The sequence below is a fragment of the Silene latifolia genome, chromosome 9 (genome assembly GCF_048544455.1).
Source record: "Silene latifolia isolate original U9 population chromosome 9, ASM4854445v1, whole genome shotgun sequence".
NCBI lineage: Eukaryota > Viridiplantae > Streptophyta > Magnoliopsida > Caryophyllales > Caryophyllaceae > Silene > Silene latifolia.
Genome location: NC_133534.1, coordinates 5,990,751 through 6,134,929, shown reverse-complemented (window position 1 = coordinate 6,134,929; position 144,179 = coordinate 5,990,751). Strand labels below are relative to the sequence as shown.

At 37.1% G+C, this 144,179-nt stretch overlaps 8 protein-coding genes and 1 pseudogene across 12 annotated transcripts; 6 read left to right on the top strand and 3 right to left on the bottom strand.

The window, feature by feature from the left end:
- The first annotated feature begins 17,576 nt into the window (after positions 1-17,576).
- LOC141598867 (agamous-like MADS-box protein AP1) lies at positions 17,577-26,845 on the top strand. Its single transcript, XM_074418680.1, has 8 exons — positions 17,577-17,934; positions 23,072-23,150; positions 23,565-23,629; positions 24,595-24,694; positions 24,821-24,862; positions 25,033-25,074; positions 25,296-25,438; positions 26,478-26,845. Exons 1-8 carry the CDS (start codon positions 17,750-17,752, stop codon positions 26,581-26,583), a joined length of 762 nt encoding a protein of 253 aa, XP_074274781.1. The 5' UTR covers positions 17,577-17,749; the 3' UTR covers positions 26,584-26,845.
- Positions 26,846-27,959: 1,114 nt separating this feature from the next.
- Positions 27,960-28,418, top strand: LOC141600527 (uncharacterized). Its single transcript, XM_074420769.1, has one exon. It carries the CDS (start codon positions 27,960-27,962, stop codon positions 28,416-28,418), a length of 459 nt encoding a protein of 152 aa, XP_074276870.1.
- A 16,271-nt stretch (positions 28,419-44,689) lies between these two features.
- On the top strand, positions 44,690-46,427 carry LOC141602373 (uncharacterized). Of its 2 annotated transcripts, none has more exons than XM_074422671.1 (3): positions 44,690-45,134; positions 45,380-45,477; positions 46,097-46,427. In XM_074422671.1, exons 1-3 carry the CDS (start codon positions 44,867-44,869, stop codon positions 46,376-46,378), a joined length of 648 nt encoding a protein of 215 aa, XP_074278772.1. In that variant the 5' UTR covers positions 44,690-44,866; the 3' UTR covers positions 46,379-46,427. The 2 variants fall into 2 exon arrangements, with proteins under 2 accessions (XP_074278772.1, XP_074278771.1); XM_074422670.1 differs by having other exon boundaries at positions 44,695-45,185.
- A 6,933-nt stretch (positions 46,428-53,360) lies between these two features.
- LOC141600526 (strychnine-10-hydroxylase-like) lies at positions 53,361-54,280 on the top strand. The gene is made up of 3 exons (XM_074420767.1): positions 53,361-53,382; positions 53,644-54,191; positions 54,233-54,280. The coding sequence occupies exons 1-3, from the start codon at positions 53,361-53,363 to the stop codon at positions 54,278-54,280; spliced, it is 618 nt and encodes a 205-aa protein (XP_074276868.1).
- Positions 54,281-58,128: 3,848 nt separating this feature from the next.
- LOC141598863 (flavonoid-6-hydroxylase-like) lies at positions 58,129-60,852 on the top strand (annotated as a pseudogene).
- Positions 60,853-66,575: 5,723 nt separating this feature from the next.
- Positions 66,576-67,949, bottom strand: LOC141600525 (putative acetyltransferase At3g50280). The gene has a single exon (XM_074420766.1). The coding sequence runs from the start codon at positions 67,947-67,949 to the stop codon at positions 66,576-66,578; it is 1,374 nt and encodes a 457-aa protein (XP_074276867.1).
- Positions 67,950-69,289: 1,340 nt separating this feature from the next.
- Positions 69,290-74,518, bottom strand: LOC141598865 (uncharacterized). Its single transcript, XM_074418679.1, has 5 exons — positions 74,287-74,518; positions 71,343-72,637; positions 70,397-70,510; positions 69,954-70,100; positions 69,290-69,843 (listed from the first exon to the last, which is right to left on the bottom strand). The coding sequence occupies exons 2-5, from the start codon at positions 72,621-72,623 to the stop codon at positions 69,685-69,687; spliced, it is 1,701 nt and encodes a 566-aa protein (XP_074274780.1). The 5' UTR covers positions 72,624-72,637; positions 74,287-74,518; the 3' UTR covers positions 69,290-69,684.
- A 4,642-nt stretch (positions 74,519-79,160) lies between these two features.
- LOC141598864 (uncharacterized) lies at positions 79,161-108,823 on the bottom strand. 4 transcript variants are annotated; one of them, XR_012523650.1, is made up of 10 exons: positions 108,751-108,823; positions 86,342-86,420; positions 86,079-86,185; positions 82,741-82,820; positions 82,207-82,348; positions 81,745-81,894; positions 81,381-81,582; positions 80,316-80,417; positions 80,051-80,212; positions 79,161-79,261 (listed from the first exon to the last, which is right to left on the bottom strand). XR_012523650.1 is itself a non-coding variant. In XM_074418677.1 (9 exons), exons 2-8 carry the CDS (start codon positions 86,412-86,414, stop codon positions 80,317-80,319), a joined length of 855 nt encoding a protein of 284 aa, XP_074274778.1. In that variant the 5' UTR covers positions 86,415-86,420; positions 108,751-108,823; the 3' UTR covers positions 79,970-80,212; position 80,316. The 4 variants fall into 4 exon arrangements, 2 of the variants coding, with proteins under 2 accessions (XP_074274778.1, XP_074274779.1); XR_012523649.1 differs by having other exon boundaries at positions 79,161-79,271; positions 80,061-80,212; XM_074418677.1 differs by lacking the exon at positions 79,161-79,261 and having other exon boundaries at positions 79,970-80,212.
- LOC141600524 (uncharacterized) lies at positions 99,963-100,424 on the top strand. Its single transcript, XM_074420765.1, has one exon. It carries the CDS (start codon positions 99,963-99,965, stop codon positions 100,422-100,424), a length of 462 nt encoding a protein of 153 aa, XP_074276866.1.
- Positions 108,824-144,179: the final 35,356 nt, after the last annotated feature.

Below are 144,179 nucleotides of genomic sequence, written 5' to 3'. Positions count from 1 at the left end.
GCACCCTCTAAGGTGTCCTGTTACTCGTAAAAGTTTGCGTGGACACTTTATCTAGCCTAAGGAATCATTTGTGTGATGTACGAGCATTTTTATTCCGGGACCCTGTAATCCCAAAAACCGTGTATTATACACTTCAATTTTAACGGTTCGGGAAGTCGTGTCGGGTCGTGTTTCCTTCTCTCCCGGCTTTTCCAGCACATGTCCGAGTACTTCAGGAGTTTCCTTATTCGATTTCAGCTCCAAATAACAAGTATTAATCCATTTTTAACGAGTATCCGACTTTCACTCGATATTGGTTTGTTACATACCGGCACCCTCAAATGTGTTCTGTTACTCGAAAAAAATTTGTGTTGACACTTTAAAAAACTCGAGGAACCGTCCGTGTGATTTACAGACATTTTTTTCGGGGACCATGTGTAACACCCCAAGAGATGATTGAGAGTAGGGCTGTTCATTCACGGTTATTCGGTTCACCGAACCGAACCGAACCGTGTGTACGGTGAACCGAACATGCGGTTCGGCTACAAGGCGAACCTAAACCGAACCGTTCCATACGGTTTTTCACGGTTCGGTTAACCGCTTTGTACGGTTCGGTTCTACGGTGAACCGCAAACCGTGAACGTAATGAAGAGCCGAAAACAAATCTCTGAACCTAATTAACAAATTTCACAGTTTCTAACCTTACACAACAAATGCTTCTTGTTCATAAACTTTAGCCAATAAGATAACATAAAAGGCTAAAAATTTAACAATTACAAATGATTACAGATCTATATTAGCAAACACAAAATTAACAATTACAACAAATTACAAACAAACCTAATATAAATTGTCAAAATAAGTACAAAATCAGACCCTCGAAATCCGACGGAAGTACACAACTTCAGATCTGTGCTCTCTTGCAATCGAAGTTCATTCTTCGTTCATCGGAGACAAGACTAACGGCGGTGACATAGCGAAATGAAGGTAGCAATCAATTTTTTTATGGTGCGATCGAAGTTCGGTGGTCCATGGTCATTATTGTAAAGAGAAAAGAAGTGACGAACTGCTATGTCGGCCTGTCGAAAAGTGGCGCGTCGGAGGAGGACAAGAACTGACGGCATAAGAGAAAGGGAGTGAGAGTTTGAGTAAGGTTGGGAGAGTGAGTTTATGATGAGATTTAGGGTTTTAGGGACTTTATCTAATATATATGGGCTGGAAGTGTAATGGGCTTTTAAGTTTTCAGATTTTAGTCTTTTTTTTTTTAATATCTTTACACGGTTCGGTTCGGTTCACCGTGAATTTTTTTTGCGAACCGAAACCGAACCGTTCGCACTCAACATTAACCGGTTCGGTTAACCGAACTGCTATAGGCAATTCGGTTCGGTGAACCGAACCTAAAAAACATGCGGTTTTCCGGTTTCACGGTACGGTTTTTGCAGTTCGGTTTTTTATGAACACCCCTAATTGAGAGTAAGTTGTCCCATATCGGGAAAATATTGAGCTTGTGATATGTTTATTAAGGATTCCACCCACCACTTAGTAACAAAGCATTGTGCTTTTGGGCTTAAGTGAGGACAAATAACGGGCCCAAAGGTGCACACCCATCTTATTGGGTTGTGCTACAACGGTGGCTGGTCGGGTTGTTATAAATGGTATCAGAGCAACCCCGCGACCGTGTGATGAGCCTGTGGTCAGGAGTACTCGGGTCACCCACATAGCGGGAGTGGATTCTGGGCCTGGATGCGGTCAAGTTTGAGGCACAACGAGGACGTTGTGTTATTTAAGTGGGGGAGTTTGTAACACCACAAGAGATGATTGAGAGTAAGTTGTCCCATATTGGGAAAATATGGAGCTTGTGATATGTTTATTATGGATTCCACCCACCACTTAGTAACAAGGCCTTGTGCTTTTGAGTTTATGTGAGGACAAATAACGGGCCCAAAGGTGCACACCCATCTTATTGGGTTGTGTTACAACGGTGGTGGGTCGGGTTGTTATACCATGTAATCTCCGAAACCGTGTATTATACACCAAATAACAAGTATTAATCCATTTTTAATGAGTATTTGACTTTGACCCGAAAATAGTTTATGGCACACCGGCACCCTCAAATGTCTCCTGTTACTCGAAAAAAATTGTGTGGACACTTTATCTGACCCAAGGAACCACCCGTGTGATTTACGGACACTTTTGTTGCGGGACTCTGTAATCCCGAAAACCGTGTATTATACACTTCAATTTCAGCCGTTCGGGAAGTCATGTCGGCTCATGTTTCCTTCTCTCCCAGTTTTGCAGCACGTGTCCGAGGTTACTTCAGGAGTTGTCTTTTTCGAATTCAGCACCAATTAATCAGTATTAATCTATTTTCAACGAGTATTCGACTTTCACTCGAAAATAGTTTATGGCACACGGGCACCGTCACATGTCTTCTGTTACTCGAAAAAAAATTGTGTGGACACTTTATCTAACCTCAGGAACCGTCTGTGTGATTTACGGGCATTTTCGTTCCCGGACCCTGTAATCCCGAAAACCGTGTATTATACACTTCAATTTCACTTGTTCGAAGTCGTGTCGGGCCATGTTTCCTTCTCTCCCGATTTTTCAAACACGTGTCCGAGGTTCCTTCAGGAGTCTCCTTTTTCAATTTCAGCACTAAATAACAAGTATTAATCCATTTATAATGAGTATCCGACTTTTACCCGAAAATAGTTTATGGCACACCGGCACACTCTATTACGGGTGGGCACCGGTCCAAAACTGGACCGGACCGGACCGGAACCGATTTGGACTAGAACCGGAATTGACAAAATTCATGGACCGGGACCGGACAGGATTACAAAAAATCCGGACCGGAATTCAAGACCGGACCGGAATTACCCACTTTTTCAAATTCCGCTCCAAAAATTCTGGTCCATTGGACCGGATCTGACCGGAATAAAAATACAATTTTAAGAAAAAAAATGTAAATAACAATAATTCCGGGAATTGCGGTCCAAACCGGACCGGACCGAAAAATACCGGAATCTTGGAAAATGGTGGACCGGAGACCGGACCGAAATTTTTAATTCCGGTTCCGGTCCACTAGATTCCGGTCCGGACCGGATTATGCCCACCCCTACCCTCTATGGTCTTCTGTTACACGTAAAAGTTTGTGTGGACACTTTATCTAGCCCGAGGAACCGTCCGTGTGATTTACGGGCATTTTTGTTCCGGGACCCTGTTATCCCGAAAACTGTGTATATACACTTCAATTTCAGCGGTTCGGGAAGTCGTTTCGGGTCATGTTTCCTTCTCTCCCGGTTTTTCCAGCATGTGTTCGAGGTTACTTCAGGAGTTGCCTTATTCGATTTCAGCTCCAAATAACAAGTATTAATCCATTTTTAACGAGTATCCGACTTTCACCCGAAATTTGTTTGTTACACACCGGCACCCTCAAATGTGTTTTGTAACTCAAAAAAATTTGTGTGGACATTTTAAAAAACTCGAGAAACAGTCCGTGTGATTTATGGGCAGTTTTTTATTTCGGGACCATGTAATCCCCAAAACCGTGTATTATACACCAAATAATTAATATTAATCCATTTTTAATGAGTATCTGACTTTTACCCGAAAATAGTTTAGGGCACACCGGCACCCTCAAATGTCTTCTGTTACTTGAAAAAAAATATGTGGCACTTTATCTAACCCGAGGAACTGTGCGTGTGATTTATGGTCATTTTTGTCCCGGGACCTTGTAATCCTGAAAGCCGTGTATTATATTCTTTAATTTTAGTCGTTCGAGAAGTCATGTCGGGTCATGTTTCCTTCATTCCCGTTTTTCCAGAACTTGTCCGAGGTTACTTCAGGAGTTGCCTTTTTCGATTTCAACACCAAATAACACAAGTATTAATTCATTTTTAACGAGTATCCGACTTTCACCAGAAAATATTTTATTGCACACCGGTACCCTCAAATGTCTTCTGTTACTCGAAAAAATTTGTGTGGACACTTTATCTAACCTGAGGAACCGTTTGTGTGATTTACGAACATTTTTGTTTCGGGACCCTGTAATCCCGAAAACCGTGTATTTTAACACTTCAATTTCAGCCGTTCGGGAAGTCGTGTCGGGCCATGTTTCCTTCTCTTCCGGTTTTTCAAACACGTGTCTGAGGTCGTTTCAGGAGTTGCCTTATTCGATTTCAGCATCAAATAACAATTATTAATCCATTTATAACGAGTATCCGACTTTCGCTCGAGATTAGTTTATTGTACACCGGCACTCTCTAATGTCCTCTGTTACTCGTAAAAATTTGTGTGGACACTTTATCTAACCCGAGGAACCGTTCGTGTGATTTACGGGTATTTTTGTTCCGGGCCCTGTAATCCCAAAAACCGTGTATTACACTTTAATTTCAGCCGTTCGGGAAGTCGTGTCTGGTCATGTTTCCTTCTCTCCCGATTTTTCTTGCCCATGTCCGAGGTCGCTTCAGGAGTTGGATGAGTGCACGAGTAAGTTGCAGATTCAACTATTTTGTGATTAAAACTCATTTTTTTGGTTTAGAATGAAATGTTGGAGTGTCTTATCCATGCGTGTTTGAGTGTCAAGTGTTGCCAAGAAACCATTTCAACTAACAGCTTTAGCAAATGGGTTGCAGTCTTAAGATTAATTTTATACTCTAAGACGACCTCTTAGGCCATCACACAAATGTATGTTGGGCTTAAAGTGTAGATACAACTGTAGGCATCATCATACTTTGGGCTGGACATTGGGCCGGACTGGTGCGGGCCAAGGGCGGGCTGGGCTGGGGTAGAGCGGCACTGGCACGACACTAACATAGGATCAGGCTGGGCTGGTTTTGGTCAGGCCCGGGCACGACACTATAGGGGCGGGCTGGTTACATTTTATTTTTTATTTTTTTTTTTTTTTTTTTTTAAACGGGCTGGAAACCGGGCTGGGCTGAAAAACCCAACACTAGCACAGCCCGTAAGACTACGAGCAACATAGCTTAAACATACTTGGTGCTTATTTATATTTTAATTTAAAAATATGGGGCGGTGAAATTTGAGTCCGTGGCTCTGATAACTTGTCAAAAACCATCTAAAAAAAAATCTTAATCTAATGACTTTCACAAGTGTACAACACAATTACACGGAGTGATATATAAGACTACGAGCAACATAGCTTAAACATCTACCACCATTTGATTTTTTTTTTTTTTTTTTTTTTTTGGACATTAAATAATATAACATTCAGAACTTTTATTACACAAAATAGGTAGTAATTCCATGTCGGCAAGTGACAAATGAGAAAGTTAAGTTGTTGTTGGAGTTGTGGACGACAAAAATGAATGGCAATTTTGATTGAAAAAATGACGTGATATATTCCCAATTTAAAACAACACCGGTTTGCTTAAGACGGTGATATCCATTTTAAGTTTAAAACGGTTAAATACTAGTACCTTTATAGCCGGGTATATAAGAAAAACCCTTTACCTTTTTTAACGCATTCTGCGTTTGTCTTATTTATCCTACATATAGGGTCGGTTTTAAAGAAAATTTGTCTTAAAACAATATTTCGGTGGTGAGTATTAGCAACACGAAAATGGGATGGAATCTAACTTATTTTCACAGTTCATTTCTTGTCCTTCTTTCCTTATCAGAACCCACAGTGGTACGATGTAATCTCTACCATATAAGTTTTCTCTATCGTTGTCTTCAATTAGTCTCACTATAAACGGATATATCCATCTAAAGTGAAAGACGGGTCAAATATACTTAAAGTGGTGATATTTTTTGCCCCACTATGCAACTTGTTGCTTATCTTATGCTTAAAGTAGGTGGATATTTGGTTCGTCTATAATTATAGATGGATATCGTCTATAATGAGAATTTGTGCATTGGCTTTAGAGGTAATAAATGATAAATGAATTAATTGGGTCGGGTTTGTTCAGATTAATTTGAGTCGGGTTAATTTGAGTTTATCGCTATTTCATTTTATGTTGAGTTATTTTGGATTTCGGGTCAAATCTAATTGGCAAGTAGTCGAGTCATTTCAGGTTAGACTCGTTTTGGGTGGAGTCATTTTCGGATCACTGATAAAAAATTAACACTAAATTGACAAACAAAGGGTGTTTTACAATATTAGTTACTTTTATTTATTATGAAACCATAAACCAATAAAACCTTTATTTTTATAAATTTAATATTATTACTTTTATTTATTATGGAGTCATTCTGATTGGGTCAAGTACGGGTTGAGTGGCTTTGAGGCGGGTCCCATGTATCGGATTGGGTCAATATGGGATCAATCGAGGTTCAAGTCAAGTCAATTGGTTTTAAGTCATTATCAAGTCATACAATTTCGGGCGACTTTTAGGTTTTGGGTTGGGCTTATCGGATCAAATTAGCTTTTTTCTAATATTTTGAAGTTTTTTCGGCCATGTTTACTCAAGTTATTCTACTTATTGTTAAGAACGTATAAGGGAAAGGCTTGATTTTATTAATGAGCCAAAGGTGGCTTATATAGTTACAGGGCATAATGTAAATGCAATCATAATAATATCGCTAAAATATCGCAACCGAATATATAATATCCTCTTAGTATAATATCTTCCTAATACCCCCCTCAGTGGAGCATGGAGATCGATAATGCCCGACTTGAGAAGAACGTGAAATCGAGGAGAGCCCAAGGCCTTGGTGTAAATGTCTCGATTGCATATGAGTGGAGACATGTTCTGCTTTGATCAAACCGTCAACAATAGCGTCACGTATGAAGTGACAGTCGATTTCGATATGCTTCGTTCTTTCGTGAAAGACGGGGTTATGGGCAAGTCCCAAGGCCGACTGGCTGTCTGTGAAAACCTTCATAGGAAGAGGGATATGGACATCCAAACTTACCAATAACCCTTTGAGCCACTTCAATTCACATAATAATGCTTTGCCATAGAACGATACTCGGCTTCAGCGGGAGGATAAAGAAACCGTATTTTGCTTCGCCGTCTTCAAGATACGGGAGAGCGGCCAAGAAATACATGCCAACCGGTGACCGAGCGCCGTTTTATAGGATCCGCGGCGTAATCAGAATCACACCATCCTGTAATGTCTAAGGTACTGTCCGAGCGCAAGAATATACCCTGTCCCGGACTTCCTTTCAAATATCGCACAACCCGGAGAGCTGCCGCGAGATGTGCTTGCCGAGGCTGGTGGAGAAAACGAGAGAGAATATGAACGGCGTAAGACAAATCAGGCCGTGTGACGGATAGGTAAACAAGTCGACCCACCAATCTACGATAGGACTCAATATCATCAAGAAGCGGACCATCATCAAGACTAAGATTATGATGCTGTTCAAGAGGTGTGAGGGCGGGTTTTGCTCCAAGCAAGCCAGTTTCAGAAATAATATCAAGAGCGTATTTACGCTGACTGAGATAAATACCGTCATTGTGACGAGACACCTCTATGCCAAGGAAATATTTAAGAGGACCGAGATCCTTCATATGAAAGCATTTTCCCAAATACGTCTTGAATTGAGCAACAACGGAAGAGTCATTACCAGCAATGACAAGATCGTCAACATAAATGAGTATAAATAAACGAACCTGTCCTTGCGAGTAAGAGAATAAGGAATAATCAGAGTATGACTGACGGAAGCCATATGCCTTGAGAGCAGTTGTTAGCTTAGCAAACCCAGCAGCAGCGAGCTGTTTCATCCATATAATGATTTCTTCAAACGGCAAACTTTGCCGGTCTTGCCTTGACTAAAACCAGGGGGAAGTCGCATATAGACTTCCTCATTTAGATCACCATGTAAGAACGCATTGTGAACATCCATTTGATGAAGCTCCCATTTTTGAATAGCCGCAACAGCTAAAAAGGTACGGACTGTGACCATCTTGACAACAGGCGCGAAAGTTTCAGAGTAGTCAATACCCTCTACCTGATGATTGCCAAAAACAACAAGGCGGGCTTTCAATCGCTCAATGGTACCGTCGGAGTTATATTTGATTTTGTAAACCCAACGGCATCCAAGAGCTTTTTTACCAGAAGGAAGATCCGTCAATTCCCAAGTCCCATTGCGCTCAAGAGCATCAATTTCATTTTTCATAGCTGTACACCAATTAGCATCACGAATAGCCTCCTTAAAAGACGGAGGCTCAACACCGCTAGTAATAGCAGCAATAAAAGCACGATGTTTAGGTGAAAAAGAATGACAATTGACATAGTGAGCTAAGGAGTACGAGTTACCTGAAGAGGACGCGGATTGGAGAGAGCTGGATGGACTTTGTGTGGTGGCTAAGACATACTCGCGCAAATTGGAATTTGGTATTTTGGGGCGTTTTCCCCGACCAAGAGCATCAGTATCATGGGTCGCAGAAACCGTCCCCGAAATTCCATCAGAGACCGAGACATCGGCAGAAGAAGACCCGCTGGGCTCGACAATCTCAGGAGTAGGCCCAGTATCCGGCCCAGTTTCCGGCCCGTTAGTGCTAGGACCCGGATCATCAGACGCAGCAGTCGGACCAGCAGTGTCATTGGTATTGAAAAAATCGAACACCTCCTCGGTTCCATTAAACGGAATGTCAGGGATGGGAGTAGAAGTGTCAGGCTGTGAAACCACCTCGGTAGTATAGGGAAAAATAGACTCGTGAAAGGCCACATCACGTGAAACAAAATAGGACCCCGTATCAATGTCGTATAATTTCCAACCCTTTTTATTGTGAGGGTATCCTACAAAAATGCATTTACGACTCCTCTTGGCAAATTTATCCCCTTTTGTATTCTGATTGTGTGCAAAACTGAGACACCCAAAAACCCGCAAATTTTTATAGGACGGTGGAGTTCCGTATAGGCATTCATACGGAGTTATGTTATTGAGCAAAGCGGAGGGTGTTCGGTTAATTAAGTAAGTGGCAGTGAGAATGCATTCCCCCCAAAAAGACTTAGGTAATTGAGATTGAAAAAATAATGACCGAGCTACTTCTAAAAGGTGACGGTGTTTTCGTTCGACTCGCCCATTTTGTTGGGGCGTGCCAACACAAGAGGTTTGAAAGATTATACCAGCTTTGAAAAAATAACCGGCCATATTATTAAATTCCGTACCATTATCATCATGGACCATTTTTAATTGTTTGGAAAATTGGGTCTCGATCATGGAAATGAAACTCATAAACATGTCAGAAACTTCCGTCTTATCAACCAACAGATAAACCCAAGTGGCGCGGGAGAAATCATCAACCAAGGTCAGAAAATACTTGGCACCACATGAGGAAGGAATACGGTAAGGTCCCCATAAATCACAGTGAACCAAATCAAATAAACCAGAAGCACGTTTATTGTTCAAATCAAAACTACTACGATGCTGTTTTGCAAAGTGACATGCCTCACAAACATGTTCTTTATTAGAAATAAAATTACGAGCAAAGGGAATAGCCTTGACCACTTTTGCAGACGGATGTCCTAAGCGAATTGAGGATTTTCGTGGTTTAATGGTGTTTTAGGGTTAGGGTTTTGTTTTTGTGTGAGAGCTCCGATACCATGTTAAGAACGTATAAGGGAAAGGCTTGATTTTATTAATGAGCCAAAGGTGGCTTATATAGTTACAGGGCATAATGTAAATGCAATCATAATAATATCGCTAAAATATCGCAACCGAATATATAATATCCTCTTAGTATAATATCTTCCTAATACTTATGCAAATGAAGTTTACTACTCCACTACTCTCCATGGTAGTATGGTTTAAACTTAATTTGACTTGTTAGGGTGCAAACTGCAAACCCTTATTCCACATCGGTAGAATAAAGATGGAAGCTTATCTTTATAAGTGTTTAAAAAATATAATAGTACGAGGCCTTTTGGGAAGAGGCCCAAGAGTAAAGCCGTGAGGGCTTGGCCCAAAGCGGACAATATCGTACTATTATGGGTTGTGGACACGGTGCAGCAGAGGCCCAACACGGGATATTCACGCTTCCGCACAACATGACTTATGTCGAATATTTCTTGAACTTATGTCAACCAAATTTAAATATTGAAATGTAATTACTACTTGGAAAAAAAAGAGGGCTGATTTATATCGACGACGTTTTTCAGAAAAAAAGACGATAACTGTCCTTCCACTCATCCAACACTTTCTCTCTCTAAAAAATTTCCTCTCAACTTCAACTAAATTAAAAAAAAAAAAGCAACAACAACAATTAACAACACGACGGATCTCGAATCACCGGTACTTAAACAACTTAATCGCTTCACTATTTGGTTAATTTTTTTTTTGTGCACCGTTAAATCTATTCGATAATTGATTTACGTCATGTATTGACTTAGTAATAACAAACATTGCAATTTTTCTGCGTAAATCTGAAATTTGTACCCCCAAGGTTGAACCATGGACCAAACTTTGAGATCTAACGTTCAGCCATGGACCAAACGTTGGAAACCAACGTTTGCCGTGGTCCAAACGTTGGAATCCCACGTTTGGCCACGGAGAATTTTTTTTTTTTTAAAAAAAAAACTCTCCGTGGCCAAACGTGGGATTCCAACGTTTGGACCACGGCCAACGTTAGTTTCCCACGTTTGGACCACGGCCAACGTTGGTTTCCCACGTTTGGACCATGGCAAATGTTGGTTTTCACCGTTTGGTCCATGGTCGATTGTTGAATATTAACATTTAGTCCATGAGCTAGTTCATTTTTTTTTTTTAAAAAAAACCGTGTTTAATATGTTTATTTGCCGATTTTTTAAATTTATTTAAGTTTTTTAGTCGATGTGCGTTAATTTCTAACATCTTTTAATTGGTTTAATGCGATGAGATATCGAAATGGTTTTTAGTAGAATTTGAGAGAAAATTGTTTAGAGAGAGAAAATAGTGTAATTATGCAAAGGGCATTATCGTCTTTTGGAATGAAAACGTCGACGATATTTACTAAAACGTCGACGATATTTACTAAAACGTCGACAAAAAAACTGTTTTTGATTGGGTCACAAACTAGCAGTCATGTACGGAATACAAGAGTGAGAGACAATTAAAGAGATATACTCGTACAACCATAGAGAACTTGACGGCACAATGCCGTAAATTAAACCATTTGGTTTCTATATAGTCACTTTGTCCGGGTCATTTGTTGTCATTTTTCATTTTTTGGTATCTCGGTCAATTGTTGTTCTTTCTATTTTGAGAATGAACTTGATGAACAATTTGATCACTCAATTTGGTTCACTTATCATTTAGTAATTGACCCCCTCCTCTTTCCTTGTTATTTGTGTCAAAACCAAAGGACAACAATTGACCGAGACGGAGGGAGTAACCGAAAACTTTCAACTATAAACCTATGTCCGGTTCTTTTTAACTGATAATAGCTCAACTTAATTAAACTGAATTTAATGGAGCTGAACTGAACTGAAGTAAGAGTTCAGGGACGGTTCTTGAGGGGGTGCAAGGGGCGCGGCCACACCCCCTCTAAGTCAGAAATAAATAAATTATTGTGCAATATATTTCATTATTGTTTGGTTGGTTTAGTGGTAAGATGCATTTATTCTAACCTAGAGGTCGTGGGTTCGATTACTACAACTAACAATTTTTGTTTTTTTCTCTTTTAATTATTTTTCAACTATCATTGTACAAAATAGGCCTAATAAATAATTAAATACTCTCTCCCTAAGATAACAAGTAGTTTTAGTATTGTAATTATAAAATTCTTGATAAATATGTCCATCATTATTAAAAAAATTACCAAAAAGAATAATTTGTTTGGTATATAATAAATGTTTTTTCGTATTCTAATTTTGCGTCGGTTTGATAGTTTCGTATTAAAAAATCCTTTAAAAAAAGATATTCTTTAAGAAATTAAGACGTATATGGAATGTATGAAATTTTATTATATTAATATTGATTTCGCCGCCACGTATTAAAGTCTTTTGATTTTGTAAAATTTCCGCACCCCCTCTGTTCAATTCCTAGAGCCGCCACTGTAAGAGCAATATCAATAGAAGAATTTTATATAAAGTTCTTCTTTTGCCATGTCATATTTTAGTAATTTCAATATTTAAGAACTTTTGTTTACAATAGATCACATTTATATAAAGTTCTTAAATTGAAAATAAATTATATGTAATTGGTCTTTCATAATTTTCAAAGTCATATTTATTGGTCACCAAATTCCAATATTAACAAACTAAGTTCTTATTTTAGAACTTGGTTATTTATTTTAAGAACAACTTTTAGTTGCAATAGAGGAACTTTATAATTTGGGGTTCTTATTGAAGACCCCAAGAATAAGAACCATTATTGCTATTGTTCTAAGAGTTAATTTGTAATGAGATGAGTTGAGCCGAACTGAACTGAACTAAATAGAGTTAAGCTGAACTGAAATGAGCTGAAATTAAGTCCAAAAGAACAGGCCCTAGAGCACGAAAGTTGACCCGATCCGGAGAATCCGACCAAAATCATCCGAAATTCAATTTGATAGACCTTGGAATTTGGGTGAATCGAAATTGACTTGACCTGACCTGATGAGAGGTTGAACTGATAACCGATGGCATCATTATGATTTGTTCCAACCCGAACCACCCGATAAGTTCATTGGTACCCCATCTTATATTTCTAACATGAGTATGGTGCCATAGTAGTACGGAACTGGGTATCATCGGTACACATCTCATATTTCTACAATAAATTAATGACCTTTGATTCCAGATTTAAGACTGAACCGATATTTAGCTAGATCGTTAGACTAAGCCTAGGAGTGTACCAATTATTAGGGAGTATTACCCATTTTTGTTTAAGACCGTCTTAACTTACCTGAATATTTTTGGGGCAAGGAGCGGAATTTTCTAACACGAACCTATTTTAAATTGACTCGTATTTCGACCTAATCCAAATTAATTGTTTTTCTCCTTCTCAATAAAAGAAAAGTTGAAAAATTAAAATGTGAATCACACTACTTGGAAAATCACTGTGTTTGTTGGGTCACAAAAAGTCATGTACGGGATCACACTACTTGGAAAAATTAAAATGTGAATCACACTACTTGGAAAATTATATTTGAACTTTGAAATACAAATCTAAGTTTTATGTGTTCATTTGCTAACTGGGATCGTTCAAGTATAGTATCCAATTCTACGCATTCAACGAAGGTGCAAATTGTTCTCATGTATTACTTCATCATATTGTCCATCAACGAATTTATTTAGATACTTAAACCATTTCATTTTAGGGTATATTTTCTGTTAATATATGAGTTGGATATTTTAATATGATTCTGTCAAAGTATTCTGTTAATATAGAATTTACTTATTTTCGTTGCCCATGTTTGAGTTCATTTACTGCAGCGCATGCCAATTGTGCACCCGGCTTCTCCTTAACCTACATGGGTTAAGGAATCTTCATTATTCACATTGATAATCTTCATTCAATTTGATATTTTGTAAAGATTTTATTTTGAATTATTTTGGGACAATTGCTATATAGCACGATTCTGATTAATTTGAGTGGTTGTAAATTAGCATGGTTAATTGATACTCCGTATGTGATTTTGATTTTATGCATCCAAGGGCTTCATAGTTGATATGTAACTGGTTTGTCATAGCTTTGGCACATTTCCATGATTTGGGGTATCCAAGTTTCTCAACCGAATGAATAAAGATAAAGCTACATATGCACGGGAATCCGTTTCGGTTTTTGCTATCGGTAATTTGATGCGTATCTTATCATTATACTACTCTCTTCTTTATATTTATCCTACTTTGACAAGATTAAAAATCAACCATTTGGATGGCTTGGTTGTATAGGAGTTGTACTACCTCCATCTCGGTTAATAGTTATCAATTTTTATTTTCAGGTGTATTAGTCAATAGTTATCATTGGTGTTTTTAGTATATTTTCACATGTTTCAATGGGAACTGGAATACAAAGACAAACTCTTGAGTAGTATCCATGAATAAGGGCGTAACTCTATATAAGTGACTCAAAGTGTGGAAATATGTCAATTATGGAAATGTTAAAAAAGAAAAACTACTACAAATTTTATGGAGCCACGTATGAACAAGTGGGAAAAATGATTCTCATGCATGCTCATAACGGATTTGCTAGGTAAATTGATTTTTTGCGTGTTTATATTTAGTAATCCTTGATAGTTGCTAATATTGCATTTTATAAAACTCCCATCATCCCATGGGTAAGTGGCGTACCTCTTAATTCATGTTAATCTCATTTTCTCTTTTAAATGTGTGTTTATTATGGTGACCGGTGAGTATGTCATTTAAGTCCGTACTCCGTATATCTCAATTATCTTTCTACCTCTTCTTCTTACCGTTTTCCCCTCCACGATGCACCCAATCACATGGTTCAACTCATCATTTTCAATAATTGAATAATTTTAGTGAATTTGGACTTGGGCGGAGTTGTAATTTATACTTATATGAATGAATGAACCTATTACGTAACAACTCTACATGATTTCTATATTGCTTCGAAAATTTGCTGATATATATGCATGTATGTTATATATCTGTACGTGCTAATTTGGCTTATTTTATCGTTCGCTGACTTCGCTCTCTCAAATTTTGTTAAACAATGCAACATGGACGATTTAGACAAATCTGATTGTATATCATTTACCTTGATATGTGATATACTATTTCCTTCTCAGTTATTTGTTTTCCTTTTATATTCATTGAGAGGGTATTTTAATTGAAGGTAAACGAATGACTGAAACGAAGGAAGTATTATTTTGTGTTCTTCCTCATTTTTTCATTTTTAATTCATAAATGTTAAAGTATTTAAGCCCCTCCTCAATTTTTTAATTCCCCTTCTCCTCAAATTATTGATTTTGTGTCTTTCTACAATGAATTTCTTAAGAAAATCTTTGACCAGCGGATGTATATTTAGATGGAGGGAAGGGGCGGGGAATGGCACAAGGGACTATTTGTATTTCTTTATGAAGATTTTAATTTGTCTAAAAGTGATTAGATGCTTATGTCGAGTAGTGTTGCAGTCGAATTATCTTTAGTAAAAGAAAAATAACGGTCTTCTCACTTTTATGTGCAGATTTTATAAGATAAGTTTATGCAGAAGAATGTCACAAGATTATAAAAAACGAGCGAGAATAGTACTCTTTGTGAGCAAGATTGCTGCCAAATTGATTTCTCTTGAGTTTTGACTATAGATTATCATGTAAGCGTACCAATTTGTACTATTTGTAACTTTGAGTCTTCGACGTTCGATCAATTTATGGCGCCCTAAATTTTTAGGGGTTTAATCAATTTATGATTAAGGGAGTAGATCATTATTTTTTTTGGCTACACGTAAGTATGACGCTCTAAATTTTAAAACAAAAAATGGAATTGTTATTTACTTCCGCATATTTCATTAATGTGACCCAAATGTTTCTCACTGTATTTACTGTATTTATTATACAAGTTTTTTTATACAAGTTGTCCATAGTTGGTAAATTACTATGTGTACTCCGTACAGTTTGGAGTTGGGCAAATCACACGCCTATTGTTCCAATTTGGCATCATAATTTTGTATATATATATATTAAGGGGCCGTTTGGTTCAAACAATTGGAATGGAATGGAATGGATTCTAATACCAATGAGGTATGAAGTTAGAACCCCATACTTTTTACACAAATACTATCTTACAACCAGTTGTATATTAGCATTGTACAACCGCTTCAAAGTTGTTGAGTTCCTTACACAAAGTTGTCGAGCTATTTTATAAGTTATTGAGCTAATTTAAAAAGTTATTGAGTTTAATAATTATTCCTCTTAAGCTCAATAACTTTGTATTGTAACTCGACAATTTTGTTAGTAAAGCTCGACAACTTTATAACAAAACTCGACAACATTGAAAAGGTTGTACATAAACTACATACAACCAGTTGTATAATATACTAATTGTACTTTTTAATGTTTGTTTGGTTTGATCTTGTAATGGATTCCAAATGTCATTCTTGTTGTTTGGTTCACATTTGAAATGGATTTCAAATCATTTTGTTTTCTTCATTATAGATAACACCAATAATATTATTTATAATTAAAATTAATCACAACAAAAGCAAAAATACAAATTGCTCCATAAAAATCCATTGAACATGTTCATATAATATGACAAAAGCAAAAATATTCTAAGACCAAAAAAAATCCACATAAAATGTTTTGTGAAAGATACGATAGTCTAAACATCGTACGCATCAATTATTGCCATTAGCAATAGTAGACATATGAACATTCATTCCACTCATGAAATCAGATAAGTTTGAAGACATATCTTTGAACGAAGTAGTAAAATCCACAAAATCCGGCATCTTTCTCTTCTTTGTTTTCTGTTTCTTATTCTCCATTGGAATTTTCACCGTCTTTGCTTTCTTTGAAGTCAGCTCACTTGGACTAGATTGAGTAGGCCGATAAAGTGACTCATCATCATCATCATCAATAAGATCATATTCATCACTTTTATCCTTGCTTAAGTCAATGGGCTCACACTTTATCATATGCTTCTCATCATCCCAGGAAAAGCCATGAATTATAATTACACATATATGGAAAAAATTATAATTACACATATATGGAAAAAATTATGATGTAGTTACCCATAAAAAATGTCAGAAGCATACACTATCAATCCAAGAGTAACTTATGTCTAATTACGTACAAAGTTGTGTATAGAACAAATTATGCATAGTCATATTTTCGTTTAAAGAACAAATTATTAAAAAAAAAAAAAGTAAAATCTTCATAATCAACTCCGTACATCAGTAATAATCAAACAAAAAAAAATAAAAATTGAAGGCTAGCTATGAATACGATTATACGAATACCTACATATGCCATAATCAAAGCAAATAAAAAATAAAATTGAAGGCTAAGCATACCTGACAATGGAGTTTCAATGGAATTTCAAGGGGATATCAATGGAGAAGTACCGTTTTTTTTTCTGTTTTGTATAGCTCTAGGGTTTGGAAGGGGTGGAATGGAGTTAGAATCCTTGGATGAGACTTGGGTATGGGATTCCAAGGGGTTGGAATGGATTTAGAACCCCTTGGGTATCAAACTCCATTCCAAAAGGGGCTAACCAAACACTTGAATGGATGGAATCCATTCCAATCCATTCCAAATGCCCCAACCAAACACCCCCTAAGTTACATACCTATACAATAGATAGTCGTGTATATTAACTAATTTTTGTTTTCAAAAAACCTTTTTACATACCCGTGCAACTTTGCACGGGTTTTAACCTAGTTTCTACAATAAATTAATGACCTTTGATTCCAGATTTAAGACTGAACCGATATTTAGCTAGATCGTTAGACTAAGCCTAGGAGTGTACCAATTATTAGGGAGTATTACCCATTTTTGTTTAAGACCGTCTTAACTTACCTGAATATTTTTGGGGCAAGGAGCGGAATTTTCTAACACGAACCTATTTTAAATTGACTCGTATTTCGACCTAATCCAAATTAATTGTTTTTCTCCTTCTCAATAAAAGAAAAGTTGAAAAATTAAAATGTGAATCACACTACTTGGAAAATCACTGTGTTTGTTGGGTCACAAAAAGTCATGTACGGAGTGCAAGAGTACTTGACAACTAAAGAGAAACAACCATTGAGAACTTGACAGCACAATGCCCTAAATTAAATCAAATTAAACCATTTTGGTTTCTATTTAACCAAACAAATCCCAACTATAAACCCCAACAACCTCTTCAAAACATAATCAAATTCTTCTTTTTCATAATCGCATACAAAATTAATCGTATTATATCATATATTATATTATTCGAAAGTCGAATAATGGGGAGAGGAAGAGTTCAACTTAAGAGAATAGAAAACAAGATTAATAGGCAAGTGACATTTTCAAAGAGAAGAAGTGGAATTATTAAGAAAGCTCATGAAATTTCTGTGCTTTGTGATGCCGATGTTGGTCTTATTATTTTCTCTCATCGTGGCAAACTCTTTGAGTTCTCTTCTGATTCTTGGTATGTACTACTTATACTCTTTCGGTATGCCTTGCTTAAAACCGTCTTAACTTATGTCTTTCACAACCTTTTTATTTCCATGTCTGTTTTAATCGGTTGTCTGATCTGTTATAAGTTAAGACGGTCTTAAACACGGTTTAGTATGATTTTTACTTCTAGATTTAGTATAACGATCTAGCTAAATATCGGTTTCAGTCTTAATTTAGGAATACCAGATCACTAAACCGAGTTCCGTACCACCATGCTCATATTAATTATTTTATTGATATATTAATATTTCGATCATTAAAATATTTCATGTGAGTATGGTTATACTGAATCATCAGGGTATTGTAGCTTTATTATAACGGTAGATCTATGGTAAGATCGTTGTACGACATATAATGGTTGTGGTTATGAGTTATGACTTCATTTAATGGTAACAATATAGGAGGTACATATTAACATAATCTGTTACCCTTGTTTGTAAGCTGACAATCTTATTCGAGAATTTGTGTTATAAATTACTCCGTATAATAATATCACTTTACTTTTGATTGGCTAAATAAAATGTGAGTGATAATTGCCTAAAAATGTGTTAATGGTAACTTCTAAATCTCTAATTATTTTTCTTGTGATCGACAAAAAGGAGCTTGTGACATCTCACAAACGCCTTTCATTTTATCGTTATTTAAATTGGTTATGAGATGTCACAAGTTTTTAAATCTCTAATTATTTTTTTTGCAAGACAATCAAGATGTGGTTTCATTTTATTGTGTATGATTTATTTTTAGTAATTTTTCATTTTTTGTTTAAGTTTTAGCCTTTTAGGAATTAAAACAATTATATTTATTTATTCCTCTTTTAGTATGTGGTAATAAATTCTTGTTGGAATTTCTTACATTTCTTTCATCATATTATATGTTTTTGCTTGATTTGGGTAAATTATCTTTTCACGTGGGAAGGTCGAAATTTATTTCTAGGTGATTTTGGAAACTAATTATTTAATCTAATATAACTATATAAGGATGAAAAAAAGCACCTGAAGGAAAAAGCCTGTAAGAGAGTATGAGGAAGAAAGGAGGTTCTTTAAATGGTACTCTATGATGTAAACTCTTGTATGCATCGGGAAATATATTGCCCTATTGATACTAGGAGTATAGATTTAGCCATGTTTACTCAAATAATTGTTTGGTATCAAGTCAATAATTAAAGACTGTAAATAAATTAGGTCGTGTCGTGTTAGCGTGTATCTGTGTTAACTTTTAATGTGTTATTATTCACCTAATCAAAAACCGACATTTCATAAGTTCTCCGCTGGCCATCTCTCTCAACCTAACCCAACCTATTTAATTGCTTAACGCAGTTATTTTTAAGGAGTCTATTTTCAACTCACTTAACCCGTTTCACTGATTAAACTCGTTAATTCAACTATGCTTTATAACTCATTAACCTAACAATTAAGAATACTAATTCTTGTTTTAAGGAGGTTGGTTGGATTATTGTGGCATGAAAACAAAATTATGACAATTTTAGATAATTGGTTATTCATTTTGGTTTGTGTTTAAGGCCTCAACACTAATCTGATTCGTGTAAGCTTTGTATTGTATCCCTATAAGTTTAGATTGATTCTCTTTCACCATCCTCATTCAAGAAAGTCATTTTAATCGAGTCACCAACATATTAACTCTTATTCTTTTTCCATTATTATCTTATTATTTTCTATTTTTTATAAACATGATTTACTTTTTCATATTGCTTACTTTCTTTACCCCCACAAAGTTATAATAACTTTTTTATTACTCAACCAATATAAAGATGACACTTATTAGGTCACTAACAAAGTTAAGTTCTTGGAAGAAGGTCATCACATGACCTTCTTTTACACTGAGACATCTTAAATGTTTAGTATTCGATTAACTTGACCTATCCATCTCATGACTTGGTTCTCTCATGATCTTGAATGAGAGTGGTTTTAGACACGTAGGGAAATTGGTTTGTTGATTTAAACACATTTTTGTTTAAGACAGATATAATCATTATAAACAAAAAAGGGTCAACTTCATGGAGGAGACAAAAGCGGCTTAATGTCTAGAGAATAACAAATTTTTGTCTCATCTATCTGTATAGGATAGTATCTGATTTTTTTTTTTTGGATAAGGAAAGGAAACTAGGTTAATTGTAATCGACCCATAACATCTTCGCTGATGAGAGCGGTAATCGAAAGTGCGGTAATCGAAAGTCAAGAAAACTTTCAGATTACCCAAACCATAAGGAATAAAGGGGAGCAAATGGTACAAATTAAAACTCTCCAAGAGAGTCTTTCAATACTTTGCAAACCCAAAGAACTGAAATAAAAAAATTAAAAAGTAAAATAAAATAAAACTGAGACATACAAGGAGAAAGAAAGTAAAGACGGAGACAGCAGAGGAAAACATATTTCCATTATTGAAAATTCTCATTCTCAAAAAGTTGAAACTAATAAAGTCATCACAACCTTTTTGTAATTATCAATACCGGAGGTTTAAAGATTCAGATCTGAAGTTGAAGAAACCAAATACTTCCAACATAATTTCTGATTGTGTTTCGCTAAAATCAAATCATGAGTTCAAACCTCATGAAACTTTTCAGTACAGATTCTTGTTTATTTTTAAACTTCATGCTAAAGATATATTAATTGTAAATAACTCTCCGGAGTTAAAAATGGAGAGTAAGAACAATTAGATCTCGAAAAAGGTAAAAAATAAAACAAGAAAAAGAGACTGAAAAGAAAGAGATTCAAAGACTCAATCTTTTTTTTTTCTTAAAGATTGAGGACTTTTAAGTGGCTTTTCCTCTCTCTAAAATGTTAAAGAGAAGGAGGAGCACACCCTTGCTTTGTCTATATGTTTTACTTAATAATCATGTCAACCAATAATCTAAACTAATGATTTAACATATTCATTTGTTATACACATTTTTTTAGTAAGGTAGTCGTTCTTTAGTCGGGCGTGTCGAGTCCTCGGTCTGGGTAGAATATGGGTCAGGTCGACTAAGAGTCAGGTCGAATACGGGTCAAGTTAGGTCAGAATACGGGTAAACAAAGAGGTTCTAATGCCTTTTTAATTTTATGTTTTTTTTAAGTAAAAATATTTGAAATTAATATTTTAATCATAATTCTTTAACTATTCTTTCAAATATAATATATAAAAATATAAATATTTTAATTAAAATTTTGATTTACCTTTGACCCAATGGGTCGATCCAATCGAATCGGATTTCAATACTAAAATAAAGGGTCATTTTGAATTCGCGCCGCCAAGTCGAAATTTTTAGGTCTCAACCCTAGAATCCTATTAATAAGATTCCTTTTAAAAAGGATAATTTTGTTAACTACTCCTTTCAACTTGTGTGTCTCATTTCCGTGCTACTAACTACTGTGATCCGTTTACGATCCGTTTTACGCAATACTCCTTACTCTCCCAATCCACATTAAAGGTAACCAGGGGTGTCTAAGGCCACGGGCAACCACGGGCGTGGGAACCGGGCCTCCACTTTTGGTCACCGTATTATAAGCTTTTATTAATGAAATTCAATACAAATCTCGAAGTATAATATACTTAAGCATTCATTTTGGGGCCTCATTTTTCCGTGTCGTACCGGGCCTCCATTTGTTTTAAGACGCCCCTGAAGGTAACATTCACTTTTTGGTGGTCAAACCTCACAAAATTTAACCAAGAATATAGTTAAAATTAAAGAACTTTGAAAGACGAAACTTACATATATAGATTTTGTATGAAAAACTCTTTCGGTCAAATATCATCTCAAAGACCAAGGGTTACCTTTGATGTGAATTGGATGGAGTATTAGTTTAGAACCACTTTACAAAAGACCAATTGTTCACAATGTATGCTCCAATTATTATGAGAAAGTTGCACAGACAACAAAGAAAAAAATTCCTGGATATTACACGAAGGATAATAATCTGAAGCCGGTATGGGCATGGGAACGTGTACTAAATTCAGAGATTTGACTATACATACACTATCTTGCATTCTTGCTCATGCCAGTCTCACATTATTCAATTTATAATACGGAATTGCAGGCTCTTAATATTTCTGTACCTAGTCACCAATAATAATAATAATAATAATAATAATAATAATAATAATAATAATAAATTAAACTCTGTACCTTAATTTATACAGTAGAATTCTTAATTATTTTTAGTACAGCATATAATATAGCTCTTCATAATGAGGAGTGTAGGAATCACAATTATTTTCCTTGTGTTAATTCATTTAAGAATATGTTTTTTTTTAAAGTAACTTGAAAAAAAGGGTGGATGCTGTCGTGTTAAGATGAAAACGAGTTGAATATGCTCCCTCCGTCTTGCATATATAGGACATACGGAGTATCTTTTGTTAGACTTTAGACATCCTTGACTCCTTTTAAGATTAAGATGAATATTAAAGTCTTAAATAAGAGTTTGTGGTTTTAGTTATTCACAGCACTTAATAAACCGTGATTAATAAATAAATCGCGTAAATTGAACAATGTAAGTCAATCATTTAATTTGGCTGAAATTGTGGAATTCCCTCCTTGTTCATAATAAGTAGGCTTGGGTAGAGCTAGCAAGTCTGATCCGACCAAACTCAACCGACCCGACCCGATGAGGTGATGATGACCCGTAACGGCCGTAAGTCCGTAACCCACCGTAAAGTGATCAAACTATGGGGTTGCATTTGAAATGTGCTTACTCTTGTTTGTTGATTGTTTTTGTATACTATTAGATTAGGTTAGATTTAAAATTGAGTTTGATGAATAAGAAAACTACTTTTATGTGAATAGGGCATATGTCAAGTTATATTACAATTACTTTCTTGTGAGTGAATATTTTAGGAATTATCAATGTATCATACCAATATGAATTTGTTTGTTGATATACAAATACATAAAACTCCTATGAAATTGCACAAGCAACTAATTACAAGTAGCAAAACACTCAAGCAGACTACTTTTAACTCGTTCCATCTTAGTCATTTGTTTTCCTTTTAGAATCATTATGAGGGGTAATCAAAAGTAACATATGATTGAGACGAAAGGAGTTGAGGACTTGTAATAAACTCGCAATAGAGAATATTCAAATTAACTAATTAATGATTTCATGATTTTGAAGCATGGAGAAGGTTTTAGAAAGGTATGAGAGATATTCCTATGCAGAGAGACAACTATCTTCAAATGATCCAGAAACACAGGTATATCATACTCTCTCCCTCTCAGTTATTTGTTTATCTTTGATTTTGCACAAAGACCAAGAAGATGGGAGGAACCATTTGTGGGTGTTGTTATTGAGTGATAAATGACTTTCACAAGTATTCTTAATGTAAAAAGGTAAACAAATGAATATGACATCGATAAATAGAATATACAAACAAATGACCAGGCCAGGATGGAGAAAGTATATTATTGTCGCTTACATAATTTTTATTTATGATTATAACCCGCCCCCGCCCCCTCCCATTCAAGTAGGTGTTTACTTGTTTCTTCTGTTGCGAAGAGTATTTTAATGAAACGTAAATAAATAGTTGAATATGAGGGAGTACTTTGTAATGAATTAACAAGTAATCATCATCATTTACCATCTTGTTGATTGCTAATTGTTTAAATAGGTGAATTGGACATTTGACTTTGCCAAACTGAAGGCCAAGCTTGACCTACTTCAAAGAAATCACAGGTGAGTTCCTTGCAATTCTAACAATAATAAATTAAGGAACTTGATTAAATTAAACAATAAAAAAATCACATTTAATTGCTCAAATTAAACAAAATTTCCAAAATTCAAACAATATACACAAAGGATTAACAATAATAATAATTAGGGAAAAATTAGAATGTCTTACAACCAAAAGATTGCACCTTGAGGATTGGATTACGAGAATGGATTAGTTCTCCAATCTAGATCTAAAAACCCAATTAAAATGATAATCTTCAAATTACAACTTGATTAATAATAACAAAGCATAAGATGGTGAATCCCTAATGGTATTCACCTATATATAATCCTAGGTTAAAGAGGAAATGATGGGCTTAAGTTGGATGAAAGCCCGTAATCAAAACGCATAATACCCACAAAAAGCGCACGGTGCGCCCTATAGCTTGGGCAGGGCGCACGGTGCGCCCTTGCCCTTGGACTGCATTTTTCAAATGACCATATCTCTCTTGTTACTTGGCCAAATGAGGCGTGTGACTTGTCGTCGGAAAGCTAAGAACATAAGCTTTCACCCCCACTTGGCCTTGCATCGATACGAGTTTTAGAAATCAAGATATACTCATTTGAAGTCAATCCTTTATACAAACGAAGCTTCAAATCTTCAATTCCTTCATCCTTTCACTTCTTCATGTCTTAGCTAGTCTTCCTTCTTATCATGGTAGACTTCAAGACATGCCTTTACTTCAAAACATCACTCAAAGCTTCATTACTAACCCGACATTAAGAATATGGTAAATGTGACATAAATCATGTGAAACCACGTCCCAATGCCGCTTTATTATGCATAAAATAAGCCAATTAAATGGTAAAACTGCATACATTCGACTCCATGACCTTTAACGCATTGGGTTAATGTCGATTTATAAACCTAGCTTGTCGACTTCTTGTGTAAGTGGTATGAATATATTTCATGTACAATTGATGATCAGGCACTACCTAGGACAAGATTTGGACTCACTAAATATGAAAGACATACAGAGTTTAGAGCAACAGCTCGACACTGCCCTCAAACATATTCGGACAAGGAAGGTAAATTAAGTATACATATATTTCGTAAATTAATGGTCAAATTTGACATCAGTTAATTACGCAACTCAAATAATTGATCGTGACATAAATTTTGAAAGTAAAGTATATTTTTGCATTATGTGACAGAATCAACTGATGCATGAGTCCATCTCTCAGCTTCAAAAGAAGGTAATAAACCCTTGGTCATCAACCTAAAGAAAGTACTTTATTACCTTTAATAATTTTCAGTACTATTCCATGAATAAATATATTTAAATTTTTATCGTTCTCTTTTACGTACTACTCCCGATCAACACAAAAACGTTATGGTTAGAGTAATTAATACCTTTTTTTTACAGGAGAGGGCAATGCAGGACCAAAATAACACATTGGCTAAGAAGGTACATCCGTACATACATGAACTAAGTCAAGTATTATTCCCTCTGTTCCGATTCATAGTTATTTGTTTGATTTCTTTGTACGGAGGATTTTAAACAAAGATAACTATAGATTAGTACGGAGGGAGAGACTGAAAGACACATTAGTTTAATTTGCGAGTCTAAATAAAGTTGCGTAAATTTGAATGTTTTAAAGTTAATTTGTTTTGAAAATATTAATGAAGATTAAGGAGAGAGAAAAGATTGCTGCGCAATCGTCACAAGGAATGCAATGGCAGCAACAGCAAAATCATCATCAACAAAGTCTTCCACAAGCATCAAATTATGAAGCATTCCATGCTCCTCCACTTCCTTGTTTGAACATGAGGTATTATTAGATTATTCTAAAGCGGATTCTTTATCTCATCTTGTGTTCCGTTTGATGTCCTATTTTCCTTTCTTGTGAGTTGTGACACATCATCAGTCTAAGACCCGAAATGACTACCATTTTTTTTATTATGTGTGAAACGGGTTTACTTTGATATTGTTCATAGTATAAACTAAGAAGTTTGACGTAAGACGGTCCTATATTTATGAGAGTAGTATTTACTAAGATAGACTTTTGCACACTTACGTACGTTCTCAAGTAGTCATATTCCAAAGCTTGCTGTCTTACAAGTTTTTTATAAACTAGACCAATGAGATTTTCTTCTTTTATGAAAATTTATTAAGGGCCAAAAGGAGAAAATCACAATCTTTCTACGCAAACCCTAGTGCAAAAATAATTTTATGTATGTAAATAATTTTTGAACTTGTATTCTTCTAATAATAGTTCGTATGATTGGTGTAAAAATTTACCTCAAAGTATTAGATCCATTTTTCCTTCTTGATGTTGATGATGTAAATTGCTTCTCGTTCACCAAAATATTATTAGATGCGTTTTTCCTCCTTAATTATGATGTCAATTGATTTCTTTTCACCATATTAGAATCAGAATTACGGATTGTTTAAGAGAAATTTAGAGAAGAGAAAGAAGGGGTAGAGTTTGTCGACCGGAGAGAAATCAGAATTAGGGAAAAATGGAGATGCGTAGAATTTTTTTTTGGACTTAAATAGTTTAATATGTAATATATGGGCCTGTTGTACAATGCTACTGTACAACAGGTTGTATGATCCTATTTGTGCTTTTAAAACGAGTAAACGACAGTATTTATAAGATAATAATTAACAAGTTTATTAATTCCTAGAATAAAAAACTTCTTGAATATATAGGAAAACTACTTTTTATTAATTCCTAGACATTCTCATTTTATTTGACTGTTTTAAGTTTAAGACGAATATTATCGTATTAAATAAGAATTCGTGATGTATTTTATTCATTTTGTAAGCTTTATAGCCTTGCTTATCAACTCAAAATGATAATGCAGCAATTCATACGAAGGAGAATTGGGTGGACAAGGTAGAAGGAATGACCTAGATTTGTCCCTTCAACCAATCTACTCATGCCACATGGGATGCTTTACTGATACATGATGACCCACTCCATATTACACGGATAAATTATTATTTCAAGTTTTTGTTAATTGTTGTCGACGCAAGTTAATAAAAACATCATGTTTTAACTTGTTTTCTAGACATCTATCAAAAAATTAACAATGATGATGCAAGTCTTTTATTTGAATTCAAAATTCATATGTATTTCTGAATGTAAGTTATTCAGAATTTAGCAATGTACTTGGGGATTGGCAATTATCTACTTTTTTGTTGTAAAGGAAATCGTGAGAGCGATTTTGACGATACTGGTGTAATTTGAACCAAGGTCATAACTCATGAGCACCACGCACTCTAATGTTTTTACTAATTAAATTAGTTGATATTTACAAAACTTGCGATTACCAACTAAACTAGCTGATATCTAAAGTTTTCATAAACCCTCAAATGAGACGATATCATGACCCATATTTGTGTATTTTCCTTTTCTAATGCATGGGGTCATAATCGATCTACTATCAACCGTATATTCTTATTGCTTAAGGTGCTTAATTTTTATAAAGCATATTGGTGGAACTAGAATTTTAAATTTGAGTCCAAAAGCAAAAGCTGCATTGTGGCCTCTAATTTCTCTGGTATAGAGAAGAAAAAGAATGGCCTAGTTACCATCTTGTGATGATCATGGTAAGCCCATCTCCTAGTTTACCAGTAATATCTACCACCCCATAATCAACTACTCCTTAAACATTTCCTCAAACACGAGCTTCACGCCTTGAATTAATTTGATCTCAAGTAGAGATTATCAATCTAATGATAACTATATATGCAAATTTGAAGCGCTTTTGATTGACCTTTTCTAACTTTAAAACTCATTCCAATTACTCTAGACAGCAAATTTTCGAGCACGACATCATAAATTTGGATCGTCAGCAAGAATGAATATTAATAGAGATTCCATTATTTCAGGTTTTAAGCAATTTACTCGATCCCCCCGTCTCAATCATTTATTTACTTTAGAATAATATCTTGTACTCAGTCAACAGTCAATATTCAGTTGCCTTGATTGAGTTCTACTTTATAATTAGTTGCCTTGTATATAGGAGTATATTTAGGTTTTTGAGATATTGAGTCAAGGTAGTTGTGTATATATATATGAATAGGTTGTACGTTTACCATATCCAAGAATACAATTCTATTTCATTTTCTTCAATACAAAGTTGAGAGGTCCCGGGTTCGACTACCAGCTGGGGCGATGATCACTTGGCCACTGCAGCCCCCGAAGGGGGTGGCTTACATGGTCCATGTGGTGGTGCAGGAATGCATGGGCCCGGGGGAATTCAACCCCCTCGTCATCAAAAAAAAAAAAAAGTTTATCATGGTATCGAGCATTAAGATCTTGATATACTTTTTTTTTTCCAATGACGGGACCTAACGGAGATGATAGGCAAAGCGGCGGTGGGAAGAAGCACGATGTCATACCCCCGTCTTCACCATTATACCTTCATCCATCTGACAGCCCGAGTTTAATGTTGACACAAACCATTTTCAATGGTGATAACTATGACATCTGGGCCGATGCCGTATGCAACGGTCTTGATGCCAAAAACAAACTAAGATTAGTTGACGACACCGTAAAGCAGCCTGTATTGAAATCAAGCAGCGACGGAGGGATGGAGTGCGTAGCATGGCGTCAATGCAACGCTATGGTTAAGGCATGGCTTCGTAATGTCATCGACCCAAAACTCCACCCGAGTATTACGTTTACTGCTACCGTGCCGGAGATCTGGGCAGAGTTGAAGGAGCGTTACGCACAAGGAAACGCGCCCCGAGTGCATCAACTAAAGAATGATTTAAATGAATGCAAGCAAGCCAAATAATCAGTGGTTGAATATTATACTCGACTCAAGACGATATGGGACGAGTTAGCAAACCATAATCGTGTCCCTAAATGCACTTGTGGTGCCGGGGCCGCCTTGGCAATGGAGCGAGAGGCAGAAAAGGTCCACCAATTTCTGATGGGTTTGGACTCGGTTCTTTATGGGAATATTCGCACGAATCTGTTAATGGAAGATACAATTACCTCACCGAGTCGAGCATATGCTGTTGTATTACGAGAGGAACGACACTAAGCTATCATGCGAGGAAATGAGGAACATATCGATCTTTGCGACCATGGCGGTCACGCATACCAACGAAGGCAAAGGACGGGGGAATATTTCGTCAATAGAGCAAACTGACGATGGTCCTCCACGATGCACTCACTGCAAAAAGTATTATCATACCGAGGAAAACTGCTGGGATAAGCACGGTTATCAAGGCAAGGGACGCGGACGTGGACGTCGTGGAGGTAGAGGCTCAGGGCGAGGAGGACGCACATATACAAACGATTTTCAGGTTGCACATGCAGCCAATGTAAATGAAGCAGAATCATCCACGGAGGCATTCACGGCGCAAGTGATAGTTCAGTTGCGTTCTCTCCTGGCGACCAAACCCGAAAGCACTCCTAAACCGTCAAGTATGGTAAATAAAATCACTGGTAATTGGTTACTTGACAGCGGTGCTTCGCACCAATATGACGAAAAAACGTGAATTGCTCCACGACAAATGGAAAGGCAAATCATCTCGAGTTGGACTACCTGATGGGTCTCATATCGTTGCACGTGAACATGAGAGCGTCATTCTGAATGACGGATTCATTTTGAGAGATGTGTTATGTGTTCCGTCTCTAACTTGTGATTTAATTTTGATTCAACAATTAATTGAGGAAAATAAATGTGTCGTGACATTCTACCCTAATCATTGTGTTATCCAGGACCAGTTTACGAGGATGCAGATTGGACGGGGTGAGCATGAGAATGGGGTTTATTTTCTGAGGAATGCTCCAGCAGCCGTGGCAGCAAGGACTACAATAAATGCTGATGCGCGACTTTGGCATCGGCGCCTCGGACACCCGTCTAATCGTACTTTGTCTTGGTTTTCTCCATTAGTTGGACATGATTTATATTTCTGAATTCCGATTCTTATTGTGATTCCATTGTCGCGCAAAGCAAACGCGGTCAGTTTTCAAACTTAATAATAAGAGGAACACTATTTTGTTTGCTTTAATTCATTGCGACATTTGGGGACCTTATAGAACGAGTAGTCTGTCGGGAGCCCATTATTTCCTTACCATAGTAGACGACTATAGTAAGGGTGTGTGGGTGTTTCTTATGAAAGACAAAGGAGAAGTCGGGACCCTGTTAAGAAATTTTTGTAACATGACATATACTCAATTTGGTAAACAAGTTAAATTTATACAAACTGATAATGGAACGGAATTTCTTTCCGGAACTATATGAAGGATTATTATGCCGAGCATGGGATGGTTTGTCAATCGAGTAATGTCGACACCCCTAGCAAAACAGAAGGGTGGAACGGAAACACATGCACATCTTAGAAAAAGCACGTGCCCTGCGTTTTCAAGCCGGTTTACCATTAGATTTTTGGGGGGAATGTGTCATTACCGTTGCGTTCTTGATTAATAGGACACCAACTCGAGTTTTAAACGGACAAACACCTTTCGAATTGATAGATGGTACCAAACCCAACCTAGACAACATACGTGTGTTTGGCTGCTTGTGCTATGCACACAATAAAGATAGACCAAGGGACAAATTTAGTGAAAGGGGGGAAAAGGTGTATTTTCCTTGGTTATCCAATTAATAAAAAAGGTCGGAAATTGTATGATATTAAGCAAAAGAAATTTATGGATTCACGGGATGTCATTTTTTATGAAAATGTGTTTCCTTTTCTGGATATAAATACCGAAGAGGCGAATTGTATGGGTAAGTCGAGAACAGTTGAGCAGGTGTTTATTGATAATGTTTCGTTTACTCCCGACCAAGAGGATGACAGGATAATTAACGAGAAAGATGCGAGGAGCAGCAATGAACTGACAGAGGGGGAAACTCCCGGTGTTACAAATGAGGTGTCGACAGAAACCAATGAGCAGGTTATTGTCACAGAAGCAGAGGCAGAACAAGGGCTATTAATCAAGAACGCATCGGTAAGGACACATAGTAAAAGGAGAAGAGGAAGTAAGAGAATACAAATGGGGAAAGAGTAAAGGGATGAAGGTCGACAAAGAGGACAAATAGAAGTAATAAGAGGTAAGGAGAGGGAAATGGAAGAATGTGAACAATAAGAGGAAGGGAGGGGGAGGAGTAGTACGAGGAAAAATTGGAGTAGTAATAATATGAGAGCAAGTGGAGGAGGAGGGGAAATGGAAGGTATAAGGGAGGAGGAAGGGGAAAGGGATGAAGATCGAGAAAGAGAGTAAGGGTAAAGAAGAGGAGGTAGAGAGGGGAAAATGAAAGGATGCGGACGGTAAGAGAAAAGGGAAAGAGGAAGGAACGGGGAGGAGAAAGTGAAAGATATGGAGGAGTACTTGGAAAATTGGGAGAAGTAATATGAGAGCAAGTGGAGAAGAAGTGGAAATAAAGAATACATAAGAGGAGGATAGGGAACATAGAAGGTATAGGGAAGGAGAAAGGGGAAAGAGAAGGAGGACTACGAGGTGAAGAAGAGAAGGTGGTTTAGGATGCGGCGGCGTTGAAGAGAAAAGAGGGAGATAAAAAGGATGGCGAACTAGAGGGTGAGGAAGGTTGGGGAAAAGGAGAAGGAAGAGGATGAGTAAGGAGGACTAAGGGGAGAAAAGGATTAGTATGAGGAGGAAAGGGAGGAGGAAGTGTGATGTTTACATTACTTCGCAAAGTACAATATAATACTAATGTCTTATGTATTCCATATAATTGTGTTCTTTAACAATTAACCATCTAAGCAAAAAGTGTAGTTATATTCGGATATTCATGCTCTGAGCAAAGCTAAATACAAATTATTTACGAATGGTTATAATTTTTGTTTGCAATTGATTCAACCATCAAAATAATATAACAAGAGTTTCATTGTGATCGACACTCAACATGTACAGACAATCGAACAAGATCGTATATTCATGTTCCCAACAAAGTTAGATACGAAATATTTACGAGTGTGACCTTGTTTGCAATCGATTCGAACATCCAAAAAATTATAACGACAAGAATTTCATTGTGATCGCCACTCAAAATGTATAGAAAACCAAACCAAATCAAGATTCGCTACTATGCATTTGAAATGTAAACGATTAAAATAACTTGGGGGACGCCGTGGAACCAACTAGTATAGTTAAAGAATTGAAAGCGACACCAAATTTCAAAGTATTAGTGTCAGAGGCGGATCCAAAATTTTTGTACAAGGGGGCACAAAATTATTTTTTAACAAATTGTCTTCCATTTTACTTATAAGGCACTTTATACATATTATAATTTATTTTTTCTATAAAATATAAAAAAGTAATGAGCTAGATGTTCTTTATACATCATAAAAAATTCTTAATTATTTACTCTTTTACAAAACGTAATTTATAGGATGTCTCATTTAACATAAAACACATTTTACTTAGATATTAAACATTGAACACTTATAGGATGTCTCATTTAAGATAAAACCCATTTTACTTAGATATTAAGCATTGAACACTAGTGGCTTAGTGGTTCAAACATTAACATGCTACATTGAAGGTCTTGGGTAGAAACTATTTGCAATGAGTAGACTATGGAGATGGGCTATGGCCTAAGGCCCAAAAATACACTACAAGAACTTCATATAAAACGCCTGTTGGGGGATTCGAACCCTGGACGCCCCACTATAAGTTCAAGTCTTCTACCAACTGTGCTACAATAATTATCTGTACATACAAATATATATTCTTGAACTTTCATGGTGGGCACGTGCCCACCCGGACCCCCTAGATCCGCCCCTGATTAGTGTATAGCTAACTATCAACTAGGCAAGACAAGTACAGTCTTGACTTCTTTGAGTAGACACACGAATTAAAATACAATAATATGATATCAAATACAGCATACTAAGAGAATTACTACTAGTGGCTCAAGAGACAATTATTTGTTTACTATTTTAATTAAAGGCAAACAAATATTTAGGACGGAGAGAGTATGTAATAAAAGAATTAAATGTCATACAACTCTTACCAGGCAAGATAGATGGGTGTTCCGATCGGAAATACAGGAACACTGAAATGAATGATCGCACACTGTAGTTTGTATCCCACCAATAACTTGGTTCAACCTCTCTACAAAAACAAAACCAAGTGTATTAGCTCCCTCAAAACAAAATAAAAAAAAGAGGACGAAATAGGTTTTTAGGAGAGCATATGCAAGGATAAAAATAAATAAGACACACCTAGACAAATGAGGCATGCTAGCAACTCGATAAAATCGTCTTTTGGAGGAACACCTGATTGTGTGGACCACGTATCATAAAAGTTGTAGGCAGCGACATAAAGGATTTGACATGTGTCAACCTACAAGTTCACTCAGCCATATTAATACAAAACATAAATTAACGAAAAGCCAAAAAAGTTAAGTACAAAGCATAATTCACAACAACAAAAACATCTATGCCTAAACATGATATTTTTACACTCATCACTACACAACAACAAAAAGTATTCATCTAAAAATGACTTTTTGTCACTCTCATCCAAATGTGATGAGTTTGACAATGAGAATTGTGGATGTTGGCAAATATTATATTCCTTTTTTTTTATGTGATGTTGTTGTTGAGTGGAGGTAAAGACCCATCTATCTATCTATAAACATAATAAAAAAGAGAATCCAAAGCATTATATTTCACCATTCAACTATTTAAGAGCAATTTATCAAGCCACATCACCATTTCTTATTTTGAAAAGAAAAATAAAAAGAAAAATGAATTTGTAAACATTGAATGCAAATCAAGAACATAATAAATATTAAACTTTGACCTATTTACTTTTAAAATAAATTAAACAATAATCAAAAATTAAGATACATACTAAATTTTAAATTTCTACGTTTATCGTTAGAATAAGATAAAGAAAAAAATCACATCATTCTAATTTTACGCTTTGAGAAACGAATGAATTTTTGTAAATGTTGAATGCAAATTAATAATATTAAATTAAATAATTAACTTTGGCGTTTTAATTGTTAATATAAATAAAAAAATCAAAATCAATATCAAACTCAACATTAAATTACGACGTTAATTGTTAGAATAAGTCAAACGAAAATAAAAATTACATAACCCTAATTTTAAATTGTGTATATATTCAACTCCTACTTTTTGTTATAAACTTCCGAATTTAATTAAATTAGATACAGTTCATATAATATGTCAAATAGTGTTTTTGGGAGTATGTACCCACCTTTGACCGCATGCAATTGTAAGAATAATATAGTGTAATAAAAATAAGTTTTCTAAAGTCAAATTATCGTACAATACAAAAAATTGTATTGCAAGGATATTTAAAAAAAATGTATTACAAAAAGAGAAAAAAATATATTAAACAAAAAATGCACTGTAGTTGAAGAATATTAATCATTCAATCTACCTTAAATTATAGTTCGCAAATAAAAATATAGAAATTTCTATTTTAAAAATATTTTTGTACGTAGGTTGAATTAATTACATAGATCAATTGTTTTTAATGAAATACCAATAAAAGGTAAAAAAATGACCGAGACGGAGGAGCATAATAAAAAAAATAAAAATAAATAGGAAACAATAATAACAATAATCGTTGCAAAACACTAACAAACGTAGCAATATTCGTGAAAAAATACCAATAAACCGTGGCAAAAGTTTAGTAAATTGTGGTCATATATATAATAATAAATATATATACTTTGATGATATATTACGTATTGAATAATAAATTATTTTTTACTTACAAACCCCTTTTTTCCTTAAGGCCCAGTGCGATCGCAAATTCGGGCTTGCATAACACCACCAACACGACAATATAGCTAGCCCCTTGAATTTCACGGGTAATTAAACTAATTTAAAACTAATTGTTGTTGTGTAAAGTTTTTGCAAAAAAAAATCATCTTATGATAAGATGAGGGGATGTGTTTAGGACCCACAAAAAACAACAAAAAGTTTTTGTTGTTGTAGATGCTCTAAATTAACGAAAAACGAAAGCGAAGAAAGTCAAATACAAAGCATAAAGTAACGAAAAACAAAAAGCCAAGAAATTTAAATACAAAGCATAAATTAACAAAAAGCCAAGTTAAGTAGATAAAAACCTAGGAGGGAGGGAGAAGAGTTTCCCATTCAGATCGACATAGAGTGCGGCAGCAGAATCATGATCCTTCATTTCAATTAAGACACTAAACCGATTGAGTCTATCATTCCTGTCATTTCCCCGAAATATCAAAGCATAAATTATCGAAAAGCCAAGAAAAAACATAAATTAATGAAAAATCAAGAGTATTATTGAATTCGAAAAGGCATAAAGAAACTTGCCTAATAATATGACTAATTGTTTGACATTACTGATGTGGGAGGCAATGAAACGAACAAAACCAGCATTAGAGTAGTACTTGGGCACAACGACAACGAAAAGATAGCGAGAATATGTCTGAGAATAAGGAGAATAATCAGAAGTTTTTGTTGGTAGTTTTCGAAAGAGAGAAATTTTTCTGGACTTTTGTTCGAAGAAATTGGACGAAGGGTTTGAGGTAGTAATAAGCCGCCGGAAATCACCAGCTGAATGAACATAGACGGTGAACATGGAGGAAAACTTTGTTTCTTCTTTCCGCCGTCGAATATTAGGGTTGGGTTTGTATGCGAAAAAAGAGATGAAGGAGGAAGATGTAATAAAAGTTAATAATAGGGTTTGACTAATTGAGTATAGTTCGATTTAACTGGGCCTATTTGTGCTATTTCGAGTTGGGTTAAAATCATTTTTTTTTTTTGACAATAATAAAACGATTCTTTTATATACTCCGTATATAATAATTGTAAGTTACAAGAGTACCGAGTTACAAGAGTACCGAGTTACAAGTAGTACATTTTGAGTAAATACTTCCTCCATTCAACTCCACTCTACCACTTTACTTTATCACGTTTGCCAACGCGTGTTTTGCGCGGTAAATATCGTTAGCTACGTATTTGAAAAAATTATAAAAGTTAGATATTTTTAATGTACTCATAAAGACGAATCAAACAAGATCTCACATGAATATATTTTCACTTAAGTATTGGGAGAAAATTGAAATTGAATGTATATTTATGAATAGTGTAGAAGATTGAAAGTTGTAGAGTGGACTTGAATGGAGGAAGTAGTTGCTAATCGGTAAACAATTCTAACTAATTATTTGGTGTAATCCTTAACTAGTGTAGATCCCGCGCAAATGCGCGGTTTTTTAGATAATAATGTACAAAGACGTTAAACATTATAACTTAGTAACATATTTAAGGGTTATAAGAGACAATATTTGATAGACGTTTTAACTGAACCTAATTATATAAGTTTGACGTTTTAACTGAACTTGATTATATAAGTTAGGTCATTATTAAAAATAATATTATTATTATTATTATATGATTACATTTACTAAATAAAAAAACCTCAAATAATGACTTAATTATATAATAAAATTAGAGAATTTGCAAAAGAAGATAATCAACTTGTAGTAGTTTAATACTTTTGTATCATCACAAGACAGAAAATAGAATCATGAAAAAAATTGTGTAGAATATTTTGTCTCATATCAACATATTATTATTAATGCAATCCCAGTATCCCACATGTATAACAAAATCAAAATCAAAATATCCCATTAATGTATATTAAAATTTGTAGTAGTATCTCCGATTTATGATATAGAGAATTAATATGGTATAATATAAGGAGTGATGATTAATCATAGAGCATCTCACTTAGGCGGGAAAAAATTTAGAGAGCTTTTATTCTTTTAGTAGAAGGGGGATTTTTTTATCAACAAAACTTATTTTTAATATCCATACATATCTTGATATATATAGGGTGTCAAGTGCCAAATTAAAAGAAAAGTTAAAGGTGTTCCATAACCACTATATTATTGCCTTTTTAAATTTATCACATGATATAACTACAATTCTCATATGTTTCCTTATGAAAATGATTTTTTTTTGTTAACACCCATAAATACAATTGTTTCCTTATTAAAACATAGGTGAATTTTTGAGGGAAAATTGTGAATAGATTTATTCTCTTATATATAGGAGGATAGGAGGACATTTCACTACATTGTATTTTGATATAAAATAAAAAAAAATGAAATGGAAAACTATACTTTCTTGAATTAAGTTAAGTTTGATTTTTTTTTATTGAATTTGTTTTTTTTTTTTTGTCGCGAAGCTAGTAGTAAGCATGTGACAAATTATTCTCTACGATAATAATTATTGCATTACTAAAAAATGTAGTAACTTATAGTTTATAGTTTAATATCAATTTTATTCTAATGAAAAACCATAATGAATTTAATTAAAAGATTAGAGTTTATTAGTTTAATACCAATTTTATTTTATTTTAATGAAAAATTATAGTAATGAATTTAATTAAAATATTAGAGTTTAACTATAAAAATATATTTATTGAAAAGATAATAATAATATAATAAAAGAATATTTTACTTATTACCTTATTTAGTTATATGGCTTTTGGAGGGAAAACTAAGAGAAGTTTTATTCTCTTAGTAGTAGGGGAATTTTGTCTATTGTATTTGAAATATGTACTGGAATATTCGCTTTCTGATTAAGAGTTTCAACAAGTTGTTGAGAAGGTATGAGAAAGACAGCTTCCGAATGGTTATATTCCAATGCCCATTGCAAAACCATGAGTAATGATGCTGATAGCGCATGAATTGGTGAAGACGTCTTTGTTGCTCTTCCATATAACTCTCGAGTGCCCTCAGAAAACCAAGCATTTCCTGAAATTCCATATTGCTTAGCACGAAATGTTGCAACCTATATTCGGTGCCCATCATTATTGGTGCTCTGAACTCGAGTTCCATTATGTGATAGTTGTTTGTTGATCCTTGTATCGTCAAATAAGAGTAGTTGCTGACGCGCAAGCTCCTTACTGTGATTTAGTATTTGGTGGGGAGTAACATTCTTTTTTCGAAACTTGATATCATTTCTAGCTAGCCAAATGACCCATAATATAGAACAGAACACGGTTGTACTGTACTTAGAACCCTCACGATCATTCTTCAAAAGGTAATAAATAAAATCTGACGTCCATTGATGTAGAGCTCTATGTTGGTTCATAGACGCACATATGCCTAGATCTCCATTTTTCCATATAACTTGACTCATTTCACAATGTCTGAATAGGTGATCCGCTGTTTCAGGAACTCTCTTGCATAAAATACAATGTGGTGGCACTTGCAAACCTTTCTTTAATAATCGATCTTTTATTTGTTGGTAGAGCATTATGTAACAATTTCATATAAAAAGCTTGCAACATGGATGTAGCTTTAACTTCCATAATTGGCGCTAAAATCTCATATGGACATGTGTATCTATTTTAGTGTGTTTTGTCATGAGGTTCTTATAAGCTGAGGTGACTGTGTATTGTCCATCACTAGTATACTCTTCCAGTAAATGAAATTGTCCATGTTGACATTGGGCATCTCTATTATGATGATGCACTGGAGCGATAAAGTTTGAAAATATTCTCCAAGTGTTGTCATATTCCGATTCTTAAATCATAGTTAACAATCGAATGTATTGAAAGCGATCCTTCGGGAGAAACCTGATTGGAGACTATTGGTTTGGCTCCATTGATCCAAGGGTCTGACAATATATTGATTTTTGAGCCATTTCCAAGCTTCCATGCAAATCCGTCCTGCAACTCATGCGTTGCTCTCAATATATTTTTCCAGCCCCATGAAGGCCTGTTATGGTTGCTTTCTAGAGGTGCTACCACACCTTAGTCTTTGGAGTACTTCAATTTGAACACCTTAGAGAGAAGTAATTGTGGGTTATTCATTACTCTATGATAATTCTTAGCCAATAAAGCTTGATTCATGACTTGTATATTTGATAGGATTGTCGCACACCTAATCAAAGATAAATACTCTAGACACAAATAAATGTAGTAATAGGGATCGAACACAAGGAGATAGGAGTTGTTAATTAGTTGTCATGGGGTGAATTCTATCAAGGTCGGTAAATGTATGATTGCTTGATTGGGTTTGTAAAACAATAATAAAGAAAGAGTCTAGGGAGGTCGGGTCACACATGCAAATGTATATAGATGTTCATGTTAAACTCGGAATAGATAACATTGTTTAATTGTTTAGGTCTTATGACAACCACCTCTCGGCCTTATTGTCAACCATAGGTCGGGTCCTAGAGAACTCTCGTTATGACTAGGTCGTCCTACTAACACATGTTTAGTTTAATTCAATTTCGTGCCTCTCGACTTATAAAAGTGAATTAACAAATTTAATCTAAGATAGTGATCATTTATCAAAGACTAACAATACAATACAAACATGTGAAAGAAACAATGAAACGATATTATAACATCCTAATTCAATAATTGCAAGAACTACTTATGCATGGTTTCCCTTATTCCCTAGACAAATTTAACTACTCTTGCATAATGTAAATTAAATTAATGACAAATGATAAAAGTGATCATAATAACTAATTGATAATGGAAATGACAAGGGAGCTAATAGAACAATACAAGAAATAGAATTACCTTAATAATTGGAAATGAAACTTGGAATTGAAGAACAAGTGCTTGAATGAAAATTGTAGTACAATATTGAAATGCTAAAGGAAATGTAAATAACATAAAGGAAATCTAACCTACATTCTATTATAAAACTAAGAGGTCTTAGAAGTGTATAAGAAGTGTGTTTTAGGTCCCGGATCAACACCCTTTATATATGACCAAAGGGAGTAACGGAAATAAGGTGAAATAGGGGCACCCCGATCGGGGCCACCTCACCCCGATCGGGGTCGTGGCTTTTTACTCATTTGTCTTAATTCCGTCTTAACTTCATGCTTAATGACAATGTGGAATCCAATGCAAGCGTGTTTAAGAGTCCGTCTAAGGCATCCTTTGGCATCCAATGCATGCATAAGGCTTGGGCTTTAACCTGGACTTCATTTCTTTACATATCCACCAACTAAGATTGGTTTCCTCTTGCTCGGGTTTTCCAATTTCTTCCTAAAATGCCCATATGCTCCCGAAACTCCTTTGCATGATCAACACTTGCTCTCATTAGCCTCGTGAACTTGGGTGAATGCTAATTTGATGGGAAAAGCTATCGAGTGTTTTATTTCCTACAAAATGCAATGAATACGAGCAAAATCACCTAGAACACGGAATTGGCTCACAAACACATTAATAGAAGTGCAATAATCAAATAAACCGAGCTAAAATAGGGAGTTAAAGTATATATAAAATGGACTTATCAATATTTCTTAATTGTACGCCGCCAGACTCTTATAAGTTCAGTTCCTATAAGTTTAGCTCAGTTCAGCTCCTATAAGTTCAGTTCAGTTCAGCTCCTATAAGTTCAGTTTAGTTCAACTCCAATAAGTTCAGTGGGCACGTGCCCACCCGGCCCCCTAAATCCGCCCCTAATTGACGAAGGGACACAAACATAACCCTCAAATTTGTTCCCTTCCACAGTCAAAACCCTTTTTACTTCATTTCTTTGGGAGGTGGATGAAGCGGAAGCAATAGCCGTTCTCGATGGACTGGAAGAAGCAGCTCGGAATGGCGTGACGAAGGTGGAAGTGGAAAGTGATAGCCTTCTCGTGGTTGAAGCTCTGCGATCGCGAAAATAAGGCTGGAGTGTTTTCTTCAATATCATTGAGGATATCTTTGTTTTAGTTTCTAATTTTCAGTCAGTACGATGGTCACATACTAGTCGTCTAAACAATTGTGTTGCTCATGCTTTAGCACATTTAGCTCCTAGAGTAGTCGGTAGGCATGTTTGGCCCACTGTATTGCCTACATCGGCTAACGCTGCTGTTTTGTTTGATAAATCGTTAATAAAGTAATGCCTTCGGGCATCTTTCCCTCAAAAAAAAAAACCCTTTTTACTTCAGTCTTTTTTTTCCATGAATAACAATAAGATTAATCCTTGATAAACAATAATTAATCTCAATTTAATTAAATAAATGAATCATAATAAACCCAAATACGATGACAACATTATCTCATCATGTCATGATCAAACCTTATAAGATTTGTAACATCTTATATTATGACGGAACCAGGACTTGATGTTTAAGCCACATAAACACAGTCATAATATACATAAATATATGTTTTTGGAGTGCATAAGGAACGATACAAGGAATGTTTTAGAATTAACAAATTTTAAAACCTTAGTCAACTAAGTGAAAACCAGGATTTGATGTTAAGAGGTGCAAAAAATTGCAGTAAATAGAGTAAAATAAATTTGAAAATTTCAACTAAACTTTAATTCCTTCATTGTTTAGCAAGGCGACGGTCCCTGCTATCCCTTGCATGGCTTCGTCACTGGCTGTTTATATTAGGGACGTCTAAGGCATTGGGCAACCAAGAGCGGCGGAACCGGGTCTTCCGTTTTTCACCACCAAATTTACAAGCGTTATTGATGAAATTCAATATAAATTTCAACGTATAGTACACTTGTAAATTCATATTTTCCTATTTGAGGCCTCATTTTTTTTGTGGTGTACCAGACCACCATTTACTTTAAGACGCCCTGATTTATATCAATTATCAATAACTTTAGTAGCTAAGCCATGTGAGATGTAAAATGTATACCACTAAATTGTCCAATTAAATTTACCTCAGGCCATCTTGATTGACAAGTCTTCTTCATAGAGTATAGTTGTTCATAAACCTTTGGAGTAACTTCAGGCATGACTTTCTCCTCATCTTGCTTCCCTGAAATTTTACATGCATAACTATGAATATCAATAAAATGTTTACATATATACAATTTTACATACATTGATGCATTTATTTTTAGCTAACTTAATTAACTTTCTATAATAAATTAATGCTTCCTGTGAATGAATAGTTTACGTTTACTTTATCTTCCTTCACAAAATAAAGTAAAAGTAAATTATTCATCGGGACAGAGAGAATAGTAGTATAGCATCCAAACCTTTGTTATTAGTGAGCTTGGTCACATAAAGAAGGACAATTGTGTCATTACTTTGAACTGTATAAGTGTCCATTGAAGGGCAACTCTAGTGATGTTATTATTTTCTTAATGGACACATGTTTGTTAGGTCCGGAGTTCGACTCCTCATGCAATATTATATATCCTATACTAATGGTTATCTTCAACATAAAAAAAAACTTATTGGAAAAAATATCGAATGAACCAATTAATTTGCCATTTTTTTTACTTTCCAATACATTAATTTAGAGAACAAATTTCAAAATATTAAAATGATTTTTAAAATAAAAATAATATACTGAATTTTTTTTTCTCCGGTGCCCCCCTTAAACGAAATTCCTAGTTTAGGAATTTTGTGATAAGAATGAATACCATTTTGTTTTACAAGTTATACATTCTGTTTGGGTAATTTTTCTTTTCGATCTTCCATTATTTTCACTGCCATGTTATTTCGGGACTAAACTGACCCACCATTAATTTTTCTTTTTGATCTTCCATTATTTTGGAAATAATTCCTAAACCAAGTTGGGTTTCCGTGTTGCAAGACTTTCCTAACGTCTTACACTTCCTAATTACGAATATTTATAGTATTAGATTAGGAAACTAGATCTCTCGTATCCAGTATAAATAGACTCTCGTATCTCATTATTATTTCATCTTTCTCGGTAGTAATGGAGCAAGAAGGGAGACAACTATATTTATTTATGATGGAAGAGGGGTATAATAGTAACTTGTATCGGATTAGAGATCCTCCTGCTGACAGTAACTATGAAACAAGTGTTAGGCTTTTCGACGAGCCCCTACTAAAGATGGAGATGCCCTTGTTTCCCCAATTCCCGGTTTACACTGCGATTGGTTCCCGTATCTTTATGATTGGTGGCACCGACAATCTTTGTTCATCTAACAAGGTCTTTATTTATGATACCTCGTCGTCGAAAGTGATTCCAGGACCAGACCTGAATTCCGGTAAACGTCATCCTTATTTGTTTACCTTTGGCTCCAAAATCTTTGCTTTATCTCGCTTTATTGATGATGAGAAGGAAAACAATAATACAGCTGAAGGTAAACCATGGTTTGAGATGTGGGATACGGATACCAATGACCGTGATTCCAAGTGGTCTCCCTTACCAGTTCCAATGCTCCATGTTTCCTCCAAGCGAACTCGTCCTTCTCTTTGTGCGGCTGCAGCTGTTCTTGTTAATGATCACAGTCCTGTTATTTTTATTAGTCTCGAGAATGCGGGTACGTATTGCTTTGAGGTGGACAATTTGGTGTGGTATTATTTAGGTACGGAATTATTACCTATCCATGGGAATGCCGTCTCAATTCCACATATTCCTTCCATTTGTTTCGGCCATTCTTTAAAATCGAAAAGATTAGCTGCCTTTCGCTTTTGTTATGAGGGTAATGGTACGGGCTTTCAGGTGAATGAAATTCTGGTATTTGGTTATGAAAACCTTCCTTCATTGGCGGGGCCACCACTAATGTGTCCGAGGTCCTTGCCAGTAGTATTTGGTCCGGATAATCGTGTATATTACATCGAAACTGGTGTTGATGAGGCTGAAACATGGTGTTCCCCAGCAGGAAACCGCTATGTGAAGGTGTACGCGCTGGACTTTGGAGGTATCAACCTTGATCTGAATGAACCACACCCATATAAGAAACAGAAGCTGATTGGGCATGGCGAAGACCAAGATGAAACTACCGAGTTTGTCCCATTAAACATGGGTACAGATATGGACATAGATATGGACATGGACTGGCTGATAGCCTTTGCTAAAAAACAAGATGAGACGGTTGAGGCTGCCTTAAACAAAGGCCAGTCGTCGAAAAGTTGGAAAGGGAACAATGAGACAACCTGGGAAGAGAACAATGAGACAACCTGGGAAGAGAACGATGAGATAACCTGGGAAGAGAACGATGAGACAACCTGGGAAGAGAACAATGAGATAACCTGGGAAGGGAACAATGAGACAACCTGGGAAGAGAACAATGAGATAACCTGGGAAGGGAACAATGAGACAACCTGGGAAGGGAACATGAGCAAAGGAGAATCGATAATAAAGTGTGGGAATGAGAAGAGGGAAATGGAGGTTGAAGATGAAGAAGAGACAAAAGAGTTTCCAAAATTAGTTGAGTTGTCTAGTATATGGGGAGAGTGTTTTTTCGGTGGTGAGTCTGTTACTCAAAATTTAAATGTTCTCGGTGCAATTGCTATGTAACTAACCTTGTAATTACTTCCTCTTACGTTTAGTTATATAAGACTTTGCATCTTGGAGGATGATCCAGAGAACACTAAAGCGCGAATGTCAAACATACTTGAACTATATATTTGATCACTTCCTGTTTATTATAGTACAATATTGTCCGTTTTGGGTCAACCCCTCACGGATTTACTCTTATGCTCCCTCCAAAAGATTTCGTACTATTATATTTTGTGAACTCTTATAAAGATGATCTTTCATCTTTATTCTACCGATGTGGGACATGGATTTGCACCCTAAAATTATTTCCCTCAAACCAAGGACCATCATCTTGACTCAGACCTGACCGACATGGAGAACTCTACTCCCACTTTTACATATCCGAAACATCACAAGTCTTGATAGCCTCCCCTTAACCGACACACCATGCTACCACGAGCCATGTCTTGTAACAGAGAAAATAATCATATCTATGTTTTCAAGTCCTTAGTAATCAATAGTGGAAGGTTCAATTCTCCCTCTTATTCATCATTGTATTGTACTCCCTTTGTCTCAATGATATGTTTACACTTATTTTATATTATGAAGGAAAAATAAAATAAGTGTAAACATATTACTTGGACGAAGACATTTTCACCTACTTTCATACAGTATCACAAACAATATTCTCCATATAAAAACTTGTTAATTTTTATACCATTATTCCTTCTTTTCTTTCATGCTTAATTTATTAGGATAAATGCTTAGAGAACAAGTGATCAAACTAAACAAGAGCTTTTTAGACATAAGGTCCTACATTTTGATGGCAATCACGTTTAGACTCTCAAACTTTAACCCCACATAAAAAAATAAAACATCAAACCAAATAATTGCTTAGCCAAAAGCATGAAAAAGAAAAGTAGTCCTTAACTCCTTACTAATAATTAATCATTATTAACATTTATAAAACAATTCTAAATCATCATTATTCTCAACAACTACTATATGATCCTTCACATATATACCCATGCAATATTTTCTCTTATTTTCATCTTATTAATTGAAAAATATTAGAGAAATAATAAAATGGGAAAAAAGGGTGGTAAGAAATTGCAAGCATTTTGTGTAAATAGGATTAGGCCAATTGTTAGGGTTCCCCTACAAAACAAATTAGGCAGTCCAAATTCTGTGAGAAAAAATGACAAAAATGAAGAAAATAATCAAGAAATTAGTGAAAATATTGGGAATGGAATAGAGAAAATGAAGGTACCAGGGAGAAAGATTATGGTGATTGTCGATTCGAGCTCGGAAGCTAGAGTTGCCCTTCAATGGACACTTACTCATACAGTTCAAAGTAATGATACAATTGTCCTTCTTTATGTCACCAAGCTCACTAATAACAAAGGTTTGGATGCTATACTACTATTCTCTCTGTCCCGATGAATAGTTTACACGTAAACTATTCACTGAGATGGAGGGAGCATTAATTTATTATAGTAAGTTATTTAAGTTAGCTAAAAATAAATGTATCAATGAATGTAAAATTGTATATATGTAAACATTTTATTGATATTCATAGTTATGCATGTAAAATTTCAGGGAAGCAAGATGAGGAGAAAGTCATGCCTCAAGTTACTCCAAAGGTTTATGAACAACTATACTCTATGAAGAAGACTTGTCAATCAAGATGGCCTGAGGTAAATTTAATTGGACAATTTAGTGGTATACATTTTACATCTCACATGGCTTAGCTACTAAAGTTATTGATAATAATTGATATAAATCAGGGCGTCTTAAAGTAAATGGTGGTCTGGTATACCACAAAAAAATGAGGCCTTATTTACAAGTGTACTATACGTTGAGATTTATATTGAATTTCATCAATAACGCTTGTAAATTTGGTGGCCGAAAACTAAAGACCCGGTTCCGCCTCCCGTTGTTGCCCAGGACCTTAAACACTCCTGATATAAAAAGGTAGTGGCGAAGCCATGCAAGGGCTAGCAGGGACAGTCACCTTGCTAAACAATGAAATAATTAAAGTTTAGTTGAAATTTCCAAATTTTCTAATGTATTTTACTCTATTTACTGCAATTTTTTGCACCTCTTAACATCAAATCCTGGTTCTATCACTTAGTTGACTAAAGTTTTAAAATTTGTTAATACTAAAACATTCCTTGTATCGTTCCTTGTGCACACCGAAAACAAATATTTATATACAATATGACTGTTTTTATGTGGCTTAAACATCAAATCCTGATTCCGTCATAATATAAGATGTTACAAATCTTACAATATGTTATGCAATTAACAATGAAGGTTGAAGTGGAGGTTAAAGTCATAGAAGGGAAGGAGAAAGGGCCAACAATAGTAGAAGAGGCAAGAAAACAAGAAATTTCTTTACTAGTATTGGGCCAAAAGAAGAGGTCCACAACATGGCAATTATTGCTAATGTGGGCCGGAGGAAGTGGGCTTGGGCTTGTAGAATATTGTATTCAAAATGCTACTTGTATGGCTCTTGCAGTAAGAAGGAAGAGCAAAAAAGTTGGAGGATACTTGATTACAACAAAACGTCAAAAGGATTTTTGGCTCTTGGCTTGAAGCATGCTAATTGTGGAAATGTAATTATATAAAATTATTATTATTATTATTGTTGTTATTGCTTCCCATCATAATTTTCTCGAATGCCATGTGTGAATTATGAAAGGTGAGAAGAACTCGATGGTGTTTTATATGACCCCCAACAGTTTTTAGTGTGAAAATTTTACTCTTGTTTTTTTATTGTAAAGTTTTTCGTAGTAGTTTTTTAATATAATTACCCATTTTGGGAAATGCTAAATACAATCTAATGGGTTGTATTTAAATATTTAATATCCTTTTTAATTTGGTATTAATTTAGAAATTAGAGTATAAAGTACACATAAATCAATACAATTAATGTATATATTAAGTATTTATTTCTTTTTTTAGTTTCTTAAATACAACCCATTGGGTTGTATTTATTATTACCCATTTTTCTATTGGGATATCTAGAAAATAGAAATAGTCTATTCGTAGTGCGGGGTTCGAGATGCGTTCATCCGAGCTCCCGTTGGCCAATACCCTGTATTTCGCAAGAACCCTTTAAAACATTCACAAAATCTCATTTGTGACGGCGATATCCGTCACAAACTTGTGACGGATACCATTTCCTCTCACAAAATACCCATGTAAAACATTATATATCAACTATAAATTTGTTCTCAAATTAATTACTCCATAAAAAGGACTGATCATAAATGACTTAGGTCATGTTCTTTCTGACTTAGTTTCAGCTCAGCTCTATTCATTATTCAGTTCAATTCAGTTCAACTAATCTCTTCACAAATTAACTTATACTTCAGCTCAGTTCAGTTTAATTTCATTCAGCTCAGTTCAGTTCAGCTCTTCTCAAACGAAAAAAACAATGCCTTAAACATCTAACAGATCTTCTACTGCCCATTGATTACTCCGTAATCCGTATTTGTAACGGAAAATAAGTTGGCGCCATCGGATAAACTTACGTGAATTTGTAATACACAATCATTATCCTTAACCTTATCGTATGAGCAACCACTCAATTTATATCTCTCGTTATTTACACACTCAAAGTTTGTTTATTTGTTTTTGTGACAACAAATACTTGGAAGTTCTAAAGAAGAATTACCATCTCATCCGACTAAACGTGCGTATAACACATTTGAAATTCAAAACTCAACTGAGAATGACCCGTTTATCATGTTAAATGGCACGTAGGAATATGATTAATCTTGATTCAAAACTCAACTAACGTAACAACAACTTGAAATTCCTGGATATCTAGTGTTGAAAAATTGCCAACGTAAGAACCAATTCTTCAACGTGATATAAATACAACCTTGACATCTTGTGCACAATTCATGTTGCCTTAATAAGGCCGACGGAGAAATCCATAATACCAGATTACCGGGACATTATGACCACACAATTTATGTCACGTTTTATATGACTGTACCCATATCTTGATATTTTCTCTACTGTCGCATTCTACGAAGATATAAATAGGAGGGAGTACATTTTATCGAACTAAAATGGAATTTCATACAACAATAATTCTTTCTGTACTAGTACTATTCTTTTACTATTTGTTAAGACGAAAAAATAACAATCCTAACAAAAACCACCCGGTTGAACCATCGGGTTCATGGCCGATTATCGGCCATTTACATCTTCTAGGAGTACTTCCTCACATATCCTTGGGGAAATTGGCTGATAAATATGGCCCGTTATTCATGATTAGGCTCGGTGTCAAGCGAGCATTGGTTGTTAGCTCGCATAAAATGGCTAAAGAATGCTTAGGCACAAACGATAGAGCGTTCATGGACCGACCTCAAACAATTTTCGTTGAGCATCTCGCTTACAACTCCGCCATGCTAGGTTTGTTGGAAAATATCGTGATTTAAGAATTAATTATTATGAATTTTAATATTGACCAAGTAATTTAGATTGGTTTATCGTTATTTAATTTATGTTTTTGCAATGAACTCTAAAAATGGATATGAATTCCAGGAATAATCGAGGAAAACTGAGACAAGAATAGGATTCTTATGAAGAGAAAAGAATCGAATGTTTTGTCTTATTGATTTTGGTAATTGAAAGATTACAGAGGAATGTTTAGAGAGAAGATTTTAGAGAGAGATTACAACAAATTATCTGAATGAATGTAATGACTTGTAACAACCTATTTATGAGCAACAACTAACTTCCCGCCAAAACTGAACTAACAGAATTCTAACAGAATTCTGTTATTATTAACAACTTCCTTATTTCACTTATTACAATCCTTCCCCCTTATTTTAAGCTTGTCCTCAAGCTTCAAGGTTGAATTCAGGGAAGCGCCTTGCAATCTCATCATAAGGTTCCCAGGTTGCATCATCAGGACCACTGTTAGACCATTGAATTAGGAGATGCACTGTAGCTCCATTGCCTTCTTTAGCCAGTTTTCTGCCCAATATAGCCATTGGTTCAGCCACTAGTTGCTGCAAATTATCCACTTCAGGAATGCTTATACTTTCTGGTGGTGGCCCTTCGTGCTTTCTCAACTGTGAAATGTGGAATATAGGATGTATTTTTGAAGTCTCAGGAAGTTGGAGTTTATAGGCTACTTCTCCAATTCTTTGCATTATTTGGAAAGGCCCGAAGTATCTGGGAGAGAGCTTGGCACATGACCTATAAACCACAGACATTTGTCTATAGGGCTGAAGCTTAACATAGACCAATTCCCCAACATTAAATTGTTTGTCAGTTCTCCCCTTGTTAGACTGCACCTTCATCCTGTCTTGGGCTCTTTTCAAGTGAAATTGCAGCACTTTAATGCATTCCTCCGTAGCTGCCAGGCTCCTATCCACAGCTGCCACCCTACTATCCCCCATGACATATGGTATGTGAAGAGCTGGTGACTGACCATAGACAATCTGGTAGGGAGTACTTTGGGCAGAGGAGTGGAAGTTAGTGTTATACCACCATTCAGCCAAGGGTATCCACTGTGCCCATTCTTTAGGCTTCTCCCCTGTCATACATCTCAAATAAGTCTCAAGACACTTGTTAACCACCTCAGATTGGCCATCAGTTTGAGGGTGGTAACTAGTGGACATGTGTAGATCCACCTGTTGTAACTTGAAGAGCTCCTTCCAGAACCTACTGAGAAAGATCTTATCCCTATCACTTACAATGGTCTTAGGTAACCCATGCAGCCTAAACACTTGGTCAAAGAAGACCTGAGCTACCTTCTCAGCAGTAAAAGGGTGACTCAGCAACATAAAATGTGCATACTTGCTAAGTCTATGTACCACTACAAAAATAGTGTCTTTGCCTTGTGACTTGGGTAACCCTTCTATGAAGTCCATAGAGATGTCCACCCATATTGCTCCAGGCACAGGTAAGGGCTGTAATAACCCAGCAGGCAGCTGCAGCAATGGTTTACACCTTTGACAAGTGTTGCATTGTTTCACATAATTTCTAACCCCTTTATCCATTTTCTTCCAATAAAACAATTCCGAAATCCTCTTGATTGTAGCTTGCACTCCTGAGTGTCCCCCTACTGGTGACTCATGGAAAAGTGAGATGATTTTTTGTCTTAAAGGTTCATCCTTTCCCACAAGTAGTCTGCCTTTCCTTCTCAGTTCTCCCTGGGTCCATGTATAATGAGCTTTAGCTTGACCCTCTTCTATTTGCTGCTTCAAAAGTTGCAGTTCACTGTCTTGGTCCCAGCTAGTCTTCACCAAGGCTAACAAGTCAGTATGTATATTGGAGATAACCATGGCCATCAATTCAGACCTGGTTACTCTGGATAATGCATCAGCTGCGCCATTCTCAGTTCCTTTTCTATAAACCACCTCATAATCCAGACCCATCAATTTTGGTAGACATTTGCTTTGGAAGGAGGTAGTAATCTTTTGACCCAACCAATATTTAAGGCTGAAATGATCAGTTTTTATTTTGAAATGTCTCCCAACCAAGTAAGGCTTCTATTTTTCTACTGCAAAAATGACAGCTAACAATTCTTTTTCATAGGTTGATAGGGCCTGGTTCCTTTGTGAGAATGCCTTACTAATGAAAGCTATAGGATGACCTTCCTGACTGAGAACAGCCCCCATTTCTCCATTGGGTGCATCAGTTTCCACCACAAAGTCAACATCAAAATTTGGTAAGGCTAGCACAGGAGCCTTAGTCATTGCTTCTTTCAACTTCAGGAAAGCTTCAGTGGCCTCATCACCCCATGTAAACCCATTTTTCTTCAATAGTTTAGTTAATGGCTTGCTGATTACTCCATACCACCTCACAAACTTCCTATAGTAGCCTGTCAACCCCAGGAATCCCCTCAATTCCTTAACATTTTTAGGTTGAGGCCAATTAACCATTGCTCGAATTTTTTCAGGATCAGTTCCCACACCCTGGCCAGAAATAATATGGCCTAAATATTCAATTTCAGGAGCACCAAAAGTGCACTTAGACATCTTTGCATAGAGCAAATTTGTCCTTAGCAATTGAAACGTCTTCCTCAAATGTTCACAATGCTCCTCAAAGGTCTTACTGTATATGAGAATGTCATCAAAGAAAACCAAAATAAACTTCCTCAAATGTGCCTTAAACACCGAGTTCATGAGATTTTGGAATGTAGATGGGGCATTGGTTAAGCCAAAAGGCATGACCATGAACTCATAATGCCCCTCATGTGTCCTAAAAGCTGTTTTTGAAATGTCCCCTGGATGCATTCTAATCTGCCAATACCCAGACCTAAGGTCAATTTTAGAAAAGATTGAGGCCCCATGAAGCTCATCTAAGAGTTCCTCAATCATAGGTATAGGAAACTTATCCTTGACAGTATTTTTGTTTAGTTCTCTATAGTCTACACAAAATCTCCATGATCCATCTTTTTTCTTAACCATGACTATAGGAGAAGAAAATGGACTTTGACTTGGCCTAACCACCCCTGATTCCAACATTTCCTGGACAATTTTTTCAATGGCATCCTTCTGGATAACAGGATACCTATAGGGTCTTACATTAACTGGTGGGGTTCCTTCCTGTAAGTGGATCCTATGGTCATGTGATCTAGAAGAAGGGAGCTCAGTAGGCTCCTTAAAGATGTCACTGTACTATTCAATTAACTCGTGTACAGCAGGAGTAGTAGGTATACCTTCCATTGATTGACATTCCATTAGAGGAAAGGCCTTAATTGCAAAGAATTGGGCAGCTTCTGTAGGCTGCTTCAGCAGGGTCGATTGCATTTGCTTCCCAGACATCCAATGTAGAGAGCCTGCTTGACAACCCCTTAGCACATGTTTCTGCCCATGAACAGTGAACTCCATTCTGAGTTGTTTGAAATCCCACAAAACTGGACCCAGGGACTCTAGCCATTGAATTCCAAGGACCATTTCACACCCTCCTAGTGGAACCAATTTCACATCAGTGGTAAATTCATGCCCCTGCAAGTGCCATTTGAATCCTTTGCACATGGACTTGGTGACAATTGTATCCCCATTTGCCACTGTCATCATGAAAGGACAAGTAGACTTGATCTAACAGCCAAATTTCTGAGCAGTGGAAGTGTCCAAAAAATTATGGGTACTTCCAGAATCTATTAAGATATGGATAGGATTTCCCCTGACCTTCCCTTTTACTCTCATAGTCTGGTAACTAGAAGTACCAGTTATGGCATTGAGAGAGATTAAGGGAGGAAGCTCCTCATGGGCTCCATAATGCTCACTGATTTGGTCATCATGGTCTTCTTCAATCTCACCCATGTCATAGTCCTCATTATCCACCAAGGTGAATACTCGAATACTGTGTAGCTGAGCCTTACACTTATGATTAGGTGTCCATGCCTCGTTGCAAGTGAAACATAAATTCTTGGTCCTTCTCTCCTGAATTTCTTTTGGACTAAGTTCTGCAGAGTTTATTTTCTGTTGGGCACTCTTTCTAAAAGGCTGAGATTGGGAAGCATTTGTGAGACTTTTAGAAGAAACTGAGGGTGTTTGAGAGGTCTGAAAAGAAGATTTAGGTGGAATGACAGGAGTGTAGGGTTTGTGAAAGGGTTTGTCAAGAATTGGTCTGTTCTTCTTGTGAATAGAATGCAAGGTGCTCTCCTGCAACCTAGCCAAGGAATAGGTTTCGGCCAAAGATTGTGGCTTAAACATTCTTACAGTACTCTGAATATCAGCATCTAAACCCTTCAAGAAGCAGCTAATTGCTTGCTTTTCAGTCAAATCAGTTCTATTTAAAATAGTGTCAAATTGATCCTGATAAGACTCTACAGAACCTCTTTGCCTTAAGTTCATGATTTCAGCAGTGGGATCATCATAAGGGGATGTGCCAAACCTAAGTAACATTGCAGCCTTATAATCTGACCAAGTAGGCCAGTCACCAATGGGTCTGGTTTTCATTAAAGACTGATGCCACAACAAGGCTTTACCCTCTAAATGAATGGATACCAATTTAACTCTAATGGTTTCAGAGGTTGCATCAACTTCAAAGAATTGTTCGACTTTATACAACCACCCCTGAATATCATCCCCCCAAAACTTAGGAAATTCGATCTTAGAAAAACGCCCAAAATTAGAATTAGGGTTAGGGTTGACGTGAATACCTCCATTCTGAAATCCTCTGCCATTAACACCATTGTTAATCTGGGAATTTGCAGCCAATTGATTCAATTGCCTCAACATCTCCTCCATGCGAGCATTTGATTGCTCTAACCCCTGCCCCTGTACCTTCAATGCAGATTGCCAATCAACCCGATCTTGTTGTTGTTTCTGGGTAATCACCCCTAAAGTTGCCTGAATACTGATCATATTTTCTTGAACTTGCTTCAATTTGCCCTCCAATGATTGGAAGGAATCTTCAAGTTGATTTTCAGAACTACGCGTAACCTTGTTGTTCACCATTGTTGCACTTGTTGAAGCTTTTTGCCCAGAAAGGAAGTCTGATACCACTTGCAATGAACTCTAAAAATGGATATGAATTCCAGGAATAATCGAGGAAAACTGAGACAAGAATAGGATTCTTATGAAGAGAAAAGAATCGAATGTTTTGTCTTATTGATTTTGGTAATTGAAAGATTACAAAGGAATGTTTAGAGAGAAGATTTTAGAGAGAGATTACAACAAATTATCTGAATGAATGTAATGACTTGTAACAACCTATTTATGAGCAACAACTAACTTCCCGCCAAAACTGAACTAACAGAATTCTAACAGAATTCTGTTATTATTAACAACTTCCTTATTTCACTCATTACAGTTTTTTATGTTATTCATGTTGTAATAACATTATTTACGGTAATATAATACTCCACTTTTTTCTAACAGGTTTTTCCCCGTATGGCCCGTACTGGCGTGACATACGAAAGATCACTACAGTTAAGCTACTGTCGAATCAGAGAGTCGAAATGCTCAAAAATGTTAGAATATCAGAGCTAATATTAGCCATACAGGACATCTACGAAAACCGGAATAAACAGTCGGTAGTAGACATGAAGCAATGGTTCAATGACGTAAGCTTGAATTCGTCGGTTAGATTAATTGCTGGGAAATCATTAAAGGAAATCTACCAAGGCGAAAAATATAACAAGGTTTCGAAAGCATTAATAGACTTCTTTGAGCTCGCAGGCGTTTTTGTTCCTGCTGATGCACTTCCATTCTTGAGATGGTTTGATATCGGAGGGTACGAGAATACCATGAAGAAGGTTGCGCAAGAGATCGATCAAGTTGCTGAAGAATGGCTTGATGAACATAAAAATAGGAAAGATTCCGAGAAGCGGGATTTCATGGATGTCCTGCTCGGCTTATATGAGGCCGAGGAGGAAAGGCCTAATACCAAGTACGGAACAGATACAGTCATTAAAGCTAATTGCATGGTGAGACGATCTTTAATTTCATCGCTTTACTGTATTACTAGTATAAAACCCGTGCAAAAAAAAATGCACGGGTCGATATTAATCATTAATCAGCGAATAAAAAAAATGCACGGCTCGGAAGAGGGCTCGACATTCTCAAGTGCCTTTAGCGCGTCACCCTCCTTCACCTTGGCATCATAGGCCGCCTTGTCCTCAGCAACCTGAGCCGCCTTCGCCGCCTCCGTCTTCTCCGCAGCCGCTGCCTCCGCAGCCTCAGCCATCTCGTCCAAAAGCTGCTCAAATTTATCCCACGGGAAAGAGCCCTCGGGGACGAGCTTTCTTATTGCCTCCCTGGTCGCCTCCTCGGCCTGGTCCCGGAATTGGGCGCACATTTTAGGGAGAAGATCGTCTTGAAGCATTGCAATGTCCTTCTCCTTTTGAGCAAGGGCAGCCTGCGCGTCCCTGAGCCCCTCCGCCTGGTTGTGGAACAAATCCTTCCACTTTTCCCCCTTGGCAACCACGGCGTCGTAACCATCCTTGTACCTGTCCCGCTCCCCCATCATTTTGGCGGTGGCGGCGTCAGCTTCCTCAACCTTGGCCCTCTCGGCCGCTAGCAACCTCTCCATTTCCTCCACGCGCTTCTTGGCAGCGAAGAGATCCAGCTTAACCTTCGCGGCTTCCCCCCTTGCGGCAGAGAGGTCAAGTTTAAGCTTCGCGATCAGTGGCGCAGCTTGGGCCATGGTTTTCTCCTGCTCCGTAATATAGGAGCCGGCTTGTTGGGTCCACCTCGCCAGCCTCTTATACAATTTCACGCCCTCCGCCACAAGCTCGGAGGCAGAAATTTGCTGGACTGAGGAGTCAACGATGACATTTCCGCCACCCGCCTTCTCAATAGCCTTCTCAGGCTGCTTCCCTATTTGCCGTTCGGTGAGAGCGGCAGCTGCCGAAGGAGGATCTACAAAAAATTTACACAGAGCATCCATGTCACCTTGCATTGACACATCGTAAAGCGGTCATCCGGGATGTCCAGCGAACCAGCTAAATCCGAACCACAAGTTAGATCCGTACCAGTTTGAACCCTCTTCGTTCGAGGGCCGGCTGAGTCAGTTTTCTCCCCGGCAACGGTGGAAGCAAGCGGTGGCTCCTTAGCGACGGTCACCGACCCCCCAGTAATATCAATAACCTCCACAGGCTCCTGAACCACTGGGGTCGAAGAGGTAGCTGGCCCAGACGCCGCCGCCAACCTGGACGCTGCTTTCTTTGTTCTCTTTGGCACGCCCCCGAGAACCCTTGCACAGGCCGCCGCGGATCCAGCGACTTCATCTCCTTATCCATGAGTTCGTTGGGGGACGGTCTACGATCACTTTTTTCAGCCGTAGGATGCTGCTCAACGACCTTCCCGTCCTTATCAAGGCCTATCCTCTTCAAGGTACTCTCGGACAGATCCTGGCCGAACCGATCTGCAAGAAACCAAACAAGAATTACATGAAAGAAATAAAACATAGCTCTAAAAACAGGAGAATAACGTGCAAAGATGGGCCTCACACCGACCCCACTCACCCCGGGCCGAGGGCCGGTATGAGGCCGACGTGGCCGAGCAAACATCCCAAGAATAATCGAGTCGGGGCAGCCATCCCTTCTCAGCGTCAAACAGCTGCATCGCCCGCTTCTCATCCTCAGTAAGAAGGACCATCGAAGCATCCATCTTAGCCTTACCCCGGGAGATACATTTATCGTACTCTTCCCGGCTCTCACACCGAAAGTGAACAGGGCTCTGGAAAGACCGAGGCAAAGGGTAGTCCTCCGGCACTTGGACGTACACCCATCGCCGTTGCCAGTCTTTGCAAGAAGTAAGCTTGTTCACGGAGGCATAGCCTGGCTCCGTCTGCACGCTGTACCATCCCACTTTACCGGCGATCGACGGCCGAAGACTATGAAGTCGGCGGAACAAGTTGACTGAAGGAGTCTCCCCCTTAAAGAGACAGAGCCACACAAAGCCGACTACCGTCCTCATGGCCAACGGATGCAGTTGGGCCAAGGCAACGTTCATAGCTTTGATAATGGCCGCGACGTGTTCATTCAAAGGAAACCGGAGCCCATATTCCAGGTGCCTGATGTACACGCCGGTGTGACCCGGTGGAGGGCAACAGACCGCCTGACCCTTCTTAGGGATAACAATCTTGTACCCCTCACCGAAGGAGAAATGGCCTCCGAAAAATGTTTCGCCGGAACAACTGGCGAACTTATGGGACCAAGCACGGTCAAGACCAGTCGTGCAGGGCTCGCCATGATCCGGGATAGGCAGCCTCCTACCGTCAGAAGGAATCCCCTCATCCTCATCAGCATCGTCATCCTCATCCTCCCGTCCCCCCAAAATTGGTGGATCGACTACGGGAGAAGGAGACCTAGGGCCCCCAAACCTTATCGGGATGGCGTCTAGTATCCCCTCCCCATCAAGACGCGACGGGGAACCCCCCGCCGCATAAGTGCTAGTCCCGGCCTCAACAGAAGACATAATAGCAATAATTATTTAAAATAAGGAGTGAAGAAATTTGTTTGTTTACCTTGAAGAAAAATAATCGCCGGAGTAACAACTCTGAGAAATCGAAGACAAAGAAGCCTTTGAAAGTTTAGAGGAAAATTTTGGAGAATGAAATTGGTGGCCAATTTCACAGGATAACTGCCCTATTTATAGGGAAAAGCCCATAAAGAAGGACCAATCAGCGAACAGCCCATGAGGCGTCAACCAATCAGCATGCAGACACGTGTCGGGCATGCAACCACGGGATGTCAATCGTTGCAACAGTTAGACGTCAATCAATGCAACAGTGACCAAGTGTCTTCAACACGCCTATTCATATCTCCTTGCCTATTCACCTCCCTCAACAAATTCCCAAGCATCTGTTCTCCGCCGGCCACATGGTCAACCGAGCTAAGTAGCGCCGGCCGGGGGCAATCAAAAACAACCGGCACACTCAATCCTGGTCTCGGCCAGCGTCACTTTCTTTTCCACATCGGATGCCCTTTACACATCCATGTGGAGGGGGGATATGGTACGGCCTAAGAAAGACCAGGCCGAGGTAAAAGAAGCCGCCGCAGAAGAAGCCGATGCAGAAATTTTTTACAAATTACTTGCGCAGAATATACGCTCAAGCATACATCGGAGCCCATACCACGGCATAGACTACGCTGGGGGCAAATTGATGGGGCATATTCTGCACCGCTGACCAAGTCAACATATTGAGCAAGGTCAAAGATATCCACAGCAAGTCAACGACTTAGATAGCCTGGCCGATGCAGCCCATCGGCCGGTCAGCCTGGGTCTCGGCATGACAACTTGCCAGCCGGAGCACATACCCGCGTACTCATATCCAAGACCCCTCGGCGGTGAGTCAACAGGGCCCGCCGGCCTGCCTTAGAAACCTCGGCCGAGGGGTAGATCAGTCTTTCCACCTGCTAGCCACTTGGCCACTTGGCCACTACGTGACAAAAGGTGAAAGCCTATAAATACTCATCAACCTTCATTGAGGAAAGGATCCAGAAAATACACAACTAAACCTAAATACACTATTCATCTGGTAATATCTTCCTTATCTCTCTACAATATACATTCAGCCAAGTAACAACTTATCCTTTAAGTTTACTGACTTGAGCGTCGGAGTGAGTACGCTTGGCACAAAGCCAAGCCCTCGCCGTTCATTGTTGCAGGAGAGGCCGAGAGGAACGATTAAGACCAAAGGAGAATCCAACTCAAGACATCATTCAACAAGCCACGGGTGGTAACTATACCTGCTCTGGAATTACACCCGGAACACGGACGTTATGACCACACAATTTACGTCGCGTTTTATATGACTGTACCATATCTTGATATTTTCTCTACTATCGCATTCTACAAAGATATCTCCGGATCCCCTATCCCTATAAATAGGGGGGGAGTACATTTTATCGAACTAAAATGGAATTTCATACAACAATTATTCTTTCTCTACTAGTACTATTCTTTTACTATTTGTTAAGACGAAAAAATAACAATCCTAACAAAAACCACCCGGTTGAACCATCGGGTTCATGGCCGATTATCGGCCATTTACATCTTCTAGGAGTACTTCCTCACATATCCTTGGGGAAATTGGCTGATAAATATGGCCCCTTATTCATGATTAGGCTCGGTGTCAAGCGAGCATTGGTTGTTAGCTCGCATAAAATGGCTAAAGAATGCTTAGGCACAAATGATAGAGCGTTCATGGACCGACCTCAAACAATTTTCGTTGAGCATCTCGCTTACAACTCCGCCATGCTAGGTTTTTTTGGAAAATTTTGTGATTTAAGAATTAAATTATGAAATTTAAGATTGGTTTATCCTTTTTTTATTAATTTATGTTTTTATGTTGTAATAGTTATTAGAGGATATTAAGAATATAGGAATATTATTAGAAATATAATGATAATATATTTCTAATAATATTCCTAATTTCCTCTAATAATTATTTACGTTAATATAATACTCCACTTTTTCTAACAGGTTTTTCCCGTTATGGCCCATACTGGCGTGACATACGAAAGATCACTACAGTCGAGCTACTGTCGAATCAGAGAGTCGAAATGCTCAAAAATGTTAGAATATCAGAGCTAAGATTAGCCATACAAGAGATCTATGAAAACCGGAATAAACAGCCAGTAGTAGACATGAAGCAATGGTTCAATGACGTAAGCTTGAATTCGTCGGTTAGATTAATTGCTGGGAAATCATTGAAGGAAATCTACCAAGGCGAAAAATATAACAAGGTTTCGAAAGCATTAATAGACTTCTTTGAGCTCGCAGGCGTTTTTGTTCCTGCTGATGCACTTCCATTTTTGAGATGGTTTGATATCGGAGGGTACGAGAATACCATGAAGAAGGTTGCGCAAGAGATCGATCAAGTCGCTGAAGAATGGCTTGATGAACATAAAAATAGGAAAGATTCCGAGAAGCGGGATTTCATGGATGTCCTGCTCGGCTTATATGAGGCCGAGGAGGAAAGGCCTAATAATACCAACTACGGAACAGATACAGTCATTAAAGCTAATTGCATGGTGAGACGATCTTTAATTTAATCGCTTTACTGTATTACTAGTGTTAAACCCGTGCAAAAAAAAAAAAAAATGAATAAAATCTTTAATAGAATCACTAATTGCTGAATTTAAGAATCCCCTAATTACTCAATGAATAGGTCAATCTACGTTTTTTCCCGCCTAAAATATTATCTTCTAATTGAGCTTTTAATTTTTGCATTCTACTATCGGTTAAGTCTAATGTAGAAAATAATTCCCAAAAAATATGTATAACGTCCTATTCTACTATGTGCTAAATCTAGATCATATCAATGATCTTGCTCAAAAATAACGTAAAAATTGATTGGCAAAAAATAAGTATAAAATCCTCAATCATTGCCAAAAAAAAAAAAAAAAAATATACCGTCAATCGTTGTTATATTGCTACAAGTAAAAAATCCTCGATCATTACCAAAAATTTGGGTTCATATATTACAAATCTCGAAGTAAAAAATCTTCAATCATTGTCAAAAAATTTGGGTTCATATATTACAAATCTCGAAATATATCTTTCACTAATCGAAATATATAAAATCATTGCCAAAAAGACGTGAAATATGAAAAAAATTAAGTAAAATGACGTGAAATATGAGAAATTAATGAGGTGTTAATTTAGCATGATTAAGTAATATAAAAATAAAAACTCTATAAATATCGCGCATTCATTGCGCGGGATCTAAACTAGTTAAGAATTAAGTAATTAAAAATCCACAACTGAATAAGATTAATCAGAATAAGAATTGAGTAGAGAAAGGGAGAGAGGGTAATTAAACGGTATATAAAAGGTGGGGGGGACCCATATGCAGCCAAATTTATAAAACTCATCCGCCAATAGGAAGCCTTGAAAAAACTTGGCTTTTATACTATGTAGATTATGACATATACTGATCTGCTGACTGCTTACCCTGATATAATTTCCAGACACTGATTTTAGCGGCAACAGATACGACAGCAGTGACTCTAACATGGGCACTGTCATTGCTACTTAACAACAGAGATGTCATGAAGACGGCTCAATTAGAAATCGACACCATTGTAGGAAAAGAAAGGCGGGTAAACGAGTCAGACCTGAAGGACCTGATATACTTGGAAGCGGTCCTCAAGGAGACGTTGAGATTGTACCCTTCTGGCCCTCTATCAGTTCCTCGACTATCCGCTGAGGACTGTACTGTGAACAACTACCATATCCCGGCCGGTACTACACTTTTTGTTAATCTGTACAAGATGCATAGAGATCCAGAGGTGTGGCCTAATCCTTTGGAATATCGCCCTGAAAGATTTCTTACAACTCATAAGGATTACGACTTGAGAGGTAAAAATTTCGCTTATTTACCTTTCGGAAGTGGGAGGAGGATATGTCCTGGTATAACTTATGCCTTAAAGCTCATGATGCTTACATTAGCTACTTTACTACAAGGGTTTTAGATTTCAACTCCTCTACATGAACCCGTCGATATGAGTGAAGGTTTTGGGATGACCAGCCCGAAGGCTACTCCACTCGATGTCATCCTCGTTCCCCGTCTTCCTGATAACCTCTATACTCCTCCTGCAGTTGCGAATTAAAATCTAAGTATTACATTCGACAATTAGCCCGTCTTTGAATTGTACATTTTTATATATTTTGTATTATAAGATGAGTAGGGTTGAATATTGACTGAGATTGATATTCATTCGAATGTGTTGTACAGCTTACATCTTCTATCTATTTATACATACAAAGAGAATAATCATATGCAAAGAATAAGGGCTATTCTAGGGAGGCAATTATTCATTGCCTATATTTACATGATTTGCAACAGCTATATCGCTTGATTTGAGCACCGATATATTCCGTGTATTACCCCCCCTCAAGTTGGAGCGTGTAGAGTTGAGACGCCCAACTTGGAAAGAAGTTCTTCGAATGATGTCCGGCCGAGAGCTTTGGTAAAAATATCTGCGAGTTGGCTCTTTGTGTGGATGTAAGTCGGGTGAATGAAGCCTTTAGTGTACTCATCGCGGATAAAATGGCAATCCACTTCAATATGTTTGGTACGTTCGTGAAAGACGGGATTGCGTGTAATGTGTAGAGCCGAGGCATTGTCACAATGTAGGTCGATAGGGGCTTTTTGAGTAATGCCGAGTGATGAAAGTAACCCGTTCAACCATTTTAATTCGCATACCGTGAAAGCCATGGCGCGGTATTCTGCTTCGGCGGAGGACAAGGATACTGTATTCTGTTTCTTGGTTTTCCAAGAAATAGGAGAGCTACCCAAGAAAACCAGGTAAGCGGATATGGACCGGCGTGTATTAGGACACGAGGCGTAGCTGGCATCGCAATATGCGTGCAAAGATAATGGACTGTTGCTGCTGTATAAAAGCCCTTGTCCGGGTTGATTTTTGAGATAGCGCACGACATTCAATGCGGCGTTCCAGTGATCGAGCCGGGGAGCGTGCATGAACTGGGCTAGAATGTGGACGGAGTATATCAATTCGGGCCTTGTGATTGTTAGATATACCAGGCGCCCTATAAGACGTCGATACGGTTGTGGGTCGTGGAGCAAGTCGGACGTGGAAATCCCGAGGTGATGATTGGGTTCCATGGGGATAGGTGCGGGCCGAGAACCGAGGAGTCCGGACTCAATTAAAATATCGAGGGCGTATTTCCTTTGCGAAATAAATAATCCGGTTTTATTTCGAGCAATTTCAAGACCCAAAAAATATTTAAGGGCTCCGAGGTCTTTCATATGAAAACACTTATTTAAATAGCTTTTAAATTCTCGAATTTTGGCCGAATTGTTCCCGCAAATAACAAGGTCATCAACGTAAATGAGTATGTGTACCTCAGTTTCAGCCTGTCGGAATGAAAACAGGGAATGATCATAAGCGTTTTGTCGGAAGCCGTATGTTTTTAAGGCGGATGCTAGTTTTGCGTACCAACACCTCGGAGCTTGTCGAAGGCCATATAGTGACTTTTGAAGTCTACATACTTTCCCGTCCATGCGTGAATCGTAGCCCGGAGGTAGTTTCATGTATACCTCTTCGTGAAGTTCACCGTGTAAAAAAGCGTTGTGGACATCCATTTGTTGGAGATCCCAATTTTTGGAGGCGGCAACGGCGAGTAGAGTACGGACAGTAACGAGTTTGATGGTGGGAGCAAATGTTTCATTATAGTCGATTCCTTCTACCTGTCTGTTTCCCATAACAACGAGCCGAACCTTATGCCTTTCGATTGTTCCATCAGCGTTGTACTTAATTTTATATACCCATTTGGATGCAATAGCCTTCTTGTTCGGCGGAAGGGTTTCAAGTGTCCACGTCTTGTTCCTTTCAAGAGCTTCAATTTCGGACTTCATGGCATCCCTCCATTGAGCAACCTGCACGGCCTCTTTAAAACTCGTAGGCTCGTGATTTTTAGTCACGGCCGATAGAAAAGCACGATGTTTGTGTGAGAACTTATTATAAGTAACAACATGAGAGATGGGGTATTTCGTACCTTGAGACGGTGCTGATGCGGCGTGAGTAGAGGGACTGATCGGGGGCTGTTCGTATCCGGAAAGGCGAGAATTGGGAAACTTTGTGCGATGGCCTTTGCCCATGGTAGTGGGGACGTTGGTTGTTGTGGAGGGGGTATCTGGGTTTGGAGTGGAGTCAGGGGTGTCGTGGGTGTCGTGGGTTTCGGGTGTATTTTGAGCAGCTGTGTTTGTGGTGTCGAGTGCGGAAGCGGAGGTTGGTTGTTCGGTTGGTGGTGATGAGGACTGGGTTGTGTCGGGGGGTTCATGAGCATCGGGTGTTGGGGTTGGCTGGGGCTCGATGGTGGGCGTGTCTGTTGCTGGTGGTTGTGAGGAGCTGGAGTCGTTTGGTCTCTGTTCGGGGATGTCATGACTAACAGAGTCATTTGTGTCATTTAAAAAAGAATAGGATGGTGTTGACGTAGTTTTATTTGTTTGATTAAAATAAGGAAATTCATGCTCGATAAAAACGACGTCTCGGGAATTAAAATAGGTGCCGGTTTCAATATCGTATACTTTCCACCCCTTTTTGCCAAACGGATATCCTAAAAAAACACATTTTCGACTTCGAGATGCAAATTTGTCTCGAGACCGATTAATGTTTTTGGCATAACATAAGCACCCGAAGATGCGAATGTGATTAGTGGGAGGCGGTTTTTGAAAAAGAATTTCATACGGGGTTTTGCCTTTGTGAATCATTGATGGAGTCCGATTAATAAGATAGACGGCACCCAAAATAGTTTCGCCCCAAAAGATTATGGGTAAGTTAGCTTGAAAAAGAAGAGCTCGGGCCACATTTAAAATATGGCGGTGTTTTCGTTCCACACGACCATTTTGTTGGGGTGTGTCGACCATCGATGATTGATAAATAATGCCATTTTCGTTAAAAAAATTTTCAAGGCAAGAAAATTCCGTTCCGTTGTCACTCCGTACGGTTTTTATTTTTCTATTAAATTGTCGTTCCACAAGGGAGAAAAAATTTAGCAAAGTTTTTCGTGTATCACTTTTGTGTCGAAGGAGATATACCCAAGTGGAACGGGAAAAATCATCAACAATAGTTAAGAAAAAACGGGATCCACAAGAGGCGTTTTCGGAGTAAGGCCCCCATAAATCACAATGAATTAAATCGAAAATATTAGATGCAATACTTAGGCTTGGAAAAAAAGGTTCTCGTGTTTGTTTTGCACGAAGACAAATATCGCAATGTTTGCTATGAAAATTAGAGTTCAAATGTTTATTTGAAATAAAAGGCAAAAAACGGGAAATACTCGAAGCTGGATGACCCAAACGACGGTGCCAAAGTTCCATTGTATCCGGTGTTGAGACGGTGTTTATTTGTGCTACTGGAGTACGAACATCCTTGAGAAGGTATAGTCCCTCGCATTCCTCACCCGCACCAATCACTGTCTTCGAGGAACGGTCCTGTATGACGCAAAATTTAGAAGAAAATTGTATAGTTAACGATGTGTCAAGTAGAAGTTTGGAAACGGAGATTAAATGACAACGTAAATTAGCAATATATAAGACATTGTGTAAAGTGAGACGAGATGACAAATGGATATCACCACTTTGAGTGGCAATGGTAACCTCACCATTCGGCAGTCCTACGGACAGAGGAGAGATGGTTCGTAAATTCGAAAAAATAGATAAGCAGCTAGACATATGGTTTGACGCACCCGTATCAATTATCCAATATAAGGGAGAGAATTTACCACTGGTAGAGTCGGTTTTGAGAGTTCCTTGACGGGTCTGCCACATTGTATTTAGCTCCTCAAGTTCTTAAGGCGTCATGTTGTTGAAATCAATTTTGTCAAAGTTCGATACGGAAGCGGAAGCATTGACAGTACCTGCGAAAGATCCGTGTCCAGCAGTAGCAGCGCCCGGATTCGGCGCGGGTCCAGTATTCGTACCCTGTTTCGTGCCTGCGCCCGCCCCCTGTTTCTTTAAACGTTCCCAACGAGCCCGTCCCTCAACATCGGGGACGAACACTGCATTACTTAGGTCGGTATCATTTGGGTTGATGTAGATACGATCGCGGGGACGATCGCCCCACCATTCAGGGAAATTACCCGTCACACGATAGCATAGTTTGAAGAAATGACCCGTCTTTTTGCAAGCAATACAAAAGGGTCGGGTTTGGTCACGAGTGGAATTCGAATTCTGCTGAAAGGAATGATTTGAATCCCTTCCCCCATTTGGTCGATTACTGTTATTGACCCGGGCAGCAAAAACCATTGTATCGGGTTTCGATTCAGGACGAGCAGAGGATAAATTACGCATACCTTCGTCTTGTAAGAGACGATTGTAAATTAAATCCAAATTAGGGAGGGGGCGAATAGCAAGAATTTGAGATCGAGGGTTATCAAAACGATCGTCGAGACCCATTAAAAATTCTCTAACCTTTTTCTTTTCTCGATGAGCATCAAGAAGACTTACCAGGTTGCACGCGCAGGGATCACACGAGCAAGTAGGAAGCGGATCAGATTCAAGAAGCTCGTCCCATAGTTGAATCATGCGCCCATAGTAGTTCATCAAGGACTCTGTTGGGCCTTGGCGGCACGCCATAAGGTCAGCGTGTAATTTGTATACTCGGGCTTCATTCGTTTGGCAGAATCGAGTTTTGATTTCGTCCCAGATTTGCTTGGCCTGAGGACGATAGGAGATCTGTTTTTGTAGTTTGGAGTCGATCGAGTTGTATAGCCATAGAGTCACCAGGGCGTTGGTAGACTGCCAGGCTTCGAATTTTGCATCGGTTGCTTTCGGTGGTGTTATAGTTCCAGTAATATAGCCTAGTTTTCCTTTCGCAAGAAGCGCTAGATGAAAGGATCGGGACCATTCATCGTAGTTGCTTCCATTGAAAGTGATGAGAGTGATTTTGGTTCCGGTATTCTCGAGTTGAACGGTATTAGATGAAGAAGAATCGGTAGAGGACTGAACAATCTGTGTATCAAGAATTATCATCCTTAGGTTTTGTGGTTAGTATTTTTTTTTGAAAAGAAGAAGACGGCTGTGTTAGAATGAACTCACTGATACCATATTATAAGATGAGTAGGGTTGAATATTGACTGAGATTGATATTCATTCGAATGTGTTGTACAGCTTACATCTTCTATCTATTTATACATACAAAGAGAATAATCATATGCAAAGAATAAGGGCTATTCTAGGGAGGCAATTATTCATTGCCTATATTTACATGATTTGCAACAGCTATATCGCTTGATTTGAGCACCGATATATTCCGTGTATTATTTTGATTCCAATGTTTTGCTCTGTAGTGTTATCGAGTAGATCTCCTGAGAGATGGTCTCTCAATTACAATTTTAAGAAAAAGTGGTATTAAAGGTAATAAAATAGGTACAGATCATAATTGAAGATAAAATAGGTACATTTATTATGAAAATAAGTACGAAATTACTATATCACGATCAATAACAAAAGAGTCACGAAATATAAATAAAAGGGTGTACGGAAGACTGGTTTCTCAATAATTTATTGAAAGACCGTTTCTCCCAAATTTTAGTGTTATCATGAGCCCATTGTTAGAATGTTCAAGGAGAAAGCAATAAAAGTCCTACTTTTTACCTTACCAGACTAGGAGTGAATAACACATTCATAATTCTACTCGGCCTAAAATAACCCGTTCATCATGTCACGACAAGAATCACGAAAAAGTTGTATAAATATCGTTTTTACATGGTTAGACGAAAACAACTACTTAATCATCAACATTTTTCGAAATATATGAAAAATTGAAATTCAAATAATCATCTCAGGACCGTAGAAGCTCATAAGTCATAAATACATTCGTAACAAGATAAAATTAAATTCGAGAAATAAGATTAGAGTCGGAATTTTGATAAGATACAAAAGCCATAAACTCTTGATCTAATAAAAGAGAAGTCATGGTCTTATGTTCAAGACATAATTCCAAACCCACACTACCTTGACCTTCATTGCCTAAATAACAATTCACTTTCCCATCATATTTATTTCCATATCCACCTCTACACCCAACCGGCACCCCAAGCCCAAATTCCGGCCCATATATGTTAAACCTATTTGACCCGGCCACCACCACATCATTTGAACTCAGACTCAAACTCGGACTCAGCAATTGAGGACCCTCATCAAATGCTCTTTCAAATAGGGTCTTGACCGCCTTGTCATCTAGAGACAATAGAGCCCGATGGAGCAATGAGGCCGCCCATCCGACATTATTTTCTAGAAGCTCACCCACCTTGGCACTGGCCTTGGCACGCGTGTAGTAGCTCCCGAAGTAATCCTGTGATAAGGGTGGGTGGAAACGCGGCCTAGCGTTGACTGGTAGTGTACAACTGGTCAACTCACTCGGGTTAATACGCCTGGCGCGTGTGATACATCTCCATATAAACCCTGACAATGCTTTAAAAGAAGATACTGGCTCGTGAGTACCATTTCTCAATGACTCCTTATTCACGAAAGCTTTAAGATTCTTAATAGACGAAACTGAAAAATGGAAGAATCTTTCCCTGAATTGCGAGCCAGAGTGGCTCGCAGATCGAGAAAGAAACTCACTAGGGTCAAGATACGGCATCTTCACAGCCGGGTTTTGGATTAATGGTCGAGACATAGACGACGACAAGGACCCCATGAATAGATGAGACCATGTTTGGTGAAAATGATTATAAGACGTTCCGTCAACCACACAGTGATTAACAGAAATTCCAAGAACAACAGCATCAGCTAATTCGGTTAGCTGAACTGATAACAAAGGTCTACTGTGACCATCATAGTTAACAACTTGACCTTCACCTAAATCAATCAAACACCCAAGAATCGACGGAACATCAGAATTTGTCGAAAGAACGTGACAAATGTCGATACTCAACACGCTAGCGTGTACAACCCTAACACCGGGGCCTTTCAGACAATTGACATAGATAAGGCAAGAATGTTCATCTTCGGATTGTGCTGTTTCCAACCGTCCTGCTAGAGGATAGAAGTAAACAAGGGCTTTAGAGAGGCTGAATTTCAGCTTTTTTAAATGAGATAATGGAGAATAATTACTTGGCTTTTTGAATATGTAACTAATATGGATGTAGTTTAACTGGAGCAAGCTTAATTGTAAAGCATTTAAGTAGTATTGTCTTTTCGAGTCCTCGATTTCGAACTCTGGTTTGATGAAGCATTCTGAAATCTGCTTAATCTCAGACATTATGATGATTATTTGATTATAGATTTTGAGATTTTGGGATATTGCTCATAATTATTCATTTATCATTAACAATGGATTAATAATTTCATGAAATTATTAGAAAGGAATGGATCACCTAAACAATTAGATGAATAAACAAATCTCCCACTTTTGTTAATTATGGAAACTAATTCTCACTCCATTTTACAGTCTCTAAGACGGAACTTTGATCGTAATTAAGAATGCTTGTTTATGTCATTAGAGGGTAATTCTATAGTAGCTTAATGAATAGATTAAGTGAGCAACTAACAACCCTAGTGGATGGACTTAATAATGGTGCATATAATTGCACTCAATGATTATAAATAAGAGTCATGCTTTACCCGTTACCACCCTATTTGATACGGATTAGTTGTTTATATTGACCGTATTTGACTTTAATGATTACCGACAACTTTGATATATTATTTTCCATATACATACATTTGTTACAACTTATTTAAGATAATGCTAGTACGAATATAAGTCAGTTGATAGATGATAAAGACAAATAAGGACTAAAAACTTACGGCGAAGGTAGGAAAAATATATTTACTAGAAGTAAGAGCGAGTTTATAATAACAAAAATAAATAAAAAATACGCGGTAGAATAAAAGATATCACCCTTCCACATATATATTCTTAACATAAACCCGACAAACAAGGATTGTTAAGAAATGCAAGAGGGTAACACTGAAATTCGATATTACTCAGGAATAATACTAATAACAGTTTGTAATCTTCATCTTGGCTTGATCAAGACCATGCTCGGAACTCGATCTCCTCGGCAGCAACACCAATAGCATAAGGCTAAGAGAATAACACATACAATAAGTATTGCAAGGATTGCTAGCCAATTTGGCAAATGAAACTCTTGAAATAAGTTATCCATATTGTAAAACATTTAGATGGTTAAGTTTGATGTTTTCTGGTTTACTTCCTGTGCTTATATAGATACCTGAAGCATACCACAAGTTTTCTAAAGAATCTATCTTTGTTCTTGAAGAAGCAAAGGGCCAAATGGTTTTTACACAAATTCTTGTTTAATACGAGAATATACATCTTTAACTTACATGACAAGTAGAATAGATACTACAAAAGTAGAATGTCCATAACAAACTTATCTCAGCTATACAAAAGGAATGCTATTTGAACCGTTTTAATCTTAAAACAGATATTTTCGTCCTAAGATAATAAGTTTTTGTTTACGGGAGTAACAAAGGTGATTCGACAAGACATGGTTTTTAAATCAATGGTATAATTTCGATTTCCAAATAGAGTAGCTCAAAACTTATTTAAATTGGTAAAGAAACAAACATCAGTATAGCAAGATAATATATGTCCTTTGTTAAATCACCGCTTGTCCGCGTCTTCACAGTACATGTGTAATAGAAGCTAAATATTTCGTAAATGCTATTGAAAAACAAGTGAACCGGTACGTACTTGCATTTGCCTCCCTACATCTGCTTCGACCAACAATAAAAATTGATCTACAAGGCATATGGCCTCTCTTTACCCAAGAATAACTCAGGCAAATACGCCGACACTTGCATTTTCCTCCCAACATGTGCTAAACAGTAAAAATTCACATATACAACACGTATGGCGCCTCCCGTATCCAAGAAAAATGAAGGCAATGCCATATAAAACTAAAAAGTAAAAACAGAAATCATAGTGTGAAACTAGTGTCGTCTTATCTTTTTGTTCTTAAACTTACCTATCTTGCCCAATTGTTATTTTGCTTGAGCAACAATTTATGTTTCATGGTTGAAATGAGCTTGAATTTTTCCTCCGCTTCAACTTGCTGTCTCAAGTCGCTTTTCCCGAACCGATCAGGGTGAAATTTAAGACAAGCTCGTTTATATGCTGCTTCGATCTGGAATAAGGATCCCCTTTCATTTCAGTAAATTTTCATGGCAGCAAAAAGAGGGAAATGAATATGCCAACAGAAGACACAATCTAGGATTCAAGCACAAGATGTTTTACCTCATTTGGAGACGGGAATCGGCCACCACCAACATGGATCCCTAAACAACGAAGTAGAGAGGCCATGTCACTACACATCTCGAGTTTGTGAAGTTCTTTCTGCATTTCAGCACGAAGTTGATCTTTTATATTTAAGTTCTCCTCATCCTGCATTAACATAACATTGATGAAAAACACTTTTATCCTACCATGTTAAAGAGTTCCAATTACAGCTAATGTGATGCATGTAATTTAAGATGCACCTTGCAACATTTCGTATGGATATCAAATGACGACTGACGAGTGTCTAACAGTCTACTATTGTCGACACTAGGTTGGTAGGTTCATTTATTTACATTTTGAGAGGAGCAGATGGAAAGAGTAAAGAGACGTAGAAAAGAAAAGTGCAAAAAAACTTGCACCACCCATCAGAAATTCAAATTCTCATGGAAAGGCAAACATACCTTTCTCCGTGTTTCTCGTACTTCCTCTAACCGCTGCATTTGTCTCTTTTCATTAGCCATTATACGCAGCTTCTCTGCTCTTTTTCTACTACGCAGCCTCTGTGCTTCCTCTGCCTAAGTACAGACAAAACGATAAATCTTTGATCAATTTGATTAAGAGACGAGGATGTAAAATACTAGCAAACGACAGAGTAAAGACTTAAGACCATATCCAAAAAAAACCTAAATGCCAAAAGGAAGTCAACTGGAAACTCATCCTCGCATAGTATCTTCAAAGAGTATTAGACACGCAAAGCCATTGGTAAAAGAGAACCAAGGTCTCTGTTGAGATACATTTAAATCCAACAAAAGTAAAACGGAAATTTTCTAACAAAGTCAATACTTGAGTAATACTAGAATTTTTCGAAACTTCAGGCTCGAATGTTGGTTATATTCAACCTATCCCAAGGCTGCCAGCCTACTACAGTAACAACAATATTCAGATACCTTCCAATTTCCAACCCAGATAACTTCAAAGCTCTAGACAGCCTACCAAGACCCACAATTATCATATACTTGCCGATTTCCATCACAGAGAAAATCAAAGCCTAGAAAAGATATTACCAAATTATCCATGTAACAGATTCCCAAAATAAGACGACACAATTCTCTACATCAAATTGACAGTGACTTCTCTTTCAGCCCTGAGTTGTCTAAAATAATTCAGAAGTTTGTTGTAACATGGGATATAAAAAAGAAGAAAAAAAAAAGTTCAAAAACATAGTTGACATAAAAATTAGAACGGTTTTGGCGAAGAACGACACCTAACAGTTATTCAGTTAATACGCACGAAGAACTTTATCTCCCTGTTTACAAAACAACATTCACGAAGACACAGATAACAAGAACTTCGTATGTATTACACACAAAAGAAATGTAAGTCGATATTAAAAGAAATGTGGAGAACCTGAAGCTGTATTTGCTTCTGCCTAGATGCCCACTCTTCTTCCATCGCACGCTTGTATTCATCAGTCTCCTTCCTCTTCTGTCGATCAGTAAATACACAATTCTGTTCATAAGCAGACTTTGCTTCATTGTCATGAACTACATGGCCACACCTAGAGTAATCCTCCAGTGAAATATTATCAGTTTCTCTCTCGAATGATTCAGGGCAACTTCTTTCAACATTGAGATGAAGATTCTCCTTCATATTTGCAGAATTAACCCCAACACACGCTTCACTAGGCCCTTTAGCATCAGCATCCAGTGGAGCACATTCGTATTGTCCAGCTAGCACCTTAGCGGAACTAGTAGAAGTGTTCTTTTCATGATTTAAACACCCCTTATTGTTGGAGGGCTCTGACACATCGACAGAACGTTTTTTATCACCACTTTGGTATACATGGACGTCAGTTACAGAATAGCCATCTTTATCAACCGGATCAGAATAACCCATACAACTATCATATCCTCTCCCAAATAGGTCACTTATTTTAGTAGAAAAAGAACCCTTCTGAAAGAATCGGTTTCTCTCATCAATCTTCTGAGCCAAATCGTTAAGAAAACCATCTGTTTCACACTGCTGACCAGGCGGATCTGAGTACTTAGTTTTTACTTCTTCAGCACTATTATCAGCAGGTTGACTAGATGCTGAAGAACCAGATTTATCCTCAGGCGAAACGCAGCTACTGCCCTTTGGTTGCACGAAGGAAGTCTTTTCCCACTGTTCATTAAGCCTTCCAGAAGAGTCTCCCATAAACTCACAATCCGAACAATCACTATCAGATGAGGACATATCATCTGACCATAAGCCATATCGATTCCGTGACACATTTTTATCAGAGTAAGTTCGCTTGGACTTAGATAAATTTACAGGGTTTTTTCCTTCACTAACAGAATCCTCATCAATCTTAGCAGTCTTAGCACTGTTTAAAGAATCAGCTACAGAAGTAGGAGAGCTTCTATGACTTGTGGTGGCATCAGCATCAAGATTACAAGCTCCACTTCTCTTTTCAACTTCGCCATCATCGTCGTCGTCGTCAAGGCTAATCACATGCTTTGGTTTTTTCTTAAATTTTTTGTGAAAAGACTCGGGGACATCAAGGATAATAACATCACCGAAATCATCAGAATCAACTTCGATGAGGACAATATTATCCCTCTTCCGATTCGTGCATTTTTGTAAAGATGATCTACCCAAACATTTTTTAGGCAAAAAATGGCAGGGGCATGCCTGGGCAGCACTCATTATCTTCCTACCCCCTAAGGAAACAAGAGTAGCAAGTTAAATAAAATTGAAAGTAGCGTTTCATGTGTAAGATTGGTCACCAGAATTTGGTAACATTGGTGACATAACTCAAGCATGATCTTCTAAAAGAGAACATTTTCACTAATAGAGATGCTACTCTTAAATCTAGAACATGCTACAAAAGGAGTGATGATAAGACAAACAAAAGCATAAACATACTGATATTCAATTAAAAATTATCCAAATTTGCTCATCTAAAAAAGAAAATATAGAGAATTAACTAAGTTGACGTAGCGAATAGAACATAGCTATTACATTTACATAAGAGTCCTGAGTTATATTATCCTCGACTCTTAGATTAGTGGTGCTAATAATCAACAATCTTATTTCAAAAAAAATATTTATTTAGAAAATTTCAACCTTCACTCCAATCGAACTAACTTGCACGATCATTTTTTCCGCTGAATATGTGAGGAAACGAAGATAAATCCGTTTAAAAGAAAAAAGAAATCAGACAAGACTCATAACAAGACAGGATGTTAGTAGAAATACGCCCACCCGATGCGAGTACTCTTCCAAAAGAAAACCCTACATTATCCAAATCAAAAATATCCAATTCTATCCTACGCACATAAGACAAACCCCTGGCACGCAATATCACCTCCCCCTTCCTATCCCACCCACACCATGTCCCTCGCAACCTTAACACCCTCTTCTCTTCACTTTCGCAGTCTCACCTACTTCAGCTTTCTCCTCCCATAACAATTGAATACTACATACAAATTTATATACTATCTCTATCGATAAAAACATTAATATAATGCCCCAAAGGCAGGATTGAAGACAGGAAAAGGTCCCGAATAACTCATTATGAAAGGCAACCAGAATCACACCAACCAACTGCTATCGACAATACCAGAAGCGTAAACAATAAGTGACATTCTCGTCAATCATATTCCCAGGCAAAAAATCAAAAAGTCTTTGGCTCCATTGGATATGGAAAATGTACTACACGCCTATATTACACTAAATGGTAAAATACCCTTCTAGGAAGACACTCTTAGCTTAACACATTAAATGTTATCAACTACTAGAACACCAAGCGGACAAATATCCGTCCAATTCTCCTATCCCACGCCCGAACAATTAAAGAGAATCATTACTAACTCCTACACGGTATCAACGCGCACGAGCGATATTAAGTCGTTTCATTACCAGTAGAAAACTAAAAAGTCTAACAATTGCGAGCTTTGCTTTTCCATGCAATTCTTCGAGTCGACTACCCCCATCAATACCCTAATCATTCAAATAGTCTCTAAAAACTTCTGAATACAAATTGTCCAACACACTAACAAAACTAATTAAACCTTCACATTAACTAAAAAAAAACTCGTCTGAATCTCAATATTACTAACTAATATTCACATAAATCACAAATTAAGCTGATTGATTAGTAATCCAAACTAATCCCCCATCAAATACAACATCCTATATCTATTTACATGAAATTCGAACCCTAGAAATCCAATAATCGATGCAAACTAATAGGATGATAAATACATCAATAGATAATCGGGTTTTCGAGAAATACACAATAACAACAGAACATTAACAAAATTGCAGAAAGAAGTGCGAAAATCGAGAGAGATGGAGATGAATTTACCTGGGTAAGGTGATAATTTATCAGTGAAGACGAAGAAATTGATGAAGAAAAGGGGGGAAATTGGAGGAGAATTCTAGGGTTTGAGAAATTGGGGGAAAAACACTAGTCGTTGACACAGGAGAAAGAGTCTATTCGCGGAATCATCAATGAGTAAAAGTGAGTGGGGACGTCATAAACGGTTACTTTCTTTGGTTTTAAATACGATTTTCCCAAAATCCGCAAGATTAATCTTTTTTTTTTTTTTTTCCTTTCCTTTTCAAAAACCACCCGGGACGGTATTATCTCATATTATTAATATCATCGTTAACCAAGTCCAAAACATGTCGTGTAGAGAATCAACCCAACCTTCCTAGCAAGTTGCATATAACCATATAGGTGAGCCAGTTCATGCACTACACTATTATGTTTTCTACTAACGAAAGACCATAAAATAAAACAGACTCGAAAACATTACATAAAGCGTAAATATCATCCAAATGGAAATCGCTCCTCCCTTGTGACTTCGACTTCAAGGAAACATATTCGGTAATTAATCATCTTTTACTTTTTAACTAACTTTACTTTACCTATACGGTAATTAATCATCTTTTACGCTTAAATATTCTATTCTATTATTATGAATTTACGTAGCTACTTACATATGCAAACTCAATGATTTTCAAATAGTAAAGCAAACAAAAATGTCTCAATCTCGATTCTTTCTATGGTCAAAGAAACATATTTTATTTTAGGTTAAGAAAATATGCTCTAGGTTCAACAATGTCTAAGCGGTGTAATCAAATTACGAAGTTTAGATAAACTAAATTCCTTGAAATGTTCTAAGTTTGAAGATTTGGAAGAGTCAAATTCGTAAAATAATATTTTTTTTTTTTTTTTTTTTTTTTTTTTGGTGTACGAAGGACCGGCATTTTTAAAGTCCCCGGTGGACCGATAACCGCATGATTTGCGCAGCCTAGGGTTCGAACACGGGACCTCTCAACTCCTGCCCATTGGCAAGCTTTGAAGGTTAAACCCGATGCCACTAGACTCGCATCGCTTAAATAATATTGTTACTACTAGATGTTTGTTAGGTATTTTTTAGTTTACTCCTCTAAACCTGAATAATTATTAAATGAAGTCGGAAATGATTCTTTTTAATTATGTTTTCTTTGTTTCAGCTCTTTTGTGATTTAAATAAATTTAAAATCTGTTTGTCGGAATCATTTGTTACCTTTTTTTTGTGAGTGGTATTTCAATCAAGTATGAATTAATGCTTGCCACGGATTTGATATAGGGAGACTGGAGTGTACTCTTCCTTGAGTCTAGATAAAAATAAGAAAATGCATAACAAATTATTTTTGGTGTTGATTAGGAGTATTCTTTACCGACAGGTGGGACAATCTCCTTCGGAGCACTGAAGGCAATTTAATGAATTGACTCCTTTCAAATTTGGTTTCTTCATTCGCAAGAGTCAGGAATCGAACACCTGACCACTTGTTCAAGAGATGAGAGTCTTTATCACTCACACCAGCCAACTTTGGTATATAACAAATTATTATGACTATACCATTTTCTTTATTACTCCGTAGTTGATAAGTTGTAAACCTAAATAATTCTAACCAACGTTGATTGACTTTAACAACGATATATATATTTTTCTCATCTTAGTCACTTGTTTACGAATTATTATTTGTTGACAAACGTTGATTGACTTTAACAACGGTATATTTTTCTCATCTTAGTCACTTATTTACCAATTATTATTTGCCCAACAAATTTTGACAAACGTTGATTGACTTTAAACTTGTTGAAGTATTAGTATTCAATATTGACTTGAATTTGGAGTGTGTGTGATACACACATGAATACAGTCATATTTTACTGATGTATGTAGTGACGATCCAGATGTATGTTGCCCTACTCATCAAACTTAACATGCAACAATAATATTGGTAGAAATTTGGAACGAATGTTAAATTCAAATAAAATCTTAAAATCCTGAATATTACAACAATGTTTCCCAATATATAAGGATTCTCGTAAATTACGGAATTAAGGAGTCGAATGAACCTTCCATATACCGTTAAGTAACCGGTAACATCAAAACATACGTCTAAGCTGAATTTCGAATGACCTATAATGAAAATTATAAAGTCAAACACACAGTATATACAGTTTAAAGTAACAAAGGACTATATCGTTGAGTGTTGACTAGCAACCAACGAGCCAATGGCGGAACTAGGCGGGGGCTAGCGGGCGACTGCACTGAATAATGGAAACGTGAAATTTTTTAGTTGAAATTTTTGAATTTTTTTTCTAGTTTACTCTATTACATTACTAGTTTGCCTACGCAGGAATTTCTCGCCCCCTACCATCAATTCCTCGACTCCGCACCGCAGCCAACATATTACACCAAAACCAAAAATACAAACGTTGCCAATTAAAAAAACAAAGACTAAGCTTAGTTACGAATATAAGATGATTTCTCAACCAAAGAAGGGGAAACAAGAGGTGAAAGAAGAGGAATTGGATCCTTATTATTTTGATAAAACGATGTGAACGAAGACGCTACTGATGAGGTCGATGATGAAGAAGAAGAAGATGACGATGATAATAATCCCGAAAAATCCCTACTCAAAATTTTAGTACTACCCTCATACTTGAAGGACACTGAAGATTTAAGTTGAAGAGGTCTTGGAGCTCTTCTTTGAAGCCTACTTAATGCTCTTCGTATCGGTACGTACTCATCTTTTGGTGCAAATACTTGAAACCCTGGAAATGTACGTTCATTTTCGGACCCCATCGTATTATTTTTAGGACCACAGAGTCCTGGGAGAGACGGTTTCAGAACTATACCTTAGTATTATATATGGATGAGTATATGATATGATATTATGATTTATGTAAGTTGTTGTGTATATGTAAAACATACCCTTTAAGTGTAGGGGTATATATACCGTATATATGTTGAGTATTTGTAGAAAAAAGTTGAATGTATGAAATTTAAAGTGATTTGAAATGTAACTAGTGGCCTCCATATGAGACTTGGCTTGGTTTCTAAGGATATGATATGGTAAGATTTATTGATGATTAATTATTATGGGTAAAGGATTCAATGGACTTGGTCAACAAGTCAACAACGAATGATATATTTACACTGTTGCATTGAAAATGCGTTTATTATATTATAATGTATCTGGTCTCTCTTAACACACATGTATATATTTATCTTAAAATTAAAATAGGTCAAATAATACTTCACTTGAAGAAATGCGCAATTTTTTTTGCTGGTCCTATACACTTTGCTTTTGTCCCATTTTAAGTTTAAGACGAATATATACGTTTTAAACGAGAATATCTTATTATAATATGGGGTTGATTATAGATTTGATTAGTCTTTACTCTTTAGTAAGATGATCATGTGGAGAGGAGGTTGATTTGGTATTATTGATGTTAAAATAAGTAAATATATGAAAATGGGTTTTGTGCAACTGAGATCTTATCCTTCATGTGATAGAAGGAATCATGAATGCTTTTAGTAAAAACTAAGAACATGGTTTTCAGTGACATATTCTGCTGCCTCACATGATCCTCACTGACATTCATCTAATCTTTCCCATTATTGTTTTCATTATTTTTTTACTTAACAACAAGGGGTTTATGCATTGATGCACTAATTACTCATTAAGCTAAATCATTAGATGTTATAACAAGGTTAAAAAAAAAGGTTCATCGAACCCACCATTATGCGAGGGAAATGATAGGGCTGGTTCAGTTCAGTTCATTTCATACAATTTCATTTCAGTTCATACAATTTCAGTCCAAACCATTTCAAAACATTATTGTTTAACTTTCATAACTTTGCCGCAGTTTAATGTCACGGTCTAGATTTAATACAGCTCGTACATCTAACTCTACTCCCAGAAGTATTTGATCTTCCGATGTAATTATTGGAGTAAGCCTTTCTACGATCTGCGGGAAAGCCTTCAAACTTCAAATTATACATTAGTTGATTTAGCTAATAAAGTTATCAGTAAACGAGCGTTACATAGTTAAAATCCGTTAAGAGTGAAATCGCCTCGTCTCTTTGCAACAAAACAAAAATTCCCTTTAATCATGTATCATTAATCTAATCACCCTTTGTAAATTAGTCAACAGTATGAGGTATGAAGAATGGATTCATATTTGACTTGGTTGTTTAGGGTGTAGTTAGTTGTTGATGGGCATTGATGGAAATTCAAAAACGCTGTTTATGACGGTTTACCAGATTAGAATGGGTCAAGTGGTCAACCAACGAACTAGTTTGGGTTTACAGAGCTATCAAACGTGTCCTCATAAAGTTGGGCATGAAAATGCAAATGGGTCATTCAGGTCGAGTTTAGGTCAGCTTATTTTTGCCTCCCCATCTCGTTTTGGGTCATTTCGGATTTAAATTGTGCCTTGACTAAGTCATGGCCATTTTGGGTCTATCGTATCACTTCTAGTCAGATCGTTCTAGGTCGCCTTCGGCCATTTCAAATCAGGATTTTGCCTTGATCAAGAAGTCATTTCGGATCAGAATTTTGCATTAACTAAGTCAATTCGTGTCTCACTCTATCAGGCCAAGTTCAAGTTACACTTTTCAAGTCATTTTTGGGTCTCGGGTCGACCTTATCGTATCGGGTCAACTTTGCCAGGTCAATTTAGAAGTTAGAATGTACATTTCGGTCTTGAATCTATTGAACGATTTGGAAGAAAAACGAGGGGCGGATACTCAAAATTCAACTGACCCGGAAAAGTAACAAGTCGGACTTAACCGCTAGATGGGCTTGTTTAGAGTGATGGCAATCTGAGATAGACCCATTGATAGCTACCTTGGGGTACAAAAAAAAAAAAAAAAAAAAAAAACTGGTGCAAACGGTGAACAGTGAAGTAATCCCTTCAGAACAAAAGCCGTTTTTCAAGCGGAACAAGATTCTACATTTGCATATTCAACCAGACTAAATAAAAACATTAACTGTTATTGACTATGTGATACGAATTTTACTCGAGAGGATAAAACTCGTATGAGTGCAGCGGAAACAAAGAAAGAACAAACAAGATCCGAACGTACTAGGTACGACCCGATCTGATTTGTAAGGATATTTGTTTCGATTTATGTAAATAAATCGAACCAATGGGATATTTGCTATTGTTAGACCTATAACAATAACAATGGGGATAGGCAATGTTAAACTACACCGATAGTCTAACAAAGAGATTAACGCTCTACACCGATAGAGTTAATCGGGTTTTTCACAAGACGACGCTTGAGATCAACCTTTCGAAATTGTAGACACAACTTCTATGTTTTACTTGAAAATACTCAAATAAAAACAATGGTTTTGTTTGAAATTCTTAACTTGATTGATAAAACTTCTGAATCAATAAAATTGCCAACAACAAAGACTATAAATAGCCTCTAAAGACCAACGTCTTTGGACCACTCCAAAAGACAGCTAATGATAGACTTAATAGCTAATTAAGACCATTAATCTTGGACAAATTAAGGCCCTCTAAATGCAGAATTAATACTACAAATGAATGGTAATAAACACCCAACTAAATGAGGCATTAATACCCTTTTATTGACTCAAAAGAAATTTGTATCTTGAAGGCCTTGGAATAACTACTCCTTTAGACGGATCCAATGCATGACAATAAGCAAACGAAACGAGCCTTCGACTTTAATCGCATCATCTTAGTTTTTCAAGCGGAACAAGATTCTACATTTGCATATTCAACCAGACTAAATAAAAACATTAACTGTTATTGACTATGTTAGCAACGCGAAAGGGACGTTAAAGACAAAATCGCGAAATTCATACGAATATGAAGAGCATTTGGGCATCTACTGACTTATGAGCTCTACGAGCTTCAACTGACAGTAGGAAATCAGGCAGCAACTAGGTAGTCCAGTTAAAACAAACTGCAGTAAGAAAATATGGTGAATTATTACTTTGGTATCACCGGAAAGAGCACGCAAATACTAAGTTGAGTGAGAGGAATAAATGAGACGGACATCACATTACCTTAGAGGTCAATGCCAGTCACCCCCATCAGCGAGTAGCTAGGATCACTGGATCCAAGCAATGGTATGTATTCTGATCCTCTCACGTGCACACTAAAGCAAGCTACAGATACAAAACAAAAAAAATTCCCGTGAGAATAGAGGACAAGCTGAGGGTTAGCGGTGAGAGTTACTTAGATGTTTTCAAGGCAATGATAGGCAAATACTTCGTAATACAGCAGATACATAAATGCACACGACCCCGTATCAGATTCTGCTTGTACAGTTGTACAGCGGCCTGAGTAAATTAGGCGACTTGCATAAAATAGGCACTGAGTATTATTGTGTGCCTCCTTAAACAAAGTTACAAAAAGATTTTCCAGCACCCTGTCTCTGAGAGAGGCAGGAACTTTGAAAAATCTAGGTTTTCTCGAAAATATAAGAGTTCTGATAACTTCTCTACAGCCTCAACAACAGAGCAAGGGAGCAATTCATCATCTACCTACCAGGTAATGTCAGGAAGAAGGCGAATTCATAAAACTGCTATATACACTAATTCAAATTATAAGCCGTTTGTTACTAAGCTTGTTAATGAGCGGAGCAAGTGCAGATCTAAAGATTAGTCGTTTTGGAATTACAGAAAAAAGTCAATAGTCACCACATGGATATTGGATCTCTGGGTTTACGACTGGTGGCAAATAAAATAGTGGCAAACATGAAAACCCAAAATGCTGAACGAGCTAATTTTTTTGAAATAGGATAATAAATATATATTTCCATATTTCCAATGTAGCCAAAGACTCATTACTCTTTGGTTATGGATTATAATGGAATAAATCAAAATGGCTCACTAAAGTGACTGTGCTTCTTTCTTTTGTGAAGTAGCGGTCCTTCGATGCAGTTCTCGACGCAATTTTCATCTTGGGTCATTCGGAAACAGCCTCTTTGTGTTGCTAACACAAGGGTAAGGCTGCGTACATCCAACCCCTCCTTACCCCGCAATTTGCGGGAGCCATTGAGGCACTGGGGTAATGTTGTTGTTGTTGTTGTAGGATAATCAATATATAAAGAGTAATTGCCAACTTACCATTTTCTATTTTCACAACGCTTTGAAGCATAGTATCCATTTTCTGTTTCATATCGGAGCTGTCATCCATACTAGGAACAAGGAGTGTAAGCTGCCTATGTAAATCGCGTACAAATCCACATATCTTTTCAGCAAATTCAACTTCACCGTCTGATATTCGACTAATAGCTAGTCTCATAAGCTCGCCTGTCAAGTCAGCAACCTAACCAAATATTGCTTTAATAGTCAAATACCAAACGGACAAAACTGACACATGGGATCCCAGACATGAAAACCAGTGTTGTAAAAACTACGAAGTAGAAAATAGACTACTCGTACAATATTCAAACGTAGAACGCAGGAAGAGAGTTTATTGGTCAATTACCCCAAGAAGATAGTCCAGCGTATTGATTTGCAGAGGCTCAATGGAGGGGTCACTTAATGGTAAGAAAGTAGCATTAATCTCATCCAGATTCAGAAGTGATCCAGTTCTACAGAATTTGCAAAATGTTGCGGCTTCGACATATTCTTGCACCTGCAAAGAACAGCAATTAGTTATGCTTACAACCCCTTTCCACAAGACCAACAAAATTATATGGGACGCTCAAGTTTTACCATATAATCATGGTCAGACTAAGTCTTCCAGCACGAGTCAAGCAAGGGAAGAAATATGACATGAGGTTGAAGTTGAAAGAATAATATATCGTTGAAACCCCGCTTCTATCATGAAACCCCACATAGCCATAAGACTCACTGTGGATACCCACCCGCGTCTTACCTCTTAAATGATATGGTTAACTGACATGACTTTTCTAAATTATGAGAAGAACAATGACTAAGTACCTACCCCAGGAGAGTATGCACGTCTCAGTTTCCAGAAGTCAGACCCATTCAGTTCTTTCACAAGTCGAGATACATGTTGATCCCTCACAGCTTGTAAATCTTTCTCAGCCTTTTCTAGTACGGCGTCTTTATTTTGCTTTCCAATTCTGTCATTATTAAGAAAACATATATTACCAGCCAATGCAAGTCCCTTAACTGCATAGTGCAAACAAATACCAGAATAGAGCAAGATACATATGCAACAACAAATGGAGTATCTAGACTTTGGTTCTTGAATAATGTTCATCCGTTCATATAACCAGATCTCCCTTGAGTCCCACCAACCAGGCAACCAGTATTGATTACATATTTGACAAGCAACACCTCGAATAGAATCAAAACCCACACACCCAAGTACCCAGCCATTCATATAATTGTCAAAAATAAGTTTTCACACAAACTACTCAGGAAAGATGGAATAACTCAAAAGGCAATAAATCAAATGTAAAACGAGATTCTTTTTAGTCTTTACCATTACAGTTGTCTATATTGCACTTACCGGTGCACCTGAAAAATGACTTTTTTGCTATTCATTGTGATATCACGACTTGCTTTGACCACTCTCTCCCTCTTATCATTCTGCAAGGCAAATATTATAGATGAAAACGGAACACTTAAACTCAGTTATAAACAATGTTGCATCACTCAAAAACATCATAGTCGAAAAGACCGAATAGATTGATCTAGCACATTAAGTGAAGGAACCTAAACAATCTTCCAAATTCTTAAACAGAGAAGAAATTTTTTTTGGAGTGGCTAAACTTCTCTATCACTTAACAAACAACAGAAAAGATTAGCATAATAATTAAGAGTATTCACAAAATAGACATGCAAATACACGTAGAGAGAGGAGAATTTGGATATTTTGGTCTTGTTCCAGTACCCAATAAATGGTGTTATAGGTGGTCCATAAATATGCCATCAAAGCCTGATCTTAGCATCTGAATATGCCATCATGGCATGGTTTCATTGTTAGAGCCATAAGTGTGACTAATACCATCAACTGCAATAAACTTTTAAAACCTTTACAAATATGTAGTGGATTTTATATCATGACCAAATCCAGAATCTCCAACAAGGCTGCCACTCGAAGGGCGGATAAAATCAAACACAACAAAAGTAATCCCAAGTTTCGAGCTCTGTCTCTTTACCCAAGGCCTTCCTACACTTTGGGGCGTTACTTCAACAAAAAACAATATTTACTAATTTCAGATTCTGCAATCGTTCTTAAACCTCTTCAGTCATGGCCATTGTCCTTCACAACAATATGTATCACTTTTCCCTAGCAACAACATGTAATTATAAACAAGATGAAATAGGCTAATGCAATATTCAACCTTACTGCATACACATTCAGCCGGACATACACTACCCTTTCATACACACTCTCTGCAAAAATGGCCAGCTTTATTGAAATCTACATACCTATTCTACATTCTAAATCCTTAACTACCCGCCCAACGACTAGACTTAGATATCCATTTGCCATATCATCTCTTCTGTTGACAAAAACTAAGAAACCAGGAACTCCAAACCTGTTTTCAACGCACTTGAAACACATCAACTTTCTCAGCTAAATTTAGCTTCGGACAAGAAGCACCCGATCATCCATTAGATGAAAAGCGGACATTTATAAGTATTACAACTCAGCCAAAAAAAAAAAAAAAAACTGTATTGCTGAAAGCATCTAACTTCAGATAAAGCTAGTACATTGATCTAGCACGCACACGCACACACGCGCGCGCGCACACACACACACACACACACACCAAAAAAAAAAATCTAAACAGAGAAAAAAAGATCGGAGTGAATAAACAAGGGATGGAGGGAAAGACACACACACACACACACCAAAAAAAAATCTAAACAGAGAAAAAAAGATCGGAGTGAATAAACAAGGGATGGAGGGAGAGACTGGAGGGAAAGAGACGGAAGGGGAGGGGGAATGGAGGGAGAGAGTTTTCCCTTCAAATCTCTCCTTTGTCAGAGGGTTTTTATTAGGCTTGGAGGAGGAAAATGGATCCCTACATCCCTCCCCACCCATTTTCCTCCAATTAAATTTGTTATCCAAACAAGGGATTTTGTATCGCTTCCTCCTCCTACCCTCCCTTTCCCTCCAAAACCCGTCATCTAAAGAAGCCCTTAATCACTTCTCATACAGCACAAATATCAGCACAATAGAAGGCAACATTGACAAGGCAGTGAAGCATTTACTGGATGCACGAATAACTGTCCGAAGAAGAGAACGTGGGTAATTTGGTCTTGTGTCTATACCTAATCATCATGGCCAGGTCTCGGTAATTGAGGCACAAGTGTGACTAATACCATCTTCTACAGTAACGTTCGAAAGCTTTACAAACATGCAGCGATTTTATATCATTATCAAGTCCATGCTCTGCAACCAAGTTACTTACAAGTTACAAGGGCCAAGAAGAAGAAAAAAAGTAACCTCAAGCTACCAGCCTACCAATCTAATGCCTTTGTGCATTTTGGGGCATAATATCAACAAAAAACAATATTTATTAATTTCAGATTCCGTTTCTTTCTTAAACCTCATGAGTCATGCCCATCATCCTTCACAACAGTACAACTCAATTTTCTGTTGTCGTGGAGTACACACTAAACAAGAAGAAATAGGCTAATGCGGTAGTCAATCTTCACTACATAAACAGCCACTCGGACATACCATTGACCTACTGCGAGAGGGACGCCTCGCGAGCCAGGCTTACATCAGACTCTTTCATAGACAACTTCTACAAAAGCAGGCAGCTTTAACAAATTATCTAATTTAGACAAAATAGGCTAAAGCGATGTCCAGCCTTTACTACATAAACAGCCACTCGGGTAGACATTAGAGACCTCTTCATAGACAAATTATGCAAAAGCTGTTAGCATTACCAATATCTACATCACTTGTTCTACGTCCACGCCCAGCCTAATCCTTTATTGCCCGAGCAACCCTCTTTAGTATGATACCCATTTGCTTAATATCATATCTTCTGTTGATAAAGACTATGAAACTACGTACCCCAAACCCGTCTCACCACACTCAAAATACGTAAACTTTTTCTGTTTTTACGCAGTACCGGATCAATCAATTCAACTGTTGGGTTTGTTTAATTACTCAAAACCAAAAAGCAGGCAATACAAAACCATCAAAACAACAATTTACCAACATTCATACTAATACAGTGGCATAGCTAGGGAATGTTGTCCACCGAACAATGTAAAATTTGAAACTTTTACTAAAATTTTCCAACTTTTTCCTATCCCGGAGGCCGGAACAACAAAATCCTAATTCCGCCACTGAATTAATGTCAAAACAATCAACAACTAAACAAGTTCTGCAAAAGCTGATAGCTTTACCAATATCTACATCACTTGTTCTACATCTATCGCACGGCCAAAACCTCTATTACCGGAGCAACACTCTTTAGTAAGATCCCCATTGGCACAATATCATATCTTCTGTTGATAAAGACTAAGAAACTAGCTACCCCAAAACCGGTCTCCAGTCTCCACCACACTCAAAATACATAAACTTTCTCTGCTAAACTAGGGTTCATACAAGAAGTACACGATCAATAAATTCAACTGTTGGGTTTGTTTAATTACTCAAAACTAAAAAACTTGCAATAAAAATCATCTAAACAACAACTCACCAACATTCATACTTATGCAGAGGCGGAACTAGAAAATTTGAAACTTTTAGTTGAAATTGCTGAATTTTTTTCAAGTTGGCTCCCTAACAACAATTCCTAATTCCGCCACTTTACTAATATCAAAACAATCAACAACTAAGTAAAAAAGATAAGTGTGTAATTTAAAGAATCATACAAGATTATTAAGATAATCAGCATACTTGCTGAAAGCATCAGACATTGAAGAATCAGTAGTCATCATTCTTGGTTTCTTTGCTATACTCTCCCACCTTGTTCCTGCTACTGTTCTCACAACAAAACACACAAAAACCCAACAAAAATTACTGAAAAAAATCCCAAAAAAATAGATTAATTAGGGTTTAAGAACTATGAATATCCATAATAAGGGTTTATCAAAAGAGGGGAAAAGTGTGAAATCAAAGGGGAGTTTAGAGTTACCTTGATGGAGAAGTGAGGGTTTGGGCTTAGATGCCATTAGTGAGAGCTTGTGAAATGCTCCAATATACAACATTTGTACCTGAGACGACTAATTTCAAAAGGTTTTTATATCACTCCTTCCGATTCTTAGGAATTGCTCTAATTGGTTGAGTTTTACAAACGGTTTATACTCCCTCGGTCCCGATAAATTGTTTATCTATTTTATGATGGATAATTCAATTTTTTACGCTCAATTTTATCTATTTTATGATGGATAATTCAATTTTTTACGCTCAATTTAATCCATTTGTCATAATTTATCACCTATGGTTTCCTTAGTCTTTGTGTTAAATCAAGGGTAAATAAATGACCGAAACGAAATGAGTACTAGCTTACTAGTGTGGTTTAGTGATTCACTCGAAAAAAGGTATTTGAGTAAAATTTAAATTGAATTTACATATATAATCGTTACATATAAAAATTTGTGTAGATTATGTCCACGTCAAACCTAACAATCAAACTATAATCACCTATATATAAATAGATAGACGTGCTAAAAACTGAATTTAGAAATGTCTTACGATAAGAGTTGTAGATTTGTAATATAAGTTTTATGAGACTTTTTAATCCTAAAATTATGCAAAAAATTAAGATACAATGTACCTTGCATTTTGTGTTGTTTCTTTCGTGTTTATAATTTTCAAATATAATTTTCAAAAGGTTTGTATAACACTCGTCCAGTTCTTAGCGGTTGTTTGGTTCAAAGTATCGTAATGGACTGAAATTGATTGTAATGCCATAGAGGTATGAAGTTAGAACCTCATACTAGCTTACAAGTATTTGGTTCGATCTTGAAATGGATTGAGTGTAGTAATAGGGTGGAGCCCGTGGAGGGTATATACATGGGTATGAGATTCAAAGGGGTTGAAATGGAGTTAGAATGCATTGGCTATGTAACTCAATTCAAAAACCCTCCAACCAAACACTAGAATGGATTAAATTCATTCCAAAAGTTTCAACCAAATGGATTAAATCCATTTCAAAAGTTTCAACCAAACAATTCCTTAGAAAATGCTCTAAAAGGGCGTTTTTTTTTTTTTGGTAAAATGTAAAGGTATATATATATATATATATATATATATATATATATATATATGAAAAGATATACAAAATGCTGTCAGTCATAAGACTAATCCAGTAGGCATATAAGGACAATCGTTTCTACCATGATTTTTAGAGAACACTGCACTGCTCAACTTACAAAAAACAAGTTATCTCTCAGTCTATTTGATTACATACTTTCAGTATCTTTACCTGCCTAAGCAGCTCATCTCTGCTCAAATCTCTCGATCTCTAAAAGGGCGTTTGGTTAGAGAAAAGGAAAGGAAATTAGAAAGGGTAAGAGAGGAAAGATAAGGGATTATCTAAAACTTAATAGTTATTTGGTTACATCAACAAAATGAAGAGTGGCGGGTTATGGTTTGTTTTGGTGTGTGTGTGGGTGGTGGTTTAGGTGGGGTAGTTGTGATGGTGGTGGTGGTGGTGGCGGCGTGGTGGTGGTGGCAGTAGGTTGGCTGTGGTGGTGGTAGTGGTGGTGGTGGCAGTGGGGTGACTGTGGTGGTGATGGTGGTATAACGTCATGGTGATTATGGCGGTGGTGGCGTCATTGTGGTTGTGGCGGTGGCGGTTTATGTGGGGTGGTTGTGGTGGGGTGGTGGCGATGACGTCTTGATGGTGACTCGTGTGGTGGGAGTCGTAACTGTGGTAGTAGATAAATAAGGTGGTTGAAGGGTAACAAATGTAATGAAATCTCATACCTTGAGGGTGTGAGGGTAAGGAATTAGATGGATTGAGGGGTAAGGAAGATAATTTCATTCTCTCTGTTTAGGTAAAACAAACACCAACAAAGAGAATTAATAACTTTGTTTCCCTTTTCCTTTCTTATAGACCTCCAACCAAACGTCCCATAATAAATAGTTAGGTTTTCGAAACGATTTTCGAGTAGTTTATCAAAAAAAGTTATGTAATGATTATATATGTAGAAAAGGTATTTGAGGGAGAATTGTGAGTTGGTTTTACATATATACTCATATTAATCATTTTGTATAGGACTTTGTGTAGTTTATTCAAGGACAACCAGACCTACCAATCAATGTAAATTTTGTTTTAGTGTCGAAAAAAGAGGACGAATTATAGCCTAAACTAGTTTTATGGCCCGTGAAATTCACGGGATGTTTTGTTTTGAGTGTGATGTTTCTAGTGTTTTTAGTAATTGAAATTTTATAAAATATCAAAACATATAGTAAGTTCACCTTATGAATAAGTCATCGTTGACTGCGTACTAAGATTACGGGCATTTACATGTTAACATAAAGATCAAAGTCGATAAATTAAATAAGCCAAAGTAAGTGAGTATTGCTATTTTTTCGAAGGTAAAAATGATGAAAAAAAAAAAAAAACAAATACCAAAATAAAATATACATTTGAAAAAAAAAGAAAAAAAAAAACTATTAGTCATTCACGTTGATGTCGTCAATCTTGTAGTTAGTCTCCCGTATATAGTTATTTAAGCTATCCTAGCTAGTATTTTACTTCTCCATATAGTCTTCTTTTTCCAACGAATCGACCCTATTATAAAAAAAAAAAAAAAGTAACTCAGTAATTAGTCTGAATTAACCAACAAAATAGTGAAATTTGTTTTATGCAATATTATCGTTGTTAACTTAAGTTTAAAGGTAATGAGAATGAAGTCGTAGAGATGTAAGTACATTACCTTTGAATAGCTCAACACCACAAATCTTGATAGCACCTAAATGAGAACAAAATAAACACAAACGATGAAATTAAAAATGTGATGAACATTTCATAACCCAATGGAACTTACATAAAAAGTAAATAAATTAGTTAATAAATTTAAAATCTTAATACACTTGGCTTGATGTTAATAGAATGATAGGAAAGTTTAGTGATACATATAGTTCTACTGACGATAGAGATAAGAAAAATTTTGGCTTATAAATTTTGTCTTCCATATATATAAAGAATCGAGGATGCGTTTTATGACTTTTGAGCATCCTTTTTCATTATTATCAAAATTAATATAGGTATAAATATGAATCAAGGTTCACGACTTTTGAGCATCATTTTTCATTATTATGAAATTTAATATAAACATTAATGAGGAATAAAGAGAAATGGAATGTATAAGTTTTGCTTGATTATTATTATTATTATTATTATTATTATTATTATTATTATTATTATTTATTTATTTATTTACAAGATCCACTTTACAGGAGATTGATTTAAGATGTTATCTTATTATGTAATTAAAATATGACATGTAAATGATGATAGTTAGCTTTGCTTGCCTTTTAATTAGATTTATATATTTTATATTTAGATTATTGATTTATAGATTTTTCTCATTATTATGAAATTTAATATAGACATAAATATGGAGCAAAGGAGAAATGGAATGTAAAAGATTTGCTTTATTATTATTCTTTTTTTTTTTTTTTTTTTTTTACAAAATCCACTTTGCATAAAAGTGGTTTTGAAATTATCTTATGAAATTTAAAATATGACATTCCGATAATGGTAGATAGTTTGGCTTACTTTGAATTATAGATTATAGTTTTATAAATTCAATTAGTATTCCATGCATGTCATATTGTCAATATAATTAAATAATCAATAAAAATGAATAAGGATTAATGGGGTGTGAAAATGTCATGTGAAATGGAATTGAATGTTCTAAGCTACCCTTTTAATTAGATAGTATAGATTTCATGCAATGTTATTGATAATTGAGTATGTCATCTTCCTGCAATTTCATTACAAACACAAAAACAATAACTAAATAATATTTTTACTATTAATAAATTTAAAACATAATAAGGATAAAAGGCGAAAGAATTCATTTAATTATCTATGTATGTATAATTTACCTACCAACTTTTTGAATAAAAATGAAAATTAGGATTGTTATAATAGTAATATAGGAAACTTTTTGTTATTAATTATTGATTAATATCAACAATTTATTCGAGCATAGAGGAACGATTTTGTGAATTAAAATGGAGATAAAAAAAATTATGATAACTACATATTATAATGACGGTGAGAGAAAACCAAAAAATCATCCTATTAAATAAAAGAAATTAAAGGTTAAATAAATAAGTAGATTAATAACCAAATTTATGAGAGTAAAATAAAGAGTTTGTATTAATTTATTTTTTGTGTTTGCAATTAATATTTTTTTATTTTTTTTGTACTTATAAGCATGTGACAGTTTTAAAGATAACTTTTTAATACATAATCTAGACTTTTATAATATTGTATAAATAAATAATCAAGTAATCAACATAGATGAATTAGTATTTACCAATAAAAAATCGCATGAAGAAAAAAATTAAATGTTTTAAGTAGTCTTTTAACTATATTGTATAGATACAATTTTTTTTTTTCAACTTCATTTATTCTTCTTTCTTCTTAATTTCATGTATTCGGTTTTTTTTATTTCGAATACATATAATACTACTCCATATGAAATATCTTGAAATTATTAACTTATAGTTAATACGTATTTTTTAGTTAATTAAGTTTAAAGCTAATGGAATATCGATGGATTTTTAAAGGAAATAGATGAACTAAATTAATGCAATATAATAATAAATTGATTGATAATCCATGTCATATTAGTTTGCCAAGTCACATTATTATTGCGTACGTGGCTTTTTTTCGTCCCATGTGGCATTGTCTACGTGGCTTTTTTAGGCTAGCCTTTTAATAATGTTTTATATATATATAGATATAAATTTGCTTGACCATACTATTATTATTGCCTTAAGAATGCGGTTTCAAGGACATACACATCTATCATGAATCCTTTTACAATTTCTTTTATGAGATAAAGAACAATAAGGAGAAACATCACAATGTAAAATGTAAGCATAATATAATCGAGATAAAAGCACACACTGCTATTGTAAAAGTTATTTTTCTCTAAATTTGCCATTGTAAACTTTTTGTTTCTATTACTGCCACATATATATTTGAAATTCTTTCATCTATTGTCATCGCTTAAATTCTTAACCTGCTATACTAAGTAAACATACTTTTCTATTTTTTTTTATCTAAATAAAAATACTACTATTATTTCATTTAATTTATTGTTTTACATCTACGACTCAATCTAATTTGTGTCTTTTTTTTTTCTTTTTTTGCATAATATAATTACTTAGTATGCTCTCCAATTTTTGATGGAGTTCCATAATAATATTTGATCGAGTTTCAAGTTAATAGTACTTTTATACTTTAACATTTTCTATCAAATGATTATTTTCGAGAATACTGAAGTGCTTACAATTTATTTTTTGCGTACCTTTCAAATTATTTATCGCATCAAACGCATAGCTTCTGATTAGTAAAAACAAAACACAAGAGTATCACGTAGAAAAACCCTAAAATAAAAGACAGAATAATGGAAAAAATTCATTTAATTTTTTTTTCATGTTAACTCGCTTACGGTTCCAAACAAAAGAAAAACAAAGTAGACAAACCGTTAAAATGAATATCAAGTTGATGAAAATTAAATCATACTTGGTTAATATTATTTAAAATATCGAATATTGTTTTGAATTTAGTTTTTTCTTCTTTTTTTTTACGATGTAATATGTCATGATTCAGTTATTATCTTTTTAATACTTTTGATAGTCAAATAATATTTTTCAAAACAATCAGAAGACATGCATTTGGTAAAATAAATAATTTGAAAGGTACACAAATATTAGATTGGCGAATATTAGACACAATTAGATTAGACATGTAAATGTAAATAAATGAAACAATATTATTTACAATAAAAAGAAAAAAAAAAGAAAAAATGTATATTTACCTGCTATAGCAGGTTAATATTGTAAGCGATGGTAATAGATGAAACAATTTCAATTTCATAGTGGCAGTAATAGAAACAAAAAGTTTGCAATGGCAGTCATTAATCTGTAATATAATCGCGTCAAAGATGAGTAGATTACAAGTGTAGATCCATAACGAATTTTTTTTTGGCAACTGTTAAAAAAGTAGCTTACACATCTAAATGTGACTCTAGGAGTTAGATTTTATTGTAGTGACTATAAGACCTTAAACTGAGTGGAGATCCTCTGTCTCATTTGGTGTCCAAATATGTGTGTCACTCCAATCACCTTCTAACACATCAACAAATTAATATAATTATTGCAATATTTTATTTTGCAACAAGTGATGTGTCAAGAGTTGAGTGGAGTGACACACACAATGGGACATAAAAGTGGGACAAAGGATCCTTACTGCCTTAAACTTGCATCTTACTTCTTCCATATCATAATAATAATAATAATAATAATAATAATAATCTTTTTATTTTTTGTAGAGTTTCCAAGATACCACCTTGAATTTGTTTTTCACCATTTAATTTAAAAAAACATTTACTAAAGATTTTTTTTTTGGGTGCAATTTACTAAAGATTTTGTAATAATGCATGTAAATATATTGTTTCCATGTTTTACTTTTTATTATTTTAACACTAATTATTTACGGTCAAATGAATTAACCTTTAACCTTAAAGCTAAACTAGGAAAGTAACAATGGGATTGGAGAAAATATTTTATTAAGAATCATATTACAATTTTTTATCAAATAAATAATAATCTTCTTTTTTTGACTTGTAGAGTTTCCAAGATAACACCTTGACTTTGTTTTTCACCATTTGTATTCATATTTTTTTCATTAAAATAATATTTACTAAAGATTTTGTAATAATGCATGTAAATATATTGTTTTCATGTTTTACTTTTTATTATTTTAACACTTATTTACGGTAAGAATTCTTAACCTTTGATCTTAAAGTTAAACTAGGAAGATAATAATGGAATGGGAGAAAATATTTTATTAAGAATCATATTACAATTTTTTATCAAATAAGGAACAATACATTACCAAGTAAGAAAATTGAGCCATCCAATGCACAAATTAGGAGGAATATCATAGTCATAATATAAATATAATATAAATATAAGCCCAATATAATTATGTAAAAAGCGATAATTATGGACCAAAATTGTAATCTTAATTACCTTAAAAAATTTCTCATTAGGAATAATATTACGATTTTTTATTCTAATACAGAAAAATATATTTAACGTATAAGGAAATTGAATCATCCAATACTGTATTTAAGAAGGAATACCACAGCATAAACGAAACCATCCCACCCGAAAAATCATACATAAAAAGTAGGTAACACAAAAAGTAATTACAAAATGAAACACACATACCAATCAATTGCATGCATATTATTGTTAGTCATAACATTTACACCATATTGTACACATTCCGCACCGTGGTTTAAATTCGCAGAGTTTCATATAATTATTTCAAATTGGATTTCGTCGAGTGAAAATCTACACGCACATTGTTTCCCCAACCTTTTCTATCAACCAAGTGCAAACGAAACAATTCCCTTACATGGTAACCTGACATGGACCTTTACGACGAAACCAGTCTTTGGAACAACATATCATTGTACTTTCGATAGGTTAAATGAGTATATGTTGTTAACTGCGTTTAATGAGACCACGCCGTTCATCGATGATGCTTGTGGTGGTCGACATTGTTTTTGGCGTATTACGGATAAGGGTGCTCATTTAAAAAATATTAAGAAAGGTTATTATGTACTCATGCAAACTTGGCAACAGAGAAATTAAATTAATTTGTGGGGAAACGTAAGATGATCGATACATAATATAAGCAGTTACGTTATCTGATTTTTGATCATGTGTTTTGTATTGGATTCTTTGTTCAATAATAAAAATTTCCCCATTTTTCATGACATTTATTCATTAGTTGAAATTCTGCTCTTGTTTTTTCCTCCTTGAAGAATTTTATTCTGTTAAAAATACGAGTATATTATTTATATGTCTCAAGTAATTGTTCATCAATCAAGTAACAATTTATTTTGATGCCTAGGACAAAATTTGATACTTAAATAGTCAAATACTCAAATGTATCCCACACTAAGGTCTAAGGCCATGCAATTGATTGCAAAAAATCACAAATAAAATAGATTAATTAGGGTTTAAGAACTATGAATATCCATAATAAGGGTTTATCAAAACTCACTTCTCTCTAGGGTTTCTATGAGAGCCTCCGTCTAATCTTCGTCTTTAGTTCCTCCTTATTTTTGAAGGCAGACCACCACATTTCTCTCGTGGATCTTGATTTTCTAGTTCGTTTCTCACGTTTATTTGATCATGAGCGGCCATAATGGAGAGCATCGTAGGGCAGGGAAAGAGGTTCGTGATGAAGGAGAAGAATTCATATGGGATGTTGGTGATAACGAGGAAGGGGATAAAAATACTGATTTCATGATGCAAGGACGTATTTGGTCATCGAAAGCTGTTAACGCGAAGGCGGCCATCGATACAACAATACGAGTCTGGAATTTAAAAGGTAAGACACTGGGAAACCTAATCGATGCTAAGAATAAGATCTTTATCTTTAAATTTGAATACGAGAAGGATAAAATCAGAGTTGTAGAGGGGCAACCATGGCATTTCGATAAATTTATATGGTGTTTTACTGACCCTATCTGTGACGGGAAAATTTCTGATACGCCCTTGTACCATGTCCCGATATGGGCTAGGATTTATGAGTTACCTATCAGAGGGCGTTCTAATAGGGAGAACCTGTGTAAAATTGGAATGCAATTAGGGCAGTTTGTGGAGATAGACGAAGCCCCTTCTCCGGAGATTGAGAAAGCGGTTCGCATTAGAATTATTCATGATGTCCGCAAACCTTTTAAGGATACAGTCGACATTCGAATGGTAAATGGGACACTGGTAAATTTTAGAGTTAAATATGAAAGAATTTTAATCTTTTGCTATGGGTGTGGTACCTTAGGACACGGGGAAAAGGATTGTGAGGATGGCCCGTAGGAGGAAGGAGAGTTACGGTTCAATGACAGCTTGAGGGCTTCACCTTGGCGAACGATAAAAACAGCCACTGATTGGGGTGGTAAAATTGCTCGATCACTTCGGGAAGTGTTTGAAGAGGAATATCAGCAGCGTGAAGAAGAGGCCATATCGAACATGATTCTTAAGTTGCAGGAGATTTCTATAAAGACCAAAGCTAGACGTGGAGGTTTACATGGATCAAACCAGGGGCGTATTGTTATAGAGAATGATGGTGAAGGCTGTAATGTAGCAGATGGGGAGGTACGAGAGATGGTGACAATGGATGGAGAGGAAAAGGAACATGGTACGGAGGCAGTGGCTGAGGAGCAAGAGAACGGGGGACACGAGGGAGTGTGATGGAGGAAAATAACAGGGTGGAGGGGAAGAGGGGGGCAGGAAAAAAGGGAAAGAAGCAAGGGAATGTTGGGATGGCGACGTAGATTAGGAGATAGAGGGGAGGAGGAATGAGTGAGAAGGATGATGGTTTAGTGTGTCATCAGTCAGGGGAGACGGTTATACTGGGTGAAAAAAGAGGTCGTGACATTGATGAGGGCAGCGAGGATGTGGAAGGAAACAAATTTCAGAAAATCATGGATGTACGTCCATCTGAGGCGGAGGTTGGGAAAGCCTAACCCCGCCGGGCCTAATGAATCTCTTAAGCCTTAACTACAGGGGCTTGGGCAACCCTGCTGCAGTAGGCGGACTCCGTAATTTAATATGGAAAGAGGGCCCCGCTCTAGTCTTCCTCTCCGAGACTAAATTGAGCGGTGAAGAATTTAGGAGAATAGGGGCGTGTTTCGATGAGTATACTAGTGTAGAAGTGGATAGTGCAGGGAGATCAGGGAGACTAGCTTTTATGTGGAAAAAACATGTTCGGTGCGTGCTACGATCTGCCTCAATGTACCACATGGATTTCGATATTCATGATAATAGCGGGGTATGGCGTGTGACTGGATTCTATGGCTGGCCGGCGATAGCCGATAGGCACCTCTCGTGGGAGTTGCTTAGGGATTTGGGCGCTCAGTCTAATGAACCATGGGTGTGTATATGAGACTTTAACGAGATTCTTTTTGTTACGGAGATGAAAGGCGGGGCTCGTGCTCAATGGCAAATGAACAACTTTCGAGAAGCAGTGGATGATTGCGGGTTACGGGGTGTGGAGTTCGAGGGTTACGCGTTTACTTATGATAATGGTCAAGCTGATGGAGATAATAGACAGAGCCAGTTGAATAGAGCCCTTCGCAATGAAGCGTGGATTGAATGTTTTCCGAGAGCTAAATTGATTCATCTTGATAGAGAGTGGTCGGACCACGCTACTATTAAATTAGTTCTTAATAGGAGGGACGAAGGGGAGCCACGGGGTCAGAGGCCTTCCGTTTCGAACAAATTTGGGTAGGAGAAGCGGGTTGTGAGGAAACCATTCGTAATTCATGGAGGGAGGATGTGGATGTGGTGGAAATGCTTGCTCGATGTGCTGAGGATTTGCAAAAGTGAAAAGGAACAAGTATTGGAAAAATCATGCGGGATATACATAGAAAGCGAAGGAGTTTAAAATATTTGAATGAGGGGAATCGATCTCGAGGAGCTGTTCGGGAAAGACGGCAGTTGGTAAAGGAGATAGCCGACTTGTTGAAGCAAGAAGAAATATTTTAGAAGCAACGATCGAGGGCCCTTTGGCTGAAGGAGGGTGATCGAAATACCAAATATTTCCATCGCAAAGCTAGTCAGAGAAAACAAAAGAATCATATCGAGCAACTTGTAGACGATATTGGCCGTGTATATCGAGGCTTTGAGGCGATCTCGGGAGCTGCGCGTGGATATTTTGAGAGCCTCTTTGAGTCCGGACAGCCACGGGATTTTGAACACCTGCTTGATGTGGCTGAGGGACGAGTGACAGAGAGTATGAATAATTTACTACGAGGTGAGTATAGTGTTGAAGAGGTGGAATTGGCGCTAAACCAGATGCACCCACTAAAAGCTCCTGGACCGGATGGTATGAATGGCTTATTTTTTCAAACTTATTGGCACATTGTGGGTAAGGAAGTGGTGAGAACTGTCTTGGGTATTTGAAGGGAGCCCCATTCCCGGATGAGCTAAATAAGACGTACATAGTCCTTATACCCAAGAAAAAAGAACCAAATAAGATGACCGATTTCCGACCAATAAGTTTGTGTAATGTCATTTATAAATTGGTGTCTAAAGTCCTTGCAATCCGACTAAAGATGTTTCTAGGGGATATTGTTTCTGAAAATCAAAGTGCCTTCATCCCGGGAAGATTGATAACGGATAATATTTTGGTCGCCTTTGAACTCTTTCACCATATGAAAAATTCAAGGAACAAGAATGGCCATATGGCGATCAAATTAGACATGTCAAAAGCGTACGACCGGGTGAAATGGAGTTTCCTAGAACGGTTCTTAGGAGGATGGGGATAAAGTCGAGATGGGATAATAGAGTGATGCACTGTGTTTCATCGGTTTCCTTTTCGGTTTTGGTGAATGGGGTGCCAACTGAAGGGTTTCAGCCAGGTCGAGGTTTACGGTAAGGGGACCCATTATCTCCTTATCTATTCATTTTATGTGTTGAGGTATTTTCGGGTCTTATGAGGAAAGCCGTGGAGCAGGGTTCGCTACATTGTATTCGAATTGCACCCTCGTCCCCGTCAGTGTCACATCTCCTTTTTGTGGACGATAGTATCTTCTTTGTCCAAGCGAATTTGGTGGAAGCACACAAAGTGAAGCAGATTCTCCGGGATTATGAGCTAGCATCAGGTCAAATGGTGAATTTTGATAAGACCACAGTCTCATTTAGTAGAGGCACACGAGAACGGGATAGATTAGGGGTGGAGGGGTGTCTTGGGATTAAGGTAGTGGATGCGCAGGAGAGATACCTAGAGCTCCCTACAGTTGTTAGTCACTCTAGGCAGGTGGTAGCTGATGCGATTCGGGGCAAGTTGTGCAAGAAGTTACAAGGATGGAGGGGTCAACTGTTTTTTAAGGCGGGTAGGGAGTTATTGATAAAGGCTGTAGCCCAATCAATCCCGACTTATGCAATGAGCGTCTTCAAGTTGCCAGCTAATTTTTGTGACGAACTTCAATCGCTTGTTTCTCGTTTCTGGTGGGGTTCCTCTAATGGTAAAGGTAAAATACCATGGATTTCTTGGTCAAAGCTGTGTAAACCGAAATGCTTGAGGGGTTTGGGTTTCGGGACTATCATCAATTTAATATGGCTCTTCTCGGAAAACAAGCATGGATATTGCTCACCAACAGATCGAGCCTTATGGTCCGAGTCCTCGGAGGTAAATATTTCCCGAGTGGAAGGTTCATGGAAGCCGACTTGGGTACTAACCCAAGTTACACTTGGCGAGGAATATGGAAAGCAAAACAAGTTCTTCGGTTGGGTATTAGGAGGCGGATTGGCGATGGATTGAGCACACGAGTGTGGGATGATCCATGGGTGACAGGTACACAAACTCGTAGGATACTCTCCCCTAGACGAGGTGCGGATTTGAACATGTTGGTGGCAGACTTATGGTTAGCGGATGGGTCTGGATGGGACACGCACAAGGTCCGTCAGTTTTTTCTACCTTTTGAGCAAGACCGTATTCTAAATATCCGACTTAGCAATTCTAGACCGAGTGATACATGGGTTTGGGATATGGAGAAGGACGGAGAATACTCAGTTAAAACAGCTTATAAAGCCCTTACTCAACGAGGGGAAGAGGAAGTGGGGTCGTCAGATGATGGGAAGGAGAAACGATTGTGGAACCGGATATGGAGAGCTAATGTTTTACCAAAGACGAAAGTCTTTTTTTGGCAACTATGCAATGAGGCTATCGCTACTAAGTGGAACCTGACATCTCGAGTTCGCAATATGGATGGTGGCTGCCCAGTATGTTCTAGCGAGGTGGAGACTTGTCTTCATCTCGTAAGGGGATGTGGGTGGACGGGAGGGTTTTGGGATAGGTTGGGAATTGAAGTGAAGGTGGCCGACGGGTTTGAGCGGGTGAGGCCATCCTATGGAACAGCCAACCCCCTTTCTTTCATTCATCCTTTATCTTTGGGCTATGGCTCACGAAATGGAACTGTAAATGGTTATCCGAATTCTCTGGATCTGGAAATTGAAGGTATGCTGCTATACGAACTGTAAGAGATGCTAGGCAACGTGGCGCACATATACATATAAATGGATGACGAGAACTGGCTCTCCATCTAAGCAAGATGGTAGTAGGTGGAAAGCTTTTGGCTCTAGCTTACTCAGCTACAACTACTGTGACTTCCACTGCTGCTACTAAGCTAATAAGATCGGGGAGAGAAAGTGATTAATGTTAATTTTATTTGATAAGAAAGAGAGGAAAACAAGCAGGGAGGTAAGAGTGAGTAAGACTAGGTTATAGCAACACAACAGAGAGTGGGTGGAGGATGTGTGGAGGGAGTTGGAGGATAGCGAGATAGATAAGTTCATTATGGGCTGTTGGGCGATGTGGGAAGCAAGGAATAGATGGGTCTTTGAACATGAGGAGGTGAATGTGGAGAAGGTTGTAGGAGGGTGGAAAATTTGAGGAGGGAGCTGATGGATAGTGATGAGGATGGTGATGAACGGAGTGTTCAGGCGAGTGTGGAGATGGGTTGAAGGAAGCCGAGTGAGGGATGGGTCAAGCTGAACTTGTTGCAGGAGTTAAGGAAGGATGGGGGATGGGGATTGGCGTGGTTTGTCGGGATAGCGGGGCGAATGTACTATGGGGACCGTCGATTAGACGTGGGAGTATAGTTGAACCAAGAGTGGCGGAAGCTGAAGCGGTCTTGGCGGGTATAGAAGAAGTAAGAAGACGTGGTTACAAGCACATTGAAGTCGAGAGCGGTTGCAAGAGTCTAATTGATGCGTTAAAGATACAAGCGAAGGGTCGAAGCGATTTCCATTTAGTTCTAGCTGATATTTATCTTCTTTACAGTTATTTTGATTGTATTGTTTGGTCGTTTGTGAGTCGCAAATTTAACAGGGTGGCACATGATCTTGCTCATCGGGGCTCGACGCATCCTGGTAGAAAGATATGGGTCGGGGAATTACCTCATACGATTCAAAACGATGCTACTATTGATTTTGCTTTATAAGATAACCCAGTTTGGGATTTCAAAAAAAAATAAAAATAATAAAGGTTTATCAAAAGAGGTGAAAAGTGTGAAATCAAAGGAAAGTTTAGAGTTACCTTGATGGAGAAGTGAGGGTTTGGGCTTAGATGCCATTAGTGAGAGCTTGTGAAATGCCCAATATACAACATTTGTACCTTGCATTTGGATGGTTTTCTAATTTAAGACGAGTAATTTCAAAAAAAAATTATATCAGTCCTTCCGATTCTTAGGAATTGCTTTAATTGGTCGAGTTTTAGAAACGGTTTATACTCCCTCCGTCCGGTAATTTGTTTATCTATTTTTGGATATCTAAATCAATTATTTACCTTTTTATTTTAGGAGTGTTTTTGATGAACAATTCAATCTTTCACACTTAATTTTGACCGACGTGTCATTTAATAATTGATTTTTTTTCCATTGATCTTTGTGTCAAACCAAAGTTAAACAAATGAGAGACGAAAGAAGTATTAACTTATTAGTGTGAAGTTGTAGTATAGTGATTCACTCGAAAAGGGTTTTTGAGTAAAATGTAAATTGATTTTACATGTGTAATGGTTACGTTATGTATTGATTATATCCACGTCAACAAAACCTGTCAATCAAACTATAAGTCTATAATCATCTATATAGAATAGCGATTAGTCTCACTATAGATGGATATGCCCGTCTAAAGTGAAAGACGGGTCAAATATGCTTAAAGTAGTGATATGTTTGGGCCTTACCATACAACTTGTTGCTTATCTTATGCTTAAAGTGGGTGGATATTTAGCCCGTCTATAATAATAGACGGATATCCCCTGTATATAATGAGAATTTGTGATATAATAGATAGGTGTGCTAAAAACTGAATTCATAAATGTCTCATGACATGAGTTGTAGATTATATAATGATTAATGTAGAAAAGTTTTATGAGACTTTCTAATCTTAAAATTAGGCAAAATTTAAGATACAATGTAACTTGTATTTTGGTTCTTTCGTTTTTATAATTTTCAAATATGAGAGGTGTAATTTCAAAAGGTTTGTACAACACTCGTCCTATTCTTAGAAAATTAGTGATTATATAATGATTAATGTAGAAAAGGTATTTGAGGGAGAAATGTGAGTTATTCATTTAGAATAGGTGGGTAGCATCCCCCTTCCCCCTTAAACTAAAAGAATAAGAAAAACTGAAAATTTTCCTGCCTAAATGCTTTTAATTAGAAATTGGGCCTAATTTTATCTAGATATATATATTGGACCTAATATGTAGGCTTTATGTGTCAAAGTATCTTATCAAACACCGAAACTTTTATAGTTGGCCAAATTTATTTTATTCATTATTATCTTTTTAGTCAAGTATATGTATTTTAAATGTCGTAAATTTTCTATTTAAAACATATGCAGATTTTACTCATATTATTAAAATCAGTGTGTGCTTTTCATTTTTTTATTCTTTAAATTTTTACTCCGTTTAAATTGTTACTCCGTATATTGTAACAAAAATTACAAAAATAGTTATATACTTCAAATGCGTAAAAATAAACATAAGTTTTTGTAATTAAACTAACAATCTTCTTTTTTTAATCATAAACTTATTCCGAGTAAAAATGTAAAATTCGTTTTATTTTAATTCTTAGTATTTTTACACATTAACAATTGTAGATAATTACAAATAAAATTCAAAGTTAATTTATATATTATTATTAGCTCTAATTGTTAAGTTATCTTAACATGACATTCTAAAATACCGTGCATTCGCACGGGCTCTATACTAGTTACAACCAAAAGGGAGAAATGTGAGTTGGTTTTACATTTATACATATGAATCATTTGGTATAGGAATTTGTGCAGTTTATGCAAGGACAACAAGAGTACAACTGTACAAGGCCTACCAGTTAATATAAATTTATAGTTTTAATGTCGAAAAAAGGAGACGGATCATAACCTAAATATAATTTCGCTTGACTGTACTATTATTATCGCCTTAAGAATGCGGTTTCAAGGACATTACACATCTATTAGGAATTCTATTACAATTTCTTTTAGGACATAAAGAACATGTAAGGAAATTGAGCCATTTAACATACTGATTAGGAGAAACATCACAATAATGTAAGCATAACATAATCGCGTCAAAGATGAGTAGATTACAAGTGTAGACTCGTAACATAATTTTTTTTTTCTTTAGCAGCCGTAAAATAAGTAGCGTACACAGTCTAACCCTGACTCTCGGAGTCAGATTTTATTGTAATGACTATAACACCTTAAACATGCATCTTACTTCTTGCATCTCATAATAATAATAATCTACTTAGTTTGACTTATAGAGTTTCCAAGATACCACCTTGACTTTGTTTTTCACTATTTGTACTATTTTTTCATTAAAAAAATATTTACTAAAGATTTTGTAATAATGCATGTAAAGTTTTCACGTTTTACTTTTCATTATTTTAACACTTATTTATGGTCAGAGTTATTAACCTTTGACCTAAAAGTTAAATTAGGAAGGTAATAATGGAATTGGAAAAAATATTTTATTAAGAATCAAATTACAATTTTTTTATCAAATCAGGAACAATACATTACCAAGTAAGGAAATTGAGCCATCCAACGCACAAATTAGGAGGAATACCATCTATCTATATATAAGTATAATAGAGGAACCACTAAATATAAACTGTACACGTGTCAAGCTCACAATAAATTTTTTCCCGCCTATGCATTATACTGTATAATAACACTAATCAAAACCCTAAATCTACCTTTTAACTTGCCGTCATTTCCTATACAAAGAAAAAAGTCAAACCATATCTACTCCCACAATTGATCTACTCCTCCTTCCTCCCTCTCAGCTAAATAATTTTCTTTTTAAAAAACAAAGAAAGAACCTATACTCCTTGCTAAATAATTTCTTTCGTAATTTGTTAATGCAATAATTGTTGATTTGAATAACATCAATTGTCGCTCTCGCAATTAGATCATTCATAAGATGTACTATTTTAATATTCTATTTACCTCTAAGTTTTATGTTTCTTTTTACAGATTTCGATTTTAAACAATTGTTTTGACATTTTTATAAATCCCGAAGTTGGAGTCTTAGCATCGGAACGTAACGATTTCACTGAAATTAGGTTGAAACAGAGGATTGATTACTCAGAGCTACGGTAATTTCGAACGGTGTTACGAACAGAGTATTGAAATCATTAATTGGTAGATTATAGATTTGTATGCAAATATTTTTTTTATTGTCTGAATAATATTTTGTTCCCCTTCTACAATCAATTTCTACTTTGTAATTTAATTTTGTTAGAATCAATGAGTAGTCGTATTAAGTGTTTTATTTCAATTATTTTCTAGGAGTAAATCATTAGAGGAAGCAGCTAGCCTAGATTAAACTTTTGATGGTTAACATTTTAGCCTTGATGACATCGTAATGGAAATGCAAACAATATCACTGAGGTGGATATATTCATCTTAAGAATAAAACGGGTTAAATAGTACCTCACTTGCATAGTCTGGACAATTATATTCTTTTACTAATCCCAATGCATTTTGTTTTTGTATTATGGGTAATACATGACCTATCTTAATCTTAAGACGAATATGTCCGTCATAGACGAGAATTTGTAATCTCTAAGTGGTTCACATGTACGAGTATTTTTGAACTGCACTGACGAGTATCATACGAGTAGTTTGGAGCTAAAATTTTGAATCTCAACAGTCAATCCAATGTAACAAGGAAGTTTATGAACTACTTTGTTTTACCCGACTATTCACAAATTATGAAAGGATTATGTACAAAATAGTTTTGTGTGTACAATACAAAATTGAATATAAAACACGGGTTAGATGCCAGTAAACAAGCAATATCGCCCTATTTAAACAAGGTCTAACCGTTAGGGGGAACGGTGCCGTCGTCAAGAATATTGTAAGGATTGGCTTATTGTTTGTTAATTTGTTGTGATATTTTTTTTCACAAAGATCAAATTTTGAGCTAACTAATTTTTATATTCCATTACATACGAAATCCTCCCATCAAAGTTTCTTTGCCATGCGTTTAAGAAAAGATGATTCAATAGAAAAAATGTGCCTATTTTTAAGATCAAACACAAGCAAATAATACTTTTGTCGTACAAATGGTTATTTAGTTAGTTTATCATATGTTCTTGCAATAAATATGATCGATAGCAAGTAGTCATGTTGCAAGTTTATTTTGTCGTTTTCCCGGGTCATCAGTCATGTGATAGATTATGGATTGAAAAAAGATATAGAATGAGCAGTTCAGTTTTAGAAATACCAAATTTAGCCAATTTAAAAGCATTTGTTACTCGGACCAAAGGAGGCAAACTTACTCCATATGTTAGTGATCAAAAGAAATACGACTTAAAAATACAAACAAAAAAACTGATAACAATTAGTAGCTAGGTTAGGGTTAAGATAACAAGCCTACGTAGATAGGTTGTCACGATATGACATGAAACTTATACAAGTCGGGTTAGGAACGATGTCTTTTGAAACGAACACGACATGAAATAATCCAACTATTTAAATGATTCATAGCTTCGTTTAGTTAACTCGATAATGATCCAATCAACCAATTTATTTAAATGATTATTTTTTATAGGTTATTTATCTGAGTTAATTGAATATTTATAAAATTAATTTATATACTTCCGTGCATTTTTGCACGGGTATTAAGCTAGTAATCATAATATATTAGGATTCAATTTTGGTCCATAATTTTTAAGGTAATTATATTGTTAATCTTATTAGTAAGAATATATTGTTAACTACCAAAATTGTAATCTTAATTACCTTAATTAGTGAGAATATATTGTTAATCTTACCATATTAAGGTTATTAACATGTGCCCAAAATTGTTAATCTTACCATATCATAATCATAAGCCCAATAAAAAGTATTATAAAAGAATTATTATTATTAGTGAGAATATATTGTTAATCTTACCATATCATAATCATAAGCCCAATATAATTATGTAAAGAGCGATTATTATGGACCAAAATTGTAATCTTAATTAACTTAAAAATTTTCTCATTAGGAATAATATTACGATTTTTTATTCTAAAACAGGAAAATATATTTAACGTATAAAGAAATTGAATCATCCAAATAATATTGTATTTAAGAGGGATACCACAGCATAAACGAAACCATCCCACCCGAAAAATCATATACAAAAAGTAATTACAAAATGAAACACACATACCAATCAATTGCGTGCATATTATTGTTTGTCATAACATTTACACCATATTGTACACATTCCGCACCGGGGTTTAAATTCGCAAAGTTTCAAATAATTCTTTCAAATTTGATGTCGTCTGGTGAAATACACTCACATTGTCACGGCAACCTCGGGAAACCAGAACCAATGGATACAATAATTCCTATACATACTAACTTTATATGGCTCTTTAGCACGAAATTAATCAATGGAACAACATATCAATGTAATTTGAATAGGTCAGATGAGTTTATGTTGTTAACTACGTTTAATGGGACCACGCAATTCATCGATGATGGTTGTGGTGGTCTACGTTGTTTTTGGCGTGTTACAGATAATGGTGCTTACTTAAAAAATATTCAGAAAGGTGATTATGTACTCATGCAAACTTGGCAACCGAGAAATTAAAATTAAATTGTGGGAAAACGTAAGATGATCGATACATAATATAAGCAGTTATGTTATCTGATTTTTGATCTAGTGTTTTGTATTCGATTCTTTGTTCAATAATAAAAATTTCCCCATTTTTCATGACATTTATTCATTAGTCGAAATTCTGCTCTTTTTTTTTTCCTCCGTAAAGAATTTTATTCTGTTAATAGTATGAGTATATTATTTATATGTCTCAAGTAATTGTTCATAAATCAAGTAACAATTTATTTTGATGCCTAGGACAAAATTTGATACTTAAATTGTCAAATACTCAAATGTATCCCATACTACCGATTGCACTAAGGTCTAAGGCCATGCAATTGATTGCAAAAAATAACAAATAAAATAGATTAATTAGGGTTTAAGAACTATGAATATCCATGTAAATTTATTTTACGTGTATAATCATTACCTATAAAGATTTGTGTAGATGATATCCACGTCTACAAACCCAAACAATCAAACTATATCATGATATGAGTTGTAGTATAAGTTTTATGAGACTTTCTAATCCTAAAATTAAGCGAAAATTTCTAATTTAGATACAATGTACCTTACATTTTGTTTCTTTAGCCTTTATAATTTTCAAATATGAGAGTAGTTGGGTTTCCGAAACAATTTTAGAGTAGTTTATCAAAAAACTATATAGTGATTATATGATTAATGTAGATAAAGTATTTGAGGGAAAATTGTGAGTTGGTTTTACATATATATATATACATAGTAATCATTTACAACAACTACCTACCAATCAATATGAATTTTATAGTTTTTGTGTCAAAAAAAGGGGACGGGTCATAAGCTAAATATAATTTTGCTTGTTTGTACTATTATTATCGCTTTAAGAATGCGCTTTCAACGACATTACACATCTTTTAGGAATCGTACTACAATTTTTTTATGAGATAAAGGAACAATACATTAATAACATGTAAAGAAACTGAGCCATTCGACACACTAACTAGGAGAAATATCACAATATAAATGTAAGCATAATATAATCGCGTCAAAGATGAGTAGATTACGAGTGTAGACCCATAACGTAACACAATTGTAATGACGAAAGACCTAAAAATAATAATCTTCTTATTTTGACTTGTAGAGTTTCAAAGATACCACCTTGACTTTGTTTTTCACCATTTGTATTCATATTTTTTTTCATTAAAAAAATATTTACTAAAAATTTTGTAATAATGCATGTAAATATATTGTTTTCATGTTTTACTTTTTATTATTTTAATAGTAATTTACGGTCAGAATTCTTAACCTTTGACCTTAAAGTTAAAACTAGGAAGATAATAATGGAATGGGAGAAAATATTTTATGAAGAATCGTATTATAATTTTTTATCAAATAAGGAACAATACATTACCAAGTAAGGAAATTGAGCCATCCAATGCACAAATTAGGAGGAATATCATAATCATAATATAAATATAATATAAATATAAGCCCAATATAATTATGTAAAAAGCGATAATTATGGACCAAAATTGTAATCTTAATTACCTTAAAAAATTTCTCATTAGGAATAATATTACGATTTTTTATTCTAATACAGAAAAATATATTTAACGTATAAGGAAATTGAATCATCCAATACTGTATTTAAGAAAGAATACCACAGCATAAACGAAACCATCCCACCCGAAAAATCATACATAAAAAGTTGGTAACACAAAAAGTAATTACAAAATGAAACACACATACCAATCAATTGCATGCATATTATTGTTAGTCATAATATTTACACCATATTGTACACATTCCGCACCGTGGTTTAAATTCGCAGAGTTTCATATAATTATTTCAAATTGGATTTCGTCGAGTGAAAATCTACACGCACATTGTTTCCCCAACCTTTTCTATCAACCAAGTGCAAACGAAACAATTCCCTTACATGGTAACCTGACATGGACCTTTACGACGAAACCAGTCTTTGGAACAACATATCATTGTACTTTCGATAGGTTAAATGAGTATATGTTGTTAATCATGCGTTAATGAGACCACGCCGTTCATCGATGATGCTTGTGGTGGTCGACATTGTTTTTGGCGTATTACGGATAAGGGTGCTCATTTAAAAAATATTAAGAAAGGTTATTATGTACTCATGCAAACTTGGCAACAGAGAAATTAAAATTAATTTGTGGGGAAATGTAAGATGATCGATACATAATATAAGCAGTTACGTTATCTGATTTTTGATCTACTGTTTTGTATTCGATTCTTTGTTCAATAATAAAAATTTCCCCATTTTTCATGACATTTATTTATTAGTTGAAATTCTGCTCTTTTTTTTTTCCTCCTTGAAGAATTTTTTTCTGTTAATAATAAGAGTATATTATTTATATGTCTCAAGTAATTGTTCATCAATCAAGTAACAATTTATTTTGATGCCTAGGACAAAATTTGATACTTCAATAGTCAAATACTCAAATGTATCCCATACTACCGATTGCACTAAGGTCTAAGGCCATGCAATTGATTCTTTGCAAAAAAATCCCAAATAAAATAGATTAATTAGGGTTTAAGAACTATGAATATCCATAATAAGGGTTTTGTGTAGTCCAAAATCATTTTCTTATTTCTTGTACAAAATGAAAGGGAAAGAAATGAGTGAATAGGAGAGAGTACAACATTTGTACCTTGCATTTGGATGGTTTTCTAATTTGAGACGACTAATTTCAAAAGGTTTTTATATCACTCCTTCCGATTCTTAGGAATTGCTTTAATTGGTCGAGTTTTAGAAACGGTTTATACTCCCTCTGTCCGGTAATTTGTTTATCTGTTTTCGGATGTCTAAGTTAATTATTTACCTTTTTATTTAGGAGTGTTTTTGATGAACAATTCAATTTTTCACACTTAATTTTGACCCACTTGTCATTTAATAATTGATTTTTTTTTTCATTGATCTTTGTGTCAAACTAAAGTTAAACAAATGACCGAGACGAAAGAAGTATTATCTTATTAGTGTGAAGTTGTAGTATAGTGATTCACTTGAAAAGGGTATTTGAGTAAAATGTAAATTGATTTTACATGTGTAATCGTTACGTTATGACAAATGATGTCAACCCTGGCCTCCGGTCCTTTACTTCCTAATATGGACAATAAATATGCTTGTTCTCCTTATACCATGCATAATGTGCTTGATAATGCGCATTGACTGGGACGTGAGGGTGGGGGTTTAATTTCAAATTTAAAAAAGGCCATTTATATGTTAAAAGATTTTTAAATTTTATATTATAAAGAACAATAATTGAGAAACTACATTCACAAAATTAATACTCGTATCATTTAAACATCAATACAAATTCTTGCGTAAGGTGTAAGACAGAGTCATTAATAATTACTTCCTACATTCCGGTCAATTGTTGTCCTTTAATTTTGACACAAAGACCAAGGAAAAGAGGAGGGCCAATTACTAAATGACAAGTGGAATAAATTGAGTGTAAATGATTAAATTACTCATCAAATTCATTCTTTAAATAGAAAGCACAACAAATGACCGGAACCGATGGAGTAACAATTATTTGTTTAAATGAGTTATGATATTCATAATCATAAATCCAACTCAATAATAATAATGATTTGTTTAACTTTTATATATTTGCGAGGAGTATTTTTATTAAAGTTAAAAAAATTATTGACACAATGACATCACAAAATCTCATTGAAGACGGCACGTATCCGTCACTTTAGAGTGACGGATACCATTTTCTCTTACAAATGACCCAAATAGAGGAGAGAGGGAAACACATGGGGGTGCCCCCACCTTGTCTCCTCTATCCGTTTTGTGAGTGGCATTACCCGTCACTTGTTCCGACCCGTCTTCAGCAAAACTAATCGGACATAGGCACATAGCAACATGTTGCTTAATACGGAGTATTGCCTAGTACTCCGTATCAAAATTACCTAGTACAAGAACACGTACCTAAGCTATAGGGTAATCTTTTAAGTAAACTTTACAGTACTCTTATGCGAGTTGCGTGATGTATCCTTTTCATTTTAAATCTCTTCTAATTGGACAATTTTAAGCATTATGGTTCATTTGTTCTTCCCACCTTATCAAATTAGTAGATCGTTAAATCTGAGCAATTAAGAAGAAATGAAAGAAATTAGGAAGCGGAAAAGATCGATCCAAACCAAGTTTATATAAACAATGTCGATGTAAGGGTTTAGATACTCTATAAGCCTATATTGATTTTATTTTCTTCATGTGGCATGTTGTGTCCCATGAACTACCTCACTATTTCACACACAAACATTCATGATTAAAAATAAATGTGTATATGATATAAGACATAAGAGGATAACATGTCATAAGAATGACGCTAAATATAAAATCAATATACAAAAATGAGACAGATGACTACAATATTAGTGCTAGATTTTAGAAGTGATACATGCATAAAAATTTAGTCAATTACTATGTTTCATACTATGTGCGTACTAGAGAGTATTTTAGCACAAGTATTTTGTTGATGATTCTCGCCTCATTAAAAGATCCATCTATTTTCTCTTTTTAAGATAAAGTTTATGAAATTCGGCTATAAAAATTGAACAAACATATTATAGATTTACATATATCAAGAACACAAAAGGTACGAGTATATGATCACAAAAAAACAAATTTATAATTTCTTATATTTTCATGAAAAAACTAAGATGTATTCGTAAATAGTAAAAAAAAATTGGTCCAAGTGTTTCCGGAAAAAACATTCATAAAATCCAACAAAATAGGTTTCAATTTATCTAAGAAATCAAATGATCATGAACCAAAATTGAATGTATCCCTTTAATTTATACATAATCTTGCTTACAAATTCTAACAAAAATGTCACATGCACTAAACGACAATAACAAATGCCATCTATACATTTTCTCTACGTGGTAACTAAAGGACATGTCCAAATATACTATCGACCGAGGAATGTTTGGTTTTAACCTAATTCGAAGATACTAAAGGACATGTTCAAAGATACTATCGACCGAGGAATGTTTAGTTTAAACAATGACTACGTGGTAACTAACGGACAATAACAAATGCCATCAATGCATTACAAAGGAGGAATGTTTTATTATGGGGTAGTGCAGGTTCTTAATAAGTTTAGACATCGACCGATAAAATGGACCATATTCGAGATTATTTGGTTTTAACCTAATTCGAAGCCAATTCTCTTATGTCCGGTTCTCGGTCTTTACTTCTAAAATGGGATAAGATCGAAATTTATGGTTTTCAAGATTAATCCTTTACAACTTTGTGAAATAGACGAGTATTTTATCTTCAACGTAGTCATTTTTAAACTAAGCGACAGTTCGAATATAACAAGTGGGTTTGATTTAATAAAATTAAGTTTTAGTTAACTACAATATCCTAAATGGACAAAAAGACTCTGAAAAAATACTTTTATATTAGTAAATACTACTAAGAAATTAAATTCATATAATAAGTTATATCTAAAAATTTATAGAAATTCTAAGGCGAACTTGTATGTCAATAATTTACATTATTACTTTATTTCCGTCTTACAAAACAAAGCAAAAGTAAACAATTGACTTGGGATAAAGAGAGTATGTTTTTTGAAAACATACTTTATTTATACCAATACTCTTAACTTTTTATTTGAAAGATCATGATATTCATATTAACTAGCTTAAACCCGTGCAAAATTGCACGGGCGTATAAATGAACATATATAAATAAGCTTCTACAACTTTATTGAGACAACATTATATTAATTCGATTGTACAATATCATAAGTTATTTGATGTACAACATTTTACACAAATTGTCTAAATTGTTTGAAAAACTTTCATTTAATAATCAATGAGGAGTATTAAAGAACAGTAATAGCCAAAAAAACAAAAAACAAAAATTTATATTGCTATGACAATCATTCGTCTATAGTAAAAAAATGTTATTTAATCGGTGTAATAATCTCAATATTTAGATCTTTTGAAACAATTATACTTAGGCATGACCAAATAACTCGACTCATACCCGAACAGATACCCCAAATCGAGACCCAAACTTGACCCGTAATCTGAAATTTATTGATGCATAATTATGACCAATAATACTGAATGTCTTGATAATAATATACCCGAAAGTGACATGAATCTGCTACAACCTGAACCCACTCAATCTGACCTGAATTCTTAGAAACCTGAAATAATTTCGTCTGAGCCGACCTAGTTGACTCATTTGCCTGATTCAAAATTAGCTCACCGTTAACCATGCTCACATATATGTCTTTCATCTCTTTGCCTCGTACCTCTGCCTCAAACACTCATAAGCCACTATATTTACACTCATGTATCATATTGTATTGATAATTTTGAACGTGAGATCAAATTGTACCTCTCCGACAAATTCTTAATTGCCTTTACAAAAATATAAATTAAAATAGGAAATAAAGTCATGTACAGTTAGGTTAACCATATCATTCCCTTATTTAATCATTTATTTTGATAGAAAAATGGAAAAATAAAGGCAGAAAGATATTAATTTAAAATATTATTCAATGTTCATGTAGTCAATATTAACTTGAATTTTTATTCAGTTCCAAGCTAAGATGTTTAATACGGAGTATATAAATTGTAGAAAGGGTGCTGATTTTTGCAGTACGTATTTTACTCATCACAGTACACAGTTGACGATTATACCTCTCTCATTTCCCCTTCCATTTCCTCTCTCATCCCATTTTCTCTCTCAAGTTTCCTCACTAGTCCATTAATACAGTCTACAACCGTCACCGTCAATCACCATTATACTACCGTCATCAACAAATTGCGTTGTAGAAATTAGCACAACATTAATTTGAGGTTTATTTTTGTTAAAATGATGGGCCATGTTATAGTAATAGTCCATATTAGTCGTGTAATTGAATTAGTTTAAATCAAATAAAAGATTATATTGGGTCATTTTGTTAGTGGGCTAATGAGATTTAACAAAGGGATATTTAGTATGAGAGTGAGTGTTTAGGCGGGAAAAAACATGTTTATGGTTTGTGTTTTATTATATTATTATATAGATAAAACCGTTATATACAATGTTTGTATAAGGGGGCTACTTAAGAATAAATGAGACATTTAAGCTAGTCTCTTAATTTTATTTCGTCTCTTTTAGGGTGAATATATCCGTCTTAAGAGTAGAAGGATTAAATAGCATTTTGCTTTTACCTTATATGATATTTGAATTATTATAAATTAAGACGGATACAAAGTAGTTTACATTTCCATACAAATTAACCAAAAATGATACTTCATTCGTCTCAATCAATAGTTCACATTTGTTTTATTTTTCCTTAATAAAATAAAGTAAATATAAATTATTAACCAAAATGGTGTGAATGGTGATAAATGATGATGCAAAGGTCTTTGTTTTTTAATTCCTCTATTCTTTTATGTACAGATTTATTATCCTTTCTATGGTAGTCTCTTTCTTCTAATGGTTGTCATACCATATTACCATCAAGGCATCAACTATTGGTCTATACTCTATAGTCGTCCTATAGTCAATAAATGGACCTTCATCATGAGCTAGATATAGTAATGACAATTGAACACGGATATTTACAATTGTGAATATGAGTCTATGAGATATTCCATTAGTTTATGAAGAAGGAGGTGAAGAAGAAATTTTGGGGATTTAATAAACATAGGGTTACCATAAATATAGGGGATGAATATACAGGGCCACGCAAATTCTACACACCTTACCCTTACTATGTGCATTGTGGGTCCAAGTTGAAGAATTTTGTTGCACAACTTAAAGGATACTGGATACTCATGGTATACAACTCATTTTTCCCATGTTTTAGTTTATTCTTCGTATTTTTGGTCGAAAACTACCTTAAATTCTACGTTTTGATAACAATGGTTATGGCTTCTTATAATAAGACACATTCATGTGTTTATTTTTTTTTCATTTGACTGTTGCTATGATAAAATGCAAAATGTCTAAGAGTATTAAGAGTACATCTAAAATGAAAAGTGTACAACATTACAATATTAATGAGTATAATTTATTGGAACTGAGTTAATAAGTGACTTCAATAATCTGGGATAAATGGACCCCTCCCATGCATGTGGATTGTAAGTCCGTCTATGAATCCAGATCATAAAAGAAAGTTGTTGTTGCTTGAATTATCTAGATAATCCAAACTAGTATAGATCCCGCGTGAATGCGCGGTTTTTTAGATAGTTATATTAGAAAATTTAATAATTACATCATTGTAAGTTATTATCAAAAGATAGAATAATAGAATTATTTAGAAAGTGTTTGCTAAAAGTACTCTGACCATCATATAAAAATAATAACAGTAATGTAAAATATTTCTATCACATCAGACGTATAATACTATAATTAGTTCAATACAATTTCATTTATGTAACAAAATCAGAATATCTAATTAATATGTCTATGCAAATTGAAAAAATATTATATTCTTTTTAACTCAGCAAAGATCTATTGTTTGTAATAGCATGTGTAAATATGATATAATCTAATTATAGAATACTTTATTTAAGCGGGGAAATTTTATTAATCTCCTATTCTTTATAGTATAAGAAGGATGAAAATGTTTGCTAAATTATTGTACGTAGCCATCTATCGTGTTTAGTCTTAAAAATATTAACAGTAAAATATTTTATCACATCATACGTATAATTAGTACAATTTCATTTATGACAAAATCAGAATATCTTATTAATATATTTATGCAAATTGAAAAATATATTATATATTATTTATTATATATTACAGAATAGAGATATTTATTGTTGGAAAGTATAGCTCATTATTGTAGATATAATATTGTGAAATCTAATTATAGAATAAATCATTTAGGCGGGGAAATTTTAGTAATCTCTTATTCTTTTTTAACTCTTTATTCAATCTTGTGATATACTGCATGCATGCGTATAGAAAAGGCGAGAAAAAGAATTTTGTACGGCTTAATTTTATTAACAACGCAAGCAAACGACTGGGACACAAGCTTAATTTGTAATAATATACTGCAGTCTGCACGATATCAGCACTAATTTGGTCCATTTATCATGTAATTTGTAAAATATGCATAATGTGGCTAATTATAAGAAGTCATAATTAAGAGTCACTACGTAGTTTATTACATTTTTTAACACTTTATTCAATCCAAATGAATGTGACTAATAAGAAGTCTCCCTTATACAAATATTGTATAAAGCGGATATATTAATACATATTTCAATGATTCACTTAAATAAACATTTTAATAAACCCATTTTACCAACTTTTTATCTTTGTTCTACTTAAGAGTTCCTAAGAATGTTTAAATATCACCAATTCTATGAATTTAATTTCTTAGTTATTTTTAATTTTAATGTATAAAATTTGTACACATTTTAACAAAGAAATAATCTATAGTTTTTTTTTAAATATTTAATCCGTTTTAAGCTTAGGACGAATACTTTCGTGTTAAAAAAGACTTATTGGTTAATTTTTAGCCAAATTTCCCCTAATTTATAGGGCTGAGCAAGAATTAGGTCCGAACTGGGAAAATGGACTTGACTGAGAAAATGGACGAGTCCTCGGTCCACACTATTAGAAACTTATATTAGTAGTTATTTATTCTATACTTTAAGCAACTAACTTATTTCATTTGATGAAATTAAATTTAAATTATCATACAGTTAAAAATGAAAAGTTATAATTTTCGGTCCATTTCGATCCGGTCCAAGACGGATTCGGTCCGGTTCAGTTGGTTTTACCATTGGTGAATGGTGATGCTCTAACTTGGTAAATACCGTATTGTTTAAATAACTGACATTTGTAGATGTTCTTAGAGGCATCTCACCTACCATCCCAAAATGGAAGTCTAAAAATGCATACAAGAATGCTACAATTGGAAATTTTTAAACAAATAGTAAAAAGCAACTGTAAAGGGTAGGAGGAAACTAATGGCAAATGATGTCAACTCTAGTCCCTAGTCCTTCTTTACTTTAATAATATGGCGACCTTCTGGTTGAGGATGATCTTATACCATACATAATATGCATGATATGCATTGATTGGGACTTGAGGGTGGGGGTTTAATTACAAATTTAGAAAAGGCCATTTATATGTTAAAGCATTTTTAAAATTTTATATTATAAGGAACAATAATTGAGAAACTACATTCACAAAATAAATACTCGTATCATTTAAACATCTATATAAATTATTGCGTAAGGCAAGACGATGTCATTAATAATTAACAACTTTTTGTTTAAATGAGTTATGATATTGATAATCATAAATCCAACTCAATAATAATGACGATTTGTCCAACTTTCTGCAAACTTCAAGATTTAACCCGGTTATCACTAGACTAACACCACTTAATTTGTTGTCCTTTCTATTTTACAATTCAATGAATTTCATGAGCAATTTGATCATTCATACTCATTTTATTCCACTTGTCATTTAGTCATCGACTCCTTCCCCTTTTATTGATCTTTGTGCCAAAATCAAAAGATAACAATTGATAGGGACGAAGGGAGTAACAAATCGTTAAATTTGAGCAATTAAGAAGAAATGAAAGAAATTGGCAATTGGAAAAGATCGATCCAAACCAAGTTTATATAAAACAATGTCGATGTAAGGGTTTAGATACTCTACAACCCTATATTGATTTTATTTTCATCATGTGGCACGTTGTGTCCCATGAACTACCTCACTATTTCACACACAAACATTCATGATTAAAAATAAATGTCTAGTATAAGACATATGAAGATAATATGTCAGAGGATGACGCTTAACATAAAATCAAAATACGAAAATGAGACAGATGACTACAATATTAGTGCTAGATTTTGGAAGTGATGCATGCATAAAAATTTAGTCCATTACTATGTTTCATACTATGTGCGTACTAGAGAGTATTTTAGCACAAGTATTTTGTTGATGATTCTCGCCTCGTTTAAAGATCCGTCTATTTTATCTTTTTATGATAAAGTTTGTGAAATTCGGCTATAAAAATTGAACAAACATATTATAGATTTACATATATCAAGAACACAAAAGGTACGGGTATATCATGATCACAATATACAAATTTATACTTTCTTATATTTTCATGAAAAACTAAGATGTACTTGTAAATCGTAAAAAAAAAAATTGGTCAAAGTGTTTCCGAATTTTTTTTTTCATAAAATCCAACAAAATAGGTTTCAATTTATCTAAGAAATCAAATGATCATGAACCAAAATTGAATGTAAATCCCTTTAATTTATACATAATCTTGCTTACAAATTCTAACAAAAATGTTACATGCACTAAACGACAATAACAAATGTCATCAATACATTTTCTCTACGTGGTAACTAAAGGACATGTTAAAATATACTATCGACCGAGGAATGTTTGGTTTTAACCTAATTCGAAGATACTATCGACCGAGGAATGTTTAGTTTAAACAATGACTACGTGGTAACTAAAGGACAATAACAAATGCCATCAATGCATTACAAAGGAGGAATGTTTTATTATGGGGTAGTGTAGGTTCTTATTAAGTTTAGACATCGACCGATAAAATGGACCATACTCGAGATTATTTGGTTTTAACCTAATTTGAAGCCAATTCTCTTATGTCCGGTTCTCGGTTTTTACTTCTAAAATGGGATAAGATCGAAATTTATGGTTTTCAAGATTAATCCTTTACAACTTGATGAAATAGATTAGTATTTTATCTTCAACGTAGTCATTTTTTAAACTAAGCGACAGTTCGAATATAACAAGTGGGTTTGATTTAATAAAATTAAGTTTTAGTTAACTACAATATCCTAAATGGACAAAAAGACTCTGAAAAAATACTTTTATATTAGTAAATACTACTAAGAAATTAAATTCATATAATAAGTTATATCTAAAAATTTATAGAAATTCTAAGGCGAACTTGTATGTCAATAATTTACATTATTGCTTTATTTCCGCCTTAATAAAATAAAGCAAATATAAATTATTGACCAGAATGGTGTGAATGGTGATAAATGATGGAGCAAAAGTCTTTATTTTTTAATTCCTCTATTCTTTTATGTACAGATTTATTATCCTTTCTGTGGTAGTCCCTTTCTTCTAATGGTTGTCATACCATATTACCATCAAGGCATCAACTATAGGTCTATAGTTGTCCTATAGTCAATAAATGGACTTTCATCATGAGGTAGATATAGTAATGACAATTGAACACGGATATTTACAATTGTGAATATGAGTCTATGAGATATTCCATTAATTTGTGAAGAAGGAGGTGAAGAAGAAATTTTGGGGATTTAATAAACTGTGGACAGCGGGCCGCCCACGGGGGCGCTTGGGAGTGAAGGGGCTCGAAAACAAGCGTTTGCATTTTGTATGGAGTCGCCACCAATTTTTATGGGAAATTGGAACCGTTCGAATACCTCGTGTCATGTCAAGACACAAAGTAGTGACATGAACACTAAGCAATCGTTACCCTTAGCATTCTATGTCTAGAATGACTCTCGTGGATGCCAATGAACACGGGTGCTCACGGAGATCTGGAGTAAGGGGTGAGGGTACGTATTAGGAAGCTCTTTTGATCGAACACCTAATCCCGCCCGCCTCGATAGCGGCCTCTACTAATGATTAGGGAGTTTATTCGTACTTGATATATCGTCGGCTATATGCATGCAATGCAACATCCATAGATTAATCCTAACATGTGAAATTAGCTAAGTCGGTGAACAATTAATTAGGCATACAATTAGGGTCGAAGTGGGATTTAATGTTGATTTACATGTGAAAACATACAAATAATAAATACAATAATTATAAATTACAATAATGAAAATTACAATAATTACAATGGATTTAATTGATTTATGTCGAAAATACCAATAAAACGGATAATTTGATAAAACGAATAAAAGAATAAAATAACAAATCAACGAACAGGAATTAGCGATATTACGAATATTAGTTAATTGATACGTAAACTAATTAATATAAGTCAAGGCGAAAAGGAGTTCGGGACGAAGTCGCCCGGAACAGCGCAATGCGAGACATCGCGCCCTTTGGAAGAGGCGCAGCCCGATTCTTTGCGTCTGTTCCAAGGACGAATTCTGTCAGAAGCGAACGCAATTGTTAATGTCAGTTGATGAATTTAATGAATCGATTCAATTATTTACTCGGATGAAAGTGATTAGCATGTTATTTACATATGATTGATGGTTATGAAAACAATAAACATGAATGAGACGGAAATAAGACGGATTAACTATGTGAAGGGCCGACGTTAATAAATGAATAATTAAACTAACAAAACGAATTGATGGCGGATTAGTGATGAACAATAAATAAACAGATGCAAATTTATCAATAACGAATCCCAGAAACTCAATATGAACAGATTGAACTTCTAAAACCCGAAACTTGAATTAATGACGAAAACCCGCAAATATGAATTATAAGGGATTTAAGCCGGACTTGACGACTAATTAAGTATGAGTGATGAATTATATACAATATACATATGATTTATAAATTATCATGGTGAAGAATTAAAGAACAAAACAAAAGGAACAATTTTGATACGAATTGCAGAGGACGGAGGAAGAAGAAAAGAAGCAGGAACTGCGGCAGCCTCACGAAGAGGCGCAGCAGGTGCTGCGCTCCTTCGAAGAGGCGCGGCGATTCTGCGTCTTTTCTCGACGCCCGTCTCTCTCTTTGGAAATCCGCAAAAACAGGTTTTAAAGATGGTTTTTAGAAATCGATTTTAATGGTGCTTCCGACATAAATCTTACAATTGTTATTCAATAAATAAAATACAATAAATAAAAGAGGATTATACACCCTCAGACTTACATGTTGACGGAACGAGAAGAACTAAGAAGATCGATTAGTGAATGCTCGACGCGAACGTAAGGAAAGAGTGCCCTCGTGAGAGGAAAACGATTTAACAAGATTGATTAATTAGATTGATTGAGTGTAGTTGGTCAAATTGGTCGGTCATGCAACGGAGAGGCTGGTACCCGGAAAGATCCGAGCTTACGTGGTCGGAAGTCCAAGCACGTAGGCGCCAATTAGTAAGAACGAAGTCTAGAATGCAAAGGGAGAAGAGAAGGGCGGACACTCGCGTGAGAAATATGAGGAACGAAGGCTCCTATTTATACTAATCACGTGAAGGAATAGGGTTTCGGAGACTCTTTGGAAGTGAATCTCGGAAAGATATAAAAAAGATACGTAAATCATGCAAAGAAGGGCCTGGGAAGAGGCGCGCGTACTGCGTCTCTTGGAAGAGGCGCAAAGACTGGGCTTCGTCTGTTCCCGGAGGTTTCCTCCGCTAAGAAAGATTTCCGCGTTTTAGTTATGGAAGGACGGATTTAATTTGATTATCTTTTGAATATTACGGGATATTATTTGCCAAAAGATAAAATTTGATGAATATGGAATAGAAATATCCGGAACATTCCGAACATTCCGACTCGGGATTTAACAAACATCGAAAAATGGAGACGGTTTTTGACCCGACTCGAATGTACTCTAATTATTGCCAAAACGACCGTATCGGCACGTAGATGACAACTAAGAGGTTGACATTTTTATTTGAGCAATCACTTGACGATAATCTTACGAACTGTCACTAATCGTTCCGCGAATCAAACATGCGGCCCAATCATCACCGGGTGGTTTGCGAGGGTGCGAAACGAGGTGTCTCTGAGCCCCCACTTTGACCGAGGCTTGGACAAGGCGAAAGTCAAAGTATAGCCATCAGGTCAATCGAAGATTACAACCTGACGACTATGGCGACGCGAGGCGGCTCAAGGGGTCTGAGCCAAGGACCTGTCGTCGGGAACATTTTAGAGTCTGTCGACTATCGGGGAGGGTCGTTTAAAGTCCATTAGACTACGTAAGGAGGCTCGCCAGCCATAAGAAAAGACCATACCTGAGACTTCTTCCTCGAGATGCTTTCGGAGGTGCATAGGAGCTAAGGTTAAGACCTAAAGGTTATATATGAATGTGCTAGGGTGTGGGACCCTAAAGGAAAGCATTGACAGGAAGGAGGCCAAATATGAGTTCTGACCTAAAGGTAACTAAGGTTTGGGTATAGGAACTTCTGGAGAACGACACCCTGTCGAACTCCGCGGGGAAACAAGAAATATTGAAAGCAGCAGGACGTTGGTAGAAAATGCTGTGGGAATCCGCTTGCGTCGGTCTCGAGCGAATTCTGGCGAAATTTGGAAGTTGAATCTGCTTGCGTCGGTCTCAAGCGAACTCTTGTTGGGGAATATGTCGACGACTAGGAACATCTTGATCGTCGTGGGAGAAACTTTGAATGAGCAGTACTGCAAAATACTACTGCGCCGGATAAAATGATTTGACGACTAGGAACATCTGAATCGTCATGGAAGAAAGTCTCGAGTGAGCAGTACTGCGAAATACTACTGCGCCAGACAAAATGGTTGAGCAATACTGCTAAATACTGCTGCGCGGGATAAAACGAACTCGGACAATACTGCGAAATATTGTCGCACTGGATAAAATGCGGGCCGGAACGAAAGGAAATCGTCGAAACGGACCAAAGTGATAAAATGTCATCGAGGAAGAGGCGCACCAAAGATGGGCCCACGAGTAACGAACTCATAACGGATTTTTGAAAATCCATCAGGAGGGAAACAAAGGAAGAGGCGCAGCAAGAGCTGCGTCTCTTGGAAGAGGCGCAGCGCCCTGCCGTCTGTTCCCCAATTCAAAGAATTCGCGTAAAAACGCGAAATCAGAAAGGTTTTATTTCATTTTATTCGAAACACAAATCCTTCAATTTCTCTCTCAAATCTTCACCATTTCTATCAAGGTTGGATTCAAAAGCTTGCTTAAAATATGACTAATCGAGGTATGTGCTTTAATCTTGCATTAATCTTCCATATTTGTCGAATTTTGAGCTGCGAACATTAGGGTTTTCGACCCAATTGATCGAAAATTTGGGGCTTTTCCCCCAAATGAATTTTTCATGCCAAATTGATACTAGAAACGAGTAGTAGGCAATGTTAGGAACATAACCATGTATTTACTTCGAATTTTCATCAAGTTTTGAGCCCTTGAGCGAATTTTGAGACGGTTTCACAGCTAGATCGAAAATTGCTTCGAAAATGGCCTTAGGATTGCCCATTTGTGATGAAATTTGATAGTAGGGACCCTTGGATGATGGGTAAACTTCCTGTCATCTCGGAAGTTTGGTTTGTGACAACTTTTGCAGGACACTTTTTAGGGCATAATCGCCGTTATAGCGAAATGCTGCCGAATTTTCGACTCGAACTCGGAACTAGGCTTTGACTTGGACTTGACTTGACCCTATTCATCACATGAGTGATCGAATTGGTGAGACTATGGCCAAGGATGGCCAGAAAGGGGCGATTTCTGGGCCTTGAAGGCTCGAAAACTACTTAACAAGGGCTTGTCATCATGTGACGCGGCCTGGATTTGCCTTAATCGTTGCAGGTGACGATGCTTCTTCTTCTGGGAGAGATCCCATGGACATAGACGCCGCTGCTGTTGAGGAGGCTTTAGAGCAGGCCTTCACCGCCGCGGTGATGGCTGCTGCAGAGGAGATCCCCGAGGAGGAGGTCACGACGAGGAGGAGATTCCGAGACGGGCCCACCTCGGACGAGGGGGTCGCCACCGAGAGGTGCTCCGGCGTGGGCGAGACTTGGGAGAGTAGGCACCTTGTGTGGGCTGCAGAGGGTCACTTGTCCTACAGGACGGTGAAGAGCTTGGTAAATAGGAATTCCCTAACTCATTACCTATCCTTTTCCGTTTTTGTTCAAATCTCTTCCAAATTTATTCCAAAACTAAAGATAGCTTTGTTTCAAATCATGATAGGAGGCCGGGAACATCCGGTCGTTCTCGGGTATACGACGGCGATGGAGCACTACGAGCGGTCATCGGAGGAGGAGAGGGCCATGATCGAGCGCGGAGCATTTGGTCCTCTGGTCCAGGTTTGGAGGGATATCGTGAAGAGGAAGTTGCGGGCCAACCTTAGCCTGGTTCGCGCTTTCTTGGATCGATTCTGGGATACGACTTCCACATTTCACCTACCTTTTGGTGAGGTGGGAGTCACCTTGGAGGACTACGGCATGATTTCGCTGCCGTGCGGGATCGAGGAGATGGTGTGGCGGAGGTCGGCATGAGGCGGTCGGCCGAGGCGAGGAGGTTGATCGGCCGGAACTTGTCGCCGAAGGCTCGTTGCGGTGCCGGGTTTGGTACCCGTACCTATGTTCGAGATTACTTTGCGGGAAGACCCCATCGGTGGTGATCGATGGGAGGGAGACGGCTCCTCCTCCTTGTCAAATGAGAGCAGGGCTCGTCTGTGGCTTTGGTGGTTCTTGTCTTCGATTTACCTCGGAGACAAGGGTGAGAGGTCATGTCGACGAAGCTTCTCCCCTTTCTTTCCTCGACCCGAGTTCCTTAGGGCGTTGGGACTGGGTCACCGCTGGTTTTGCGGTCCTCATCCGCTTTATGAGGGCCATGGTTCGCCCGGCCGATGGAGAAGGGGACTTCTCCTGGCGCCGTTTGACCGGACCGCTGTTGGAGGTATGAACCTTCCTTTAGATCAACGTAAATTCCTTTCTTTTATCAAAGATCGAAAGATCGTCATTGACCATTTCGCTTTACAGGCGTGGGTGTACTCTTACTTTCCGGACCTCGCGCCCAAGAGGACGGAGCCGTTGGAGAGGGCCTATCCCGTGGTGAGGGATTGGGTCATGTGCCGGACGAAGAGCAAGCGTTCTTCTCACAATGTCTACCGGCGGGATGTGAACGCCCTTCAGCTGAGCAGCGTGAGTATCCCATTTGTATTCATTCACATCTTCTCATATTTTGTTTTCAATTGATCATAGGAATGACCTTTGCCTTCATACTGTCGCAGTGGGTGCCCAGACCTTGGGCGGAGTACGCTGGAGCGCCTCCCTTTGTTGCTGAGACCCTTCGCCCTAGGAGCTCGAGTCGGCTGCTGTTGTGGACGTCGATGGGTCCTGTATGGTATCTGGGCGAGCGGTTAGCTCGTCAGTGCTTTCGGGGCGCGTTGACGGTTTCCGTCGATCCTCCTAGGACGATGTTTAGGGAGCCTTCGAGGCCGAGAGGAGGCGGACCTGGCCGGTGCCCGATGGCGACGACCTTCTTCTCCCTGAGGAGGATTACTCGGCGTTCCTTTACGGGAGGTTGGCCTATTGGCCGGTAGTGGTGAGTATCCTTTGTTTTCTTGTTGATTTGATTTTGAAAATTACGACGAAGGATCATCGATTAACGAGAGTTGTTTTGTCCTTGTAGGAGGTTGAGGCGGCGGGCATCGAGCCCCAGTACCCCGAGACCCTCGAGTACACCGACGCTTTGGGAGGACGACGATCTCGAGTTACGTGACTTTGACGTAGCTGTGACGGATCTTGCCTGGATGACCGCGCAAAGATCGATTCGGAGGGTGAGTTCCTATTTTGCATAGTTTTCGTGTAAGAACACGTTTGACTGAATTTGTTTAATTTGCTGAGAATTTCCTTTTGAAATGCAGGTCGCGCCATCTCGGTTCATGGCACTATGGAGGGTGGCCAACCGGCTACGAGCTACGGCCATTGAGGCACTCGTCGGTGGCCGAGGTCGTCAGGTATGAACCTTTGTGCCCATTTTTCGATCTTCTTTTTTTTGATTTTTGGTTTTCCACTTGAGTTGATCGACATGAGCCGATTCGTTCTTTGTTTGCGGTGACAACAGTCGGGACGAGAGCCGCCCCAGCTCGGGAGGAGACGGCTCGCTTGTCGAGGAGCTCGAGTTTCGGGATGCCGAGATCGCCGCTCGATGGCGAGAGTTCTTTGAGTTGGAGGGTGCCAAAGATAGCTTGTGTAGTTTTGTAGATTTGTACATTTTGATTTTGAAACATTTTTGGACTTGGTTTGGGGCGCAAGCCCCCAGTTTTCTTGGATTTGATTTGGTCGGGGCGCAAGCCCCCAGTTTGCTTGTACATCTGGACTTGTTCGGGGCGCAAGCCCCCAGTTTGCTTGTATATATGATGGCCTGAGTGCCTTTGCTGCTGGGTTGTTTGTTTGTACCTGCAGGTTAGTTCTTGAACAGGTTTGGTAGATAACGGTTTATGCCGTTATGCTGCCGAAATTTACATGGAAAATCACGCGATTCACACATTTTATATACATATAAGGCCTTTAATTAGCGCACAATGAGACTCAAAAGAAACGCAAAAATGCAAAAATTTTGCCGGAAATGAAATGACAAATGACCGGACGGTAGGGAGGGTTACCCCCGAAAAAAAAAAAAAAAAAAAAAGAAAAATAGAAATTCATAAGTTAGAAAATGTAGCAAAAGAAACTAAGAAAATGAAATAAATATATGAAAGTTTGAATAATAAAAAGAATTAAATGGACAATTAAATACACAAATGTGATAAAATGGCGAAAATGTCAATGTCGCCTCGAAATGCGTGCCCTTGAAATTAGAAATCCCAAAACATGGTAAACTTCCGTAGTTTACCAAAATAAAATCCCATAGGAATAGGAAATCACGCGTGTTATAGAATTAGGAAAGATCCAAACGCGGAAATCACAGGAGTGAGCACTGGGAAGAGGCGCGATGAGTCAAAGCGTCCCTTTGAAGAGGCGCAGCGTGCCGCGCCTGTTCCCGAGAGGGGTTTGTTCGACGGATTTTGGAAACAGCAAATTACTATAAATAGAAGCGCTGCCGAAGCTTTGAATCATATAATTCTTCCGTCTTTTCCTCGTCGCTTCTCCTAAAACTCCTATAATAAATTTTCAAGAGAAAATTATCATCATGAATACTTTAGAGGTTCGCTTGAAGGAATGGAATAATGAGTTTTCGAACACGGAAAAGCACGACATGGGTGCTTATAATCTTGGGTCTTTATTGAGCTTGAAACTCATCAAGGTGGTGAAACCGTTCTTAGATGCTTGCCTTGATTATTGGGATCCAAATTGTCATGTATTCGCCTTTCCAGGAGGTGATATTTGTCCTTTTCCAGAGGAAATTGCTGCTATTGGCGGTTGGGACCCCGAACACTTACCTGCCATCCCTTCTACTGCTCAAGGGTATAAGAGTAAGTTCGAGAGATTTGCTTGGGTGACTAGACTCGAGGTAGATCGTCTTGTTACCCCAAAAGGCGTGCGGATGTTGGATTTTATAGACCGATTCATCAACAGGGCCGACCCTACTGTCTCGTATGTTGCTAGAAGGAGAGCATTTGGCTTCTGTTTGCTTCATGTGTATGTCTTTCAGGGACATGTTGATGAGGACTTGAGAGGTGATCCTCGCCTTTTGAGCCTTATTGAGCAAATGGAGTCGCGGGAGCCCACTTGTCTGCGTGCTTAGGGGAGATCATTTTGGGTTTGGATAATAGGAAATCCAACCGCGATCTCGCGTTCTTGGGAAGTCCCGTTATCCTACGGGTAAAAGACATCTTCTTTTTCTCTTTTTTCGTTTTTTTTTTTTTTTTTTTTTTTTTTTTTTTTTTTTTTTTTTTTTTTTTTTTTTTTTGGTGTCTAATACCTGTCTTGGTAGGTTTGGCTCATGGAACGCTCCGATTGCTTGAGCCCCGGTTCATGCACTTTCCTATCATGCCCGTATGATTTCGATGAGGACACTACTTGTACATGGTGGACTTCACCCGGTCCGTGACTATTGGAAGAACAAGTCAAGACGATGACGGCCCTTTGATCGGGTGGGTTGTACTGTGGTGGCACCTCAAGTCCGTCACTGGGGTGTCTTCTTTAGATCCCACTAGGTCCGTGCGCATCCCTGGATTGGAGTTTATGGTGTGCATCTTTCCCGAGAGGTTGATGAGGCAAGTTGGGTTGAAGCGAGATGATCCCTAGGCTTGACACCGTCCCATGATCGCTATGGCGTTGACTACCGAGAGCCGAAGAGAGTGGGCTATGAAATAGGCCCAGAGAAACATGTGGTTCCTGAACTTCTCCTCCAGTGCCTTGTGGGTGTCGGACTCTTATCTGAGGTGGAGGAAGGCTGCAACTTCGGAAGAGCGCGAAAGACTGAGGAAGCGCGAGCCCGTTGATTACAAGGTGCGCGAGGGAGAGAAAGAGAAGGAGAAGCATCTGACCGAAGGAGAAGAAGAAGCCGGCTTTCAAGTCATTCATCCTTCAAGAAATCAAAGACTACTCTCCCGCCGAGAGATGGTGGTTGACAAGAACGGGAGAGTCGGGGCCTCGAGAAAGACCGTTGGTGATTAGGTTCGAAGTGGCGCAAGAGCGCCCGGCTCGAGGTCGTGACAAGAAATATGACAAGAACGACAAGGGCAAGGGAAAGATGGAGGAATAGCCCAAGTCTTATTATTATTATTAGATTATTATTATTATTTGTTGTAATAAAAAGGGGGATTTTTAGAATCCTAGCCTATCTCTTTTTATTATTTGTCGTACTATTATTATTAGAAATTGAATGAAATAAAAGGTTAAATGGTTATGAAACCGTTGGCATTTTCTTTAATTATTCTTGTCGAATTTCAGATGCGACGCAAATGTCCTTCTATTTACATTTATTTTATATATGATGGCGGGTTGAATCCCGTGAAGGATTGCCTACGTATTCACTTAAAGAAAGTGAAATCAAACCCTGGCGCGTAGTTCGAGTAAATGTAAAAGAATAATTGTTCGAAGCAAGAGCTTGTAATGAACATAGAAAATAAGCATGAGCTTTGCTTACTCGGGAGGTGCGAGTTTAGTTTGTTTGATGATATGAGGATGACAAGTTTGCCAAGATGCAAGAGCATAGTGACATTCAAATGGGCCAGGGGCCGTTTATTTAGTGCCACAAGAGCGACACGTAGGTTTACGCGAGGCGCGTTTCTGTCTTATCCTAGGCATAGTATCGTTTCAGTTGGTCGAGATTTGTGGGGTTTGAAAACTCATTCCCATCTAGGTCTGTGATTCTAACCGCACCCCCTGGGAGTATGGACTTGACTAGATATGGTCCGGCCCAATTAGGTTTGAATTTCCCTCGGGTCGACAGGTAAAAGAGCTCTAACCGATTTGAGAACTAAATCTCCTTCTTTGATATTTCTTGGCCTAACTCTCTTGTTGAAAGCTCGTTTGATACGTGCTTGATATGTTTGGACATTATGTAAGGCACGTAGCCTACGTTCATCCAAGAGGATGAGTTCTTCGTATCTATCCCTCTTCCAATCGGCTTCCGGGATTTGACTTTCTAGCAGAATACGCAAGGATGGTATTTCTAGCTCAACTGGTTGTACGGCTTCCATGCCGTAGGTCAAATAGAAAGGAGTAGCCCCGGTGGGCGTCTGATCGATGTACGATACCCCCACAAAGCGAAGGGTATTTTGCTTGGCCAATCTCTATAATTGTCGATCATCTTCTTGAGGATCGTGACGACATTTTTGTTAGCCCTCTACCGCGCCGTTAGTCCGTGTGTCGATAGGGCGAGGAGTGATGATGCTTGATCTTGTACTTGGCTAGCAATTGTTCGGTTTCGGCTTGGAAGTGGGACCCATTATCGCTAATGATCTCATGCGGGCAACCATATCGACAGATGATGTTGTTTTGTATGAACTTTGCCACATTTTTAGCTGTAAGAGCGGTGTAGGAAGCCGCTTCTACCCACTTGGTGAAGTAGTCAATTGCTACTAGGATGAAACAAAGTGACCTCCTGTTCCTACTGGGTTATTTTCCCAATTATATCAATTCCCCATGCGGAGAATGGCCAAGGAGATGTCATTGTATAGAGCAATGAAGGAGGGACGTGTTGTACGTTCCCGAAGATTTGACAGTTGTGGCAATGCCTCACATATTTGATGCAATCGGATTCCATTGTGGTCCAATAGTACCCTAGACGTGTGATTTTCTTTGCCATCATAGGCCCACTCATGTGAGGACCGCATTCTCCGTCGTGGACTTCTTCCATTACTTTCCGTGCCTGTGAATGATCAAGGCAACGTAGGACTACACCAAGAGGTGTTCTTTTGTACAATTCTCCTTGCATCAGGATGTATTGGGAAGCTAGTAGGCGTATAGCTCGTTGTCCCCTTTTGTCCATTTAAAGCGGATAGGTACCGTTAAGTTTGAAGTTTAGGATTGCTTGGAACCAAGGTTCTTGTGCGATTTCTTCTTCATCGGTAATTTGATGGACATACGCTGCTCTCGACCGTCGTTCGATACACAAAGGCATTTCCATCATGTAATCCGGCATGTTTATCAAAGATGCAAGTTTCGCAAGAGCGTCTGCAAATTGATTTTCCTCTCGAGGTAGGTGTAAGTAGGTTACATGATCAAAGAATTGAGCCACTTGGTCTATCCTGGCCTGATAGGGTGCAAGGCTTTCACTTCGGATTTTCCAGGATCCCGTGATTTGGTTGATGATCAGTGACGAATCCCCATGCACTCGTAGGTTTTTGATACCTAAGCTAACTGCCGCTTGTAGTCCAATGAGACAAGCTTCATACTCTGCGCGTTGTTTGTCACCTCGAAGTCGAGTTTGACAAAGAATCGGTGTATGCTCACCTTCAGGAGAAATGAGCAACACTCCTATCCCAAATCCTCTTAGGTTTGATGCTCCATCAAAGTATAGATCCCAAGATTCTACATCGATCAAGTATATCCTCGTCGGAAATGACCAAGTATCTATGGTTTGTGCGTCGTTGATGGGATTTTCTGCGAAGAATTCGGTGACGGCGCGACCCTTTATTACTTTCAGTGGCACATATTTGAGGTCAAATTCGGAGAGCATCATGGTCCATCTTGCCGGCGTCCGTTGAGAACGGGTTTCTCGAAGAGGTATTTGATTGGATCCATTTTGGAGAATATCTTGTGAGTAGCTAAGCATGTAATGGCGTAGCTTCTTTGTTGCCCACACAAGAGCGAGGCATGTCTTTTCGAGTTGTGAATATTTGCACTCGTATTCCAAGAACTTCTTACTTAGGTAGTAAATAGCTCTTTCTTCACTTCCTACAGTTTGAGCTAGCATAGCACCCATGGCAGTTTCAGTTACTGTGAGATATAAACCAAGAGGTTGATCTCGTTGTGGTGGCATGAGCACTGGTGGTTTAGCCAATATCTCCTTTATTCTGTCGAATGCCTTTTGACAATCGTCGTCCCACATGGTGTGGTCTGTTTTCTTGAGCTTCTTGAAGATAGGCTCGCAAATCATCGTAAGTTTCGATATGAATCGACTTATGTATTGCACTTTTCCCGGGAATCCTCGACTTCTTTTTTCTGTTTGAGGTTGTGGCATTTCGATCAGAGCTTTGATTTTGGAAGGATCTATTTCTATGCCTCGTTGGCTAACGACGTACCCTAGGAGTTTGCCAGATGTCACCCCGAATGTGCATTTTTGAGGGTTGAGTCTCATATTGTACTTCCGTAGCCTTGCGAAGAACTTGCGAAGGTTCGCAATATGTCCCTCTCTTTCCTTGGATTTGACAATCATGTCGTCTACATATACCTCGACTTCCTTATGCATCATGTCATGTAGAAGTGTAGTCGCGGTGCGTTGGTATGTAGCTCCGGCGTTGATCAATCCGAACGGCATTACTGTATAGCAATAGGTTCCCCATTGGGTGACGAACGCGGTCTTATGCATGTCTTCCATGGCCATTTTGATTTGGTTGTAACCCGCGTATCCATCCATGAAGGATAGTAATGCATGGTCCGCAGTATTGTCTACCAATATGTCGATGTGAGGTAGAGGGAAGTCGTCTTTTGGGCTTGCTTTGTTCAAATCCCTAAAGTCAACACAAACTCGGATTCTCCCATCCTTTTTGGGCACGGGTACTATGTTAGCTACCCAGTCAGAATACTCGGAAACTTTGATGAACCCGGCTTTGAATTGTTTGTCAACTTCTTCCTTAATCTTCGAGCCCACTCTGTTCTCATTAAATCGAAGCTTCTGTTTCACAGGTTTGAAACCTGGCTTAATCGGAATTCTATGTTCGGCGATATCCCCTGTCGATCCCGGCATGTCTTTGTAGGACCAAGCGAAAACGTCTTTGAATTCATTTAGGAGGTCTATGAAATCGGTTCTTTCGGTTGAGCTCAAGGTAGTCCCTATCCTAAGTTCTTTGGGTTCTAGTTCAGTTCCAACATTGATGGGTTCGGTGTCCTCAATTACAGGTCCCCCTTCCCCTTCCCCTTCCTGTAGTATTTCTTTGGCTACGTGGGGAGGTATTTTGGTCAAGTCCGGGTCTTGGTCATCCTCGGTATCATCATAAACAGAACTCGCACTCAAGATAACACAAAGAGTAAGGAGAACCTGATTTATTCATATTAAGATTTGAGTAAAGTTGAAACAAAGAAGCCAACTGATCCAAGGATAGTGGCGGCAAAGGACGATAATGGGGCATTTCCCGAACTACCGTGACTACTCGAAAATAAGCTAGGAGAAACGAGGGGAGTGGGGATGACGACAGAGTAGACTCTCTAATGACTCCTCTAGACTCGACTCGACTCCGACTCCGACTCTGATTCGAATTCGTCGTCTTCTGGTTCTTCTTTGAACATCTCTCCTTCTCCAGTGGTGAGCTTGAAGAGTCTTCCTTGACTGTTGGTCCATTTGATTGATTTTCTCCACCCTTTCTGCTGCTTGGTGTCAATTTCTGTGATCAAAGCGGTGGGGTTGAAGTGATCGTCTTGAAGTATCGTAGTAATGATCTCATCTGCGCGGCCCTAACAAATCGGTCCTCTCCAAACAGAGGCTAACGACTTGTTCGTCTAAGCAAGGTGCTTGACGGGTTTTGACGGTAGGAACCGTTTCTGGAGGGATGAAGTAGCAATCGTGAAAGATCTCAATTCCGGCTAACTTCTTTTCGAGGTAATGCCAAGGTTCGGGAAATCCATGAAAGAGTTCCGAACTTCCTTCTTGAACGAAGTATCCATTGAGGGTAGGAAGATATGGCCTCATTTGGACTCCTACATACTTGCGGTTTTGGACTTGGGCGAGCATTTCGAGAACTTCTTCTGTTGTGGGTTTGTACCCTAGTCCAAGTGGTATTCTCGATGAGTTGCCTTTCTTGTATGGCGCGAAGGTGTTTTTCCGAACTGGTTCGAGGCATTCCAGGGAAGTATCCTTGGTTTTTGAGAATGTGGTTGACCACCAAGTTGGAGTAGGGATTATAGTATAAGGGTGCCAACTCACTTTCTATGACATTTACACTTTGGAAGCCCCCAAGTTCGTATATGGGATCCGCAAGGACTTGATTGTTTGATTGCTTCTCGATTATGGCCTTGATGGGTGACGAAGTGATTGTCACAACTTTGCCATTTAGTGGGATCTTGATCTTTTGATGAAGGGTGGATGTTACCGCTTTGGAAGCGTGAATCCAAGGCCTTCCCAGAAGTATGTTGACTGAAGCTTCGATGTCCACTATTTGGAAGTTAACCTTTCGTTCGATTGGTCCCGTTGCTATGGTTAGGTTAGCAAGTCCTACCACTTTTCGTCGTGTACCGTCATATGCACGTACACCTTGATTTGTAGGAGTCCAGTCCGACTCTCTCATGCCTAGTTTGTATGCCGTTTTGAGGGGTATGACGTTGACCGCGGAGCCATCATCTACCAAGGTCATTGGCACATTTTTCTTTAGACAGATGACAGTGATGTATAGAGCAAGGTTGTGACTAGCGCCGAAAGGTGGCAAGTCTTCGTCTGAGAAAGTAATAGGATTACTTAGCTTGGGTGATTCTTGGAAGACCAAGTTAACTACATCTTCGGGAGTAGAGTTATGTGCCACATTCAATTTGGCCAAAGCTTGTAGTAAAGCTTGGCGGTGTGGAAATGAGCTTGCCACTAGTTGCCAGACTGAAAGATCAGCCTTGGTTCCTTGTAATTGCTTGAGCAAATGATCAGTGGGGTCGTCTTCGTTGTCATTTGGTGTGATGACATTGGTTGGACCGTTTTGAGTAGTGCTTTGGTATGGACGACCCGAGCGAGTTAGGTGATCCACATCTTGGTCTTCACCATTTTGGACTATTTCTTTGACTAAAGAGTTTTCAATGAGATATTCATCTTCATCGTCATCGGCCCAAACTCCATTGATTGCAGCTAGTTCCCTCATCCTCATGATGTCACTTTCTAGTTGTATGATTTGATCGACTAGTTTATCGACCACGGTGATGACTTCTTGCATAGTAGCATTTTGAGAGAAGATCAACGGTACGCGTTCTTTAGGTGTTGCATTGGGATCGCGCAAGATCATTACCATGCTTTCTAATTCCCACACTTGTCTATCTACACTCCTTGCCCAGGCGATGAAGTCGGAAATGGTAGGGGAGATGGTAGAGTAGAGTCTTTCTTTCTCAACTGCCTGAATTTCATCCTCGGCGGGAGAAATGAGATGTGAGCAATCTAAGGTAGATTCATCACTTGTAATCACTAGAACTCCAAGAGGATTCTGAGTGTTATTAGGCTTACCTCCTGGTGGAATTGGAAGTCGACCATCCTCGATCATATCTTGAAGCACGTGTTTCAACTTGTAGCATTTTTCGGTGTCGTGCCCCTTACCCCTATGGTATTCACAGTAGGAATTTTCGTCCCAGAATTTGGACTTCCTTTCGGGCTCGGGAGTAGGTCCAATGGGTTGGAGTTTGCCTTGCTTCACTAGCCTTTTTAGAGCATTGGAGTATGTATCCCCAAGGTTTGTGAACTTCCTTGGTGGGCTAGTTTTCTTGGATGGTTCGAGAAGGTTAACTTCGTCGGTCTTGCTAGTAGAGCCGTATGAACGACTCGTGGACCCTTGATATCCTCGACCTACCGTTTTGGACAGGAGTCCTTTGCGGATGTCATCTTCAATTCGTGTCCCTAACACGGTTAAGTCTTTGAAAGTCTTGATGTTTTGATATCTCAAATGGTTGGCATATATGGGCTTGAGATTGTCCACGAATTTCTCCACAAGAGTGGCCTCATCCGGGCGTTCTACTAGTTGAGTACTAGTCTTCCTCCACCTACTTAGAAAGTCGGTGAATCCTTCTTTGTCATTCTGGGTAAGAACCTCTAGAGTGCGCATATTGACTTGGATCTCGGCATTATCTGCGTATTGTTTTGAGAATTCGATCGCGGCGTCCTCCCAAGTAGCGACCTTCTTGTGATCTAGGGTATAGAACCATTGCTTCGGGATGGTGTCGAGAGATGAAGGAAAGATCCTTAAGAACATCTCGGGTTTGATGCCTTTGATAGACATGTAATCTTTGAAAGCTCGGATGTGGTTTAAAGGGTTCTCGTGTCCTTTGAACTTAGGGATATCCGTCATGCTAAAGTTAGTGGGCAATTTGGAATTGACGGCTTCATACTTACGATTGTTCTCCCTGTAAATGTCATCTCCTTTAAGGTACATCAATTGCTCCTCTAGGTATTGGAGTCTTTTCTCACCATTGCGGTCATCCCCATGGGAGGACTTTCATCCTTAGACTCGTCATCGGAAAATTGTAGTACTTCACCTTTAATGGGAGGCAACCTTCCCTCTACGTCAAAGATACGGCCTTCGATGAGCTCGAGGCGGTCATAGGTTTGGTTTTGGGTAACTTGCATTTGGGCCAGGTAGCGCTAGGATTCGATCATTATTCTCTTGAAGTTGCTGGAGGTTCGTATCATCACTTGACCCAGGCATCTTGGAAACTGGACAAGAGATCGGCGGCGAATCAAAACATGATCGACCATTCTATCACACTTGCTAAAAGAGGAAAAGACTTGACTCATGAAGTGGGTGTGTGCCACTTGTGTTGAGTGAGTTTTGAAGAAAGACAAGGTCTTTGAAAATGTGTGTCCTAGCCAACTGTAGTGTAGTTGTAGGAGTGGACTCGAAGTGAGGTTTTGAAATGGGCTTGTGGCCCGAATTTTGACACGAAAAAACGGACAGAGTTTTGACCGGATTTTGTACTAATTAAAGGCCCTATTTTCGAAATTCTTGATTGAAAACGGGTTTTGATTTTTGAAAGTTCGTCATGGTTTTGTTTAGAATGGTGATCACATAAGGTTTGCATATTTTATACAAGCATTATATCGGGATGCTGAGTGCTTTTAGAAGGGTTTTGGTTTAAAGGGTGGGTTGCCATACCGAACCATCAAACCCGAAGTCTGTGGAGAGGCTCGTGCCAAACAAGAGTAAGGCCGATTCCTAGTCCATTTCCTCAAGTAGTGAAGGCCCTTGATACAAACAAGAGTAAGCATCATGGTATGGATGACGTCAACCGCTATCCATCCTTAGGCCCAAATAAGAATTAGGACCGTTTAGACGGGACGATTGGTCGAATAGGTTGGGTTGGGCCTAGGAAGGCCGAATTAAACGGTCTAGGAATACCGAGTTATGAAAACCGACAATTGTCTTGCACAAACTTATTCCCTAACCTTGTTCAAGTTTCACCCTAGCTACACGTAAGTGTATAATCCCAGGAGTCGCCAAACTGTGGACAGCGGGCCGCCCACGGGGGCGCTTGGGAGTGAAGGGGCTCGAAAACAAGCGTTTGCATTTTGTATGGAGTCGCCACCAATTTTTATGGGAAATTGGAACCGTTCGAATACCTCGTGTCATGTCAAGACACAAAGTAGTGACATGAACACTAAGCAATCGTTACCCTTAGCATTCTATGTCTAGAATGACTCTCGTGGATGCCAATGAACACGGGTGCTCACGGAGATCTGGAGTAAGGGGTGAGGGTACGTATTAGGAAGCTCTTTTGATCGAACACCTAATCCCGCCCGCCTCGATAGCGGCCTCTACTAATGATTAGGGAGTTTATTCGTACTTGATATATCGTCGGCTATATGCATGCAATGCAACATCCATAGATTAATCCTAACATGTGAAATTAGCTAAGTCGGTGAACAATTAATTAGGCATACAATTAGGGTCGAAGTGGGATTTAATGTTGATTTACATGTGAAAACATACAAATAATAAATACAATAATTATAAATTACAATAATGAAAATTACAATAATTACAATGGATTTAATTGATTTATGTCGAAAATACCAATAAAACGGATAATTTGATAAAACGAATAAAAGAATAAAATAACAAATCAACGAACAGGAATTAGCGATATTACGAATATTAGTTAATTGATACGTAAACTAATTAATATAAGTCAAGGCGAAAAGGAGTTCGGGACGAAGTCGTCCCCGAACAAAGCGGCCAGAACATCGCGCCCTTTGGAAGAGGCGCAGCAGATTCTTTGCGTCTGCTCCAAGGACGACTCTCGGGCTGTGAAGCCGAATCGCAATTGTTAATGTCAGTTGATGAATTTAATGAATCGATTCAATTATTTACTCGGATGAAAGTGATTAGCATGTTATTTACATATGATTGATGGTTATGAAAACAATAAACATGAATGAGACGGAAATAAGACGGATTAACTATGTGAAGGGCCGACGTTAATAAATGAATAATTAAACTAACAAAACGAATTGATGGCGGATTAGTGATGAACAATAAATAAACAGATGCAAATTTATCAATAACGAATCCCAGAAACTCAATATGAACAGATTGAACTTCTAAAACCCGAAACTTGAATTAATGACGAAAACCCGCAAATATGAATTATAAGGGATTTAAGCCGGACTTGACGACTAATTAAGTATGAGTGATGAATTATATACAATATACATATGATTTATAAATTATCATGGTGAAGAATTAAAGAACAAAACAAAAGGAACAATTTTGATACGAATTGCGAGAGGACGGAGGAAGAAGAAAAGAAGCAGAACTGCTAGGCGGCCCTCACGAAGAGGCGCGCAGTGTGCTGCGCTCCTTCAAGAGGCGCAGCGATTCTTCCGCGTCTTTTCTCGACGCCCTGTCTCTCACCTGAAATCCGCAAAAAACAGGTTTTAAAGATGGTTTTTAGAAATCGATTTTAATGGTGCTTCCGACATAAATCTTACAATTGTTATTCAATAAATAAAATACAATAAATAAAAGAGGATTATACACCCTCAGACTTACATGTTGACGGAACGAGAAGAACTAAGAAGATCGATTAGTGAATGCTCGACGCGAACGTAAGGAAAGAGTGCCCTCGTGAGAGGAAAACGATTTAACAAGATTGATTAATTAGATTGATTGAGTGTAGTTGGTCAAATTGGTCGGTCATGCAACGGAGAGGCTGGTACCCGGAAGATCCGAGCTTACGTGGTCGGAAGTCCAAGCACGTAGGCGCCAATTAGTAAGAACGAAGTCTAGAATGCAAAGGGAGAAGAGAAGGGCGGACACTCGCGTGAGAAATATGAGGAACGAAGGCTCCTATTTATACTAATCACGTGAAGGAATAGGGTTTCGGAGACTCTTTGGAAGTGAATCTCGGAAAGATATAAAAAAGATACGTAAATCATGCAAAGAAGGGCCTGGGAAGAGGCGCAGCAGCCACTGCGTCTCTTGGAAGAGGCGCAAAGACTGCTGCGTGCGTTTCCCCGTGAGGAGGTTTCCTCCCGCTAAGAAAGATTTCCGCGTTTTAGTTATGGTAGGACGGATTTAATTTGATTATCTTTTGAATATTACGGGATATTATTTGCCAAAAGATAAAATTTGATGAATATGGAATAGAAATATCCGAACATTCCGTAACATTCCGACTCGGGATTTAACAACTATCGAAAAATGGAGACGGTTTTTGACCCGGACTCCGAATGTACTCTAATTACTGCCAAAACGACCGTATCGGCACGTAGATGACAACTAAGAGGTTGACATTTTTATTTGAGCAATCACTTGACGATAATCTTACGAACTGTCACTAATCGTTCCGCGAATCAAACATGCGGCCCAATCATCACTGGGTGGTTTGCGAGGGGTGCAGAAACGAGGTGTCTACATAAACATAGGGTTACCATAAATATAGAGGATGAATATAAAGGGTCACGCAAATCCTACACACCTTACCCTTACTAGGTGCATTGTGGGTCCAAGTTGAAGAATTTTGTTACACAACTTAAAGGATACTAGATACCCATGGTATACAGCTCATTTTTCCCCTGTTTTAGTTTATTGTTCACGTGAAAAAGTGTCTACCCAAAATATAAGCGTGACCGCGTTATTTTTTTTCATTTGTATATATTTTATAATTTTTTTTTTTGCAAAAAATATAATTTATGAAAGATATTTTTATAATACAACTAAATATGCAAATTTTATCGTTCAAAGTTTTATATTTTTCTGTAGATTAACGGTCACACTGATCTCAAAAAGGAAGTGGGTAGTTTTTTGTTAGAATTTTTTAATTTTGCTTTTCGAAAATAATTTAAATTTCAAAATCTTATCTAAAATTAAAATCTATATGTTAAAATTAATTTGGTTAATTTTAGGTAATAATTGAAAAATTGAGCTAGATGATTTTTTTGGTACGCAGCTAGATGCCTAGATTATGAATTCATGAGGTAGATGAAAAATGAATGATGAAAGAGTGTTTCGTAAATTTATTAGTGTAGATGTCTGGAGGTCTCGTGAGTCATGACTGCCAATTATAAAGTGATGTCAATATGAATGTCAAACGGGTCACTATGGACCGGCTTAAGAGCATGCGCATTGGTTGTTTTTTGGTGCCTCAAGTATTGTCTCTCTCCTCTAATGGGGAGGCCTATGAGTGTGAGTAGTGTCTGATGTATCACTTTCATATATGCTTTTATAGCTCCCTTTACATCATATTTCATACCGTTTCGTGCCTATTATATCATTTATATGCCTTATTTCAATGAATTGTCGATACTGCCGCTATTTTATGTTTTGATGCAGAAATGACTCGTTATGAGTATGATCAAGCTGAGATTGGCGTGGCGGAGACGGCATAGAAGAATACACGAAGCATGGCACGGGAAACGAGGAATCATGAAGACTGGAAGTCAAAGTAGAGAAGAAGGAACCTGTGAGCTAGTTCCTCGATCGAGTCACTGCTGACTCGATCGAGCACTTCTGACTCGATCGAGTCACCTCTGACTCGATCGAGGATCCTTTCTGGCGGATTTATTTCCGGAATTTCCTAAAACACTTATCTTTTATTATAAATTGGAAACTCGTGTTTATTGTTGAATTACGTTATATTTTTGCTAAATCTTTGAAACTCTCTTAAGAACCCTAATCTTCCTTTTGTATGGTACTAATCTTTCCCCATTAATTTAATCATTGTTTTATGTTCTTCAATTATTGTTTTCATCTTGCAATTATGTTTTCATCTTTAATCATGTTTGTTGTTGTTATTATTGTCATGAGTAGCTAATCCCCTCATCTAGGATGAAGGGGATCTAGGTTGATTAAAAGGGAAAGTCAATTAATTGCTAATGGTATCATTAAAGTTGTTGTTTGATTGTTGTAATTCTTCTAGTTAATCACTTGAGGCCTGAGTTATTAATTAGTGTAGCGAATCGATCCTATCGCCGACCGGGTTAGAATTGATATAGGCTGCGACAATCAAATAGAGAGTATCTAATCATAGCGACCGCATATTGGAATCGATCTAAAGGGCATAATGGAGTCGACCGATCTTATGACCTTAAACAACTTGATAGATTTAGTAATTGATTGATAATCCCGACGATTGACCTAGCGAACCTAATTCCTAGACTTTTAATATTATTGTTATTCATCACTTAATTACATTGCAATTAGTTTGTTAGAATCAACTCAAAACAAAACCCCCGAAATTGGTTACTTCTAGGCAATTTAAATACTCTTGGACTTAGCTTTCACCGCCTCCCTGTGGATTCGATACCTGTCTTATCACTAGCTATTCTTGTTAGTCCTGAGATAGTTTTACTTTGATTTGGTAATACGACTTTAGCCATATCAAATTTAAATAGCCAAAACTAATAAGTAAAACAAACATCCAACTGGAGAAATAATCTCAACTTTGACAACATATGAGAGAAATGTAAAGGCTCTCCAAATGTGCATTAGACTCCAGTAATTACCACACACGACCTCCTAACAAAACTGAATGAAGCATACATTTTCTCTTCTTTTCTCTTCTGAATCTTTTCTTTTTTTCAAACTTTTTCTTCCTTTTTTTTTTTTCTTTTTTTTTTCTTTTTTTTCTTTTTTTCTTTCTTTCGAGACTTTCATTTTTTTCTAGCTTTGCTTCATAATACTTCTCTTTTTCAACATAAGAGGTCACACAATTGTTACAAAAAGATAGCTACTACCCACATGACAAATAAAGTCCCAACCCAACCAAAGTAGCTATAACAATAAGGCTCAAACAATCTGCATTCGTCCCCGAAAAAGGTAGGCAAATTCTGGAATGTAGCTAAGAAATAGGATATAAAATGGCTACATGGTTCAAACGGGCTAACAAAACTGGGTAATGTAAGGCTTATTTGAACAATGAGAATCGCCTATCCACATGTACTTAATCAAATGAACGCGCAAAAGCTAAGAAACTAATGTCACACTTATGCAGTTTGATATTACATATACCACAAGGAGACCACACTCATCAGCCTAAATAACAATGAGACCGGTTTATTAATGTTCCCGGCCTAGGAAGCTCTAAAGACCTCAGAAATTTAAGTGGTTTACCAACAAAATAAAGTCAAGTCTACTCGGCATAAGACATATTGTGACGGTCAAGACTTGAGTAAAGAGCTTTGGTCATCATAGCTAACAGGTCAAAACAACGTACATGGACAACTAAACGAGACTCAAATGCAAAGACAAAGCAAATTATCATCATTGCTATACAATTCACCAAGACTCGACTCAAAATAAACAAAAATAAATAAAAGACATGTTTTTGGATTTTATAATTTTTCAATTTTTTTTTTTTTTTTTTGATTTTTTTTTTTTCACACAACAATAAATAAAAGCACACAACGGAAATAAACACACTCCCCAAACCTAAATGTCACAAAAACCCTCATTGTGACGCCTCTGATAGCATCACACGAAAATCCAAAGAACCTATAGGACACTACTAATAAAGGAAAGAGGGTGAAAAGGAAATGCAATAAAACAAAACAAGAAAGATAATACCACTTGTAATGTAGTAGCCTCCCCAAACCAAATTGGAAAGAGAGGGATGTAGTGACCAAATGTCACTCTTGGGCTCCCAGAACCATCATCAAAACCATCAATATCGGATATAAGGACATAAGCTCGGGATCGGGAACGGCGCTGCGCTACGGCCTCTACCACGAGTGGGTCTCCGAACACGGCCTCGACCACGAGTGCCTCCGGGAGCAAAGATCGGTGGAAGTAGAAGCGACAAAACTGGCGAATGGGCCTCTCTGGGAACAAGGGATGCCGGTGTCCTCCCAAAAATGAAGTAGGGCGAGGGGAGGGACTGGAGTGTAGAAAGGACGGCCTAATGCACCAAACTCGGTGCTAAACTGTCCAAACTCTGTAGGAGTCACTCCGTAAAGATGAAACACACGGCTGTCGTCACCGGGAGTAGTGTAGTAAGAAGGTGACACACCGCCATCTTTGTCCCCGAAGCTAAGGTCATAGCCTCCATCTGCTTCCCACATCCTCCTCTCTCTGCAAAGCGCGTGTTGATGCCAAAGATGCATCCTAACTTCCCGTTCAACGACGGGATCAAAATGGTAACCGGGGGCATAGCCTGAAGTGGAATAGGCTGAAGGAGGTGGAGGAGGAGCGGGCTGGTAGGAACCTGGCAAATGGGTAGTAGGTGCACGACGTCTCCGGCGCCCGCCACGTGGTAGTAGTAGTACTAGACCCGGAAAAGTAATCAAAAGATCCTCGAATCGGATAAGTAACGGTGGTGGCCGCACCACAGCCCGTACTCTCCTCGAGGGGGTCAACAGGGCAAACGGCGCAAGGAAGAAGCATGTACGACTCACCTCGGACCCTCCAAAGAATGGTCCTTCCCATTCTTAATATCAATATAGGAAATGTCATAGCGAAGGTGGTCATCTTCAACAAGTGGCTCATAGTCAGCCATGGGCTCATATGGGTCATCACCCTCAAAATCACAAATAGCCCTAGCAATTTTGGTGACAAGAGCACCACAGTCAAGGTTCCCGTACCTCCCAATCGCCCTATCAAATGCTGAGCAGACAAGAGCAGGGGGAGAGAATTGGAATGTCGCCTCCCTAAAAGGATTCAAATAACTAGCAAGTATTAAGACCTCAATAGTGGAGGTCTTGCTCTTATCGCTCCGACCATACAATGATAACTCAAATATCTCAAAAACATACGAAGGCAAACATGTTGGACATCTAACAAAGCCATGGCATCGACATCCGCATCCATGTAACCAGTAAACAATGGAAAATAACGAGTGGCAGACAACCCACCAACACCATACAAGTCCCCTTCAGTATGCTTATCCAACTCCAAGATTTCAGAAATACGGCCAAAGGTTAACGACCGTTCAACGTTAAGCAAACGAAATCTAATTAGGTGATCACTTGGGAAATAAGTAAAAGAACTCAGAAATTCAAGAGTAAGGGCGGGGGTAAGATAACTCGTGGAGCGTGAAAAGACCACCGCAACCCGATTTCATTAAACATGCCAAACATAATGTCGTCTATCTTCAAAGTGCGCAAAATTTCCCTATCAACACAACGAGTGGCACTCATAGACTTGGATAACAGATACACAAACCTGTCCTTCTGCACTTTGTCACGAAATTCGATAAATGGATAATCGTCTAAGGGAGACAAATCATCCTCCGAAGACACAACCTCCTCGAGAATTACTTCCGGGTTGTTGAACCGGTGCTCTCCTTTCTCTAGTCCGCTTATTACCTTGCCTCGGAAGTCGACATTATCTACGAAAGAACAAGTAGAAAATTAAGCTCCAACAATGTCACAAAAACAGTCCCGGTTTTGGCATGTATGGGTCCGAAAAATCAATCTTTAAGACTCCAAATGACAATGAAAGCATCCAAAAACTTAGGGGAACATGAGTATATATCAAATATTGAAGATTCCAAGCAATAGAATACAATTCTAACCAATTTAATGCAAAATTTCTACCCGGATTTTGAAGAACCCTAATTCCCAAATTAGCAAATTAGGCATGAATGTCAACAAATAAGGGGCTAGAAAGCAAGGAAATAGCAATTGTATACTAGCAAGGGAGTATTTAACACAATAAACTCAAGGTCTAAGCAACAAAAATCAGAATTTTCGAGACAAATAAGAGCAATTTCGCGACTTACCTGAGTAATTCAAGCAATGGAATTGAGAAAATAAGCACAAGAGAATGATTCAATCAATTAATAAGCAAGAAAGCACAAAGTTTTAGTGAGTTTTGATGATGATTATGATGAACAAAGAGAGAATGAGTAGTAGAGGAGGAAGGAATGCAGGAAGTATGTCGAAAAAGGAAGAAGAAAAGTGAAGGAAATAAGAGCAATTAAACACAAAACCGCAAAAAAGAAAACGCGAACGGGTTTATTTTGGTTCCTCGATCGAGTCGCAGTGACTCGGTCGAGGATCCACTTCAGACTACCCAACTCTCGCTTTAAACTTTTTTGAATTCAGCGCAGGTTCCTCGATCGAGTCGCAAGTGACTCGATCGAGTCAATAGGTTCCTCGATCGAGTCGCCATTGACTCGATCGAGGAAGCAGTCCAGGCTCCTTTCTTCGTCATTTGTTACTCATAACTTCAAATCCCGTCAAATTTCCTGCAAAAGACACTTGAAAGCACATCAAGTACCCTCTCCTCGTCTCTCCAAGTTCAAAGAAACATAAAAACAAAAGCAATATGTGAATTTAAATTCTAATTACAAACTAATGATTTACAAAATCCGAGCCGCCTCTCGTGAGCGGCTGGTTTTTGCGGTCCCGCACGACCGTAATTCTTCATCAGTGAGAAGAATCAATGGGGAAGAGGTCAAGAGCCTCTATGATCCCCACGAAAGCACCTTCATAGTACGTCTTCAAGCGTTGCCCATTCACTTTGAAGGTCTTTCCCGTGTCAGAATGCAGATGTAAGAATCGACCCAAATTTGTTCACATCGAGAATGGTGAACGGTCCAGACCATCTACTCTTCAATTTACCTGGAAACAAGCGCAAACGAGAGTTAAATAAGAGAACTTTCTCACCAACATGAAATTCTCTTTGCAAGATATGCTTGTCATGCCACTTCTTCGTTCGCTCCTTGTAAA

What these genes read in the sequence shown, in the direction of transcription:
- LOC141598867 (XM_074418680.1), top strand. Translation starts at nt 17,750, where the DNA reads ATGGGGAGAGGAAGAGTTCAACTTAAGAGAATAGAAAACAAGATTAAT. An exon ending in CAAATGATCCAGAAACACAG is followed by an intron (nt 23,151 to 23,564) that starts GTATATCATACT and finishes TTGTTTAAATAG; the next exon opens with GTGAATTGGACATTTGACTT. An exon ending in CTACTTCAAAGAAATCACAG is followed by an intron (nt 23,630 to 24,594) that starts GTGAGTTCCTTG and finishes ATTGATGATCAG; the next exon opens with GCACTACCTAGGACAAGATT.
- LOC141600527 (XM_074420769.1), top strand. Translation starts at nt 27,960, where the DNA reads ATGACGGGACCTAACGGAGATGATAGGCAAAGCGGCGGTGGGAAGAAG.
- LOC141602373 (XM_074422670.1), top strand. Translation starts at nt 44,867, where the DNA reads ATGGGAAAAAAGGGTGGTAAGAAATTGCAAGCATTTTGTGTAAATAGG. An exon ending in CAAGCTCACTAATAACAAAG is followed by an intron (nt 45,186 to 45,379) that starts GTTTGGATGCTA and finishes GTAAAATTTCAG; the next exon opens with GGAAGCAAGATGAGGAGAAA. An exon ending in GTCAATCAAGATGGCCTGAG is followed by an intron (nt 45,478 to 46,096) that starts GTAAATTTAATT and finishes TTAACAATGAAG; the next exon opens with GTTGAAGTGGAGGTTAAAGT.
- LOC141600526 (XM_074420767.1), top strand. Translation starts at nt 53,361, where the DNA reads ATGTTTTGTCTTATTGATTTTG. An exon ending in GTTTTGTCTTATTGATTTTG is followed by an intron (nt 53,383 to 53,643) that starts GTAATTGAAAGA and finishes TTTTTCTAACAG; the next exon opens with GTTTTTCCCCGTATGGCCCG. An exon ending in TCATTAAAGCTAATTGCATG is followed by an intron (nt 54,192 to 54,232) that starts GTGAGACGATCT and finishes CTGTATTACTAG; the next exon opens with TATAAAACCCGTGCAAAAAA.
- LOC141600525 (XM_074420766.1), bottom strand. Translation starts at nt 67,949, where the DNA reads ATGTCTGAGATTAAGCAGATTTCAGAATGCTTCATCAAACCAGAGTTC.
- LOC141598865 (XM_074418679.1), bottom strand. Translation starts at nt 72,623, where the DNA reads ATGAGTGCTGCCCAGGCATGCCCCTGCCATTTTTTGCCTAAAAAATGT. An exon ending in TACGAGAAACACGGAGAAAG is followed by an intron (nt 70,101 to 70,396) that starts GTATGTTTGCCT and finishes ATGTTAATGCAG; the next exon opens with GATGAGGAGAACTTAAATAT. An exon ending in GATTCCCGTCTCCAAATGAG is followed by an intron (nt 69,844 to 69,953) that starts GTAAAACATCTT and finishes TCCTTATTCCAG; the next exon opens with ATCGAAGCAGCATATAAACG.
- LOC141598864 (XM_074418677.1), bottom strand. Translation starts at nt 86,414, where the DNA reads ATGTTGTATATTGGAGCATTTCACAAGCTCTCACTAATGGCATCTAAG. An exon ending in ACCCTCACTTCTCCATCAAG is followed by an intron (nt 86,186 to 86,341) that starts GTAACTCTAAAC and finishes TTGTGAGAACAG; the next exon opens with TAGCAGGAACAAGGTGGGAG. An exon ending in CTGATTATCTTAATAATCTT is followed by an intron (nt 82,821 to 86,078) that starts GTATGATTCTTT and finishes TTTGCCTTGCAG; the next exon opens with AATGATAAGAGGGAGAGAGT.
- LOC141600524 (XM_074420765.1), top strand. Translation starts at nt 99,963, where the DNA reads ATGGGTCAAGCTGAACTTGTTGCAGGAGTTAAGGAAGGATGGGGGATG.